This window comes from Juglans regia, chromosome 12, assembly GCF_001411555.2.
Source record: "Juglans regia cultivar Chandler chromosome 12, Walnut 2.0, whole genome shotgun sequence".
In the NCBI taxonomy this organism is placed as follows: domain Eukaryota; kingdom Viridiplantae; phylum Streptophyta; class Magnoliopsida; order Fagales; family Juglandaceae; genus Juglans; species Juglans regia.
Genome location: NC_049912.1, coordinates 28,238,450 through 28,362,942, shown reverse-complemented (window position 1 = coordinate 28,362,942; position 124,493 = coordinate 28,238,450). Strand labels below are relative to the sequence as shown.

The 124,493-nt window shown below is 34.8% G+C and overlaps 13 protein-coding genes across 27 annotated transcripts; 6 read left to right on the top strand and 7 right to left on the bottom strand.

Annotated features, from left to right (window-relative positions):
• Positions 1-12,429: 12,429 nt before the first annotated feature.
• Positions 12,430-16,617, bottom strand: LOC109010995 (cinnamoyl-CoA reductase 1-like). Its single transcript, XM_035683653.1, has 5 exons — positions 16,363-16,617; positions 15,991-16,145; positions 14,680-14,865; positions 13,742-14,094; positions 12,430-12,999 (listed from the first exon to the last, which is right to left on the bottom strand). The coding sequence occupies exons 1-5, from the start codon at positions 16,508-16,510 to the stop codon at positions 12,822-12,824; spliced, it is 1,020 nt and encodes a 339-aa protein (XP_035539546.1). The 5' UTR covers positions 16,511-16,617; the 3' UTR covers positions 12,430-12,821.
• Positions 16,618-19,727: 3,110 nt separating this feature from the next.
• On the bottom strand, positions 19,728-28,177 carry LOC109010994. Of its 4 annotated transcripts, none has more exons than XM_018991995.1 (14): positions 28,074-28,177; positions 26,645-26,848; positions 26,343-26,524; positions 25,471-25,597; positions 25,191-25,388; positions 24,556-24,627; positions 23,488-24,441; positions 23,248-23,358; positions 22,496-22,569; positions 22,151-22,202; positions 21,511-21,594; positions 21,365-21,408; positions 20,440-20,511; positions 19,728-20,355 (listed from the first exon to the last, which is right to left on the bottom strand). In XM_018991995.1, exons 2-14 carry the CDS (start codon positions 26,798-26,800, stop codon positions 20,103-20,105), a joined length of 2,379 nt encoding a protein of 792 aa, XP_018847540.1. In that variant the 5' UTR covers positions 26,801-26,848; positions 28,074-28,177; the 3' UTR covers positions 19,728-20,102. The 4 variants fall into 4 exon arrangements, with proteins under 4 accessions (XP_018847540.1, XP_018847541.1, XP_018847542.1 ...); XM_018991996.1 differs by having other exon boundaries at positions 23,254-23,358; positions 28,074-28,175; XM_018991997.2 differs by lacking the exon at positions 28,074-28,177 and adding an exon at positions 27,796-28,056.
• A 2,170-nt stretch (positions 28,178-30,347) lies between these two features.
• Positions 30,348-32,824, bottom strand: LOC109010996 (40S ribosomal protein S12-like). Its single transcript, XM_018992001.2, has 5 exons — positions 32,734-32,824; positions 32,506-32,545; positions 31,465-31,753; positions 30,729-30,794; positions 30,348-30,631 (listed from the first exon to the last, which is right to left on the bottom strand). Exons 2-5 carry the CDS (start codon positions 32,511-32,513, stop codon positions 30,572-30,574), a joined length of 423 nt encoding a protein of 140 aa, XP_018847546.1. The 5' UTR covers positions 32,514-32,545; positions 32,734-32,824; the 3' UTR covers positions 30,348-30,571.
• Positions 32,825-39,762: 6,938 nt separating this feature from the next.
• LOC109017967 (probable CCR4-associated factor 1 homolog 7) lies at positions 39,763-43,016 on the top strand. Its single transcript, XM_035683493.1, has 2 exons — positions 39,763-42,049; positions 42,651-43,016. Exon 1 carries the CDS (start codon positions 40,212-40,214, stop codon positions 41,034-41,036), a length of 825 nt encoding a protein of 274 aa, XP_035539386.1. The 5' UTR covers positions 39,763-40,211; the 3' UTR covers positions 41,037-42,049; positions 42,651-43,016.
• A 2,512-nt stretch (positions 43,017-45,528) lies between these two features.
• Positions 45,529-46,332, top strand: LOC118344047. Its single transcript, XM_035683802.1, has 2 exons — positions 45,529-46,055; positions 46,140-46,332. Exons 1-2 carry the CDS (start codon positions 45,529-45,531, stop codon positions 46,330-46,332), a joined length of 720 nt encoding a protein of 239 aa, XP_035539695.1.
• A 4,531-nt stretch (positions 46,333-50,863) lies between these two features.
• On the bottom strand, positions 50,864-59,691 carry LOC109012077 (factor of DNA methylation 1-like). The gene is made up of 8 exons (XM_018993536.2): positions 59,451-59,691; positions 55,187-56,084; positions 54,637-54,818; positions 54,060-54,149; positions 53,676-53,963; positions 52,742-52,954; positions 52,111-52,348; positions 50,864-51,121 (listed from the first exon to the last, which is right to left on the bottom strand). Exons 2-7 carry the CDS (start codon positions 56,082-56,084, stop codon positions 52,118-52,120), a joined length of 1,902 nt encoding a protein of 633 aa, XP_018849081.1. The 5' UTR covers positions 59,451-59,691; the 3' UTR covers positions 50,864-51,121; positions 52,111-52,117.
• Positions 59,692-61,282: 1,591 nt separating this feature from the next.
• LOC109012075 (protein FAR1-RELATED SEQUENCE 4-like) lies at positions 61,283-67,103 on the bottom strand. 4 transcript variants are annotated; one of them, XM_035683546.1, is made up of 11 exons: positions 66,860-67,103; positions 65,295-65,440; positions 65,134-65,211; positions 64,993-65,061; positions 64,783-64,915; positions 62,595-64,702; positions 62,378-62,515; positions 62,012-62,284; positions 61,805-61,896; positions 61,644-61,718; positions 61,283-61,533 (listed from the first exon to the last, which is right to left on the bottom strand). In XM_035683546.1, the coding sequence occupies exons 2-8, from the start codon at positions 65,427-65,429 to the stop codon at positions 62,261-62,263; spliced, it is 2,685 nt and encodes an 894-aa protein (XP_035539439.1). In that variant the 5' UTR covers positions 65,430-65,440; positions 66,860-67,103; the 3' UTR covers positions 61,283-61,533; positions 61,644-61,718; positions 61,805-61,896; positions 62,012-62,260. The 4 variants fall into 4 exon arrangements, with proteins under 4 accessions (XP_035539439.1, XP_018849077.2, XP_035539440.1 ...); XM_018993532.2 differs by having other exon boundaries at positions 61,644-61,690; XM_035683547.1 differs by having other exon boundaries at positions 61,644-61,690; positions 62,595-64,678.
• A 121-nt stretch (positions 67,104-67,224) lies between these two features.
• LOC109012076 (Golgi SNAP receptor complex member 1-1-like) lies at positions 67,225-72,400 on the top strand. Of its 2 annotated transcripts, XM_018993534.2 has the most exons (5): positions 67,226-67,478; positions 68,279-68,518; positions 69,075-69,242; positions 71,396-71,509; positions 72,010-72,400. In XM_018993534.2, exons 1-5 carry the CDS (start codon positions 67,440-67,442, stop codon positions 72,121-72,123), a joined length of 675 nt encoding a protein of 224 aa, XP_018849079.2. In that variant the 5' UTR covers positions 67,226-67,439; the 3' UTR covers positions 72,124-72,400. The 2 variants fall into 2 exon arrangements, with proteins under 2 accessions (XP_035539113.1, XP_018849079.2); XM_035683220.1 differs by lacking the exons at positions 71,396-71,509; positions 72,010-72,400 and adding an exon at positions 69,585-70,766 and having other exon boundaries at positions 67,225-67,478.
• Positions 72,401-75,886: 3,486 nt separating this feature from the next.
• On the top strand, positions 75,887-76,914 carry LOC109012080 (zinc finger protein 1-like). The gene has a single exon (XM_018993543.2). It carries the CDS (start codon positions 75,910-75,912, stop codon positions 76,780-76,782), a length of 873 nt encoding a protein of 290 aa, XP_018849088.1. The 5' UTR covers positions 75,887-75,909; the 3' UTR covers positions 76,783-76,914.
• A 2,022-nt stretch (positions 76,915-78,936) lies between these two features.
• On the bottom strand, positions 78,937-81,491 carry LOC109012074 (uncharacterized protein At2g39795, mitochondrial-like). Its single transcript, XM_018993527.2, has 3 exons — positions 81,120-81,491; positions 79,711-80,033; positions 78,937-79,424 (listed from the first exon to the last, which is right to left on the bottom strand). The coding sequence occupies exons 1-3, from the start codon at positions 81,372-81,374 to the stop codon at positions 79,256-79,258; spliced, it is 747 nt and encodes a 248-aa protein (XP_018849072.1). The 5' UTR covers positions 81,375-81,491; the 3' UTR covers positions 78,937-79,255.
• A 1,237-nt stretch (positions 81,492-82,728) lies between these two features.
• Positions 82,729-84,995, top strand: LOC109012072 (deSI-like protein At4g17486). 3 transcript variants are annotated; one of them, XM_018993525.2, is made up of 3 exons: positions 82,729-83,265; positions 83,955-84,182; positions 84,470-84,993. In XM_018993525.2, the coding sequence occupies exons 1-3, from the start codon at positions 83,133-83,135 to the stop codon at positions 84,724-84,726; spliced, it is 618 nt and encodes a 205-aa protein (XP_018849070.1). In that variant the 5' UTR covers positions 82,729-83,132; the 3' UTR covers positions 84,727-84,993. The 3 variants fall into 3 exon arrangements, with proteins under 3 accessions (XP_018849070.1, XP_018849069.1, XP_018849071.1); XM_018993524.2 differs by having other exon boundaries at positions 82,731-83,265; positions 83,895-84,182; positions 84,470-84,983; XM_018993526.2 differs by having other exon boundaries at positions 83,176-83,275; positions 83,895-84,182; positions 84,470-84,995.
• Positions 84,996-89,613: 4,618 nt separating this feature from the next.
• Positions 89,614-100,544, bottom strand: LOC108983749 (DCN1-like protein 4). Of its 6 annotated transcripts, none has more exons than XM_018955502.2 (10): positions 100,312-100,544; positions 98,574-98,658; positions 97,774-97,848; positions 97,649-97,685; positions 97,172-97,255; positions 96,927-96,987; positions 96,711-96,817; positions 91,087-91,152; positions 89,998-90,133; positions 89,614-89,909 (listed from the first exon to the last, which is right to left on the bottom strand). In XM_018955502.2, exons 1-9 carry the CDS (start codon positions 100,394-100,396, stop codon positions 90,038-90,040), a joined length of 696 nt encoding a protein of 231 aa, XP_018811047.1. In that variant the 5' UTR covers positions 100,397-100,544; the 3' UTR covers positions 89,614-89,909; positions 89,998-90,037. The 6 variants fall into 6 exon arrangements, with proteins under 6 accessions (XP_018811047.1, XP_035539283.1, XP_035539284.1 ...); XM_035683390.1 differs by having other exon boundaries at positions 90,002-90,133; XM_035683391.1 differs by having other exon boundaries at positions 89,614-89,928; positions 100,312-100,535.
• Positions 100,545-115,614: 15,070 nt separating this feature from the next.
• LOC108983748 (ethylene-responsive transcription factor ERF003-like) lies at positions 115,615-116,743 on the top strand. Its single transcript, XM_018955494.2, has 2 exons — positions 115,615-115,761; positions 116,040-116,743. Exons 1-2 carry the CDS (start codon positions 115,679-115,681, stop codon positions 116,464-116,466), a joined length of 510 nt encoding a protein of 169 aa, XP_018811039.1. The 5' UTR covers positions 115,615-115,678; the 3' UTR covers positions 116,467-116,743.
• The last annotated feature ends 7,750 nt before the right edge of the window (positions 116,744-124,493 follow it).

Below are 124,493 nucleotides of genomic sequence, written 5' to 3'. Positions count from 1 at the left end.
AATTTTATATTAATTTATAAATTTATTTTTATAAAATTTCCTTGCATCCCCCCTTTAAAACATGCCAACGACTTTGCGTCTAAAAGGTCCACCATTGGGTTGGTGCGCGTTAATTAATTTTGATATGAAAGAATGTGATTGGTGGGATATAAAAGCCGGTTGCGTTGAAACTCTTTGTAAAAAAATTCAAAGTCAAGCACACCATTGAACAGAAAGTAATAAACAATGGGTACTTGTGTCCGGTATTGCTGTAATTTGCTATAGAAGTTGGAAGACACAAAAGAAGTTCTATATTGACCCGATGCTATCTGTCCCAGCTTTCAATGATATATATATATATATATATATATATATATATATATTGGGATATTTAGAGCATCGACAATATTTAGTCATTCTCAAGCCTAAATTTTAACTAAAATTTTAGTCAAAATTTTTGAAAAGATTAATCTATATTAAACTAATTATTTTAAAATAAAAATAAAAATATTATATTATATATTTTAATAATATTTTTAAAAAATTAATATTTTGTAAATGCACTTATATTAATATTAAAATTTAATATTAAATTTGATAGATAGTGTGATGGGAAAATCATAAAAATTTTGATTTTGTCCTTTTACAATGACTCTAAATATGACTAAGGATCCTAAATTATTGTAACTCAAAGTTTCATAAATATCTCTTTGACTAACCCAATGCTCTTATGGGTGCATGGCTCTTTGCTTTGTTGTCTAGCTTCAAGCATTTTCTAGAGAAAAATATTGTACACAATCATAGAGTATACAAACGCTATACACTTCATTTGAAAAAAGTGGATAAATATAAAATTTACATTAAAAAAATTATTTTTTTAATAATAAATCTCACTCATTTTCAAATAGAATGTGTATATAACACTTGCACATTCTATAATTCTATATAACATTACTATTTCCCACGTTACGTGCATTATTCTATTTTAAACTATTTTGAGAGATATAAGAGAATGATTTTTTAATTAAAATCTTAATTTTTATCCGAACTTTATAATCTAAAATAACATATATATATATATATAATTATCACTATTCATTCTGAATCTTAATATTTGGACAAAATATTAAAATCTTGTGTTTTTTTCTTCACGCCGATAGGTTGATCTCTGTTTTGGTTTGCATTTTTGGTTTTTTTTTTTTTTTCTCTCCTGTTTTATTTGCAATAAACGATACTCCTCATAGGAAAGGTGTACATTTAATACATAACGGTCACTCATGATGATGGCTTCTTTTTAAGATTTTCCAAAATCTTGAAAGGATTTCGAAACAGTTTTGGATTCTACAAAATGTTAGCTTCTATGGAAAAAGGTTTCGAACTTATAATACAAGAAAACAAAGTATATGGATATTTTATAATTTATATGGCTGGAATATGATGTTCTATTTTCGGAATAAAATTATAATAAAGACAAGTCATGCCAAAAATTGACTCAAAATAAGTTTAAAAAATGTTTTTTCGATCATTTTTACATTTTCGATGGTGGTTAAAATTCAAATCCTATAAATTGATGAGTAAATATCATTAACAAAAATTCTATGTATAGTGACTTTTGCGTATTCTTTATATACTTCATTAATGTGATTGATTACATCATTTTTTTTTAATATAAAACCAATCACATCAGTAAAGTGCATAAAAAATACGTAAAAATAACTGTATGTAATAAAACTCATAAATATAATGCCATGCATCACAACATTGAGATCACAGAATTGCTGATCACATACCCTAACATTTTCAAATACCTAATCCTTTGATTAAAAGAGAGAGGAAATCTCGAAATTAAGCAAAAGCAAGTTGGCTCAACCACGGACAATGACCAAACTATATAAAACTCAAATTTCTTAAGTATCTTGAGTCCATTGAATTGGAACCACAAAATTAGTGTACGCATGTTAGTATTCATGAACGGATGGATTTTAATATTAATGTCCATGTCCAATTAATTAAATGAAGCCCTACGCAAGAAAAGTAGTCACGGATTCGAACAACAACCGTGGAAATCAAACCCTTTTTGGTGGTCTTATTTCTCAGCACATGTGTGAGAACATTTGTCCAAATTTCAACGAAAAAGAGGTTATGGCAGGCCAGGCAGCTCAATCGGCAGCTGAACTACATGGACTTTTTAGTACCTGCCTTTAATTCGTGGGCCCTATTTTTATAAACTTCTGTGTGGGACTAATCACGCGGTAAAATGAAAGAAAATTGAGCCTCTTCTTTCGAAACAATAGCAAAGCAAAACGACAGACAATGCACACTAGTCAGTGTAGTCACTTTGGAGATTTGTTTGTCGTCTTCTGTCGGCCTCATTCAATTGGATGCTTAACATTGAAATCATATCATATAAGATCATGATACATCATCTACCTAGATTTTGCTACATATAATAATATTAGGGTGACTAAGGTTACCTTTGAATTCTTAGAATATTTTATCAGTATATCTATATATAGTAATAAAATAATTTGAGTTAAGTTAAGATATTTTATAAGTTTTAAAAAATAAAAGAGAAAAAATTGAATACAAATATTATAAAGTTAAAATTTTGTTTGAATATAATTTTTAATAAAATTTTTATTTTGAAATTTGAAAAAGTATTTTTTTTTTTTGTATTTTATTTGAGAGTTTGAAAAATTGTAATGATTAAATAATAATTATATGAAAATATTTAATATTTGAAATTGAAAGTATTTAATTTCAAATATATGAGTGATGTTTGAAAATGAAATATCTAAAAATATTTAAAAATAATTGTATTGCCAAATAGATCTTAGGAGTGGTTTGATTCAGAGATAAATTAAGATGGTTTGTGATCAATACTAGAATAAAATATTATTTTTATAATATTTAAAAATATTGAATTGTTTATTATATTTTGTATACAAATTTAAAAAAATTATAATGATAAAGATGAAATGAGTTGAAATAATTTATAAATTCAAACGAAGCCTTATTGTTTTCAACTTTGTCAAATATTGTCTATTTAGCAACACAAATGTTTTTTTCTGTATATTAAGTTGAATAAAATTGGTACTATAAAGATGGAAACATAGATTTAATTAATTATATTTTATTATAAGTGATCTTTCAGTACGAAAGTCACCGCAGTTTACGAGATATAAGTCAAATATAGGTTGAATTCAAATGAATTAGTAGCAAGTGTGCATGAATGGCTGGAAACCACCGCTGACCAATTGATTAGTACGTACGTGATGCATGAAATTCAAGGTAGAAAGTAGAAACCCAATGCCCACTTGTCCTTCCCTTTCATTTCAACAGAACTGATCCGCCACTTCACCTAATTCCGGGTTAGGCACATGCAAATAAAGACAGATCCTTACGCCATGCATGAGATCACAAGCTCCAGTACTATACACTTATCAGCAGTACTTTGGAAATATTGCACATACTTTATCAACTTGTTGGGAATTAGGACGTTCCATCTTAATCCATTCTACAGGTCATTTCTTTTACTAGTTTAGTTATATAAAATTAAATTATCTTATATAATATAATTATTTTAATTATTTTAAATTTTTACACAAAATATAATAAAAATTTTAATTTTTATAAATTTAAAAATAAAAATAATATTAAAATTTTTTATTATAATAATATTTTTTTCAACTTTTAACAAAATATTTTATCTCATCTTATTTAAACTAAATAACTAAATGAGACCTTAAATTTTTTACGTAATTTTTACTCTGATATTAATTATTAGAAACCTAATTATTGATTTATAAATTTTAAGACTGTTGAATATTAATTTAACCAAACTTTTAATCCTCATAGTCATGATATTTTCTTTTGAATTTATATGATTAGACTCGTGCCCTAGCTAATTAGCTAGGTCTTCTTCGGTTCTTTTTCCAATTGAACAAGTCATTCATGAATCCTTTACTTGTTATTTGTTAGTGACGTTTTTGTCTTCTTTCTTAATTTTTTTCTTTTAGGATGGCAGTGTTTTCAAATATTGGGTATAAATTTCAAAACGTTTGAATTGCTTAAAGACTCTTTGATGTGTTCGCTAGCTATCTAAATATTAACAATAGAATAAGTATCCGTTTGGATATAAAGGTGAGATGAAACTATCTCATCTCATTTAATTTTAACTAATAATTATATTATTATTTATAAATAATTTTAAGTCATCTCATCTCATTTTACTATCTAAATAAGATATAAGATTTACGTACTTATTTAAATTATTTACCAACGTGATGTGAAATTTATTATATTAATATATTCATTAAAAAAATATTAAAATATCAATTATTATTTATACAAAATAATACACTAAATTTTCAGAAAAAAAATATGAAATTTCATGAGTTGATAGATATATGTGTAAATAGATTAATTATTGCATTATTTGATCCATGGAGGAAGTAATGATAATTGGTTTGAGGATTGGTATATATATAGCTGTAGACTGTAGTAGTGGGAGTTGACGGAAGGCAGGAGTAAACAAATGCGCACCTGTAGTATTCATGTCTGGATAAGAAAGAGCGTGTCCGGTCCATGTGCACGCTCGGGTTTGACTTGACCGCGTTTTCTCGTTTTGCCTTTTCATTTTATTTAATTTGTTTCTAAAATTACATATTCTTTAAGACTTCATTTGGATGCCAAATTCATCTCAATTCATTTCAATTTATTATTATAATTTTTTTAAATTTCAATACAAAATATAATAAACAATTCAACTTTTTTAAATCTCAAAATAATAATAATATTAAAAAATAATATTCTAACAATATTTTATCATCTCAACTCAATTCCACTCAACTCACTTCAACATCCAAACACAACCTAAATATTTTATGTTACGGGAAATTATATTTACCTTCTCGATTATTATTATTATTATTATTATATTTTGTTCAGTTTGTTTCTAAACCACCCTCAAAATAATTTATAAACTATATGATTATTTTATAATTTTTTTTTAAAAATTATTTCTTTTAAAAAAAGGTCATTTTAATTATCTGGATAATTATATAATATTATAATCTCTATATTGTAATAAAGTCAATTACATGATTTGTCTGTGATGAAAGATATTTATGGTCATGAAGTACCTAATCCTAGATTGAAGTACTACTGCATGAAGATGACTCTAGCAAGCACGGACTGACTGAATTAATTATATATTAATACAATTGGGAATATGGTCATGTGGTGTCGGTCAGTCCGATGAATCTGATCAAAATTAGAAAGCCTAGCTGGGGTCTTTGTATATTCACATGTTTCATGAACGTCCACGTACAATTAATTTCCAGGACAAGAGAATTTCGTACCGCCTTGTTTTGTTTATTATAATACTTAAGATGCTGTTCTGATCTTTACTAATTCTCCACACGTGTTTGAGAAATCGAGAAATCATCGTTGTTTGCTTGTTTTCTTCTGCGACATTCTTGTTTTGGTATTCTCATGTTGAGAGGTTATAATAACTTATAATTCAGATAAAGTCTTTCAAATATGGCTGAAGCTTGCTGCTTGCTTGAGGGGCCCCTTTCCTTTCGCGTGATAGAAGTTGAAGTCATTTTGATCCAAAAATATAATTTTATGAAAAATAATAGTTATAATTGTAATTTTGCAAGTATTGTATAGTTATTTTTAAAAATATAAATAAATATAAATTTTATATGAAAAAAAATTAATTATTTAATAATAAATTTTATTCTTTTTTAATACGACTGTACGTTACTTATACAATTTACTGTTACATGTATAGCATTACTCTAATTTTATATACACGCTCCAAACAATATCTCGTTTGTTTTGGAAAAACATCTCATCTCATCTTATCTAATTATTATAACTTTATCAACTTCTAATATAAAATAAAATAAACAATTCAACTTTTTTAAATTTTAAAATAAAAATAATATTAAAAAATATATTTTAATAATATTTTATTTTAAATTTTAAATTTAATTTTATCTCGTTTTATTTCATCTCATGTTCAAAAATAAACGAAGCTTAAGATGCAAAGGAAGACACGTACGTACGTACACGAGGTTGTTAATTGGCTTGACTAATAAGTACTGAGATTCTCAGTCAACGTACGTACATCTTGCGCGTGTTGGGTCACTTGAAAAAGAAATTAACTTTTTCGTGGAAATATAAGATTTTTTTCCTGTGACCATTCACAATTCAATTCAGAGGTTAATTACAGCCATTAATGGCAGACTTTACTAAAAATATTTAGCAAAGAATGTTAAGTGTAACTAAGTATAAAATATATATTTTAAGTCGGTATGTCATCTATCCACATCATTTAAATTTTAAAATTTATTTTTTAAATTTAATTATACATTTTTATTCAATCTATTCTACACACTGACTTAAAAATAGAATAATTATTATGATATATTGTGTCAAATTTTACCTTTTTAACCCTAACAATTATAATATTTTGACACGATTCTATGTTGTACGTGGGCAAGATCTCCTTGTAGTTCAAAAGTCAAAACAATTGACAGGTAGAAGAAGAAGTGGATGAACAAGATCATGAAGAAATAATGAGGCCACAGACCATTCGTCCGAGGCCCATAAATAGTCTATGAGGAAACTTTGGCAGGACCTAAAATCAGAATCCTAGCCCATTCTCTTCTCTCGTAGCCCATGGTTGAGTACTAGTTATGTAGCATCTTTATAATCAACCAAAATTAATTTTATTTGAGGATATTTATACCATACTATCATTTAAATATTATTTTTAAAATTTAAATGTTACAAATCAAATTACTTAAAACTCTTAAATTTGAATACGAAATTTTAGAAATCTTTTACCCACAATAAGAAAGATAAAAATACAAAAGGGGAAGATGTTTCATTTCCAGTTTTATAAAAAAAATAATGATATTTTTGTCAACTTTCTTATGAACACTTGGAATTAAAACTTGATGATTACAAAAACAGAGGAAGAGTAGATGAAGAAAAAGACTCTCGTGTGATTTACTTGATTATTTAATACAAGTACAGAATGTATTTATAGAGATAAAATACAGTAACATAAAATTAACTAACTTTTTACATCTTTTCCTACTTTGACACGTGCTTCTTTAGATTGTAATTCCATTTTCTCAATTTGTGAAGCTATACTCCAACACCCCCCCTCAAGATGACATGTATATTAAGGATGTTCATCTTGCGAAGAGTGTGATGAAAAGGGAGGGAGCCTAAAGGCCTTGTGAATATATCTGCCAGTTGTAATATTGAAGGAATGTGGAAAAGTTTAATAATGTTTTGCTGCAGCTTCTCTCGAACAAGATGGCAGTCAATTTGGATGTGCTTTGTCCTCTCATGCTGAACTGGATTGGTAGCAATAGATAATGTTGATTTGCTGTCTGTATATAGTAGTGTTGGTTGTTGGTGGTTGATGTTTAAGTCTTGCAAGGCATAGAGGAGCCACTGGATCTCACATGTTGTTGAAGAAAGGGCTCTGTATTCTGCTTCTGCAGAAAACCTGCTAATGGTAGCCTGCTTTTTACTTTTCCATGAGATCAATGAGTTGCTTAGGAAAATAGCAAAACCTGTTACACTCCTTCTAGTATCAACACACCCTGCCTAGTCACTATCTGAGAAGGCCTTTAGCTGCAATTCTGATGAAGAGGGGAAGAATAGACCTTGTCCTGGTGTAGCTTTTAGATATCTGAGTACTCTAATTGCTGCTTGGTAATGACTAACAGCTGGTTTGGCAAGGAATTGACTCAGAACTTGAACTGAATATGCAAGGTCAGGTCTAGTGATTGTAAGGTACAATAATCTTCCAACCATCATTCTATAAGTTGAAGGATCTTCATAGAGATCTGAATCTGTTGTAGTAAGTTTAAGATTCGACTCCATTGGGAAGGCAGCAGGCTTAGCACCAAGAACTCCAGTATCTTGAAGTATGTCTAAGGCATACTTTCTTTGACAAATTGATATGCCATTTTTAGACCTCGCCACTTCCAAGCCAAGGAAGTATTTGAGTTCTCCCAAATCTTTAATTGTGAACTTGTCATGTAAGAAAGTTTTGAGCAATTCAATCTCTAGTAAACTGTCACTAGCCAGTAGAACATCATCTACATAGATTAGGAGTGCTATAAAAGAGGATTCAGATTTCTTAATGAACAAAGAACAATCTGAATTTCCTTGAGTGAAGCCATAATCAAGTAGAGCACTGGATAGTTTTGCAAACCATTGTCTAGAGACCTGTTTTAAACCATAAAGGCTCTTGAGAAGTTTACAAACTTTGTTTTCTCCTTTGACAGCCAATCCAAGGGGCAATTCCATATAAACTTCTTCATGTAAGTCACCATGTAAAAAAGCATTATTCACATCTAGTTGGTGAATATGCCAATTTTTAATTGCTGCTATAGCAAGAATCAACCTTATAGATGTGATCTTGGCTACTGGAGAAAAAGTGTCAAAGAAGTCTAAGCCTTCTTGTTGAGTGTAGCCTTTAGCTACTAATCTAGCTTTGTGCCTTTCTATAGTGCCATCTGCCTTGTACTTAATTCGAAATACCCATTTGCAACCTATGGTCTGTTTATTTTTAGGAAGAGTAACAAGTTCCCAAGTTTTGTTCAACTCTAAGGCATTTATTTCATTTTGCATAGCAACTTGCTATTCAAGTATTTTGGCTGCTTGTTTGTAGGTTTTGGGTTCTTGGGAAGCTGAAATGGATGCTAGAAAGGCTTTATGGGATGTGGATAGTTGATTGACAGAGAGAAAATCAGAAATAGGATAGAGATTACCTGAATTAACAGAACAACCAGTAGAAGCAGTTGATTGATTTGCACTTGAAACAGTAGAGACATTACCACAATAATAGTCCTGCAAGAAAACTGGTGGTTGTTTAATTCTTGAAGATTTTCTTAGTTGCTGTGTGTTTGAGGTAGATTGGTAGGATTGAATATTCTTGGAAAGATCATGAGCATTAGGAAAAGAAGATGAACCAGTATGTAAAATTGGTTCATTAGAAGGTGGATTTGTCTGAATGGGAGAAGGAGAATTTTGATCTTTTCTAATCTGATCATAAAAGAAATCTGAAGTGGAGTTGGTTGGAGGAAATAGAAAAGAGTGTATCTCAGAATATGAAATGGGTGAAAGAGCTTTAAAAGGAAAACTGTTTTCACAGAAAACTACATTTCTCGAGATGAATATCTTGTTTGTATTAAGGTCCATCAGCTTATATCCTTTTATATCAGAGGGGTATCCTAAGAAAAGGCATTTTGTGGCTCTTGGATCAAATTTATGTCTGTGATTTGTAAGTGTTAAGGCAAAGCAAAGACAACCAAAAACTTTGAGATGGGAGAGATTAGGAGCTTTGTTGAAAAGCATTTCAAATGGTGTTTTATTTTTGAGAAGAGGGGTGGGAATTCTGTTTATGATGTGTGCAGCAGTCAACACACAATCACTCCAAAAGGTTAAAGGTATATTTGCTTGAAACATTAATGCTCTGGCAGTGTTTAACAAGTGTTGATGCTTCCTCTCCACAACTCCATTTTGTTGTGGAGTTTCCACACAACTTCTTTGATGTATAATGCCATGATCATTATAGAATTGGGTTAGAAGGAATTCTGGTCCATTGTCTGACCTTAATGTTTTGATAGGAACACTAAATTGTGTTTCTACCATTTTATAGAAACTTTTAAGTATAGAAGAGACTTCAGATTTTGCTTTGAGCATATAAACCCAAGTGCATCGTGTGAAGTCATCAACTATAGTGAGAAAGAATCTATATCCAGAATATGAAATAATGCCAAAGGGACCCCATATGTCACAATGGATCAAATCAAACATTTTATTAGAATCAGTTTGAGATACAGGGAAAGAAAGCTTTTTTTGCTTTGCTAAATGACATATATCACAAACATTTGTGGAATCAAAAGATATGGATGATTCTAATTGTCTAAGAGAAGGTAATCTTGAGTTAGAAACATGTCCTAATCTGTAGTGCCAAAGATCTAATTGAGTTTGAGTAATGGTTGAAACGAAAGGTGAAGAATTAAACTGGTGTTGATTGCAGGTAGCCTCTTTTGAGGTAGTTTGAGATAAGTGGTAAAGTCCATGTTTCTCAAATGCAATCTCAATCATCTTTTTTGTTGATTGGTCCTGTAAAAGGCAGTAAGAATCAAAGAAAGATACAAAGAGATTAGATTCTTTTGTTAGTTTGGAAACAGATAGCAAATTAAATGAGAAACTTGGAACACACAACACATTGTGCAGAAATAATGTGTTCGAGAGGCAAACAGTACCAATGTGAGTAGCTGGGACAGAGTTGCCATTAGGCAGATTAATGGAAGTATTAATTTGCTTGGGTGTAGAAGAATATAAGAGGGGTGAACAGATCATGTGATCTGTTGCACCAGTATCCAAAATCCAAGATAAATTGTGTTGTAAAGTTGAAGAAACTGAATAACAAGAATGTGGTATTTTACCAGAGAATTGAGAAGTAACAAGATTCACAGCTGGTGTAGGGGATGGATTTGAATTTGCAAGTGCTAGTAGTTTAGTAAATTCCTCAGAAGTTAAAGAAAACTTTTGATTCTCATTACTGTTTTGAATGTAGACCTCTCCAGTTGAAATGGCAGCATGAGCAGTAGGAAGATTTCGCTTTCCTTTAGGTCCTGTCCAACCAGGAGGATAACCATGAAGTTGGAAGCATTTTTCCACTGTATGTCCATTATATCCACAGTGAGTGCAGTACAAAGAAGATTTCTTCTGCTTGTCTTTGGAGAACTTTGACTGAACAAAAGGTTGAGTATTCTGTTTGACTAACAAGGCATGGGTTTCATGGCATACAGGTTTGGTTAATTGTCTTTGGCTTTCCTCTTGAAGCAATAAAGAAAAGACTTTAGCCATGCTTGGCAATGGGAAAACAAGAAGTAACTGACTCCTGACTGAAGCATAGGAATCATTTAAGCCAACCAAGAACTTTAACACATAATCAGATTGCTGTCGAAGTAGTAAGAAATCAAAAAGATTGCATGTGCATGATGCCATCTTTCCACATGTGCAAGTTGGGAATGGCCTGTAGCTAACATACTCATCCCATAAGGTTTTGAAAGCACTGAAGTATTCAGTGATTGATGAAGAACCCTGAGTTATAGAACTTAGAGATTTTTCAAGGTGAAAAACCCTTGGGCCATCACTTCTCAAATATCTTGTTTTTAACTCATTCCAGAGATCTACAGCAGATGCTACATAAAGCAAACTATTTCTAATATCTTTAGAAATAGAATTCATGAGCCAAGAAAGTACCAAATTATTGGCACGGAGCCAAGCAGTATGATGAACACGCAGATTAGTAGGAGGAGCTGTAATCGAACCATCAATGAAAGCTACCTTGTTCTTGACAGTTAAAGCCATAGTGATCGATCGACTCCAAGCGATGTAGTTGTCTCCTACAAAGATTTATGAGACCAAGAGAGAACCCGGATTATCACTAGGATGAAGATAATATGGGCTAGAAGAATCATCTGAAGGATTAGAGGGACGAGGAGATTCTGAAGAATTGTGAGGGTTTACTTCTGTCATTTTACCAAGAAAATGCAAGAAACGTAGAAAATAGTCAAGAGAATATCTCAAGAGAATTCCTGAGCAGAATTTGCAATGTAGATTGCAAGATTTAGGAAAGAAAATATGCGGAAGCAAGTATGGTTTTCAATCTGATACCATGTCAACTTTCTTATGAACACTTGGAATTAAAACTTGATGATTACAAAAACAGAGGAAGAGTAGATGAAGAAAAAGACTCTAGTGTGATTTACTTGATTATTTAATACAAGTACAGAATGTATTTATAGAGATAAAATACAGTAACAGAAAATTAACTAACTTTTTACATTTTTTCCTACTTTGACACGTGCTTCTTTAGATTGTAATTCCATTTTCTCAATTTGTGAAGCTATACTCCAACAATTTTCACAACTGTTTATCTAATCATATTAACTTTAAAATGATATTACTTTCATACAAATATCACTCAATTAAAATATAATTACTAACAAAATTATTATAAAAAAGATTTGAGTAACATCTTGCTTTATTATAAAAAAGTTACAACGAAAGGTGGCGATGAGGAATTAGTGATGTTTGATATCTCGCTTTCTAGGGTAAGTGAACTTGCATTGTTAGATTATACAATGCACGTTCGTTGTATAATCTATATATATATATATATATATATATATATATAAGTTAGGTGTTGGATCTCCTGCTCATAAACATTCATCCAAAATCCAAATTAATCAATTGCCAACACGTACTTTTGTGATTAATGTCGTTGTTTTTATTCTTCAAAAAGATTTTAGTTTATATTTAATGTGTTTGAACATGTCGACGTCTCTGTTGGTTTTATTTTCTCGTACCCATACCAACTACGTAAGAAGCTTTTTCAGGAAGAGGAAGAATGAATTAATAGTAAGTACAACATGCGAACTTTCATAGTTTTATTTTACACAAATCGTCAATCAGCATCGATCATCGGATCAATATTAAGCAGTCTGATCCATTAATATATATAATATGCGTATATGCTTGCACTTCTTTTATATATGTGTGTGTGTATGTATTTCGACTGGAAATTACAGTACTTATACCGCTGAAGAAGATGGAGGCAATAACCAAGGTCTCTACACTACTACATATACCATACACACACGTGGTATAATTTGATTTGAAAAATTTAAAATTTATCGATCCAAATCAAATTATATCAGATGGTGTATGCATGGTGTAGAGATCTTAGAATATAATTATTTATTTTAAAGACTACTGCTGGATTATAAGAGATCAGAAACTTCTTGCTGTTTAGGGACAGGAAGGATGGCCTTCTGCTGCAAGCTCTTGACGGTCTCGTATAGGGACTGCTCCACCGGGGTGAACTCTAAACCCAAGTCCTTCAGCTTTTGGTTGGAGAATTTGTAGGGTTTTGCTCTCGGGTTCTTTTCATCCGAACACCTGCGTACGTACATATCACGTTTCAGATCATCATCAGCGTTATTTAACTTGCAAATTAAACAAGAAACAATATTACAGCTTCCAAGAAAGATACAAAGACTGCCGCATGCGTTCAATCAATCTGACAGGCCTGGGTCCAAGTCCGACTGTTACATTGGGTTAGGTAAGGTATCTCCATGATATATTAGTATAACTACTATTTTTTTTTTATCAATTGGAATTTAATTCCTTAATACTTCTAGCTATATATATATATAATATTCAAGCAGCAGATCGTGCATCAATTTTACACCCATTTTGATCTGTACATCACGTAAACAAAGTTGGTGTTGATTCACCTACTGCATGCCCCCACCATATAATTTTATAGAATATATATATAATATACATTATATATACGTAAACGTGCAAAAGGTTTAACGTACATTTCCTACCTGCCATGCATGCTAAAAGCAAGCTAGTTACTTAATTCTCCACGTACGTCCAAAAACTCTTTCTATATTATCAGATAAACACTCTTTTACTGGCCTAATTTCTCATGTCAGGACTCATGACTACTCAGCAATACGCGGTTGGATCCAGCTAGTCATGTTCTGGGAATTCTTAGTGATTTGGTGAGAAATTTCATCATGCATGCATATTGGTGTGTGGTGAACTGTGAGCATCCGTGTTTCTTTCAAACTCTCCTTAAAAAAAAAAAAAAAAAAAAAAAAAAAAAAAGAAAGAAAGATAAGAAACTAACTTGGTTGGAATTGGATACTCTGGGAAGAAGTTGAGAAGAATTTCGACGACATCTCCACGGTGAAGCACCCTCTCAGCACAAAGGTATCGTCCAGACGCAGAGGGAGTCTCGAAAACGAGAATGTGAACAAGGGCAACATCCCTGACATGGACATAAGCTTGAACGGAGTTTGCATATGTTTTAGCAGATCCAGTCAGGTATTTGAGGATATGAATAATGCTTGCATTCACTGTTGGCTGCAACAATGGTCCCAGCACCAACGCCGGATTCACCGCCACCATATCCACCCCTTTCTCCTTCGACTCCTCCCATGCTGCTTGCTCTGCCACTGCCTTCCCATAGCAATACCAATTCTGCATTATTAATTCAAATCCAAACAGCTTCGTCCCATGATCAAAATATTCATTAATTATCATAGAAAAATAATAAATTTTGTAACTTTATTAATTTCATTCTTATATATTTCAATAATTGTCAAGATAGTCACTCCATCGGTCTCCATATCTGAATTTATTTGACCTATATATATATATATATATATATATCAATCGTGATACATAGAAGTTTTAAATTCTGAACACCAGTTAAAAATTGATTTTATTTTTTTATTTTTATATTTCATATTTATAATATGAGAATAAAATAATAAAATTACATATTTTTAAATAATATACAAAAATGTGGAACTTATATTTAAATTTTTTTTATATATATAAGTTTATAACTATCTAGGAAAATATGACTGTCCGCCGGCCGGCCTTGGTATTAATTGGTTAACCACTTTACATATATTGATGCCTAGCTTTGAAAATTCTAGTATTTTAGTTGTACAGATTCAACTCACATAGTACGTGTCAAATCACCTGAAGAAAGAAGTAAATATAATATTATATATATGTCCGTTGATTTATACGTAAATTAATGTAACATATAACGACCTTTGTGTTCTTGCAAAAGTCGAGGTCACTCCAACAAGATTCATCAACCACGACATCTGGATTCCTAGTAGGGTCCATGTACACCGCACCGATTGATGATGTGAATACCACCCGTCGCACTTTGGCCTCTGCCGCTGCCATGATTACGTTCTTCGTCCCATCCACTGCCGGCTCCAACATTTGTTCCTTTTCATTTCAAGTTGTAATCATAAGTACCACAACCATTAATAATTTTATTAATTGAGAAATTTTAAAACGTACGAAACTGTGCTCGATCGATCGATCAAGAATAACAAAACGACACAAACAATAAAAGAAAATGGTTATAATAAATTATTGAAAGAAAAGAATTCAGCTTGGAATTAATACAATATTATTTTTCGTTCTCCACTAATAAGTTTTATCATTATATATTAAAAATAGATGTCATAAATATCTAATTAGATCAATCATACTAAGATGATTTAAAAAAATATATATTTAAAGATTTGGATCTTAATTAATTTCTTAGAAACTCTAAAGCTAGCCTAGAGTGGGAGAGATAGACACAAATGAAATAGACTTCACAATATCTATATAGCTATTGCTCCATAAATTCTTCTCAACAAGACAAGTTTTATACAAATTTTTTATAAAAAAGTGAGTCCTATTAATAAATAATAATTTTCTATATACTTTTTTAAGATGCGGGTCTACTTATTTTCAAGGACTTGTATAGAATTTGTCTATTTTGAACTTTGTACAAATTATTTCTCTAAATTAAGATTTGATAAAAAAAAAAACAAAAACAAAAACAAAAATCTACAATATGCCTATCACATGCAACAAACACATGACTTAGTAAGTTTTTGAATTGAACTTAACTGATCATATATAAATGCCCATTAATAATATTTCATGATATTTTGCAGCGTATACGAGTGGAGCCATGACTAATCCACCACAATTCAATCATTTCTGTCCACGTACAACCGCAAAAAAAAGGTTTCTAAAGTAGTACTACTGTCAGATTTAATGATTTTGGCCAAGAATGTTACTATATTTTTATTTTATATATACATGGAAAAATTCTATATATTATACTATTATCTTATTTTAATTTTTCATCTCACTATATATATAATATGTGATATATTTATCATCCTGATAAAAATGCCACATCAATAGTGTATAGCATTAATTATATATATATATTGCAAATCAAAACTTAAAATTTATATTCATTATATTAATGATGTAACGTCACTCATGTACATGCATGAATATGAATAGATAGCAACGAAATAAAAGATGAGAAATTCATGTACTAACGGGATCATCGGTCACGGGTGACGCGGTGTGAAAAACTCCAGCACACCCATTAATGGCTGCCTTGAGGCCCTCGTAATCAAGAAGATCAGCTTTCCATAAAGTTAACCTCTCCTTTGCTCCATCAAGCTCTTTCAAATGAGCATTCTTTGGGTCCTCTATATATATTAACCCATGCGCGCAGTGCATATATACACAGTACGCATGAAATCATGCATTAGTAAATATATATTAAAGGAATTAATTAATTCCATGCAATTTAATGAAAGAAAACTACGTATCAACGTCCCAGGAAGATGCCATTTCATATATATAAAAATAAATAAAAACCTGCATCTCGGAAGATTGAACTGTACTCCAACGTCTAATAATTACCTGGATTTCTCACTGTCCCTTTAACAGTGTAGCCTCTATCTAGGAGAAGATTCACGATCCATGAGGCAATGAAGCCGCCTGCGCCGGTGACACAAACAGTTTGTCCGGAAACTGAGGAGGAACCAAGTTCATAATGAAGTAATGGCATAACTTGGTGTTCACTGTTAGGATTTGGTAAGAAAAGGGAGAGATCAAGGAAATTAAGAAACGTGCTGTTGCTGGAATGGAAGAAACGAGAGGCACAAGCTACATATATATTCTGGTTAAACTGGTGTATGGTTTTTGCTTTTTATAAGCAAAAGATCACCCCACCTACCACGGGGTAAACAGTCGATAGAAAAAGCAAAATAACAAAAAAAATAAATTACCAGAACTATTTATCTACATCGTACGTCCAAGACTCCAAATTGGTTAATCCAAAATTTAAATGCTTAGGAAAAAGAGAATTTTTTTCTTGCCCATGAGAATGGGATGATGCTATGATCAGTGCGGCATTTTCGGGGGGTTCTAGGTAATAATAAATATTTTGTTTTACAAAATTAAACAAAATAATTAACTCATCCTGTTTTTTTTTCCTAAATATATTATGAGAAATAGTAATGTTATATATAGTTATATAGTGCACGAGCGCCGCGCAATCATCTTGAAAAATAGTGAGATCTACTATTAAAAAATTATTTTTTTTCATGTAGGTCCTGTATTTACTTACTTTTTTTAAAAAGATCCCGCAACGCTTGTGTAGTACTCCACAACCCAAATATCATTTTTCTATGAGAAATAATTTGTACAAACCTCAAACAAGTCCTTGTAAAAAAATAGACTCCACTTAAAACAAATGTAAAAAAAAAAATTATTTTTTATTAGTGGGATTCATTTTTTTTCACAAAAGGCTTGTATGAGCTTGTTTATTATATATAAAGAGTAATGTTACATACAATCGTAGAGTGAGCAAATGTCGCATAATCATTTTGAAAAATAGTAAAATTCACTATTAAAAAATTAATTTTTTCATATAAGTTCCTTATTTACTCACTTTTTTAAAAAGTTTGTACGGCGTTTGTGCATTACAAATATCATTTCTTGTATATAAAATCTAATCAAGCTCACTATTTTCAAAGAACTTTCTAATCTAAGGGGAGATTTGGATACAAAGAATCTATCATCTAATCACATCTCATCTAATCATTATAATTTTTTAAATTTTTTATATAAAATATAATAAATAATTCAATTTTTTTTAATTTTAAAATAAAATAATATTAAAAATAATATTTTATTTAACTTTTAAATTTTATATCATATCTTCTTATCTCAAAGTCACTATACAAATCTTTCCTAAAGTTTGATCGCAAATTTCGGACATTTTTAGAAAAGTCTTGCATGCATATGATGGTTAATATTGCCGTGCTTTCTGCTTTTTTGGACAACCTGGAAAGTTTGCTAATCAAACAATCAAACGCACGCTTTTTAAAAAGGAATATGAAATGACTGATCATTAATTTTCAAAAAATAAAAAATAGTAAGCTAAGTTTAGAGGAAATATTGAATTTTATTAATCCTTGTAATGAAATGAATTACGATTTTTTTTAATATATATATATATATATATATATTAAATCGAGTGAACAAGTGAAAATTCAAATGAGTCGAAGTCCAACCCGACACCCACCGTCTGAGGTAAGAGGACGGATGCTCGAACCTACTTAATAAAACTATATAAATCCTAACTTTTAAAAATGAATAGTGATAAACTAACAACTCATTCATAATTTATAATCAAATTGTATACAAATGAATAGTGAAAATGAATAGTGATAGACTAACTACTCTCATTTACAATTTATAGATAAATTGAAAATGAATAGTCACAATTTATTGACAAATTGTGTACAAATTGAAAATGGACAGTGATAGACTAACAACTCATTCACAATTTATTGATAAATTGTATATAAATTGAAAATGGATTGTGATAGGCTAAAATGGATAGTTGTATGTACAAATTGTTATTTAATAGTAAATTTCTCTTTTTTTAAAAAAATTGGAGTCAAACATTAATAACCGCCTAGCTATGATAGTAGGTAGTACTGTTAGTTGTAGGTCAGGGGATAGAGAAATTTTAAAAAATTGTTGGGAAAAAGTTACTTTTTTTTCTCTATTTTGATCATTTCATTTTATCGCTAGTCAAAATTTTTTATTATTATTATTTAATGATTAAAAAAATATTTTTAAATATATTAAAAAAATGCAAAAAAATTTCTAGATGTACCGCTCAACAATAAGAGTGAGATGGCACAATAGTTCCACTCAAATTGATGAGAAGAAAAAAATATATATATATAAATTATTCGTTTAGATTCAATATTTTTAAATATAATTAATTATGAGGTGTGAAAAACTTCATCACACCCATTAATGGCTGCCTTGAGGCCCTCGTAATCAAGAAGATCAGCTTTCCATGAAGAACTCCGTCAAGCTCTTTCAAATGAGCGTTCTTTGGGTTCTCTCTATATAAATTCAAATTTTTTTTAATATATATTAAGCAGAGCGAACGAGTAAAAATCTGGAAGAGCCAAGGCTCAGCCTGGCACCCACCCTCGACATCTCCTAAAGCTAGGCATCCACCGGTCTACTTCATGTGTGAGCAGATGTCCCCGCCCGCCTCAGGCGGGAGGGCGGATGGGTCTACAAAAATTCCTGACTTTTGAAAATTTTGGAGCCAAACATTAATAGCTGCCTAGCTATGGCAGTAGTACCATTAGTTGTAGGTTAGGGCAGAGAGAGTGAAATTTTAAATCTAATAAATATTTAATAATATTGAAAAGGAAAATACTCGCATGTCCAATAGCATGGACCGAGAAAAGTGAACGATGCTTTATTAAAGTCCTACAATTTTGAAACACTGATATCCGTCCTTGTAGGCAAAGGGTTGATCAACTGTGATGTATTATTGTTTGAGAATTTAGCAGCCTAACATACAGATGATAAGACTCTTCTTCGGTGCTTATAAGGATTAAAGTTTGAAATTGAAACATAAGTGCTGTCTCTTTTAGTAGGTATGATGGTGGGGATGATGGAAGAAGTAATACACTTCAAAAATTAGGCAACTAGTTTTGGGTTAGGTGAGTTGTGAGAGAGAGAGTGAGAAGAAAATTGGGGAAATGAATATGGAACTTCTCATTCTAATCTGCTGTACATCTAATGATATATATGTAGGCGCAAAGGTGATATATAGCATTGTACTGAGATTTGAGAGCATTTTATTACTCTGGTTTTTATTTTGGGTGATCTCTCGTGCAAAATTGCAAGCAGGAAAGGAAAATTTTGAAACAAAACCCTGTTCAAGTTCAACTGAAATTCATTTCTTTGAAAGGAAACGTTCTGCGTTTTATTGATAAAAGTCGACATGACAGGTTTGAAAAACCCCTACATTGGACCAATTGGAGAGTTTCAAACTGGGTGATGAGCAGAACCCAGAGAACAATAACATGAAACAAGTTGGTAAGAGTTCAAATGCATAAACCAGTCTCTGATGGCAGAAAACACCCTATGCTTGCTTCTGCCGTTACATGAGAAACAAAAGAAAGAGACTATAACTGATACTACCCTGTCCTAAAGCCAAAATTATAAGCCTTAGAGCTTCTGTCACCACTCACTCTATACACAACCTTGTCTAACTCAGGTAAATAGAACTTAACTACCTCCATTTCTTTGCACCCTTTCTAACATATATCTGTAAGTTAAAGGAATCCCTTGGGCAAGGTAGTAGCCTTAGGCACGTTCTGCATCAAGTTGGTACCAGTCTTTAGCCTCTCAATCCTCAATTTTCCAGTAGACTTTATATGGTCATCTTTCAACCCATCTTCTGCCATAGAAGGGTCATTCACAGACTCGGAACCAACAATAGGTTTGTCGGGCTCAAGATTATCTGCAGAATTACCACCAGATTCTGTTCGTTCGACGACTTCAGATCTGCCACCCAAAGCTCCACTCCTGGAAAGCCTCCAGTCTTTTCAGTCCATGGGACACATAAAACAGAGGAAACATTCATAGATTTATGAAAGATTGTGAACCAACCTTTTCGAAGAAGAATCAACTATTTCTCGTTTGGCTGACTTTGACTTTGCTTTCCCCCTCCTCTTTTGCAGTCTGGCAAAATGCACAGCAAAAATATACACATATATATGTATGTATGTACGTATAAGATCACACAAGTATAAGGAAACAACATACATCAGGCAATCACCATATCAAACAATTTGGATAAAGGAAAATTTTAATAGGGAATATAAAGATGCCATGCAAATTATGTTCCTCATTGCATTCCAACTTGTCCCTTTTTTTACCATGGCATTAAGGAATGCAAAGCTTTTGCCATGTAAAGTTTAAAAAAAATGCAAGTAAATTCAATTCAAGTAAATTTAAATTTGTGACACTCCAATACCCAGCTATGCACCCAAGTTATTCCCTATCAGGTATCAGCATTGAACAACTATGTGAGCATAAAGCCCGATCCCACATCACCATAACACCTAGAATTTAGCAAATCCCACAAGTTGCACAAACACCTTTGAAACCGATTATGCTTTATGCAGGAGCAAACATAAACACAAGACTTGTCAAACTAGCAAAAATGGAAGAAAAAAGGAACATGACAATCCAAAGAGGTTGAGTTCGAAGGATCCAATCAGCAGTTTTACTCTTTAAGAAAGTAGCTACTGCTAAATATGCCAAAAAACAATTCCCATATTAGTGAACAGCCGTAGAGTTTTTATCTGAGGGCCATCAAGAATATAAAAAGGAAACTTCTGGAGTAAATTAAACATAGAATTATTCACTTGCTTCACGTAATTATTGATAAAGGCCAAAAGTAATTAATTTACCAAACTAACAGTATAATTACAATTCAAAAAAATACTATCAAGTTTTGGTTGCCATATATCAATACGCAAAATAAAAGCATTATTCTGGAAGGATAAAAAAAACAAGATATACAACTCACAGATCAGATGAAGCACATGGTTCTTGAGCATTAGTCTCTTGACCCTGTTAATAATATCAGCATATGTAAACAAGAGTTATTTTTCATTTAATTTTTTTTCTAAAATAAGACAAATTGGGAAAACAATCCAAAGGCAAAACACGCACAACAGGCAAAACATTATCTCCAACCAGTTCCCAGCATTCCTTTTTGAGATTTAAGACTTCTTCATCACCGTCAGCATATAACACCTGTTCATAACAAAAAAAAAATTAAGAACGATAATAATCAGAAACAAGAAATGATAGCCCTTGGGTTTGGCTCAAGTGGTAAGAGCCTTGGTCTTGCTGGTCTGCTCCCTCCAGGTCTAACATTTGAATCCTTGGATTCAAACAATTTATAAGAGCCATCGAACTAGAGGAATTTTCCTTGAATTATCCAAGGTGCACTTGCAGGAAATTCCTTGCCGAGGGCCTGTGCACCCCTAGGATTAGTCGGGACTTTATTCCAAACAGCCGGTGCCAATAAAAAATAAACAAGAAATGAAACTCAGAGAAAACAGGTTAGATTGTGTGGCTTAGTTCAACTCGATGTTACAACAAGGGTAAGAGGAGCATCAGAAAGAACATGGTCAAAGGCTGGCTGAGAAAACACAAAAATGGACTGTGATTTTATGGAAGAGACACACTCATAAGCATGACAGAATATGCAAAGATCCAAGCCCAAGTACATGAAAGAGGTTATGAAAATAGCAAAATAGAGAGAGAAAAGAAAATAGCATGTTGGGATTAGTGAGAGCCATTTCACCTGGTGCTTCTTTTTAACAGGGTCATAAGAATTTACAACGCCTTCATAAAACCTGCAAAATAAGAACTATCATATAACAAAAGAAAAGAAGGCCTTTCAATTCAGTGTCAGAAACCTCACTGGGGGCTTCTTTTTCACCAAAATGCAAAGCGCATATTTAGTATAACATAGTAACAAAAATTTACGGAGCCTTAATGTTTATCAAGGTCTAAAAGGATTGATGGTAATTGGAATGGAGAAAACACAATCGACCTGGAAAGACATTGAAAGAGGGGAAAAAAGAGAGTTCAAAGATTTAGCAAGAATATTACAAAGAGGAACGTTATACAGTCCTTAAGTACTCACATCTTATCCAATGGCCACCAAACTTTTATTCTGCTACCGACTAATTGCTCATCAAGGTCAGACTTTTCAGAAGACTGCATTAGAAAAATTAAGCACCGATAAATTAAAGAGGCAAAAAGTTGTAAAACATAACATATAACTAAGATAAACAGGAGAATGGGATGAGGAGAATATTAAGCCTCACTTCCTAGGCATCCTACTAGAAATCCAGATCTTCAACATACAAATAATACTTTGCATAATCTTTCCAGTAGCGCCATTATATCAAAAAGGTAAAACTTGAGTGAGAGTTTTTACTATGCATCTCCCAGTTAAATAAATTCTACTGTACTATGTCTGAGTCTGATAATCAGGACTTGGATGTGAACATTAACATATGATATTGAGAATCTAGTTTTTCTTTAATAGCTAAGCATGTTGTTTACAGAGACATGACAAAGAGGAAGTAAAAGCATATTCAGTAAGAAAGATTAATTTGGTCAAATAAAGAGTCCGCAGATGAACTAACATCTCCTCAATGCAAGTATAAAAACTGACCATAAACCAAGACCACGAGTGAACATTTTCAATTACTCTAAAAAAACAGATGGTCCAGACAACCCCAAAAATTAAGAGAAAACAATCTATTGATATATTTTTATAAGTAATCTATTGATTAATTATATTAAAACAAAGTGATCCATAGAATAACTGGAATACGCCATGGTTCACTACCAAACATGACAAGCGACACTACAAAGCTGATTACATACTTGTACCTCTTTCTTTCCGGTGGTACGCATCCTCTTGAGTTTAGATTTAGAGGTTTCTTCCAAGTAACTGTCATCTCTATTGGTTGACTTAGTTGCAGACTTTGAAATCATCTATAAAGTGGTGACCGGAGGGGGGAAAAAACCCATCATTAAAAAGCTGGAGAGAGAGAGAGAGAGAGAGAGTAGTGGAGCTTAACATACATCTTGAGTGGAAGAATTTGAAAGGATTAATTGCAGTACCTTACTGCCGGATGTTTCAGAAATATCCTGTTTTGAAGGCACATCACCCCTCTTCCTTTTCTTGATAACCAATTGGATTAAGGACTTATCATTCATTCCATCTACATTCATAGTTGATGGACACGGATGTTTTTCCTCAGGAACACAAGGGACATCAGCTTCCTTTTCTGACACTACATATCCAGGAGCTACCGTTGTCTCTTCTTTGGGCGTTGTAGCAATTCTAATCTTTCTTGAGCGTCCCTGTGCCTTTGTGTTACAGTTACTCAAAACTTCAGATTCCTTTTTCATACTCAGATCTGCAGATTGCAGAGCTTTCTCCCCAACATGAGCTTTCAAAAACCTTCCCTTTGACCTAGAATGGGAATCAGGATCGGCATCTTGATTCGCTGTGTTCCCTTTTTTCTTTGGCCGGCCCCTTTTACGAAGGCTTGAATCAGGAAGGCCATGCTCTGGGGATGGAGCAGCAGGAACTACGATCTCATTAGTTTTAGCTTCGAAAGCTGATGGTTCAGTCACATTCTCAAGGGATAAATTGGCCATTGAGGAATCTGGGTTTTCGGAAGGTGTATCATCAACTCCCCCATCATGAGATTTTCTGCGATGCGTGATCGTAGTTTTTCTTCCAGGAGAAATCCAAGTATGATCATAGCCTTCCTCAGGATTCATTAAGGAATTAGGTTTCCTACCCCTTTTCTTTGGAACAGAGACTCGCTCAATTTCTGACTTGGCTGCCTTTGTAGAGCCTAAGCTGCCAGGCTCAGCATTGCTTCTTGCACCAATGCTTTTGGAATGTTTAGCAAGAACACGACTCTGTAATGATTTTGAAGTTTTTTCGTTTTTTAAAGTTTCATCATTCCTAATGCCATTACTCATTGCTGATTTCAAAGTACCATCCACAAGTTGGCCAACTTTGGTGCCACAAACAGTATCTGGAGCAAGACCCTCAGTCACCTGATTGATAAAAATTAAAATTTTGTAAAGCTTCCATAATAAAAATAAATAGTAGTAAATACAAACAAAATTCAATGGACAAATGACTTGGAGATGGTACGGGTAATGAGATACCTGGGGTGGCTCATTTGGATCTGTCTTTGGTGGCAGATCGGAATCTGTGCTTTCTTCTAACTTATCATCAGCCTGAAGCACATAAATGCAATTAATCAGAGCTTGTTACAGAATCGTGTATGCAAGTCAAAAGGCACGAAATCAAACAGCAGGAAATGTGAGCCTTGAAACAGCAGGTAAGTCAAACCTTAAAACGACTGTTACTATACATTCATTCAGTGACCAATCTAGCCCCCACCCTCCAGCAAAAAAAAATGTAAGGGCTTTTTTGTTAGTTTGCCGCCAAAATTTTGAAATAAAAAGGATATTTCAGGCTCTTTTTATATAATTTTATTTAATGGCAGCCTCAGAAAATTTCAGTCCAGCCTGGTTCCCCATACACTTTAATCCTAACTTCCTCCCTGTAATCACTGTCCCTCGTTTGAAAATCAAATGGTAGGTAGGAGAGCAAGAGAGCAACAAGGAGGTTGTAATTCACCTTGAGAAACATTCAGAGGAAAAGGAAGTACCCAGCCTAGTTTTAGAGAAAAAGAAAAAAAAGACTACTTGGGAAAGAGGCATGAAAAAGTATGATATCAACAACTAGTATACTGGCTAACTTAAGATCATTTCATAAATGAGAATTTGATACGCACCGAATGCTCCCCATAGCCATTGACATGTTCGTGTTCAAGGGGAACAGAACCACTTTGGCATATAGAAGCAACTGTTTGAGAATATTCATCCAAAGCAATGCCCATAGATTGAACTGCTTCCTTGAGACAATGTTCAAGCTTAACAGCACAATTGGTAATAATTCTCTCCCCCAGTTCCCACTCAATAGGCGAAGCAGTCTGGAACAGTGAGTAAAGATAGATAAGATTCCAATTTCATAAAGAAATTGAGATGCAGCATATGTAAAGTCAATAAAATTACCTCATTTTCCTTTTTTACACTAGCTAGAAGAGGAACGAGAAGATCTGAGGAAATTTCTTCACTTTCATCTATGACCAAGGTCATAATCGTTTCCATGGCTGAAAATACAGTGTGTGGTTGGTTGGACCTTGAGTTGACCAAGAGCAAATACGCAGATTAGAAATAGAAAATACGCAGGAGGGTTAGACATTAAAAATACGTAGCTCATTTATTTAGAGAACACTCAGAAAATATTCTGCATTGCTTCTACTGGAAAATTCAAATAGCCCTTAAATTGTTCCAAACAACATCCTGCTAGACTTCCTTCAAATTATTTTCTAATTTGCGAACTCCTCTTCCTTGATAATGCTGATACTCCTGTCTACATCCTCCACATTTATGGCCTTAGTTGTAAGTATTTTATCAATGAAATAATTGCACTCAAATCAATGCAAGCCATGTTCTCAGCAGAGCAGCATCAGTCGCTAGCTGCAGGCATCAGGATTCCTAAGCATAGACTTTTCACCCAGAATCCATTTTTTACTAGAAAAGTATATTACAGAGATAAATAAACCTGTTACTGAAAGCCTTACTGTGTCATGAGGAACAGCAGTGAAGTATTTTAGTGCTGCAAACATTTCAGGTATGCATGCAAAACTTTAACCTTGTCACACGAACTGCATTTCTATTAAACAGTATGATTGTTCATGTAATGGTAAATAAATTTGTGACAAGAAAACTGCTACGCAATGAAATGAACACATCAACCATTATTTATGTGCTAAACTCTTGTTGTATTGCTCTCTCCAGCTAAGTATTAGCTCATCAAAAAAACAATATTAGCAAGAGTAGAGGGTTAGTAGAATAACAAATACCAGTGATATTGCTTTTACCTGAGACCTTTTAAGAAATTTTGAAACATTTCAACTACCAATGAATCACACTCAAGGTCCAGCATCACCAAGCATGACCTGACCTTTGCAACAGTTTCAAGAATTGAAACCGCCTTTGTATAACAGCGACTGGACATGTAAGGCAATTGTTCAAATGCTGCTACAGTTAGATGAAAAATTTCCTGTGCATCAATGAATTGGAGAAGCAGTTTATTTAAGATCCCAGAAAAAAAAAATGGATCCATTTTTTTAGTATGAAACTTTGGTTTTAATCCCAAGAATGTTTTAACTGTCATGAGTACCTTCATTTGATCATCATTGTAAGGGGCATCCGGAGCTGTTATCCTTGTAATCTCAGTAAGGCAAGATGCAACTGAAACCTTCACGTCCATTTCAGAATGTGTCAAAAGTTCATTAGCGATCAGTGCCTTCATCGAGGGTAAAAGTGCATCTTTCATTGATTCTGATGGTGCTTGTTCCACATTTGCTAACAAACTCTCAACTTTCTGAAAGTTGAAGGAAACAATTCAATTTAACTAATGTTTAGCCTCGATTAAAATATGGAATGAAAAATAAAAAAAGGATGAGAGTTGGATTCATGTGAACCATCAAAGCAACTGGGAAAATTAACAATTATATACTGAAAGAAAATCAGAACCAGAGGAAAATAGAAGTCAAGACAAACAAAGGATGAACGTTCCAGGACAGATTAAAGCAATTTTGCTCAAATGGATTAGAAGCTCAAATTGGCATTCATCAGACTGAAGAAAGTCAAGATTTTTTTCGATAAGTAGAGAAATTCATTCAAATAATAATGAAGAACGAAAGCATATGGCAGAAAATTTTCATAAATAAAAGATCCAATACAAAATCACCCTAGGGCATCGTCGATTGATGAAAATCTCAACATTGATTTGACAGAGAAACACCAACCTACTTGAACAATACCCACAACCAATTGGAAGGGAAAAAACCACGGTAACAATCATAAACCCATTGGAACCACAACAATAAATCATCAACTACACAATACACTTATTTCAGTGAATTCACGTTCCAAGAAATTTTGGTTGTGGATATACGCATTTGAAACATAAGCAATTGAGAAAAGAAAACCCGCGTACCAACACCATCAGGCTCCTAACCATGAAAAACATCTCATTGGTCAAACAAGCCATGACAAAACCATATAAAGTCATCATTGATTCAACATTGCAGTAAACAAAACCCTTAGTTTACTGGAATCATTATATATGTTTGCAAATGCCCAGTTGAAAGATTAAACGTTAAACAGACACTTGGGAAGGGAGAACCCATATACCAATACGAGCAAATTCATTAAGAATATGCTTATCAACCCATATAAACTCACAACAGACCGACGTTTCAACAAACTCACTCAACGAAAACAACCCCAAAGGCAAATTTATATGAGGGAACAAAGGCTCGTTACATCCAGAAGATTGAGGAGCTCATCAATGGAGGAAGGAGGGTTAAGGAGCTTATTCCCAGTCTCCTTAAGCTGCTCCTCAAGTTCTCCCTCAGAGGAAGTCATTTTCAGCTCACAGCCCCAGAAAGCTCATGCAGAATTTCACTCAAATTGAGGCCATTTAAAGCCCTAGGAGAATTTTAAGACCAGAGAAAATGGTTGAGTGCTAATAACTCCGCCCAGCTGAGTTTAAGGGTTTTAAGGTAAGTGTTGAGCATGCAAGCACAGACTTAGTGACTTACAAATGGGCAGTTTCGGATTCCGCCCAGTTTATCAATTATGACTGAATTTTGGGTCTCAATTCCGGTACTGGGTTTTCCCTTTTTCTCACATATTTTGCTTCTTTTTGAGAATCCTCCCATTGGCGCTTTATAGCTGTTTTGAGAGACTGATCGTCAAAATACAGATTCCTTGGGATTTTTTCTCTCCCTTTAAATTCTTAGAATTCTACAATATTTATTTTTTATATTTGTTCTACAATTATTACACCTATTTTATATTTTTATCACTTTTTTATTCAAAATTCTAGAATGTGGGAAGTTCAAAACTACCCGACAGATAAATATGAGGTAATCTCCTTGAGAAATTACAATGTTGCCGTTATAAATTTTGAATGCTGATTAATATAGTATGAATGCTTGCTTTGGCAATATGCAATCCAAGTTTAGGAGCACAACTTACATGCCATATTATTGTTCAAGCAATTGTTATCTATAATGTTTGTCTTCCTGATATCAGATTTGTGTTTCCTAAATAGATTATTGTCTGGAGTTCCTTTATTTTGCTTAAACAAAATGAATTTTCTTCGCTAATAGATATTCATTAAATGAAATTCTATAGTTGAAATAAATATATAATCCAATACTTATTGCATCAAAGGGATAGATAATTGCATACAAAACTCTAGTCTAAACCTAACAAGTCATAGGTATAATAGAAAAAATATATTTGTAAACTTGTTTATCAACACATCAAACACACCACAAAACTGATTAGATTAAATAAATACAATATTTCATCTAGATTTCTCAATATAACTATTTGTTTACTTGACATTAATGAAAAACAAGCAAGAGGCCTTATTTGAAAATTCTTAATGGAAAAACCTAAAACATTCTTCATGTAAATACATGCAGACTAGTGTAGATATTTAGATGCATGACCTCAAAGAAGTTTATTTGAGACAAACTATAGAAGATCTAGGCACCATAGATACTTTCACTCATAGGTTGGTATTCTTAGTGATTGAAAACTAAGTTGAACCCTAACTTCTTTCAATTAGAGAATCATAGTACTATTCCATGAAGTGATAATCAAAATTGATTGTAAGTTATATGTGTGTCAAACGTATCAAACTAAGTAACATATCTATGCGTAAGATCTATGCCTAAGATATGGAGGGGGGAGAGAGGAAGAAAAACAAGTATTCAACCTATCTATATCTTCATATGTATAAAAATATTGCAAAGGATGATAACATATAAAGATTACCTTAATTCATCTTCTCGCGAACAACACTTAGGAAGCGCTTTCTCAAATAAGACGCCGTCGATAATGCAACCTAACCACATCCAATTAGGGTTTTGTTCAAGAAATTTATGAATATATTAACAAATTGCTCGATAGAGATTGATATTCGAGTTGAAAATAATAAGATCGGTATAACTTTGATGGTTAAATGAATATTTTGTATAGAATAGGTTTAAAGAGCATTGGGAAATGACGAGCAAAAAGGAAAATGAAACGTAAAAGAATGAAGCGAACAGAAAAGAAAGAACCAATCGACTTCACAAAATAGTCTCCTTCTATATTCGCGTGAAATATAGAGAATTTTCATCCGACTTAACTTATAAACCCTTCGTTTTCTTTTCCCTAATAATTAGACATCCTACAAATTTTATCCATTAATATATTATTATTATCAACACTAATCATTTTTAATTCACAATAAAGAGTGTATCTACTTTTTTTCCTTTTATTTTAATGAATAATTATTAAGTACTTAGAGAGGATTCATGATATTCAGATTGTAACATAAAATAGAATGTCAATTAAAATTAATGCTTACATAAATAGTTTTAATTACATTACATGTTATAATAGAATAGGACTACCACATCATAGGTATCCTTGAAATACCTAACAATCTTTCATTTTTTTATTCTCATTGAAGGAATACCAAATAATTTTCTCTTTTTTATTCTCATTCTCCTTAATCTTGGATTTGAAGTTTGAACAAAAAGATATACCCTCAATTAATTTGTGTAAAAAGTTTAAAATTTCAAATATTTTTTTTTTCCAATGTGAAGGGTATGTCCAAATGGCAAGTAGAACTCTTTAATTATTTAACTAATGTCATCATCTACCCGAGATTTTCACAAAAAATAATAATAAAATAATAAATAAATAATGAAATGGTAACATATACGATTGTCTGCGCGGAAACCTTTGTATTGATTATCGATCAACATCTTCCTCGTTTGCTTATGTAAATAATGGCTTGCACCTTGTCATCATATTCGAAAAGATTTCTTATCATGAATACGAAAACAAAACGAGAGGGGGAAAGCAATAGCAGCTATTAAGGACTGTTAACGAGCAAACCACTAGAACCAAGTAACTTTGATATAGCAACACTCGAGAAAACTCCTAGTGAAATTCCACCAAATAAACAAAAAGGAAAAGTCTATAGGGACAAAACATCACATCACATCCCACAAAACCAACCATTGCTAGCTATTCAGTGAGACTTGACATGCTCCCTAATAATATGAAGAGCTTCATGATCCTCGCCAAAATCCTACAAAAACAGTTCGAGAAAAATTTAAGAATTCATTTGATGGCTAGTAAAAGTTGTATGCGCCATCACGTGTGCCATTTTTTGGATTTTATATTACCTTCACAACAACACAGGAGCAACCAACAACCTTTCTAGCTTTGCCCTCTGAATCAATCTTGCACAACTGCACAGAGAAAGCACAACCAGATGTTAGATAGAACCTGTAATAGAGTTTGATGGTCGATGAATAAATCAGCATTAATGATCAATTAGGCGAAAATATATTAATTCAAAAATCAAAGCCATAACGCAAAGCTATGAGCATATTGATATAGATAGAACCATATTACATAGAAAATTGACAGAGCCACTACTCTATTAGTTGGTAGGTTAAACAATGGAAACTAGAAACCAAATGCATTAACATCTATAACTTCACTGGCTACTAACTAGTACTTCATAAGAGAGACTCAGTTTCTTTATTCGATCATATAAGTTGTAAAACTTAAGTCTTATTCGTTTTATTTCTTGGTCACAAACTCCTACTAAAGTTGTACATTTCAATTATAGGCGCATGTTAGGATTAAAGTCAATAATTGCCCCCCCCCCCCTTAAAATACATCTTTGCTAACCGCTTACCGTTTTGTGCTTACTGATGGAGTATATCTCTTTATGTAAAACTTCACAAGAACAATTAGCAGATCTTCCAATTTTATTAATTACAAGTTCTAACTTAGAATATCTTGAATAAAGAAAAAAGGCAACTGTCATCTCACTTTATAAATGAAGGAGAATAAAAGCATTTAAAGAAAGTAAACAAAGTAGGAAAATTTTTCCAAAAGGATGATACTTACACCAGCCCACTCGCCTAGTGACTTTGCACTAGGAACTGTCATCAAGTTTACATTGTGGTCAGCACAAAGAGCTTTAACCAGTTTAACATAATCAGGCTGGTCACAGTCCTCTGCCAGTACACAAAGCTGGGCGGCATGCTTCTCAATCACTTTTGCACCTTCATGAAGGCCACGAGCAAGCCCACCATGAGCACGCGATTTTCTCAGCACGAGTTGCAAGGCTGTCATGATATCCATAGCCTCCCCAAGAACAGGGGCAGGTGTCTCAACCGCAGCAGCAGCCTCTTCACTGCTCAAGATCCAGATTGAAATCAGTGTGTAATTGACAAATGTGAATCACCTACTACCCAACTACTGAGTGAGCTCATGTACATTTTATCCTACTGAACAATGACAAGTTCCTCCGACAGGCCAAATTTACATCTCCCCCCTCTTATTGTTAAAACAAACTGCTAGTGTCGCTAGATCAATCACTCTGGTCAGTCATTTTCATGGAGAAAGCATTTAGCCACTACCCATCTTAAAAATGGCTTCATTTCCATACCAGACAACAGATAATCACAGATAACAGCGAGTTATGTCATGTGCCTCTCTGGGTATGAACAAATTAAATCTGCAAGCATCTGTACCAAATCCATACTTCTACCAATGACACTGAATTCACTCTGAAAGTACACCCAGCATTCTCATCAAACAGTTGTCAAATGCAAATCTGCCCCACACTTAAGTAATCTGCTAGCCTTGTGCAATTTCTAGTCCACCAATAACCCAAGATCGAGCCACCCTCAAAATTACTTATTATTCAACATCCTTTTTTAAAAAAAAGAAAAGAAAAGAGAGAGAGATATATTACTTGCTCTCGAAAGTTTCTAGTGCAACCAAATCCCAAGATGGCACCAGCTCAGAATATCATTGCTCATCAAATTATTAAAAAGAAAAACTCACTTCAAGGAAACTTTGCTTTCTTATAATACGAACACATAAGCCCAACCACTCCAAATTCATCTCAGTAGTTACTCTTAATAGAGAACGATCACTTACCCCGACATTCTTAATGCCTCGATTTCTTTCTTTCGCGCTCCTGAATAACATAAAACGTATACATTTAGGGAAAAATAGAAAGAATTCAGATCCCAAATAATAACAGCTTACCGTTTGATGGTTCTCATGAAAAAGAAAATCTATAAAAAATGAAAGAGAATACACCAAAAAAAGTACAAGTCAGTTAAAAAATGATACACAAGTGTAGAGAAAGAAAGAGGATACGACCTTGAAGATTGACGCAGCCGAATGTGTCTGTTGGCGAAGCGAGCAGGCAAGATGACAGGGCCGAAACAACGGGACTTTATAAGGCAAACCCTAAAACCCTACTCTTTGAGCCTCAATTTACGAAATTGCCTCTGGTTTTATAATTGTCGGGTCGGGCGGGTCGGGTTATAGTATGACCCACATATTGGGCTGTCTACATATATATATATATATATATATATATATATATATATTTATATAAAATATATTTGGGGATATCTCAATTAAAAAGCCCAATCCCAAGTGTTTATTCAGCTTACCCAACCAAGAAAATGAGAGGATTAGGCTCCCTTTTCGATTGAGATATGTGATAATTTTGGAAAAATTAAATAAAATATTATTTTTTAATATCATTATTATTTTAATATTTAAAAAAATTAAATTATTTATTATATATTTTATTTAAAAATTTAAAAAATTATAATAAATATGAAATGAGATCACTTGTCAATCCAAACGGGATCTTAGTGCTTTGGGATTATTCAATCTAATAAAGCTTCTTATTGAAGATGAAAAAATCAGTTATAAAGAATAGCATTTTTCGTGTGTGTGTGTGTTTTTTTTTTGCCAATATATAAATATATATATACACACACACACATATATATATATATATATATATGATGTATTATATGCGTTATTTGTATTCTTTTATCCTACTTGTTCTTTTTGAAAGTTGTAAGGGTTTATTTGGTTTTATAAAATCAAATTATCTTGTCTTATATAATTATTATAATTTTTTTAAATTCTCATACAAAATATAATAAATAATTTAATTTTTTTAAATCTCAAAATAAAAATTATATTATAACAATATTTTATTAAATTTTTAATAAAAATATCTTATATTATCTCATCTGAATTACGTAAACAAATAAGGTCACATTAAACCAACCTTTGTTTAGAAGAATTCGAGGAATATAACCAAGCAAACCACTTGGAAAATCTTCTTTGTGGCTGTATAAAAAGCATGTTCGAGAGAATTTGGTTGTTTTTTGCATGCATGTTCGAAAAGTTAGGGGTTGGTCATTTATCTGTGTTTGTTGTAATCAGCTAGCCTTCGATCGATATTTGGAATTGGATGCATACTTGTGGGCTGCATGGTTTCGCTTCTAACACCACAAAAAAAGGGGTCTCGTTCTTAATCAATATGTATATACATGGGTAACATAAGATATGCTTATATGTAACTAAGAAACAAACATGTGCACGAGGATTCATTTATTTCAAACGGATAAATTAGTAACAATCACAAATAGATTCTATAAAAATAAATCTATAAATTAAAATAATTTTATATTTTATATTTCATTTATAATAAAAATAATTTTACAATCTAACGTATTACGTAAAGTTATTTTAATTTGTGAATTTATTTTTGTAGAATCTCTTTATAGTTAAAATATATTTTTCTTTAAAAAAATATCTTTGGTCGTGGCTTGAAATGCAGGATGTCATGTTCATGCTTCCAAGGCCATTGCTCTTCATCCCACTAGTTCAAAGAATACGTGCATGTAATGTTGCTGAATGTTAATCAATGTTGCTAAACTAAATTCTAATAAAGAGGTCAATGTATAGGATAAATCCTACCAACAATAATTTATATTATAAAATTGAAGTGCATGTTATTTTTTTTATCATAAAATAAAATTTTAACAATTTAAGGAAGTTCTAAACCATATCTAAATCTATATTTAAAATACCAATTTATCACAGTTTTTTAAAAAATCACCATTATTCTACAAATCCAAGATATTACAAATCTATAAAAATTGCTATTCCCCAAGTGAGATTACCTAAGTCTATAAATCGGTTTGTCCGGTTCGGGAGTGATGGATCGAAAATTGCCATATGGACTTGAAAGATCTGTTCGGTCAACCTAATTATTTATATTATTATTAGTATTATTTTTCAAATAAATTAATAAAAAAATATTTAAATTAAAATTAAATAAATTATCAATGTGGATTATGTAACTATCTCATTAAAAAAATATTTTACTATAATTATATTTATGATGTTAATTATTACTACTTACTAACTTAGACTTTACTTTTTAGTATGCATAATTATTAATAATGTTATATATTTTATATGTGATTAATGAATATTAAATAATTTATTGTACATAAATTATTCATGCTTGCTTACAACTTGAGTATTTAAAAAAAAAAAAACATAATTACTTTAATTAAGTGCAAATAGTAGAATATGTATGAATGTATTAACTATTTACACATAATGACATAAATTATCATATGATTTATAATTTATTATTAATCGATAGCATATATTATAGGGCTGTACAGAAAACCGGAAAACCGGCCGAGACCGACTCAGACTGGCCGCCGGAGCTCGGAACCAGCCGAAACCGGCAGGAACCGGTCGGCCGTCGGTGATAAATCATCAAAACCGGCGTCGGCCGATTCGGTCGCGGTTTGAACCAACTAAAAACCGAAAAACCGGCCGACGCCGGATATATAAATAATTTAAAATATTTTCATTTATTAAACGACGCCGTTTCACTTAAATAAGTGAAACGACGTCGTTTTCATCTTAAAATTAGGAAAAAAAAATAAAGGGAACGGCGCCATTTGGCATAACTAGGGCATATTGTCCCCGAGCCCTAGCCCCAGATCCATTTCATTCGGACCCCCTGCCCAGTTTCACTTTCCGCCTCCCTCTCTCCTTCGAGTCTTCGACGATTCGGTCAGTGACTCAGTTCCGTGCGTGACGCCGCGTCGCCGTCCACGACTCCAGGCTCTGGCTCCAGCCACTCACGGCTCACCGACGCCCAGCGGTCCACCGTCCAGCAGCGGCGCAATCTCGTGGACGCCCAGCTTCCTCGGTTCCTCCGGCAAGCCATAGGGAACCCGAGAGCCTCCATTGTTGTTTTTAGGTATGATTTTGAGATTTATTTATTTATTTATAAGTATTTTGTGAGATTTTATTTAGAACCCGAGATTGGTCTAGTTCGGTGGATTAGTGTTTTTGTTTTCTGATTTGGTATTTCAATCTAGGTTAGGGATTGTGTTTGCTTGTTTGAGATGATTGAAATAGTGAGGAGGATTTTGTTGAAGAATTTTGAGCAGTCTCGGACTCTCGTCGGCAGTGTGCAACTGTGCATTGCCATTCAGTGCATAATGTGCATTCACGGATTGGATGTAATTTTGTTGAAAAAAAAAATTTGTGATGTTTATTGGAAGTAAAATTTATGATGTGTTTATGTTATAAATAATTTGAGATATTTATTGAAAGTTAAATTTATGATGTGTTTATGACATTATGTTATAAATAATTTGTGATGTTTATTGAAAGTAAAATAATTTGTGAGATTTATGAGCGATCTAAAATGTAGATTAGAATCTTAGATTTGTGATGTTTGCCACGTTGCAAACTAGATGCTGTGTAATTAACAATTGTGGTGAATTTTTGTTCTTTCTTGTTTTTACATGTTAGATGGATTCTTCGTCAAGTACAATTGATCTTGATTCGAACTCCCAAATACCAAAACCCCCGACTTCAAGTGCCCCTAATAGTAGTAATTGTCCACTTCCTAAGAAACGGAAGGGGAAGGATCCGTCAATTGTTTGGGATCATTTTACAAAAGTTGAGGGTTGTTCCGTAGATGATCCTAAGGCCAAGTGCAATTATTGTGGCAAGATATACGCTTGCCACTCGAAGAGGAACGAAACTTCAACTATGCAAAACCATCTACCTTCATGTCTCAAAAATCCTCATAAGCGTGGGCCTTTAGATAAATACCAAACAACATTGGCAGGTGAGGTATCCTCGGAGGGGTTTGGAGAGAGTGATAATTCTTTAAAAAATCTTGTAACTCATAAATATAGTGAGGAGGCTGTGAGGATGGCGCTTGCGGAGATGGTTATTCTCGATGAATTACCATTTAGAATTGTTGAAGGGCAATGATTTAAGAAGATGGTTTGGTTGCTTGAACCTAGATTTAAAGTGCCATGTCGAGTGACGGTTGCAAGAGATTGTATGAAACTATTTGCATCTGAAAAATTACAGAAGAAAATTATAAATTTTTGTTTAATCCCTAATCATCGAGGGGATACCATTGGAAAATATGTTGAATCGTGCCTCCTTCATTGGGGCATTGATAAGATATTTACTGTTACTATTGATAATGCTAGCTCAAATGATACTGCAATTGCATATTTGAGACATTTTTTTACGGAGAATATGTTGGAAGGAAAGTATATGCACATGAGATGTTGTGCTCATATTCTGAATCTTGTCGTGAATGAGGGTCTTAAGGAGTGTGATGATGCCATTACAATGGTTAGAAATGCGGTTAGATATGTGAGCTCCTCCCCTACAAGATTAGACAAGTTTAAGAGATGTGCAGAAAAGGAAAAAATTGATTGTAAAAAAATGTTGTGCCTTGATGTGCAAACCCGATGGAATTCAACTTACATAATGTTGGAGGCTGCTGAGAAATTTGAAAAGGCTTTTAGGCGAATGGAGAGTGAGGACTACAATTTCCTTTCTTACTTTAATGATGGAAACATTGGGCCTCCTAGAGCTGACGAGTGGGAGACAGTGCGGGTTTTTGTGAAATTTTTGAAGATGTTTTATGATGCCACTTGTCGATTTTCTGGTTCTTTACATGTCACGGCAAACACAAGTTTTTTGGAGATTTGTAGGCTCCAAAAAGAGTTGGTTAGACTGTGTGAGAGTCATAATACTTGTTTGATGAGCATGGACATAAGCATGAGAATGAAATTTGATAAGTATTGGGGTTCATTGGATAGACTGAATTTGTTGTTGTTGATTGCAGTTCTCCTTGATCCACGTAGTAAGTTGGGGCTTCTTACTTTTCACTTGAAAAAAATTTATGATCACAATTGGGCTGAAGATTTATTGTCGAGGGTGAGACAATTATTATCAGACATGTATGAGGAGTATAATGTTACGTTCGGTTCTTCCTCGAGTAGTAGAGAACATGTTTCCCCTCCGTCAGCTGCACCTCCAGATGATGTTGAAGACAATCATGAGTCACAACTTTTTTATGAGTGGTTGCAAGCATCGACTGCCTCTGGATCTACATCAACCAAAACAGAGATTGATCGATATTTATCAGATGGTTGTGAGGCATTCAGTCAATCTTTTGATTTGTTGAATTGGTGGAAAGTGAATGAGCCTAACTATCCTATACTTGCGAGAATTGCACGAGACGTGTTAGCCATGCCTGTTTCCACTGTTGCATCAGAGTCCGCATTTAGTACGGGAGGTCGGGTACTTGATCCTTTTCGGAGTTCCTTGGCTCCAAGAACTGTTGATGCACTTATTTGTACGCAACATCCATCAACGCCAATTGATATTCGAGACTCCATGGATAATGTTGAGAGCTTTGTAGTAGAATCTGGTAATGTGTTTTTAACTTTTACTCATTCAATTTCCATATTCATTTATTTTTATTATTTAATTTAATTTGTTTTCATTATCCTAATTTATTAATATTGATAATTTGATTATTTGGTGTTTTCTTATAGAGTTGGGAGCATCATACATCACAACTATTGATGATTGAAGAGTTGAAGACTGAAGAATGAAGAATGAAGATTTTTTGGGTTTTATTAAAAAACAATTGTTATTTGTTGCTTAAGACAATTTAATTTTGTTTGTAATGTGTATTAAACATCTAGTGGAGTATTTGGTATTTATCTAGTAATTAGTAATTTAGTATATAAGATAATAAGATTATAAAATATAAGTAGTATATATGTAGTAGTTAATAGTTATTAGTTACTAATAATATATATATGGCATGATTAAAATTAAAAAGAAATTGATTAAATTAATTAATTTTAAAAATTCTGCAAAAAAAAAAATCTTTATAGTAGATGATCTTGAATAACAAAATGAGCTCAAAAAAAGGTTGAATTGGGTCTTAAAAAAGCCCAAACAGTGCCCAATCCGGCCCAAATACAGTGGCCCAATCCGGCCCAAACACAGTGGCCCAAACCGGCCCAAACCCGCGAAATCGACCGTAAACCAGCCGGTAACCGAACCGGCCGGTTTACATGCCCTGGTCGGTCGGTTTCGGCCGGATTCAGGCCTATAAAAAACCGACCGGTCGGTCTCGGTTTGGGCCCAAAACCAAACCGACTGGTCGGTTTTTCAGCCATAATATATTATTTAATATTTTATATAGTCAATAATAATAAATTAGATGAAACTACATCATTAACTTATATAAATATTATATAAAAAATAATATATTAAATTATTAAAAATATTTTAAAAAAATATATATAAGAATTCCGCCCAATTCCCTCAAAAATTTATAGATTCTAGGACAATTTCATTGATCCATATATTTCGATGGGTGCGGCCGCCCCATGTTGACCACTGGGTGTACCGTCTAGTGTAATTTTTTTAATTTTTTGTTCATATTTTTTTAATATATTTAAATATTTTTTTTAAATATATTAATATATTTAAAATCACTTCCTTAATTATTAAATAAAATAAAAAAATCAACGGTCAAATAGAGTGAGTAAAATAGTATTTCTTTATTTCGATTAATCATCTCCAAAAGAAAAGAAAAAAAATATTTCGATTAGTCCAGAATTCGATCCCATCCGATCGATTTTGCCGATCTGAACTAAGATTACCTTCACCATTTCAATCCATGTATTAGAAAAATGGGTTTTGCTACACAACCTCCACCACACTCCACACTCCACCATTTTTTTAATTTTTAAAATTTTTAAAATTTTTTTAAAATTTTTTTTTGAGTTTATTTTTTTAAAATTATTTTAAATTTTCTATTTATTATTCATATAATAAATATTTAATAAAAGAAAAAAATAATAAAAATTAAAAATAATATGGAATGTGGAGTGTTAGGAAGTTGAGAAGATTTATTTTAGAAAAATAATCATATTTATTTATTATCCTTCCATAAATAAATAAATTTATAATCAACTACAATTAAAGAGAAAAGTTGAAAAAAAAAAAAAAACCACCCACCATTTCTGACCTTTGAAGTAACTGTCTGTCTCGACTCTATGATCGCTCCGCCGCCCTCATACATCCATTCGTTGCAAATCTGCAAGCCAATCATAGAGACAGAAAGGGGGAAGCCATGATTAATCTCAACAAAACTTAAAGAATAGAAAGTAATAACCTTTCGCCTTCTCTCTCGAATCTGCTTCTCAATCCCTCGAGTTTCCCTGATTCGAGGGTCACGTCCTACATCCTCACCCATTTTTTTGAGTCTTTCTTGCTCGTTGGCTTAAGTCTTAATTTAATCGACTTTGTTCGCTTCGAAACCTCTTCGATCGTGATCCCTCAGAGGCGAGAAGCGCGTAGCTTCTTTCCGGGTATAGCTATTAATTGTATGAATATTTGGTGCAATCGGGAAATCGGCGGTTCCGATCGAATTTTAGGGTTTCTTTTGAAGCGTAATGCATCTGCTACCGAAAAGCGAGACAATAGAGATCCGCGAAGTATGGGCCGAGAATCTCGAAGCGGAGTTCGCCCTGATCCGAGAGATCGTGGATGACTTCCCGTATGTGGCGATGGACACGGAGTTCCCCGGGATTGTTCTACGTCCCGTCGGGAACTTCGGGTCCAACTACGAGTACCACTACCAGACCCTAAAGGACAACGTGGACGTGCTCAAGCTGATCCAGCTGGGGCTCACCTTCTCCGACGAGCGCGGCGACCTACCCACCTGCGGGACCGGTCAGCACTTCATCTGGCAATTCAATTTCCGGGAGTTCGATCCCAAATCGGACGTCTTCGCCAACGATTCCATCGAGCTCCTTCGCCAGAGCGGCATCAATTTCATGTTGAACAACGAGAGGGGCGTCGATGCAGTGCGCTTCGGCGAGTTGCTAATGTCCTCCGGCGTCGTCTTGAACGACAGCGTCCACTGGGTGACTTTTCACAGCGGGTACGACTTCGGGTACTTGCTCAAGCTTCTGACGTGTCGGAATCTGCCAGATACGCAGGTGGAGTTCTTTAATTTGATTAACATGTATTTTCCGACGGTGTATGATATCAAGCACTTGATGAAGTTTTGCAATAGTTTGCACGGTGGGTTGAATAAGTTGGCGGAGTTGTTGGAGGTGGAGCGAGTCGGGGTTTGTCACCAGGCGGGTTCGGATAGTTTGCTCACGTCATGTGCCTTCAGGAAGTTGAAGGATAATTTCTTTAGCGGTTCCCTGGAGAAGTATGCTGGTGTATTGTACGGTTTAGGTGTCGAGAATGGACAGAATACTCTTTGAAAAGAGAAACAAAAATAAATAAACAAGAGATGAAGAGATTAGAATCATGTGGTTTTAGCTGTATGTTTGTCTCATATATACACATCTCTATTGTGCACTTTTTGGCAACAAAGTTTCTTAATTTAGGGATATTTTATATTGGATAGTTCTTGTGTGCTTCTTCACAACTTTTCTTATTGCCTTTACACTTCTAGCAATTACCGTGTTTTGGTTTACTGATGTCGGAGGGTTAGTTGGGTTTGGAGTTTATCTGGCTAAATCACTTGGTGCGTTTACAGGGTCTCCAAGATTCCGCTTCATAAGAAAGAATACTGTTTTTGGTTTTAACATAACAAAGGGAATGATGCTACGTGGTTTTGATGTTTATTGATGAAAATGGAGTCTTTTGATTTAGGATTAGGCAGTGAAACATCTTCTACAAGTTAAAGCTGCTTGGGGCGTCATACTTTGACTGTTTTGTTCATTTTTCAGGGCTTGTGATGTTCTAATTTTTTCCTTTCTGCACTGTTTTCTGAGCATGTAAAACTTCCCATTCATTTCTGTCTTGATGGATTTATTGAAGAACTTCTTGTTTTACATCGGGCATGTGATAATATTATGCATGATTGCTCTGATTAAATTTGAAAAATGGATGATCCTGGGTTCATAAGTAAGTTTTTTCTAGGATTGTTTGATGGACCGATGGTTATGTCATCCTAGTTTTAAATTTTTGAGGTATTCCTAAAACGTCGAGCTGAAGCAGTTATTTTAATTCTGTAACTTAAGGTAAGCTGATACATAATTATTATTTTAGCTACTTCCCTTGCCTTGGATCTGTGTGATAAAGTTTGATCATGCCTCATTCCTATATTCTTGGAACAATCTCTTACAACTGCTAGTTATGAGTTGCTTAAAATATTTTTTCTTCCCAACTCTTTCTTGAAGGCTAAAGGGCTAACAACATACAAACATTTTTAATGGTTGTTCATCAATGGAAGAAGACGCATCCAAAAGAGCAAGAGTCACCTCATTCTGTATGTTTCTGGTTATAGCACAATTGAATATTCTATGCAAGATTTACTATTCACATATTATTTATTCACCATTAGGGTAACAGACCATCTTTCTCAATACAAGAGAAACTCTTGGCATAATGCATCTTTTTTCCTTTTATTTGCTTTGTACATCGAAATCATAAGTAATGCATATCACGAGCAGCTTAAGTGCTTGCACATATGAGCTACTACTTTAACATCTAATTAATGATATTTGAACATTGTAGATGCTGGCACACATCTTTCTGTAATTTAAGACTTGCTAGTTCTGTGTTTTGATTTGTTTCAAGAGTTTATTTTCGGTTATACACTCTTGTTAACCATTCTGGTATTCTGTGTGCTCAACATGGCATGATTCAGTAAGTGCAACATGATTGTCGGGACATGGTGTTCTTTAATTATTATATGGCATCATATGATAATTATATTTTTGTTATTCTTTTTTATTATTTCACAAACTTCTGCTAATTATTATATGGCATCATATGATAATTATATTTTTTGTTATTCTTTTTTATTATTTCACAAACTTCTGCTTATGACATTACATTTTGATCCTTTGTGATATCAAACAATGAAGCATCTGATGAGGTCCTTCAATAGCTTGGTGGGTGAATTGAACAAGCTTCTGCAATTGTTGGAAGTGGAGAGACTACGTATTGCATACATCGAACCATGAATAGTTTGCTCGCATATTGTACAATTGAGGAATTACAAAAAAGAGAAAGAAAAGAACAAGAGAGTCTAATATGCCACTGTTTCCAATAATTAGGTGTTGATGTCGAGTATGAACAGAAAGAATATCCCCTCAATTTGAGAGCTAAAAAAAAAAAAAAAGCATCAGGAGGTTTTGAAATGAGAGTTCTTTAAATGGTTGTGGCTATCACGCACATATGTATGCTTTATGATGGAAGTTATATTGCAAATATCCGTCTGTTCATGTTTTTTCTTGACTACTATTTTTTTTTTTAATTTCATCACTCATCAAAGAATGGTTCATCTTGCCTTTAGCTTTTTAAGCAGGACTGCCAGTTTGAGCGGTTTGTTGCCATAAATGCATTCATGATTGTCACCTTCTTCTGCTTGAGGTGAGTAGTTAGATTTTCTGGTGTGTTGCACCATTGCTGAATTTTTTGCTCTAGTACAAAATGACTTCCATAAAAGGAATCAGTATAGAATCAAAACTATTCGAGGTGTCAAGGGATGGGAGGTTTGTGTGTCTTAAAGAGAAGGGGTGGAAAGTGGTAAAAAAGATGAGGTTGGGGTTGGGGACTGTACGTTGGTTTTACAAGGCTTTGGAGGAGTGCTTGAAGGGGGGAGGGAAAGGGCTTCTACACTGGCCACAGGGATGGGGATAGGGGATACATCGCTCAACGTTGCATCAACTCTAGGGGAGAATATATGGCGTTGGTGGAGTATGGTGGAGGGGGACGCCGGAACTTCATCTTTATACCAGGGGACAGGGATAGAGTGGGGTGGAAAAAACTCGTGGTGGTGCTGAAGGAAGTTGGAAATAGTGGTGGTTCACGACTGTTTCCACCAGCCACGACTGTTTCCACCAGCCACGACTCTACAGAATATGAATTTAGGATCCTACAGTGATGTTGTTCGAGGTAGCAGAGAGGTGGAGAGGACTCGAGACGTGAAATGGGCAGAGAAAGTAGGTCTGCTGAAGCAAGGTCCTGTCACTTCTTTGGGTAATGATCAGTTACGGTATGGAGATGGCAGATTTCCTGTTGCTCTGAAAGAAGAAAATGTGCTGAAGGCTTTATGTGATATGGAGAAGCAATTGGGAGAACTAACTTATAAAGTGGGATGGCTTAAACGCTGTGTTGAAGTAAATGGGTTGAGGGAGTTGGGCTTGGGTCAGGGATGGGAGTTTGAAGGCCAATGGGCCAGAGAGCCCAGCGATAAGGGGAAGGGAAAGGGAGTGGATAAGGAAAGGGAAGAGGAAGACTGTCGGGTCAGGGTATGGGCCACGGGCCTCGAGACTGGGCCTCAACCCAGCAAAGACCAAAACAGATTTGGCCCGTTCTGGAGGAAGACGAGCCATCGCTTCCAAGAGGAGGAAGCTGGCCCATCGGGGGGTGAGGCCGAGCCGACGCTATCGGAGTTGTCTCAGACAACCTCGTCGGAGGTGGGAGCCCTTACGGCGGCAACGACGATGCTGGTAGAGTTTGCGACAATGTCCGAGATTCCAAAAAAGAGCAAAAACACGGCTGAAGTTGGGGCAAATGTCACGGACCTTGCACAGAAAGCTGCGACGGAGGGCAGCGATACCGTTACAGGGTCAGTTGCTCAATCTGTGGAGGCGATGATGCGTGCGGAAATCGAAACAGAGCCTGATGCCCTAAGAAAGAGTACTATCACGGCCATTGTTGAGTCAAATCTCTCGGATCTAGCACAGAGAGGTGCGATGGAGGCTGGCGACTCTTGTTACACACCAATGGGGCTGGAAGTTTGTGCGATTGAGGAGAGTGGGTTGTTACAGGACCTTACCAGCGACGAAGGAGAAGTAGTGGTGGCTCAGAACCTTCTCAGCGACTTACAAGTGATGGCTGGTGAAGTAGTGGGTCCAAATAGTGTTGACTCACACTGTCGGAAGGAAGAAGAAGTAAGATCAGTAACAAAGGAATCAGAAGTTGACGATACGCAGCTGGTCATATGCGAAGAAGTATGCATAGATAGAAGAGATGTTGAACCTTTACGAGTGCTCCATCCTAGTCACAACTCTGAAATTCCAGACTGGGTTTTCAAGAAAGTGGAGGAGTTGCAAGTTTGGGCTGGGGTGTCCTGTACAGGTTTTGAAGAGCAGTTTAGAGCTCTTATTATTGCCATTGAAGAGAGTAGATTGAAGTTGGCGGTAAAGAGAGATAGGGAACTTAAAAGACTACAATGCTCTATAAATTATGATGTGAAGGAGGGAAGTGGCAGTAAGGGTAGAACGAAAGGGAGGGGGTTAACCATTGTTCATGAAACCTAAGATCCTCTCATGGAATGTGCGGGGGCTTAATGATCGCAACAAGCGCCTTCGAATAAAATCTTTGTTGCGAATGTGGAAGGCGGATATGGTGCGTCTTCAAGAAACAAAGTTAAGGATCGTTGATCGAAGACTTATCCGTAGTTTATGAGGTTGTTCTTATGTGGGTTGGTCATACTTGGCGTCGGATGGAGCATCGGGTTGGGTGCTTTTGATGTGGGATAAAAGAGTTGTGGAGGAGGTAGAGGAGTGTGTTGGGACTTTTTCAGTAGCTTGTTTATTTAAAAGTGTAGTAGACGAGTGGGAATGGGCATATGCAGGCATATATGGGCCAAATTTAGAAAGAGAAAGGAGCAGGATGTGGGAGGAGTTGGCGGGGGTTTATTATCTATGGGATGTGCCGTGGTGTATGGGCGGGGATTTCAATATCATACGTTTTCCAAGCGAGCGATCCGGGAATACTCGTCACACTATAACCATGGAGGAGTTTTCCGAGTTCATGTTTGATTTGGATCTAATGGATCTTCCGCTTGCTGGGGGTGAGTACACATGGTCTAACAGTAGGAGATGGTCGAGATTGGATAGGTTTCTTGTCTCTCCTTCTTGGGAAGCCCATTATTCGGAGTTGTATCAAAAGAGGTTGGCCCGAGTTTGTTCGAATCATTTTCCTATTATGTTAGATTGTGGAGGCATTAATAGGGGTCGTCAGTATTTCAAGTTCGAAAATATGTGGTTAGCAGTGGACGGTTTTGCTGAGAAAGTTCGTAACTGGTGGTCTTCTTATCAGTTCTCAGGTACCCCTAGTTTCATTCTTGCAGGTAAGCTAAAGGCCTTGAAGCAAGATTTAAGGAGGTGGAACATGGAAGTTTTTGGCAATATTGATAATCAGAAGACAATCCTTTTGGAGGAACTTCAGGAATTGGAGGAACAATTGTTGTTGGGAAATGCCTCTGAAGAAGCTTTGTTGAGGAAGAGTGTGGTGGTGACTGAATTGGAGAGGGTCTTGTTGATGGAGGAAACATCGTGGCGTCAAAAATCCAGGGCCCTTTGGTTAAAAGAAGGGGATAAATGTACGAAGTTTTTCCATAGGGTGGCCAATTCTCATAGGCGCAACAACACTATTGAGACTCTTACAGCAGGTAATCAAGTACTTTCTTCTCCCCTTGATCTAGAGAATCACATTGTGAACTACTATAAGAATCTGCTAACGGAGACGTTTGGTTGGAGGCCAAAGCTCGATGGTCTGCCTTTTGAGTCCATTGATACGCAGAGTGTGAGCTGATTGGAAAGACCCTTTGAAGAAGATGAGGTGCATAAGGCCATTAGAAATATGGCCAAAGACAAAACTCCGGGGCCGAATGGGTTTTCGATGGGGTTTTTCCAGCATTGTTGGGATATTGTGAAAGGTGATATTATGCGGGTCTTTGTTGAATTTCATACTTTCCAAAAGTTTGAAAAGTGCTTAAACGCGACATTCATAGTCCTTGTTCCGAAAAAACAGGGAGTGGTGGAAGTTGATGACTTTCGCCTCAATAGCCTAGTGAGTGGGGTGTACAAAATCATCTCGAAGGTTCTGGCTAATCGATTAAGTGTGGTAATGGAGCAAATCATTTCGAAACCTCAAAATGCATTTGTTCGGGGGAGGCAGATACTTGACTCAGTGCTTGTAGCTAATGAGTGTTTGGATCAGAGGTTAAAGGAGGGTAAATCAGGCATACTCTGTAAGCTAGATATGGAGAAAGCCTATGATCATGTAAATTGGGATTTTCTCCTTTACTTACTTGGGAGATGTGGTTTCGGGAACAGGTGGATTTCATGGATTCGATTTTGCATAACTACTGTGCGTTTTTTAGTGCTTGTTAATGGTACCCCGGTGGGTTTCTTCAATAGCTCACGCGGGTTGAGACAGGGGGACCCGTTGTCTCCATTTCTATTCGTAATTGTTATGGAGGCACTAGGTCGGATGGTGAAGGCAGTTGTAGATGGAGGTTTTATGGTGGGCTTTTCGGCAGGCAATGGTACTTATGGCTCTGTTATGATCTCACATCTTTTATTTGCAGATGATACACTGTTCTTTTGTGAAGCGGAGTTGGGTCAAATCCAAGCCATAAGAGCACTTTTGTTGTGTTTTGAGGCTGTGACGGGTCTCAAGGTTAATTTGGGCAAATCTGAGATGGTAGCGGTGGGAGTGGTGCCTCATATCAATCTACTAGCAGAAACGTTGGGGTGTGAAGTGGGTTCTTTGCCTATGAAATATTTGGGCCTTCCTTTGGGGGCTAATTTCAAAGCTAGAGGTATTTGGGAAGGTATTATTGAAAGAGTGGAGAAACGGTTGGTTGGGTGGAAACGATTGTATCTATCAAAGGGAGGGCGACTTACATTGATCATGAGTACTTTATCTAATCTCCCAACTTATTTTCTATCTTTATTTCCGTTGCCGGCAGGGGTGGCGCATCGTATCGAGAAGTTATTCCGGGCTTTCTTGTGGGGAGGTCTAGGGGAAGAAACTAAATTCCACTTAGTGCATTGGAATAAAGTTTGTTCCCCTATTTCGAGTGGTGGTTTGGGATTGCGCAATTTAAGGACCTTCAATAAAGTTCTTTTGGGGAAGTGGCTATGGAGGTATCAAGAAGAAGGGGAGTCTTTGTGGAAGGAAGTTGTAGACTCAAGATATGGAGGTGCTTGGGGGGGTTGGTGCACTAACGAAGTGAGGGGGGGGCATGGTGTGGGTTTGTGGAAATATATAAGGGGGGGATGGCAATGCTTTAAAAATAACACTAGATGTGTGGTCGGACAGGGCACACGCATCAAATTTTGGCAGGATATTTGGTGTGGAGAGCAGACTTTGGAGAGAGCCTTCCCAGCCCTCTATAACATTGCGGTAAATAGGGAGGCTTCAATAGCGGATTTATTTGTGTCTGCCCAAGACTCGTATCAGTGGAATATCTTATTCACTCGGGCCAATCATGATTGGGAGATGACCATGGTTTCTGAATTTTTCAGCTTGATCTACTCTTCAGAAAGTTTAACGGCACAGGATGACAGGTTTCAATGGAGGTGTAAGGACAATAAGAAGTTCTCAATCAAAACTTATTATAAAATTCTGACGTCGCAAGGTAATGTACAGTTCCCGTGGAAAAGTGTTTGGAGGTCACGAGTTCCTTCCAAAGTAGCGTTCTTTGTGTGGACTGCTGCATTAGGAAAAATTCTAACCACGGACAATTTAAGGAGGAGGGGTCTCATTGTGTTGGATTGGTGTTATTTGTGCAAAAACCATGGTGAATCAGTGGACCATCTTTTATTGCATTGTGAGGTGACGAGAGAGTTGTGGAATGGGATATTTAGTAGAGTCGATGTTGCGTGGGTTATGCCGGAAAAGGTGGTTGATCTACTTGCTTGCTGGAAGGGTTTAGAAGGCTGTTCTCAGGTAGCAGCAGCTTGGAAAATGATCCCGTTATGCATAATGTGGTGTATTTGGATGGAAAGGAATGCACGTTGTTTTAAAGATAAGGAGTGAACAAAGGAGGAGCTACAGAATTTTTTTCTGCACACTTTACTTTTATGGTTTTCAGCTATTGTTCTTAATGGAATTAGTGTACAGGAGTTCTTAGCCATAACTTAGTTTATTAAGAATGTATTTAGGTGTTTTCTATTGTATACTTCCTGTGTACATAGGCTATGCCTATCTTCATTCATATTTAATGATAACTACTTTTTACTGATAAAAAAAAAATGATTGTCACCTTAACATTCTGCATCATAGTAGCGTATAGCTCTGATAAATACCCTTGACTACGAAGGACATCCCTGTTTACTCCAATTGGAAGCAAAAACATTCTACAGAAGTTAAATCAACTGCTTTTGCTGTTAAGTATGAATTCTGAAGAGATAATGGGGGTTTCATCCTCTGTTTAGTCCACTGCTCTTTGGTTCTTTCATTGATTATGTGTTGATTTGCATATTGCTGTACGATTGAAAGAGGTTATGAATGGCTTTGTTGCATTGCTGTTAAAGTTGTGCTTCTCTCTCTCTCTCTCTCTCTCTCTAAAGAGGACCCATCGACTCTGTCTGTCTCCCACTCTCTCTAGTCTCCATTTCCGTTTTCTTTTGTAAATTTGTGGTACATTTCCATCGATGTATTTGTTTCTTTTTTCAATTCTGCTATAGGTACTCGGCGTTGGGTACCTGTTGGGGAATCGGCTGACGTGCTTAGTACCACGTTAGTTGGTATTATTATTTAAAAAAAAAAAAAGATTTTAGAAGCAAAGGAAACCCACCATCCCAGCCAGTGCCAAAATGGGTCTCAAAAGCAAATCCTCCAACCCACAATTCTGCAAAGTGGTTGCCTTTTTCAATTTTTTTATTTATTATCTTCTATGGCCTAGTATTTGAAACCACAAAAAGCCATGGACAAGTCGAAGAGTTTCATTTAGCATCTTATCGAGGCTGCAGAAGATTCAATCCCAGGCGCGAAAGCCCTATGTCTGTGAAGAAACTTGCTCCCGAAGCCAAATCTGTTATGTGGGTATACGAAAGGGAGTGCTGTGTTTCAGATGAGAAGAAGATGAAAACAAAATGCAAAGGAGAAGATGAGAATAAGAATATGAGAGGGTACCAAATTTGAACGAAACACTTCGTTTCATTTTTACAATTTATGCTGAGTGAGTTCCATTCTATAATTGAGTGAGTTCCATTCTATAATTTATGCTGCAAATCAAATGAGAGTGTTGTGAAAAAAGTGAGAAGATGAAGATGAGAAGATGCACAGTAGATGGAAAGAAGAAGTGAGAAGAAAAAAATAGGTCTACACGAAGAACCTGATCTTCGTGTTCTATGTGGGAAAGGAAAGCTTGCTCCCAAAGCTGTGCTCCTTCAGTTCTTTGTTTTGTCTTCATGTTTGAATCAAATCGTAGTGATTTTGAGTATAAATGAAATGTCCTATTTCATTTTGTACACGTGGATGGCCATGTATGCCGGGTTCCCCAACCCCAGGTGAAAGTAGCTTTTTTTTCTTTTTTTGCAGCTTGTTTTTACTCATTCGGAATTTCTTCTTTAGTGACAATGGCTAATTCTAGGCTTTGTTCAGTAAGGTTGATCTGTTGAAAATTCGACTGGATCTCACATTTATCTTGTTACCTTACTAATGAGTGTCGAGCTTTTCTTCGGATTTTCATGCATTTGCTGTTTCATGGGAAAGTGTTTAATCGTTACCTCTTGAGTTTTGATTGTGCGAGTATAGTTCTAAGCTTCAAAGATGCCAGAGCTTGAATAATTTCTTAAGAACCTTCCTTTTAGGAGTCTCCGTCTTGCCCTTGTCGACAAGCAAAAACTTGTCTACAATTCTGTAATTGAGTAAATGATTTGTACAAATTCTGCGCAGTCATTTTATAAAAAATAGACTACCGTAAAAGTGTACAAAAAATCCTACTCTCTTTATAGTGAGATTGATTTTTTTTTTATAATCTAAAAAGCTTGTACTTAGCATTACTTAGAAAGGAAATCGTGAAGTGTGTTTTTTTAAAATAAAAATAAAAACTTTAGAACGTGGTAGCAAGAGAGAATTTTCGAAATGCAAAAATGATAACTCTACAGTGTTAAGAGTATATTAAAAAATGATAACTCTACAGTGCATAGCATTCGTCCCAAAGAAAATTTTTTCTTATCAATCACTATTCACAAATTTAAATTTAAATTTCAAATTTTAAAATTTACAAAATTTTCAATAGTTGGCATATCTATAAGCAAAGTTATAAGTATAGACGACATTTTTCATTTCCTAAGCATAGGACAAGTTTCATCAAAACTAGGGACGGGTTTGACCAAATCCAGATCAAGGCCAATCCGGAAAGCTCTTTAATCCGATATAAGTTGGTTATGAAACAACGTTCACTGAAGAAATTTCATCCGATATAAGTTCACAATTCATAACAGAAAATGGAATCCAAGTTCAAATACAAACTGAGCTATGCATCTAGCTGACTTATGATATAGGCCATTAAAATAAAAACAAGTTGTTATGACAGAGGCCTTGACCTTAAACTCCCTCTTGGAATTCCACCTCCCAAAATTTCCTGCATTCATTAGCATTAAAATCAAGAAACAGCAGCTCATGAAACTTCAACACGATGTGTTAATATTCAAAGTAGACCATCAAAATGAACTAAAAGGGTTGTTATCCAGCGCTGATCCCACTCAAGAGGGGTGGGTTGGATATGGTCCCACTCTTCCATTCTTTTTACAGTTGCCAAGTCTATACCATTGCACCCAGACAGCCCCTTGTAAACATCAAAAGTAACATATGTGAAATCCATACGTTATAAAAGCAAACCCATTTGTTATGTTCTATAACTTTTAGTTTAATGGTTCGAAGCTGTCAGAGTTCAGCATTGGGATATAATACATCAAACGAAACAATAAGGAAAGGGTTGATGCAATACGTACATCAATAAATTAATAGCCAATTACATATGAAAAAATAAAAAAATTTAAAATTCAATTTGATTAATTGTATCTGGAAGTAATAGTTACTGTACAATCGTTTAAATTATTTTATTATATCATCTAATGACATGACAAAAATATTTTTCATTAATTTTACTATTGCTGACAAAACTTGAAATGACATAGAAGTTGTTACCCCTTATTCATACCTTAAATTGTCTAAGAATTTCATACATGTACGATTCAAGATGATTGGCCATAAAAGAAAACATATATGTTAATAAGCTAAACCAAATCATACTAACACTAAATGGCAAATATTGAACTGATTGGGGTCGTTTGTATTTTTTCCTGTCATTTAACTCATCAAAAGGATGTTTTTCCTGCCATTTGATCCTATATATAAGTGTACTCTCATGTTTAGATTGAACTAAACAAAAATAACCGCTCTATCATCTCGTCTGTGCAATGAAAGTTAACAACGTTTCTTGACAGATACTTGAGCCCATTATCTTTCAAGCTTATTTGGCAACACAATCACAGTATGTCAGTTGGAGCTTAGTATTTCAACACAGCACTTAACAAACAGTTCATTAATATATATGAAAAAATTACTAACCTCTGCCTCACTGTCTCTTGCGCTTCAGCGTCTTGATATTCTTCATGATGTAACTGATGACCTCCTTTAATGTGGCTTTCCTTTCTTCTTTGAAGTTCCAGAGCTCAGATATGACGTATCTGCCACTTGGATTATACTCATTGATCTCTTTGAGTGCGATAATGACAGCCGCGTATATATCATCCCCCCACTCTTGTTTGAGATTTCGGAGCTTCTCATCTTCTTCATTTACAAATTCCTGCATTACAAAAATTGAAACAAGTGATTAATCTTTCAAGACCTAGGCAATTTGGGATGGGGTTATTCAGATAAACCAACATGAATGACTTCTTTGGTCAGTTAAGCAGGCCTAAAAGGACATTCCACATAAGGGGAAAAAATTATATAAACATGTAGGAGACAGATTGCCCATCATGAACTTGTAAGCAGAATTCATACATTTATAAGATAATTTTGATTCATGCCTCTTAAAATAACAACGTCTGCAACTATATATTATAAATGATACCGTGAATTCCCACAAGCTCATAACAAATCTGTGTACATGAAATAGAAGAATGAGAGGCTTTAATATTTTTTTTTAATTTTTTTTTATGAGTATGAGAGGCTTAGCAATATTAAAAGAATATACCTGGGCAGTCCCATTGATGACAACAACTTTAAAAGGATGCCAATTTGGATCCTTCAGATTCTCCTGCCATAGGGAGCATAGTGTTGAGGCCTGAATATTTGCTTCCTCAAGGGAAAATCGCTGTTTACATGTATTCTGAAATGGCTTCTGATCAATTTCGCCCATTCTCTTTATTCCAATATTAGTGCGACCACTCAGCATATCCATCAAGCCCTAAAGACAAAAAAAAAAAAAGAGGAAAGCATCTTCCATTACTTATTAATGCAAGTCTTTTTCTTTTTTAAAAATTTCATTTTAGCATCTGGCATGATTGCAGGCATATTCATCTCTAGGAGGTTATGGATTTTAACTTTTTTGTCCATTAGATGCCATGACGGCCTTTCGGGCTATACAATTAGAAATAGTCTGTGCCCATTCCTTAAACTTTGATTGTCATTTCACGAAAACATAGAAGATTTAGCTCACATAACTTTTTTTTTTTATAAGAAGATATTTTATTGATATAAAGATAGCATAGCCCAAGTACATAGGATGTATACATGTGATTACACCTATTAACTCACATAACTGCTATCAATTGGATGTGAGTATCTTGTTTTATAAAGTGACCAAACAAAAGCATGCAATCTATTAAGGCAACATTAGTTTTTGTTTCCTTGCCAGAAAAGCAACATGACTTTAGAGATTTCTATTAAGAGATAAAGCAATGTCTTAATCCATTGACGGCATCCACTACTGCTTTTAGAGATTTCTCAATTGGGGCATTTTGATAAGTGGTTCTTGATTCCTATGCGAGACTTGAAAAAATGACTCAATCTCTTTCCAGCACAATCTTCAACTAGTGACTTCTCTTACATGTATAAGGTCCCCAAACACCCAGACCCATGCATATAGCCAAACATATGCAGCAAAAAATACAAAATAAAAATCATACCGCGATTAATTGTTTGCGAGCCTCTTGTAGCTCATCATTGCTCTCTCGCTCTTTTGTAATAAGAACTTGATTCATGGATTCCATATCATTCAGATCTTCAAATTTTTCTTTCAATTCATCATTCATTTCCTCCATCTTCTTCTGAATTGCTGCATCATCTTCATCTCCAAGATGCTTCATCACCTGCAGTTTCCCTTTTATCTCTTCAATTTCCATTTCCAACTTCTGTTTATCATCCAGCTGCTTTTCCAACTGAAGTATCTTATTAAGGGCCTCCTCTTTCTCCCTCTGAAAATTTATGATTCTGATTAATAAATTATATAGAAAGAATAAGAAAAAGAGCTACTCATGCGACAGACTAGTTAAAACCTAACTAAGCCAGACCTTTTGCTCTTCAACCAGCCTTAAGACATTCTCATCAGCCTTTTTTTGCTCCATGGAAGCCAATTGAAGAGAATTGTTTCTCACATCATGCTAGAACAACCAAAAATCAATATCAGTATTCAGCATGAAGCATCATGTACATCATCAAAGAAAATGATTTTGCATGCAGCACTTCAAACAGCTTCTCCAAAATCTATTTATTTATTCCAAATAAGCCAGCACTAGTAGTTTTGATTTGATTGAACTAAAAGATAATTGGGGCAGTAATATATAGAGATATATATACATACATACTGCTATACATATTTATATCAACAGTAAATGTACCATCACATAGGACGTCAAGATAAAATGTGCATAGATAGGGAAAAAATGTTAAATTGGTCCCCACTTCCAGCACGCAACAAGCACCCAAAGGAACATAGCTCAAATCATGAGCAAGTTCATCTAAAGCAAGTACATCTAAACTACCAAGAGTTATTATCCAGCTGGGAAGCAAGTGAAATCGAATGTTAAGACTTCTTGCTAACAAAAAAATAAAAATTGACACTTTGGAAATGCCACATCCACATATCACCTTTTTCAAATCCTCATCCAGCTTTTGTCTCTCAAGCTCGGTTAGTGCTTCACGTTTGTTCAACTCTTTGCTCCAGGAATCAAGTTTCTTTTTCTTAGCCTCCAATTCATAATTCAGTTTTTCTTGTTCCTCAAATATCCTTCGAACATTATCTCGTGCAAGCCGCTGCATCTTCCTTGTTTCTGATAAATCAAACAGTTAAACAAGATTAGTTTGTCATGCAAAATTATGATAGTATTAACAATATCTAACATGAGGGGCAGGATTTTGTGATCGACTCATTCCTTGGGCTGAATACTACTAACTTATTTCAAAGTGTAACCTCGAACAACTTCTTTCCTTTTATGTTCGATCAGTTAGTCCAAATCCAGCAGTAAGGAATAAGTACATTGAACATTCATCAAGACTATTGGGAACGAAGGCACCACATATGTTTATATCATATCGGTTAGCTAAGCATCAGCCAAAAAAACAAGGAAATTGTGACCAGACAGTAACAGATGCAGAAAATGAGCATGTATCGACAAACAAAGCAAGTGTAGGAGCAAACCTTCAAGAAATGCAGAGTGTAGCTTGTCTTTCTCCACAAGGATCCTACTTAAGGACATCGTCTTTTCATTGTATTTGTACTGCAGTTCATTGAGATTTTCAATTGTAATATCAATTTCATTGGCAAGATTTGCCACAACATTGTTTCTCATTCGAGCTGCTTCCTGGTCAATGTCAGATACTGTTCTTAACTGCCCTTTATCCCGAAGGAAAGCCCCTATAGGCCCTTCTGCATCAAAATCATCAGCACGTGCACACCACCCATATGTATTAGAGCCAAGATGTGCTTTCTGTGCATTCCAATCCTTCTTGCTGCAATGCTCAGTCTCAAATGATTTCTCAAATTCAGTTGCATTCATGAAACCGTTCCAATCATTATTAAATTTCACTACAGCCCTTGCATTCAATTCATTTTCATCTGAGAAAATATGAACCTCTAACGGTTTAAATTTACTGAACCTTTTCAACCAGTATTCAGAACCATGAAAAGTCTTTCTATCCGTTCGGCTGCATATTATGTTAACAACAATGCCCATCCAAGGCCACACATACAGATCATCTTGCTTTGAAGGTTGTGTGACAGTTTGTGGTAAAACTGGTTGTTGGACTTGATCCACTTCACTGGCTAGGTCAGTCTCCAAGTACTTTGCCAAGGCAAGGTGGTTTGCCTTTTGTTTTCCACTTCTGTTAGCAGAACCTTTACCCACTCCTGAAGCATGTTGAAGCAAATCCTTGTATTTGTAGTCTTGTTTCTTCTTCCCAGCACAGAAGGGGCATCTAAGGGTGCCATTCAGACCCTTAACTTTGTACTTTCCCACCCTCAGCTGCTCATATGGTTTCTCTATGTAGTCATTGATCTCAGATTCGCTAATATCTGACTCTTCAGAGCTGTATTCCATCTGAAATTTACACAATCATTGAAAAAAAAAATGTTAAAAGACTGAAAATGTTTGAAGATATGTTAAATCCCCAAATGCTCAGACTAGAAGCTTCTAAGAAAACAAAGTAAAAATAAAAGCGATGATTATCCAGCAAGTTTAGAAGAGTGATGCACAGTTATGTTCTCATTCAGACGCATATAAGGCCCAAGCACACTGAAATATAAATGTTTCAAAGAAAATTGGATAATATTGCTAAACTTCAATGTGAAATGAAACAATCATTTAAATTTCTAACATAATATATCCACACTTTTTGGGATTCGAGTAGATGGCATCAGTTCAGCCACTCAAAAACATGGCTTAAAGTAAGAAATAAAATTAAATACAAACCAGTTCAAAACTAAAGAGATTTTGCTTCTTCTTCTTTGGTAGTTTTTTACAATTGGACTAGAACCAAAATGAGCAAAATATGGATGCTCAATAATCCTTGAAGTTGGTGGAGGCCTTCCACACACGAGAAAGAAAAATACAGATTATCTCTTCGAAATAGATTTTTTTTTAAAAGAAAGACAAAATAGATTTTTTTTATAGGTAATCAAGAATTTTGATTCATAGAAGTAGGCAAAGCTCAAGTACGTAGGGATATCTCTTCGAAATAGATGAAGAATTGTAAGCTACTTGTGTAGGTCTCAACCATAACTGCGTTAATATTTTTGTGAAGATCTTGTAATACATACAGGAGACAATCTCTTTGAAACTTCTGCGCTAAAATGTTAAAAAAAAAAAACTGTAAAATAATGAGAAGAGAGAAGGAAACATGAGAAGTTCTCTTATATCAAACAGGAAACACAAATGAGAACATCAATATGGCAATTGAGGTAGAACCAGAATGTGGTAATATAACTAGTAAGTCTAGATATTTGAATATTGAGTAGGATGAAAGATAAATAAAATGTCGAAACATATTTCAGCAAATTGATGAGTCGAACTTCTTATCTATAAGACTGGGCCCCTCTAATTTTTTTCATCACTAACCAAGTGGCAAAAGTTCAGTCCAAACAAACTAGTCAATATGGACAAAGCTCGTAGCTTCATAGTTACTTGTAAAGTTGCTGGATCTCCCTGCTAGTTATGTAATTTTATGTTTCAAAATAAGAATGTTCTCTTCCTGCTAGGATGTGGGCAGCCCTTCGAATGGCCGTCTACATATCTCTCATCTTCTCTTTGCTAACGACACCCTGATTCTATACGACCCATATCCCGACCAAATTCGTTCCCTGAGGGCACTATTACTTTGTTTTGAAGCTGTTTCTGGCCTTAAGGTGAACTTATCTAAGCCTGAAATGGTCCCTGTTGGCTTGGTTCATAATCTAGGAGAATTGGCTGAAATATTGGGCTACAAGGTGTCATCCTTGCCTATGAAGTATCTCGGTCTTCCTTGGTCTTCCTTTGGGGGCTCCACACAAATCCAAGGCAACGTGGGATGTAATTGTTGAAAAGATTGAATGTAAATTGGCAAGTTGGAAGTGGATCTATTTGTCTAAAGGTGGTAGAATCACCCTAATCAAGGGCACGACCTCCCAACATATTTCCTATCTTTATTTCCCTTACCTGCAGGGATGGCCAATAGATTGGAGAAGATTTTTCGTGGTTTCTTGTGGGGAGGCATAGAGGATGAGAAAAAATTCCACTTGATCAAGTGGGATAAAATCAGTACCCCTCTATCTTGTGGAAGTTTGGGGATTAAAAAGTTGAGAACCTTCAATTATGGCGGTATCATTGGGAAGGGGACGCGCTTTGGAGGAATGTCATTGAATTCAAATATGGGAGCATTTGGGGAGGATGGTGCTCTAATGAAATAAGAGGAGCATATGGGGTGGGAGTGTGGAAATTTATTCGGAATGGATGGGAAGTTTTCTCCAATCATTTCAGATATGAGGTCGGAAGGGGCACACAAATCAGATTCTGGTCCGATACTTGGTGTGGAGATATCGCCTTGAAGAATGCTTTCCCTTATCTCTATAAGATTGCGTTGGACAAGGATGCTTCAGTGGCCGACAACATGGTCATTCCAGCTGGTTCTCCCCAATGGTCGGTGAGATCCATTAGAGCTGTTCAGGATTGGGAGGTAGGAGATATTACATCATTTTACAGGGCACTATATGCGCTGAATCGTAAAGCTGAAGGGGAAGACAGGCTGCTTTGGACTCATTCCGGGAACAAGCAATTCTCAGTCAGATCTTTCTACAAGGTTTTCTCGCCTCACCCTTCTACTGTTTTCCCTTGGAAGAGCGTATGGAGGAGTAATGTTCTGCTTAAGGTTGCTTTCTTCAGCTGGCTGGCCTCCCATGGGAAAATATTGACTATTGACAAGCTGAGAAGTGGTGGATTTTTTATAATAGACTGTGCTTTATGTGTAAAAGAAACAGAGAAACAGTGGATTATATTCTTCTTCACTGCAAAGTGGTTAAGGCTCTATGGGATGAAATCTTCTCTAGGCTTGGCATTGCCTGGGTCATGCCTAGGAGGGTGGTTGACTTATTGTTATGCTGGAGAGGAATTCAGGGTAATCGTCAAATTGCTGCTGTCTGGAAGATGGTGCCACTATGCTTAATGTGGTGTACATTGAATGAAAGGAATGGCCGCTGCTTCAACAACAAGGAACGATCAATGGGAGGGTTTAGGGACCTTTTCTATCATACATTATTACTTTGGGCCTCAGCCATTGTATTGAATGGGACTAGCTTTAATGACGCTTTTATACTGATTTTCACAGCACTTAGCTTGTAATTAGGTTAATATTTTGTATACTCCCTGTGTACCTGCGCTATACCTAATTACGTGGATTAATAAAAAAATTCTTACTTATAAAAAAAAAAAATTCAGGAAACAGGTTTTGTTTTATTCTAAAATTACTCAACCGGATAACATTTTATTTCCTTCGAACCCCTGGTAGGAACGGGTTTGGTCTGCATTGCACTACTACAAAGACTAATATCAAAATTTTATTCCCAGAAGAGACCGTTTTCAGAAATTTTAGCGAATGGATTTTGTCCAAACTTCTTAAATATCCACCCAAATCCTTTTACACGGCTATTAGTAATAGTACCCATATTCATTTGCAAACAAAGAAAACCCTTCTGCCATAAATACGTGGAAAAAAAAACAATGCAAAAGGTCCGTATATTTTAGTCTCAGGTTCATAAGCAAACCCGTCAGGACCAGAAACCCTAGCAAAAATCGTTAAACTCATATATCCACCATAAATTTAAGCCGCATTGAACGTGGGAATTCACCAGCATTCTTCAGATACCACAGATTTCCTTCATTAGACAAAAAGAAAAATCTACATATAAATGTTATAAAGAAAGGGCAGTGACTTACATTGGACTCTCTTTCTGACTCTCTCTTTATTCTTCTGGTTCTTTCGAGGAAGCGAGATGATCGCGTGTTGTGTTCTACCTAAAGGCTAGTGCAGATTACAGTACCCGAGGGGAGCCAATTGTAACCGTTCAACTTCTGAAACGCAGTGTAATTTTCATGGTTGAAGTAGGGGAAACTGGAAAGTCAGACAATTGGAAGAGGGCTTTACTGTTGTTGGACTTGGACTGGACCCCATCCTATTGCCCAAAGTGTAGTTCCAACTTCAGCTGTTGATTGGGTTGTATCAGTGACCCAATGTTAACTGTACCGTCTGTCGGATATTAAGGGTAGGTTTGAGGGATGAGATGAGAATTTTGAATTTTATTTTAAAGTTTAAAATATTAAATTTTAATATTATTATTGTTTTGAAATTTGAAAAAGATGTATTAGGATTTGAAAAAGTTGAATTGTTTATTATATTTTGTATGTGAATTTGAAAAATATGTAATGATGAAATGAGATGAGATGAAAATTTTGTGTTTTATTTTATGCCCCAAACCTGCCCTAAGCTGGGTTACTTGCAAAGGTTGGGAAAAATAGAAAAAGGATTGAATTCTAGAGTTTGTAATTTATTTTATAAAAAAATTTATTTAAATTAAAATTGATGCTTGCAAAGAGCTTACTCTCACATCATCATTCGTAATCTAAGAATATTTAATAATTTCTCATTTTATTATGCTAGGTGTAGGAAAAGTTCATTTTTTATTACCCAAACAATTTTTTAAGGATCTGTGTTTTAAGGCCTGAACCTTTGTTTGGATTTTTAATGTCTCTGATTGAACTGAAAGCATGAATACCCAGAAACTAGGGTTTCACTAGAGAAGCGCAGGGTTATAATTAAGTACAACATTTTCAAATAAACTTTCTTCCAAGTCAGTTTTGGCATCAAGTGCTACATACCCTGACAAGTATATAGGCAAGTAAACAACAGAATCCAATCCAGCATGGTTAATAAGTTTAGGTTCCAACATTCTCAGTGCATCTAACATCCAATGTATAACACGGTAAAACAACTTATTATGTTAATTAGCATATTGAGTTTATTTTTTATCATTTTAATTAAATGTTCATATTGTGTGTAAAGAGAAGCGAAATGCGAATTTTTCATTTGGATAGATATACTTCACAAACTAGAGGAGAACATTCGTACAAGAGAGAATAAAATTTGGAAGATATGGGATGACATATTGTTGTGCGAGTATGAAGTTTGAAAAAGGGAATATAAAGTACGAGAGAGAGAGAGACAACTCTTCAGAAGGAAAATTAGAAATTATTGTGTTTGTACTAGATTGTCAAATTTGTAATAGTTTTGACTTGGTTTGGATAAATAGTATTTAAATAACACGTTGTAGGGAGTAGATGGAAATTTTTGAATGGACCAACTATAATGGTACTTCTCAAGTTGTGACCTTTGTAATGACCTTTCAATGAAAAGTTGTGTAATGAAAACAGCTTAGCACCAGACTGGCTTCCTTACTTTTCAATGAAATATGTATATTCGTATTGGTAACATTATGTTTATTGTATATTGGATCTATGTTTGCAAAATTGCACAGAAATTATGATACAAGAAATTATGATACAAGAACAATGCCTAAATGGTGTCCACATGAAGGCTCAAGCTGTACTTTCATCTTTCATTCACTCGAAAGATATGCATATATAAGATTCCCTGTTATACTCAATTAACCCCTCTTCCAGCCTAACACCGTTTACATCTGATCTTCCTTTTTTTGTTTGCGCTCTAGAGTCTGAACAATAGCAAACCACTAAAACACTATAAGAGACAACCATTAAAACCATTTTGCAATCTTGCCAAATTCCCTCATCATCTCATTCACATGAAATAAACTTATAAAGAGATCAGTGCATGCTTAGTCTCCAACAGGTACAAATTAAAGTTGTACAAGAACTAAATACATAGCAAATGAAAATCCTGGTCTTGTATTCCCTTCCAATCTTGTCAAAATCCTCCATCCGAAAGAAGTGACACAAAACTATTCAAAATACTTGCTGGAATGCTTACCAAAGTTCAAACTCAGATCTAAAAAATGGCAGATATAGACAGATCAAAGACTGAAAGCCAATAATCAGGAAAATATGTCTCATGATAAACCATAACAAGAACACCATCATAATGAGGAAAATACTCACCACTGCAGATAGAATAATGTAAACAGCATCTCCATAAATACTCACCACTGCAAACAAATAATGATGAAAATATATCTGGAAAATTATTATATCAACAAACAAAGTTTTAAACAAAGTTCAGAACCAGGTCTTCAAAAAGAAAAGGGACGTGAGGAACAGACCTTTACATGTTAGGTAAAAAGAAAAAGGGACATGAGGAACATAATGCATTTTTTAGACCTTTGCTTGGACAGAACACCATCATTACACCAATCTGCACATAACTAACATCCCTTAATTCCCATGATTAAATACTGCAAAGTACTCCAAAAAATTACTAAAGATCAGTAGATTTTTTAGATTCAAAACAAAAAAGAAAGAAAACAGACCTTTGCATGTTAGCTAGTGATCAAAGCCTTGGCATAGCTCCATAGCCTCCCCAAGAGGTACAAAAATGAAACTCAACATCTCCACAAACTAGACCATACCCTCTCCAAGAGATACAAAAATTAAACCTTTACATATTCACAAACTACACCATACCCTCTCCAAGAGATACAAAAGATAAACATTTGCATATTCACAAATTACACCAAACCCTCTCCAAGAGGTACAAAAATGAAACAGAGCATCTCCAATTATGCATCAATATGGTCACACATCTGAAAAAAAACAACTATAATTACACCTTTTCAATTATGCATGCATGCTTGAACCAAAAAAAAAAAAATATGTGTTAACCAAGAGCTAAAGACCTCATCATTTCCTGATGGCATCGATTGTGTGACAATGTTGTTTTGTGTTCCAACACCAGCCCTCTCATCAAATTGTTTGGCATCAGATCCTGGGATGTCACCCAATTGTGTTTCATCATCAAAGATTTTCCTACAAGTCTAAATTCCAAAAGAAAATTAGACATTTAGACATATATTAGAAAAGGTATACTAACTATTAATAGCATAAAATTATTACCTGTTCCTTCTTTCTCTTTGTTGCCATCTTCTCCACGGGTGGATCCTTTCTTTTGGCTAGGGGTCTCCCTTTCTCTCGGACAACGTGAGGGCTTAATATCTTTTTATCCTTATCCGCGACTACCTTTGGTCTGACCTTTGTTGATTCGGATTTGGACCCAATTGTTAAACCTTCACACTTTGACTCAAACTCATCGACATAGTGCAAGAATGCATTGACATGCTCATCACTTGAGGATATACGCGTTGCTAATTTCAAACATCTTTTAATCACAATCTCATACCTCCGTGCGTCTTCATTATCCCGCAAGTCATCATAACTACTTTTGATCAATGTGTATCTCCTCTTCTTATCCTTTCTCCAGCGATCCAAGACATACATATCTGGCAGCACATTAATCTTCTTCAATTGACAAACTCTAAGTACATGCCTACATAGAATCCCCCTCATCTCAAACAATGCACACGTGCATTTTAACTCGCACTCCTCTTCGTTATAGTAAACTGAGTAATGGACTGTTTTGGTGCAGTCATCAATACATATTTCATCCAAGACATCAAAGGTTGAAATGCACTCATGTGTGCTTACAAGTGTGCAATTACAACACATTAGGCCTATCAGCTCCCTTTGGACCTCTTTAAACTTTGCATTTGTATATAACTTTTGAAATTGCTTCTCAATGCTGAAATGGGACACGCAGGGGATCGTTTGGTTGCTAGAATTGAAATCAGCCATTATTTCTACCTCCGCCTTCTTTCTTAGAGCATTATCAAATTGATCAATGAATTTCTTCAAAGTTGTACCAGAATGGACATACTCGTCGAAAAAAGTATTCATGCTTTCCGACCGTTGTGTCATGCTCATACCAGCCCAAAATACATTCTTCAAGTAAACCGGAACCCAAAAAGACCTTTCGTCGTATAAGGACTGAAGCCAGTTATTGCCTTGAAGATCATACTTCTCAAGTAGTTGACCCCACCTCTCCTCAAATTCTGTGCAAGTCTGTGAATCATATATTGTAGTCTGAATGGAAGTCTTCAACCCTGCATTGAATTGTGAGTGAGATCCTAACTTCTCTGGAAGTTTGCGCATTATATGCCATAGACAATATCTATGACAGGTTTTGGGAAATACAGTGGCAATAGCACTCTTCATTGCTCGATCTTGGTCGGTTATGATGGCTTTTGGCGCTCGACCATTCATGCAATTCAACCATACTCGGAACAACCAAACAAAAGTATGTGTGTCCTCGTTTGATAGCAACCCCACCCCTAATAGTATGGACTGCCCATGATGGTTAACACCAACAAATGGGGCAAAAGGCATCCCATACCTATTTGTTAGGTATGTCGTATCGAAGGTCACAACATCTCCGAAATCCTCATATGCTGCTCTACTTCGTGCATCAGCCCAGAACACATTTCGTAACCTGCCATCATCATCCACGTCCATGACAGAAACGAAGCCATCATTCATCTCTCTCATTCTCTGAAAGTATTCATTAAGTGCTTCGCCATCTCCTTTACCCAACCTTAAATGTCTAGCCTTGTCAATGAAATTTCGACAATCTTTCTCTTGAAATTCAAAATTCTCAAACCCCCTCGCCTCAACAAGTGCACAATAATTCTTGTTCATTCGAATACTTGCTCTATCATTCAAATCAAGCATCCTTTGACTGTATTCATCTACACACTTGTGAGATCTCAAAAGTCTGGACTTCTTGGGGCTCAAAGTACTATGGTTGTGTGCATTTTCAACAGTGGTGAAAACCCATATGCCATTTTTGTTCAAGGTTGCATTTACCTTTGCCTTACAATCTGTTTTAGTTGTTGGCCGTGGCCTCGAGATATTATTGTGTTTAGGTTGGTACTTGCCGCCACGAGCACAACCAATTGTCACATAGACAGCCCTCCCATCATCATCTCTCTTTGTCCTTTGCGTCCTTACACCAAAACCCTCTTGCTTGGCATATCGCTTATAATAGGCCTTAAGCTCTTTCTCACTCACAAATTCCATACCGGATCTTGGTGCTTCAACTTGTACATCATCATTCGAGACAAGAGTGGTACCCTCCCCCTCCGCTTCTTCATTTACATCGGATACAGTTTCTTAAAATGAGAAGGTATGGATGGATTAACATCAATTAAATATTAGCATCATTAAAGTAATTTTTTAAAAAGTGACATACCACCATTAGAATGAAAACTTTGTTCAAATTCCGGACTAGTTGGCACAGTTGAAGCAGGAGTCGTTTCTCGCCTCAAGTCTCCGGTATTATTCAACGGAGGGTCGGGCATATAAGGAGAAGGCATCATAGGATGCTGCATTCAAGCAGGTTGTCAGGAAAATTCATGGACATAGTTCAAATTGTTTTTAAAAAAGTCAAGTCTAAATATACCTGGAGGGTCGTTTCAACACGCCTCAAGTCCTCCGGATTACTCGACGGAGGGTAGGACATATAAGGTTGCTGCATTCAAGCACATTGTTAGAAAAATAAATGGACACATGAAAATTTGTTGAAAAATTAACGTAAATATACCTGGAATGACTCTTCAACTCGCCTCAACTCCTCCGGATTGCTCGACGGAGGGTAAGGCATATTTTGTTCAAAAGGATGCTGCAATTATGCAATTTGTTAGATTCAAAAGCACGTCAAACAAAATTTATTAAAAAATAAAATACATCAACCAGGCTACCCACATGGTAGACGTTTGGATTTTGATATGTATTTTGAGGCCTCATTAATGGCGAGTAATATGGATTTATGGGACCAACATATGACTGTGAGGTCGACGTCGAAGGCCTGGGTGGCATTCCATCTTCCTCTTCTCCCATCACACTTAAAACTAAGAAAGCCAATGAGAGAACTAGTCAAGCATACAATGGTTAAGTGCTGCATGCTATATGTCATTCTGCCTAAACTTTGAAAACAGAAAGTGCAACACAGAGTTGGTGTTTTAGTCCCTTCCAATAGATTGTTACAAGAGAAAATATGACTTCTTCAATGTATTTTGAAAAAAAAAATTAAATAAAGGATTTTAGGATGTTAGAAACCATCTCCTTTATCGTTGAGTTTTATTAAGAATTTTTGTCAAGATTCTCAGTATGTTGATGATTGTTCCGTACATAGAGTATGAGGCATATATGAGACTGTTAATGGTCATGTACCAGAGGAATGAGATATTACTAGAGTTGGTGTTTTAAGGCTTAGATTTATCATTGAGATAAATTATTATTATTATTTTTTTTATAAGTAAAACAAGTATCATTAATCTGAGAATGGGCAACAACTGCCAATTACAAAGTCAATATGCCCTACCTACGTAGGCACATTAGAAACTAAGAAATTATGAAAGTCCATGCCATTAAAGTCAATATGCCCTATCTCATCATTGAGATAAATTAATACAAGAAATCTTTCTCGCATTATATACAGCACATTGCTAAACAAACATATGCAATGGTTTCATCTCTCCCTCCGCTTTTTCACCAAATGGAATTTCCCTTCACTGACAACCTGATATTCAGACCACAAAACAGAGCCTACCAAAATGCCCAGGAAGGAAAAAAAAAAAAAAAAAAAAAAGAGAGAGCTTGCAGATCAAAATGCCCGAAAATATAACTACACAAATCATTAACAGTCATGGCTGCCGATAAAAACAAGATAAAGAAGAACAAACGAAATCCCAATCTACCACTCCACAGCACAACACAAGCGCAAATGCATAACAAAAATAAATGCACAAGAAAAACAAACGAAAAGAGAGAGAGAGAGGAGCGTCGGCGACGCGGGGTTAATGTCGAATGGGGTGAAATTCGAATGAAATGGTTTGTGTTTCAAACCGTGCGTTTTGAGGGAAATAAAGAAAAAAGAAAAAAAAACGAAATACACGACAGGTGTGTGGGATGTATAATGAACAGGGGCTGATGTCTAGTACTACTCGTCTTTACTATTAGTATGTCCCACGAATTATGTACTTGTACATTATGGGGACATATCAGGCTTTCAGTGCAATCCGAAGGGCATTAATCTACAAAAATCAGAACCACGCAAAGCATTTGTATTGAATAATCTCAAATTTTCGAACTTTCAAATGAATACCAGAGTCCAAAATGAATACAAAAAATCGAACTTTAACCAGAATTTACGCAAAATTTTAGCAATTCCACGATGAATCTAACATTATTTCAATGCCCATTTCCCAAGTATGCATACCAAGAAGCTATAGCTATAGAGCCAGATATACAAACACAAAAGAGCTAACCTGCTCGCCAAATGCTGGGGGATTCTAGGGAGGGATAGTTGCTTGTGTTTGGAAGGACTGTTACCGCGAAGGATGGTTGCTTCGGTTTGGACGGAGTGTGACCGGGAGGGATTGTTGCTTGGGTTTGGATTTCACATGCTCGGACGGAGTGGGAAGGAGGAATCGCAGATTTGGGGCTCTAGGGTTTCCAAAAGATTGGACGGAATGGACGAGTTGGTTTCACTTTCAGAAGGGGACGAGTTGGTTTGGGATTTTTTTTTTTTTTTTTTAATTCTAACTTAATCACGTGATCGCCACGTGTCAGTGCCAAATCATCAAGCAGTAAGCGGTAAGATGGAGGGGACGGAGCAGCATTTGATTTACCCCTTTTATTAGCACCAAGGAGTAAGGAGAACGCATGTGCATGTAATCACTCGGTCCAATCGCTGATTGCCGATGAGAGAAGCAGGCAATCTGTCTTCGTCACCAAACAACCTCTAAAATCCAAATCTCTTAGAAAAATACGAGAAACAGGAAGAAGAGGGAGGAGTGGAACTTTGGAGAATATACCAGAGTCCAGAGAGGAGGATTTGGAGGAACGATGGATGTGCCGAGCTCATGGGACGCCCTTCGCAAACAGGTCCGATTTGTTCTCCTCCTTTAATCATTCTCTTTAATTCTACTTGATTGATGGGAAATATATAATAAGGAAGTTCGGAACTCTGCGAGTATAGATGTTTAAACTTAGATTGTTTTGTTTGGTTTGTCCTTCGGTTTGTCGGCAGCGGGAATTGGAGTTTCTACTGAGTGGAAAATTGAATGTCTGAGATCAGCTCGTGATTCCTTATTTTTTGCTTCAATTATCGCCATACCTATAATAAAAGAAATTTCTGCATCTCCCTCCTTTGGGAACTTTTCCATTTTCCTGGTCATTTGTAAAAACTTGGGATATTTTTTTTTTCTCCACGGATGGCACTGACATTTTATCATCAACTTATCATACATATAAAAAGCTTAGGTAAAGATGGCCTTTTCCTTGCCTAAATTTAATCTCTGATCCTAATTGTTGCTATCATTGGCCATATAAACATATCTATATGTATGGGCCTTAACCTCTCAAATATTGGAAAAGAAGGTAGATCGACAAATAAATGAAGAATTTCTTGCTATAATTACATTGTCTACCAACCTCTTCGACCCAATTTCTCTTTGCTGATTTAGCTCCTGTCTCATTTTAAGCTTGAACAAACAATTTAGCATATAGATCTCAGATGATAGGACCGCATAATTCTAAGAACGTATATGCCGATTAATATTTTTGCATGTACTGAGCAGGGCATTCATCATGGGTTGTACTGTGCGCGTTTTATTTTTCTTAAATTCTTGCTATGTGGTAAATGTAATTTTTTCAGTGAGTATTTCATCTGTCTGTGATTGCAGGCTCGGAAGCTTGAAGCTCAGTTGGATGAACAAATGAATTCATATCGTAAGGTGGTTTCTACAAAGGGCATGGCAAAAACTGATACTTCAGAGAATGATTTTGAATCTGGGATAGACCGACTGTTAAAACAGCTCCAGCAGGTAAATTCGCAGATGCAAGCTTGGGTATCATCAGGGGGATCAGAAATGGTTTCTCACACCTTGACTAGGCACCAAGAGATTCTGCAAGATCTTACTCAGGTAGTGTGGCTTCTCAATCAATGTTTACTTCATTTTTCAGAAAGAATTAGAATCAAACTTCATAGTATGGTCCTTCTGCCTCTGTGTAAGAGGTCTCGAAGATGTTTTGCATTACTACAGAAGAGGTATATAAGCCTGTTAGGCCATTGTCACTTATGTCTCATGAGCTCTTGCACCTTTCAATTCTTTTGAAAATTTATGACTTTGACTTGGGTCGAAGAAATGTGAATAACAAATATTTGTTCTTGCCTCTCTCTCTCTCAACTCCTAGGACCTGCTTTACCTTTTTTACAGTGTTGTAATACATGTATCTATCCTTGCCCTGCTTCACAATTCTCATTCCTCTTAAGAAAACTTTGTTTTTGAGCTTGGCCTCATGCTATGTAGGAGCCAGTGAAGCAGCTTGTCTAGTTCCTTTATTCTTCTGCTTCATCTTCTTGTGTAAATATTCTCCATCACTTCTACTTACTTTTTTTTTGCTGTGAGTTATAGTGCGTAATTCACTTAGATTGAACCTATCAGACACCAACTCCTTGTAGACATTATTGAAGTGCAGGAGTTTTATCGTCTCTGCTCAAGCCTCAGAGCTAAGAAAGAACATGCTTCACTCCTTGAGGATTTTAGAGAGTTCGATTGCTCAAGATTAGACTTGGAAGACAGTGTTGGCTCTGCTGAGCAAGCCCTCCTAAAAGAGCATGCATCTATTAGCCGAAGTACAGGACAGGTACTGCTGAGTACAGTGGTACCCCTTCTTATTCTTTGTGTGTGTGTGTGTCCTCTATTAGATGCATTTTTTAAGTTCTAGATGAAGTTGGACACTTAGATTTAATCAGTTGTATAATTTAGGAGTTTCTTTGAGAATGAGGAACTAACAAAGGAGCAACCACGTTACATGATATATTGATTGTTTTAGAAATACTAACTATTGCATGCAAACCTTCCTTCTCTTTCTTTCGATGCTTCAATTTGTGCCTGAATATATATATATATATATATTTTATAGGTATATATATATATGCTGTTACCTTTTAGAATTAATGATTGCATTATTTTGAATCCATTTCAGACTTCAGCACTGCACCTTATGCATGGTGGACGAGCCTTGGGATTTATAATGAAACAATTTTATAATGAAATGGTTTGCTCCCATTGTTTTTGCCTATGCTTGTAAGGGAATGTGGAACTGATCTGGCAATCCAGGCCCTAGTCTCGGTGATTCAGTTCTGACAGAATCTTTTGCAAGACATTTTTGGTGTGTTTGGATGCATGGATTTGGGGAGGAGCATTTGGACTGGGTCTTTAAAATCAAATCCCTTATTTGGATCATTTTTAAAATTTGGATTTGGGTTTGCACCAAAGCCAAACAAGCTTTTAAAACTTTTCATAATCTTGGATTTGAAATTATGGTTAATATGAAATCCAAATCCTAATTCAAATATAAATCCGAATTCTTCCAATGTGGCAGGTGTAGGATGGATTGATTTCTACATAAAGTTCTATTTAGGATCAACTTGCCTTGTGGCTTTTTTTATCGTAACGATATATCTTCTAAATTTTTCTTGTTTTAGATGAAATGGAATTGTCAGTCTGATTGCTTCAGTAACACTATTTATTTCTCTGTTTTTAGAATTGTTACATGTATGTATTCATCTCACATCCGATGTTTAGTATTATGTTTTAGTAAGTTTAGTATTTGTTACTGGTCATTAGGGATACTTTATTATGGGCTAGGTGTTCTCTCTTGTATACACCCAGTGTACTTGGTTACACCTAGTGACATTAATAAATTTTTACGTATAAAAAAAATTGTTTTAGTAAGTTTGAGTTCTAATTAACCTAGGAATATATGTTCTTGTCTTGTCAAAGATGAGATGGAATGGTCACGTCATTACTTTTTTAGTGTTCTCTGTTTTTTTCTTTTTTGTGACAAATTTTTTTTTTTGTAAAAATTAAAATAATACCAAATGAGATATTTATGCATGTTTAGAATAGTAAACACATCATAAGTCAGTAGTACACTTGGTAAAGTAGGAATCCCACAAAAATGTATCCATGCCATAAAAAGAGAACCTACACGTACTTGGTTCTTAGAACGTTTTGGAGTGGTTGAGCAAAGAGCTTGACTAGCCTAACTGTCATCCTTTTCTCCATGGCATCTGTGACCTGTTAAATAAAGGCATAAGTATTTCTCATTTGTCTTCTGATGTAATGAACTTCTTGTTGTCTGGGGTATAAATTAAAAAAAAAAGGGGGGGAGGGGGGGGTGGGATTTCTTGCTATTTTTGCTATTTTTCAAATATGCAGTCCTGGAACAAACTTTTTTTTCTAGTTTTGTCCTGGCTAGTACTTGCTCCAAGCTGATAACCAATTCCCATAGTCAAGATTTATTGTTTCATTATGCCCTTCTGAAAATCTTCTGTAAGAGGTGGCAATCTTAGTCTGGGAGCCTGACCTTGTAGCCCTGTGGTTCAGTGGTTGAATAAGACGAACTTGAGTTCAAGGTTGAGCATGAATCTAAGTCATCTGAAAAATTGGGTGGAGGATGAGGCTGTGGGTCCAAGACCCATTGAATATGTGTCTTTAAAAAAAAACTGTGGAAAAGAATAGAATGGGGCCTTGCTATTTTTCTAGGAAATTAAAATGGGACTGCTTTGTTATTACCAAACTTTGTGGTGTTTTAAGCTCATTGATGCTTGTCTATCAATTTTACCTATTTCTGTTATGTGGATTATATGTCATGGACAGATCACAAAAAAATTTGTAAAACGATTTTATTTTGGTGATTAGTTTTAATTAAGGGGAAGAAACAAATATGAAGAACTGTTAGTTTACAACTTCTGCCTTTTTACTGAATTACCTGCCCTTGCCATGCTTTAGATGGATACTGTGATTTCTCAAGCTCAAGCAACACTGGGTGCACTTGTCCTCCAACATTTGAGTTTTGGTGGCATCAACTCAAAGCTCAGCAATGTTAGCAGCCGTCTCCCAACGGTAAGTAGACTTTTGCTGATGGGGTTGTAGATACTTCTTGGAACTCATATAGGTGGGTTAGCCCTTTTTTTTGGAGTGCATGTGTTTTGTTTGGGAGGGCTGACATGATAGAACTCATTGAAGTGGCTCATGCATTGGAATTTACTTTTGTTATTTACATAGCGCATAAACTATGAAGAATGAATTAAGATTGACGAGATTGAGTAAATTGCACAAAAGTAAGGCCTACCACCATAGAAATTACACGAGTCAATAAGAAGCATTTTATCATGTGCGGGCAAATTTAAGGAGCTTATTTTCACAATCTGCAACGTAACAGGATGAGATCGTCTTATGGACAATTTGCAACATGTTAGATAATATTTTTTTATTGGATATTTGAATTCTTGATCAACCTCTGGCCAACAGCATGGCACACACCACGCTCAAGAAAAAAGAAAGTTTTAGACAGTTTGAACTTAGTTGTTAGATTGATATACTACTTTGACATGATGGTGCAGGTGAACAGTATTCTCTCCGCAATAAAGAGAAAAAAGTCTATGGAAACCATTATACTTTCGCTTGTTGCATCTGTATGCACATTTCTCATTTTTATCTACTGGTTGAGCAAATGAGGATGAGCATTAAAGTGTTTCATGTTTGTGGTGAAACCATTGTATTCTTTGATGCTCTATGTCCAGATGAGGGGAGCTGTCTTATGTTGTTGAGGCGACATTTTTTTAGGGTAGTGCATTATATATCTTGATTCGTATCTGTAAAAGAATGCAAATGTCCAGTAAAGTTCAATACTTTCTAGATTAGAGATGTTGACCAGTGTTACCACAGCTATCATAATGTTGTCATTAATTGTACCTTTCGTTCCTCTCTCCAAGAAGCTTGGTTCTTTGTTGACGATTGATCAATGAAATTTCCTCTCTCCGTAGTTAAGGGTGGGGGGCAAGATTGCACAATTGTACGTATAATAAGAATGAGAACTAAATATTGATATTAGTTTTCCAAGGCCGTTTTTATGAGGGATATGATTTATCACTGGAATCTTAAACTACAATGAAGGTTCTTTCTTTGCAAACATTTGACATAGACATTGTACATGTCAGAGATCAAGCAGCATCGAATTGTTCAAAGATCGAGATGGAAATTAGGTCAAAGAATCCAGCCGGAGATTTTCATATCATGATTACTACTCTACTGAAATGATGGTCTCAAATTCCAATTGCTTGTGAGAGAATGGAGAGCAGCCAAACCTAGCTAGGGAGACAAAACATGGAGAGATAATGAGTTCTGCCATGACTTTTGAAGCAGAGAAAAAGAGTCGAAATAATATAATTTGTCGTCTTTTTGAGTAGCAATCCATATATTTCTTATGTGGGTAAAGGCTGTGATGCAAATTCTATATAACTCTCTCTACAAACTACTTTCGAGACAGACAGGCCAAAAATAAATAAATAAATAAAACCACTTGATTTGGGTACAGACTGATTGGACAGAGCAAGCCTATGACGACTTACTTGCCTTCTAGATCTTCTTCATCCATCAATATCTCTTTTTGTGTTTCTCTGGTTCATGCAAAGAAGAACAAGGAAGAAAGGCTTACTTTGGGAACTTGATTTTAGGTCGTTCATATAAGAGTAATTCCGAGGCTTCATACATCAGCTTGTTCATCTAGTACTTGTCCACGTGCCTTCTTATCAACATGTAACGATGCTATATTTGACACACGGGAATGTGTCAGTGGGTGTTTGCCATAATGGTTATCAGGCTATTAGCTCACAGCCGAGAGAGAGAGAGAGAGTATCAATTCTCTGCTCTATGCCAACTCATATCACCCACAAAGTTTTGATCTAACTATGGAATTTGGGTACTAAAGAATTGAAGATCTCAATGATCTATGTCTCCATGAGCCAAATTACATTTTAAAAAAAAAAAAATGATTTAAAGATTATTCTCATCTTAAAAGTAATGCAGCGCGTCAACTTTGGGGAGCTCGCACATTCCAATCAGAAGAAAAAAAAAAAAGTGCTTTCGAATGTTGTCTTCTTCTTCTTTTTTATTTTTATTTTTGTTTTAATGCAATAAACTTGCTACATCCCTTCCGCCCTAAGAATTTCTGAAGTATGCCGACATAACTTATATACTTTTTCCTGGTCATTTTCCTTTCTTGTGAAGAAAAATAACATCACGAAAACACAAACAAAAGAGGCTTGTGGGATCGACAAATAATATGGTTCTCACTTATCCATCAAATGTCAAAGAATTACTTCCTAAGGCAACCTGATAGGTTTAAAATGAAGGGTGAAAGCTAAACTTTTGTTTTTTCTGGTTTGTGTTATATATATTGATGATTGGATATTGACTATAAATATATATATATATATATATATTATAACAGATTCTTATGATTATACTAAATTCAAGATTTAACAGGCTTATCTTAACACGGTTAGAATTCAAGACTTCTGCTCTTATACTATATGAAATTTTCACTTGTCTAAAAAACTTAAGTCGATAAAAAGAGATAGATTTAATTATTTGTATTATATTCTTAACAGTCTAACATACTATGAATTAGATCATGAGTAGATATTAAGTGTATTCTTACCTAAAATGGAAGACTTTGATATGAGACTTGAATCAACTAGATATAACACTTTGTGAATAATGTTCCCAATCCTTCTAGTGGCATGCGCGCGCGCGCACAGAGAGATCAGGGAGGGAAAATTGGCATTGGCTGCCTTCATATGAAAACAATCCTGATCACAAGCTTTTTTGAGATCGAAATAATTACCTTTGTTTAGTACTTGTGCACGATCGAAAAAAGTAAACGAGAAACTTGGTGTAAATTTTGAGATTGGGGAGTGCATTAATCAAGTCATGAGACCGATCGATCTAACAAAGTTCATTTTTCTTCCTACGTACAGTAAATCATTTGATTCAAATTCAAAATCCATTGTGGGGTTAAAAGAAAGGTGCGGTATAAAGTAAAGGAACAATATTTTTTCATGATCAACATATATAATTGGTGCAAAAAAATTTCAATAAATAAATAAAGGATGAAAGATACGTACTTATTTTACATCCCTCTGATAGTGAAGAAGCTGCATGGACGGACACAAACCAACCCCACTTCAAATAATCCCCACCAGATGATATATTTTCTTACTGTACTTAAATCATCATCTTCATCATCATCAGTCTGATCGATCTCTTAACCATCATAATTTCATAATATTAATGTTGCTATCTTCATGGTAATCAATCATCATTCTTGTAATTTACACGTACAAAGTTCCCCACACGGACTTACAATAATGTTGTGGAGGTGATCATGAACCCATATTGCCAGCTGTATTAATGCTATTTTTCTCACTAAAATGTGCATGGCAGACGCTATTTTAAGAGAAATGATAGTTGCAGTTATGAGTATACAATTGTCGCATAATCATTTTAAAAAAAATGAATAAAGATGATATTCATAAGAAAAAAAACTTAATTTTTTAATAGTGAACCTTATTATTTTTCAAAACGATTGCATAACACTTGCACATTTTATGACTGTATGTAACATTATTCCTGTTTTAAGCATTACAAATTAGAACCGCAAAAATAATATCAAGTACAATTAAGACGTCATATATATGTGTGTGTGTTCTATATCTATATATATATATATATTTATGATCGATAAGCCATTATTGAGGACAAGGACAGAATCGTTTCTGTGAAGATATTTCAAATCCTCCCAACCCTGTTGAAACTAATTTACAAAACCACATGACCTTTTTCTAAGACACGTCCATTCTACACATGCAAGGCCTACATAATTTCTGGAATCCAGAAAAAAGGCAGATTTATGGTACCTTGGATTTTCAGTCTTTACTATATCCAAAAGAGGGTAGACCCCAAAAGACAAGAAGTGTAAGGAGACGAGTGGGGAGAAGACAACAGAATTAGAATTAAAACCTGAATGGTATCAGCTCACATCAAAGGCTCGTGTCATTTCCAATATTAATAATAGTTATTTATTTCCTCAAAGCAATAGCGATTCCTAGGTTATATTATTAAGTAATACTACATATAATCATGAAATACGTAAATTCTATATAGTCATTTTAAAAAAGAGTAAAATCTATTATTAAAAAATTAATTTCTTTTCATATAAGTGTTATATTTATTTACTTTTTTTAAAATGACTATACCACACTTACACTCTCACGACTGCAAATATCATTTCTCTATATATTATTAAGACATTGCAACTGTAAGGCAGTGAAACGTCTTCCGTACGTCCTTCCACTGTACAGAACATACATCACTGCACCAATAAATACTTCATCCTTCTTTGCTTCTAAACTCAAAATTCATCACCCAAGAGGAAAACTTTCACGCACCATTTTCTCCATATGGACCTTCCAAGTACATTAACAGAATCACGTTCCTCTGAAACTTCAACCATCATCTCTGTTTCAGAGGCTCAATCATGCCCAAAACATGATCACTCACCCGAAATCCCACAGGAGGGAATCCAGCATGAACAAGAAGATCAAGAAAACCTGCCACTAGACTCGAATCCTGATCTTATATTGGATCTAAGCCTCTTCAGCAGCAAGGATTTCAATCATGGGTCGTCGAAGCCAGAACTCAATGATCTCGTCGATTCCGTCGATGTAAACTCATCGAGAAACTCTTCGGCCGCTGATCCTGATCGTCATCATCAGGGTAATTATGAAAACGAGCCCCGGGTTTTCTCATGCAACTATTGCCAAAGAAAATTCTATAGCTCACAGGCACTGGGAGGGCACCAAAATGCTCATAAACGAGAGCGGACACTAGCAAAAAGAAGTCAGAAAATAGGTGCAGCTTTTGGAAACCGATACCCTATCATGGCGTCTTTACCTTTGCATGGCTCTTTCAATAGGTCTCTTGGGATCCAGGTGCACTCCATCATTCATAAGCCATCCTACCAATCATCAACTGTTAGATCCCCTTATGATCTCTATGGCCAAAATGGGTGGTCAAGACAGCCTTTTGATCATCAACAGCCAGCCATTGGGCGGCTTGCAGCGGAGAGTTTGCACATGGGAGTAGCAGTACTGGCACCGTCGTCGGCTGAGACTGGTGGGGCTGCAAGACTCGATAGCAGTCGGAAGTTCTCTCCGGCCACTGAGGGAATTGGAGGGTTTTGGTGGGATAGTGTTGGTCTTTCTTCACTTAACAGCCATTGGAGGTCTAAACAAGATGAGTTGCAGAAGCTCGACTTGTCCCTTAAGCTCTAACCAGTTCTCTGTATCTCTATCTTGTTTTTTTTATCTTCCGGTTTTTTCCAAATTTAATTCTGTCTCCTTTTTCTTCATCGATTTTAAAAGTCATTTTGCCATTTATGTTTACGATCAACTTCTGTAAATGCATTTTGGCCACGAAACAAGAGATTTGGTAGCTACTTCCGCGCGCGTTGCAAATTTCATGACTTGAAATTACCCTCTATTTGGGTTTGACTGGACTTCGAACTTGGAACTTGGAACTATGAAGTTGCTTAATTCGTGATGAACAATAATCTTTGAAGTTACAATCCATTCTCTCTTTTTCGATGCTTTGCAGAGAAATCTGACAACACTCCACGAGTAAAAGCGGCTAATTAACATGCTTTAATTTTGGACGCAATTTCTTGATCAAGATATCAAATGTGATTTTTAAGAAAGATAGAGACATCAAACAACAGTATTTTTGGCATTATTTCTTGGCCGTTGAACATTTTATTTCACAGTGATACAGTAAAAGTAGTTGTTCTATCTATCCGTTGAACTATAGGACTCAATCCATGAATGAATGAAGGAATGAATACCCTTACCCATGCCATTTCAAAAACTGATCTAACTTGGATAATTAACTAATAATAATTACATGGGATTATTCAAATTTGAACTTTGGTGGGTGGCAAGTTGCAACCAGACGTATATAGTTCTGTACGTGAGACTATATCCTTCATTTCATTCAAGGTTCATCCATCTAATTATAGGTACGTGGGGGCATGGTCCAAGAAAATATGCACATGTTTGGAGGCTCATGATGATCATTTGTTATTGATACTACTTAACATGGCCCACCCAATTTATAATAATCGAACGGTTGTGATTTCTTTGGAGTGACAACTTCTTGGACCCACTTGCAGTTGAATCAATAGACCCATGCATATATATGTGAAAAATAAAGGACATAATTGATGACACTCAGCTATGCCTTCACATCAAATTAATAGTATATTACATTGCATTAAAATTTAAGGGTAAATCTTGATTGTCTTTTTCTTACCAAGAAGATCCATATATAGTCGATGGAGCCCACTTAATAATATTGATTTGTACAGCATAATATCATTCTAATCATAATGCAACAAAATCTCCTAGATTTAAGATGTTAAAGTAACGGAAATCTGGTTATATGACAGTTAATTATCATGGTAATCAAACACTAAGATGGGGCTGTGAAAGGATGACAGAAAAAAGTCGTATAGTCTTTGTCAATGAAAAATGGAAGTTCTGGTGTTTTTGCCACTTTGCTGTGAACCAGTTGGGCTGTCAATTTTTTTTGTGTTATACTGCCTTAGTCCTTACCTTATTTTGCATTGAAAAATCGTGCGCCCCTCCTTTTTGCCTTTGAATTAAGAAACAACTAAAAACACCAGTCAGAAAGAGACAATAGGAAGATGTGGAGCTTTCGTTTTTGCTGGAATTAGGTGGAAAAATTAGTGCTCTTCTCAGTTACAATCTTGTGATATTTAAAGAAAAATACTTTTGTTTTTTTTTTGTTTGTCGGCAATCATAATTTAGGTGCCGTTTGAATAGTGAGTTGAGATGAGATAAAAGTTGAATAAAATATTATTATAATATTATTTTTTAATATTATTGTTATTTTAAAATTTATAAAAATTGAATTATTTAATATATTTTATATAAAAATTTTATAAAATTATAATGATTAGATGAAATGAGATGACTTCTCAATCCAAACGGAGCACTAATTGTTGCGTTTGAATTTGGAACAGGCTACATTCATACTGCTTGGACAGCCTTTTTAAATGTTTTAATACAGTACGATAATATTGTAAGAAAAAAAAAAAAAAAACTATATCTGCATTTTTAATACAGGCAACATGGTCGATTAATATTGTGGGCCTTGAAAATCATAGTCGGACGAGAGGCAGCAGAACCTGATGCAGACCAGCCAACATGCTCAAAATAAAGAGGATGCCTAATTTCATCACAAAACAAACATCAAACACGATTCTAGCATACATGAGTTTACATTTAAGGCCTTTCCTCAGGAGCGAAACTAACTACAAAGGTTGGCTGTCAGTTAGCAGCGAGCAGCTGTCTAGCTGAGGGGTCTCATTTTGTAATCAAAACAGAGTATTTCAAATCCAACAAGATTTATTAGAAAGGCAATGCTCCCAAGTATAAGGGAACTCAAGTTAATCTTTAACCCATCACTTCAAAGAGTTTTTAGTAGTCATAAACATAAAGGCATAGCAAAAGAATCAAGTAATTTCTTCCATGGTGACGAAATTGTTACTCAAATGACTCCTGCATGAAGCTTAGCAGACATCTCGACAAAATTGTTTATGCTAGCACCGTAGCAGGTCCCTCATTAGTGGCTGCCAAAAGCAACATATTACATTGAAATTTCCATGGGAAAACGCACATATGACCCAAGGAGCAATCTCATCCACAGCATTGCAAAACCAATCACAAATCACTTCACTTGCTTTTCAATGAACGATTTCACAGTTCCCATCCATCTAATAAACTCAGTTTTATCTTTGTTCTTCATGTATTGATGTACGAAAACAGCAAGTTCATCATTTATACCCCTTGCTTCCAAAAATTTGTAAAGCGAGTCTTGCAACTCATCATCCAATTCCCTGTAAAGTTGTAAGCAACCAAGCACAAAAAAACCACATAATCAGACCAAAATTCTATAACCCAACCTTAGGGTGATGTGAAAACAAAGTAAAATAATATCTGATTCGGTGCTATATGGCAGTGTTCTGGTCTGCATACAGTTGAAATTTATTTTCCTAGTACTCACGCTATGTTCTATTCAATTAAAAGGACACATTGTTCTACTGGCTCCAGTAATTCAAAATACCACACTGACTTCAGGTCCTTAATATCAAAAGAAAACAAACAAGAAAAAAGTCAACATACTTGAATTCAGGCCCCACATAAGGCTGAGCTGGCATCTTATCACCACGGCGTATAAAAAGCCTGTTAATCTCTATACTATCTGGCCAAGCCGAGCACGTGATCTCCAAGACATCAACATCTTTGCATTTACTGATATTGACAATCAAGGTAATGTGAAGTTGGACTTCATCCCCAGTGCCACCACCTGATTTCGCAGTAGGAATGGCTCCATCAAACATGGTGACTTCCACTTTAATGTCTTCATCTCCAATTTTTCTTTTCAATCTAATCCACTGCTCTCCAGGCCGGGAATCAACTGTGAATGAATCAAATTTTGCAACAGGCTGTAGCATGAGAACATAATTAAGTATTAAAGCCAAAAACCAATGACTCTATTTAATCAAGTGAAACTACTTAGGAAAAAAATCTCGAGAAACTAAGAAGAAAATACATATGAAAAATTCTTTAACTACCTGTTTTGCTAGTAAAAACACCTAGGAAACTGAAAAATAGCACAAAATCATGACCATACTCATTCTTTTTCGCTTTCAGAAAACATAACTAATAGAACTATGGGAATAATATTGTATATAGGCTCATATAGGCAAGAGATTTTGATTAGTGCCAGTCCCGTTAATTCAAGTAAAATCTCATCAACCAACCAAAGCACAGGCTTCATTAAAACCTTCCAAAGAACAAGTATCGCCTCTTAAGCTCTATTTGATAGGAAAGGAGATTCAAGGTTGTCCTCAAGTGGCGGCAGTGTGGAAGATGATCACGTTGTGCATTATGTGGTGTATTTGGTCGAAAAGGAATGAGCGATGCTTTGAAGATAGAGAACGGACATTGGTGGAGCTTCAGAAATTTTTTTGTACACGTTATTGTTTTGGTTTTCAACCATTGTGCTTAATTGAAACAATGCTCACGATTTCTTGTCTTCCATCTATTCCCAGAATGTATTTAGGTGTTCTTCTGCATACTTTTTGTGTACACAGATTATGGCTATATCATTAGTATCAATAAAATTTACCTCTTACTTATAAATAATAATAATAATAATAATAATAATAAAAGCTCTATTTGATTGCTGAAAAGTAATTAAGAGAACATTAAATAAAAAAGAGACTGTTACGGTTATGCGGTTTAAAAATCTAGTAAGCAACAATTCAGGAAAAAATTGAAGGATTTTCATTTACTAAACGTGAATAGAAGAAATATTCAGTTAAAATCAATTCGAAATTTAATCCCAGAGAACCAATCAAGCCCTCTAGGTCTCAGACACCAAAAATTAATACTTAATTTAAAAAAAAAATAACATTTACTTCTTTTACATATTCGCCGCAACAAAAAAATTCTTGTACTTTTTATGGGGACCCATTTGCTTTCTAAACCAAAAGACTCACAACAATCAGGGAAAAAAAAAAAAAAACCTGGGTGGGAGGGGAGCGTTCGAGCTCGTATTGGATCTCGTTGCGGAGGAGTCTGAGAATGTTTTCTTCGAAGGCCAATTTGCGCATTTCGGTGATGTAAGTTCTATGTTGGGTTTGAAGTAGAGAGTTTCCAATAGTTTTGAGAAGGGGTTCTTGTGGTAGTGGCTGAAGACGGCAGATTAGAAGGGCCCCGGAAGAAGAAGAAGAAGAAGAAGAAAGGGTTTTTCTAAAAAAGGGTCGGATTAGACGTGCCATTGAAAGACTTCTTATTGTTGTTGTGGCAAAGTGAAGTGAAATGCAAGGGTGGGAGAGAGAAAGTTCACAGGTTAGGGTTTAAGCAGAGTATATTGGGGGTTTTGCTGTACAGAAGAAGCGAAGAACCGTTAAATTTTATGCACCCGCGTACGTATTATTTATTTATTATATATGTTACAATAATAAAGCCTATTATCATTTAATTAATATATAATTTTTTATTTTTTAAATAAATATATTACAATAAAATAACAAAAACATGTAATGTATAATATATTAATGCATATAGAATTTCTCGTTATTTATTTATATAAACTTTTCTTGTTCTCAATAAATTAACAGTTTTGTATAAGTAGGTCAAAGTTGAGGTCAATAACCAGCTACGTTTTGGTGGCCAAAATGTCAAACCATTTGACATTTTGGGTTGGTCGGATGCCATGCAATGGGCTCAAGCCTCAATACCGATTGCTTGCAAACATCTTGGGTTATTTGTTTGAAATCACCCAAACAAATAAGGAGAGGGCTGAGGAGGTTGAACTGCCAACAAGTTTCAACTTTGATTCAGCCCAACCTGCTTTGTCTTGAGAAGGCCTCGTTTGAATGTAAAAATTTATCACATCATCTCATCATTATAATTTTTTTAAATTTTTATATAAAATATAATAAATAATTCAATTTTTTTAAATTTTAAAATAATAATAATATTAAAAACTTATATTCTAATAATATTTTATTCAACTCATTTAAAACTATCTCTTCTTATCTCAGTATCCAAAACAGCCATAAACCGATCCCTTTTATTCATGTCCAAACTTTTAAAGAATCTTGAGAAGCCCCTCCCTTATTTTTGGGTGTTGCGAATCTGATATTATTGCAATTTGCAGGGAAGCAGCAGGAACTGATTGCTGATCCACTTAGCCCAAACCTGGTCTCAGTCCCACAAACTCTTTGTTTATCAACGTTCTGATGTACTGTTGGTGTCGGTGGTCGTCGTAACATCCTTCTTTCTCACTACTATCTTTCTAGTTTTTTTACTGCATTTTTGACACCTTGTTTCCTAGTTTTCAACCACAATTTCCTTTACAGCTTGGCCTCCCTCCTCAAGCATATCCAGTCTGATTTTCATCTCAACGGTTGGATGTTAAAGGGTGAACAAATTGCAAAACGAGTTTAGACTACTCGTTAGAATTTTGTGTCAAGTCAATATCAAATTAACGAAACGAATTGCATACAAAAAAATTAATTATGACATCCTAGCCTCTCAATTAATTGCTGATATCTTATTACCCTTGAAAACATTGACAACTGATATTATAGACGTATTTTCTCTCACTCTCCCTCTCTATACTTTCTTCAAAGAAAAATATTATTATAAACCGTCATCTGAAAAAGACTCGTGATAGTGAATTCACTGAATTGTATAGTCTCTGTTTGTATAGCCTGTTGGAGATGCTCTAAACGTTACTTTCTCAAAGAATCTCGATCTCCTTTTTAAGTAGGCTCCGACCCAGCTCAGAGTGTTAAACAATCCCCAACATCAGGGCCATTTATCTACAAACCCAGATTTATATATCAACCATATCCCAAAAATAAATTCACCGCCGGGGGAACGCCTCGCAGAAAGTTTTGATTCCCTTAAAAAGAAGAAAAAAATATAATATTTTTCTCCTTTCAGGATTTTGTATTGGTTTTTATAACTGAGAAATAAACGTGGGGTGCGTTTAAAATGAATGTTCATGCAGTAAGATCCTGAAAACCATGTTGTGTACAAAAGTTTCGAGGGAAAACGAAGCGGGAACGGTGCCGGTTTACCTCAATGTGTACGATCTGACGCCCATCAATGGGTATGCCTATTGGTTTGGCCTTGGAGCGTACCATTCTGGTGTACAAGGTCAGTGACGGTACTGTTTTTCTTTCTTCTTTTTCTGCTTCTGTTGTTTTGGTCCTCTTTGAGGTTGTTTTTCATAGATTTGAACTCTGATGATGAAGTTGGCGGTGTGCATTGTTAGTTAGATCTACGCTTCGGTTAGCTTCCCAAGTCCAGATTGCTTTTCTGATCTTTATCTCGTCTTTTCAGTCTGGTTTTGATCATTTTAGTTGATTAGCTGTTACCGTTCGGATTTAAAGCTTGGAGTATAGAAGATAGTTTATTGTGTCTTGTTTGGATGATGAGAAAATTCAAGAAAAATAGGTGTTGCAGAATTGAGTTTTGGATGTTTTGTGTTGTGGTAGCCATGGAAAGACGGCAAAATGTATTCTCAACAGGACGAATAAACATATGAGATGTCTGATGTGAGTACTAAAACTTTCTTAACCTTCAACACCGTGATAAATAAAGTTATTTCTTTTTTGCCCTGCTTTCTATAAATCTATCAGCAATCAAACATAAACAGAGAATCTTCTTCTTTATTTTCAATCTTTAGTATATTTCCTCAATTTTTTTTTTTTCTGGGTTTTTGCTGGATGAACCGCTTGTATATTATATCGTTCTATTAAGGCTTTATATTGGGTATATTTCAGTCCATGGTATTGAGTATGCATTTGGAGCTCATGAGTATCCATCAACTGGAATTTTTGAAGGAGAACCAAAAAAATGCGAAGGATTTACATATAGGAAGACAATCTTGATCGGAAAAACGGGTATGGAGCAGGCGGAGGTGAGAGCAGTCATGGAGGAGCTGGGAGGTGAGTATCGAGGGAATGCATATAATTTGATTACCAAAAACTGCAACCATTTTTGCAATGATGCTTGTGTTAGGCTCACTGGAAATCCAATCCCAAGTTGGGTCAATCGGCTTGCTAGAATCGGTAAGACCCTGTTTGGGTTTTTGTTTTCGTTTCTTTTACTTCAGTCAATGTTTTGGGTTTTTCACTTTGTTGCAGTAGATGCAATGGAGAGGTTCACCTTTGCTTCAATTTCGGGTTTCTGATTCAAGTGGCTGACATGCATGAAGAGCTACTTAAATTATAATGAAGAGTAGCATTCGAGATAGACTCTTATATTTCTTCATAAATAAGCTGCTTTTAAGCACCTCTTGCTTTGAGTTGATTTTGTTTTGGGTTCCAAAATTAACGAGGATTACATCTTTTTATAGGATTTCTTTGCAAATGTGTTATTCCAGCAACTCTAAATTCAACTAAAATAAGGCATCATAGAATCGAAGACAAGCCATGTGAAGAAGAAGAAGAAGAGAAGAAGAAGAAAAAGAAAGTCACAAGCGACTCAAACAGAGTCATATCTTCCAACTCTTCTTCCTCCTCTTCATTGTCTCCTTCTAGCTCCACAATCCGCAGGGGAAGAAGCAGAAACAGAAGCAGACGCAAACGTGCTCTTCCTCCATCTTCGCCTTAGGTTTTGGGTCGAGGAAAAAAAAAAATCTCAAAGGGAAGGAAGGAGGCAAAAATCGTGGATTTATATTTTTCTTTATTCTTTTCAAAGGAACCTCGAAGAGAATCTACATGTTCTTGAGGAACCTCGAAGGCAATGCAGCAAATGCCTGTACGAGTCTACGTTTTTATTCTTTGGGAGGAAAAGTTATGAAATGACTGCAACTTTATCTTTGTTGACCCCATTTTGGTTAAACTGCATGCCATTGCCTTTGGACAGATTCTCCTGTCTGTAGGTAGTTCTTTGAACTCTAATGAGTGGGCGAAACTAATGATTTGATTTGAAAGTAGCAGAACATTAGCAGTTTTCTAACTTTTAATTTACAAACTTTTTTTTTCAAAAAAAAAAAATAATAATAATGGAATCTCTCAACGATTTTTCTTTTCACCTGCAACGACTTAAATGGTTCAAACCATGCGAAATGGAAGGAAATAGCAGGAAAAATGAAATAGCGGAAAAAATAAAATAATGAAAAAAAATGCTTGGCTAGCCAGTTTCACTAACTATATTTGGTCAGCCAAAAAGTTGCAAGCTAAATTTATTGTAGTTTTGTTGAGTTTATTAGGGGGTGTGTTTTTGGCTGGCTACTCAAGTTTTGGCTATATTTTATCTATGACTTTAACTCATTCCAAGTGCTCTAAACGAGTTCCAAGTGCTCTAAACGAGTTCAAAACGTTGTACAGCTTTAAATTGTGTGTATTTCTATTTATTTATAAAGTTTATTTGAATAAAAGATTACAAATGATATATCAAGATTTGGGAAAAAAAATATACCCGTTGTTCTTCACGAAAGGCAGTTTACCTTTCCTCAATGTTTTGCCCGTTCTAATGTTTCAACAACTTTAAATTAATGTTTTTTTACAAGTGGGGAAGAATTAAGGACATTCAAATTAGGGGTGTTACATGCATCTTTCATAGGGTGGGCGGTGGCCCTACCTCTGCATGAGCGGTGGCCCTACCTCTGCATGAGCGAGAGGAGTTGGGCTCTCGAGTCCCAACTCCGCCCCCAAGGCCAAGTGCCCCCCTATTCAGATGCAGGAGGCAAATTGGCCCCGAGGTCATCCGCTCACTGCCTACGATGACGTCATCTTGCCTTGAGAGAGAGCTTTCATAGAGAGATACTCAGGACAATAACTAGAGATAGAGAGAGAGACAGCAAGGACATAATAGAGGATATGAGGAAAAGAGATTGAGAGAGGAAAAAGATAGGGAGAGAAACCATGATGGGGCTGAGGGAGGGCAATTTTAATAACAGAATATGCATTAAAAAGGTTTTTATTAAAAAATATTTTTTTTACTAATATACATAAGGACTGGATGAACGTGAAAATCTCGGGCGTGTTTGGGGGCCCTATCACTGGCTCCTAAAATCGTGTGGGGCTCCACCCGCACACCGACCTTGTGCGGAGGGTGCCCTTGGCCAGCTCAAGCGAGGGCAACCAAGCAAGCCGGATGTAGTAGCCCACCACCCACACCTGATTCAAACACAAGATAAATAGATAATAATAATAATAATAATAATAATAATAATAATGATGATGATGATGATAATAATAATAATATAAAGTATCCCCTCTTGCTAAACCAACGCTATAGGTCCTACTTAAAACTCGAGCATTGGGTAGTCAATCGAGTCATTGTTTCTTCCAACTTGGCTTCAATTCGATACCCTCTTTAACATATTTATAGCTTATTAGGAAATAAGAAAAAGGAGTCGATATAAAGGATCAATGATCTACCTCACCTAAGTAGTAAATTATCTACTATAGCATAACCATAGAACGTCGATCGAGAGGTCCAAAAGACATCATTCTCTCTCGTTTCTGTAAACCAATCGTCGCCTCTATGAGTTTGATTTGTTTGCTAGGGGGAGGGGGGTTGAAGCTTTGGCTTCACCCACCTCCCTCCCTCGCCAACCTTAGTCTCTGTTTAGGTTTTTTTTTTCCCCTTGATTTTTATGTTAGTTTTTCACCGGTTGTAGCAAAACTAGTTGATTTATTGCTTTTCGACGAGTAAAGTCCGCCATGCACCCCGTCACCAGCCTCCCCAGGAGCTGATCTTCAAGGCGGCAGAAGAAATCTGTCTATTCAAGTGGTGCATAAATCTCACGCGAGATCTATGCCGTGCACGAGTTTCACGCACCACCACACCTACAGAAGCTTCCTGCCGCCACGCGCGGCACCATCGGGATCAACGGCGTCGAATCTTCCTGTTCTGTCCTTTCAACCCTCTCCAGGTGTAGTGCATGTACTGCACGCACCACCACAGCCAGTGGTGGCTCCTCGCCGGCGATTTGTCTCAATTTTTGATTGCTACACTATGTTCTCGTTTTCCCTAACCAAAGATCGAGTGAAAGTGGAAGATTGAGTGAAAGTAGAAGTAACTAGGGGTGTAAACCGGACCGAACACTCCATAGGGACCGGACCGGACCAGTAGTTATCGGTCCGGTCCGATCCGGTCGGTCCATTCGGTCCGGCATATTTTTTTTTTTTTAAATCAATTAATAAAAAAATTTTATTTAAAATACTAAATTAAATTAAGTGACTTATTAATATGGATTAGGTAACAAACTCAATAAAAAAATATTTTATATGATCAATGATAATAAATTAAATGAAAATTACATTATTAATTTATATAATTACTATATAATTAACTAATTGATATTATATATTAGTTAATTCATAGAATATTAACAAGTATTAATAACATATTTAAAATTTTATATTGTTAATAGTGAGAGGTTAGATTAAGATATATATAAAATATTGTTAATTTATAGAATATTAACAAGTATTAATAACATATTTAAAATTTTATATTGTTAATTGTATAATTATTATATAAATAATATATATAATTTTTTTTTTATTATTCGGTCGGTCCGGTCCAGTCCGGTCCGAGAAATCTCCACCCAGGGATCGGACCGAAGATCGAAACTTTCATATTCAATGGACCGAAACAGACCATGTATTTGGTCAGTCCGGTCCGGTCCGGACCGAACCGGTCAGTTTCTCCGGTCCGGACCGACCGGTTTACACCCCTAGAAGTAACAATTCCTTCCAGCCAGTCCAAACCAACACGTTGTAGCACACTCCTTTGTATTGTGACTTTTAGCAACAATTTAATAGTCTATTCATTAGATTATTTAAAAATTGTCACTAAACGGTCTCCCCTTGTGAGAATTAGGCGTGAGTCAATTTTTTTGCTCCGATCACTCTCTTTGTTTTTTTTTTTCTACTTTTGTATTGTAATGTGTGTTGGCTTTGAGAAGACGGTAAGAGACTCTTATCCCACTAAACTTGTGTTTTGTATCTGTTAATTTATCTATAAATACTTACTTGCCGAGAGAAAAAGAAAAAAAAAAAGAGTAAATGATTACTTGCAGAGGAATATTAAGGCCTCGTTTGTTTTCAGAGACGAGATAAGATGAGTTGAGATTAAAGTTAAAAAGTTGAATAAAATGTTGTTAGAATATATTTTTTAATATTATTTTTATTTTGAGATTTGAAAAAATTGAATTGTTTATTTTGTTTTATATGGAAATTTAAAAAAATTATAATAATGAGATAAAAAAATTTTAAAATTTCTAAAATTTTAAATTTTATCTATGAAAGTAAACCAGCCCTAAAATTCTTGAGCCTTCATAACAAGTGGAGTCATCTCCTATGTCTTTTCACTCTTCAATCATGTTTGATAACGTCTCTTATTATCCTTTTTTTGCTAAATTATTATTTTTTTATTCTCACTCCCTTTTTTAGGGCACAAACCGTGCTGTGAAACTCTTCGTAATCGGCATCATTCCTTAGCGCCAATCAAGGTAAATTAACATGGAAGTTCTCAATATGAGTTTTTTATTTTTATAATGAAAAATATATCCTAATTCTCAGAATCCATGCTATCGAAAAGATTACACCCCAAATAAAAAATTTATGCACAATCGCACTTAATATTAACCAGATGATCTACTCCAAAATGGATGCATGGGAGAACAAAAGAAAAAAAAAAACCTTAAAATTGAATGAGCTATGTTTAGTTGATTTGAGTGATCTCCACTCACATTTCAAACTAATCATCGATGAAATTCATTATTTTTTCAACTTTTCATAAAAAATGTAAGCTCATCTCAGTTTACTTCATACATATAGACACATTTCAACCTATTTACATTTAAACACATCTTAATAGATTTCACAAAACATTATTTTTGACAAATCAATTCAAATCATCTAAAATTATCTTAATATCCAAACACAACCTTAGTATTTATATTTTGGGGTCATTGACAAAGACATGGGGAACATGGCACCTAGCAATAACATCATCGATTAAGACACGCAGAATAAAGGGTAGTAATGGCTAGAAATCACCTACTGCATCTGTCCATGGAGAAGCGGCCATATACAGCCCGTCTTTCAATCAAAGCAAATATTGAGAGCCACAAGCCAAGGCAGATGGGAGGGAGATAATACGCCATCACAATGAAAGAATTTTTACTAAAAATTGCACAACACAATTATGGGAATTATCGAAGGTATCGAGCCACATCAAGAACTATCATTCTTTAAGAGGAGAAGGCCCAATTGGTTTATTATGGTTGTCCATATTGAAGATAAAACATTAAGATGGAATTCTAACTAGAGAAGTATTGCAGACACATAGGAATTATGTAAAAATTAACTCACAAACTGATGATCTCTTAAATCTACTTTATTATAAAAATAATTTTACAATCTGACGTATTACATCAAGCCACATCGCTTTATGAGTTTACTTTTGTGTAATTTTTTCGTGGCTAAAGTATTTCACTTCCAAAAAATGCCTTGCCAAGTCTATAATTCACATCCATAATTTGATCGCAACAACATAAAAGAGCATATTATAAGCAGGCTTAAAATATTAGTAACTTACAGCAGATAAGGATAGTATGAGCATCCATGTATAAAATGACAGTAGGAGCCGCAACAACAGTGAACAAAAAATATATCAAGACTTTCTTAAGCATTATCTGTAACACAAACAAGTAGCTTCCAAAGGTGAGGAGCTAGGCCATGAATATTATGTTTAAAAGTAAATGGAGAAAAGAAAAAAAAAAAAGAAAAAGAAGGGAAATCCTCAGGCCTTTGATGTGTGTAGTCCGAGGGATCCTGCAAACATAACAGTGAACTTGACAAAAAGTGAGATGCATAAAAAATGTGATGAAAAAAACATTGGGGAAGGGGATTTCAGGCTTACCTACTTCAACAACAATTTTGGTTTACAGCAGGGATATTAATTAGCTCTGCTTTGCTTCCAACCATTCAACAAAATTGTCCAGAATCAAGGGCCAAGCAAGGTTAGGATCATAATTACTAAGGTCCGGAAAGCTTATCTGCAAAAAAATAGTGTCAATGTCAGGTCAGATTTTAAAATGATAAGCCATGAATCAACACACACCCCTCTCGTCTTTTGAAATCCAGCAGCTAAAGAAAATTGTTTCTATATTGGATTTGAAAAGGAGTTGCTCAATAACACAATATCAAATGCAATGTTATTGGTAGCTTAAGACGTCTAGGGAGAAAACTTTTTATTCACCTACAAAATGAATCATTTTCCACTCCATTACCCATTTACTTTTCTGTCTTATTATTAAATTTAAAAATTACCATTCATCTTTAGTCATCAATTTTGTTTGTAGCACCAAACCGTCATGTGGTTTGGTATGATTCATTTTGGAAGAGTTTAGTCCTGATGCCGAGAAAACTTACAGGAAATCGAAATCAGAGGTTCACTGACCAAAACAAACGAAAATAAAAAAAATAAAGGGTCTGATCGTCAGTTAAAATTATACATCTTCCACCAATGCAATTCATTAAAAAGGGAATGCCATGGACTTGGCCTCGAGTTGGATCATAAAAAATATGTAAAGTGAGTCTTACAAAAGCTTTGAAATTGGAAACGTGGAGCTCTATTTACAAATTTTATGACGGTAATGCTTGACTACCCAACTGCTATAGATCTCTCAAACACGAGGTTGTGGTGAATTAATTTAGAATTCATTCAGTGTAAGTTGCAACTAAAAACTTCACCCCAGACAACTCAGTGACCTTTGCACCAGAGATAATTCATTATATGTCAAATTTAGAGTTTTTACTTCTTCATGAAACAGACAGGTACTTACCCACCCATGGGTAGCCCAAGTGGTAAGGGTGAGTTTGTGTGCATGAGCCCCATGTCGCAGGTAATAAATTGTCCGTGTGAGTACACATGCGTACAAATACAGTATAGGTAAAAAAGAAATAAATAGGGAGAAACACAAGCTCTATAACCAAACTTTAAGAGTACCTCATTGCAAAAGCGGTAGAAGCCCATCCATTGGTCCATGTTTATGACCTTGTAATCATTCTGAGTCTGTGTTTGGAACACAAACATACAAGAACCAGTTATTCATTTATTTTGTTTGTGTAGTTGAACATAGAGAGAGAGAACACTACTTGTTATTCATTGATGTTCAACAACATAAACATACTACATGCAAATGACAATTATACTCTCATAAGTTACACTAATTACAACCATATCATCTAACACTCCCCCCTCAAGTTGGTGCATACATATAAACCTATGTCACCACTTAGTATCTTATCCTGAATAAAGTGACAATCAATCCCAATGTGTTTAGTTCTCTCATGGAACACAAGATTAGACGCAATATACACGACAACTTGATTATAAAAAAATAACTGAAGATGGACAAGAATTGGAAACCCACTCTCATCAAGAAAGTGTTGCAATCATGTCAGCTCACTAGCAGTGTGAGCCATTGCTCTGTATTCAGCTTTTGCACTAGACCGAGCTACTATTGTTTGCTTCTTACTCATCCCACAACAGTACAATATCCAGTAGTTGACCTTCTATCTGAATGAGATCTTGCTCAATCAGCATCTGAAAAAACTTCAATTCTAAGATGTCCATTTGATCTACACAACAATCCAAGGCCAGGAACTCATTTAAGATAACGAAGAATATGGACTACAGCACCCCAATGTGAGACTCTGGGTATTTGTAGAAATTGGCTCATTACACTCACTGCATAAGAGATATTAGGTCTAGTGATAGTAAAATAATTCAATTTCCCAACAAGTCTTTAATACCGATATAGATCTCCTAACAACTCCCCTTCCTTTTTCGAGAGTTTACGATTTGGACCCATAGGAGTGTCAATAGGTCGTGTACCTAACATGTCAGTTTCTTCCAGAAGGTCAAATACATAGTTTCTCTAAGATAGGTTAATACCTTTTTTAGATCTACCGACTTCAATTCCAAAAAAGTATCTAAGTTTGCCCACGTCTTTTGTTTGAAACTAATCATGTAAAAATTGTTTCAACCTAGCAATTCCAACTGAGTCACTCCCAGTAATTACAATGTCATCCACATATACAACAAACAAGATATGACTTGTATCACTATGTAGGTGAAGTACCGAATGGTCTGTTTGGCATCTATGAAGACCAAATGCCAATACAACATCTAAGAACCTCCCAAACCATGCTCGAGAAGATTGTTTCAAACCGTATAATGCATTTTTTAACTTGCACACAGTACCTCGACACTCCACCTGAGCAACAAACCCAGGTAGTTGCTCCATATACACTTCCTCATTTAAGTCGCCATGTAGGAATGCATTTTTAACATCCAAATGAAATAAGGACCAATCCAAATTAGCAGCAAGAGAAATCAATACTCGAACGGAAGAAATTTTGGCAACCGAGGAGAAAGCCTCATCGTAATCAATGCCATAAATTTGAGTGCAACCCTTAGCAACCAAGCAAGCTTTTAGACGTTCCATAGAACCATCATAATGGAATTTGATTGTATATACCCATCTATAACTAATAGGTTGTTTACCAGGTGATAGAGGAACAAGATCCCATGTCCCATTATGGTGAAGAACATCCATTTCATTTTTCATAGCTGTCCTCCATCCCAGATTAGATAAAGCATCTAGAATTTTCTTAGGATCAAAAAGTTTTGAAAGTTGAAAAGTAAAACATGAAAATGATGGAGCTAAGGTATGACAAGAGAAATATTGGCTAATCTGATGTTGAGTAACACAGGAACGAATACTTTTTTGGAGAGCAATAGGTGGAAACTCTAAAGCACTAGGTAACTTAGGATCTGAAGATGGAGAAAATATTGGTGGAGGCATGGGAGCCGAGGGTCGCAAGCGACGCGAGTACACCTGTAAAAGAACAAGGGAAGGCACCGAGGGAGGTTGGGTAAAAGTGGGTAAGTGTGCATAAGAAAGGGTAAGAGTAGGTAATGGTAGAGGATCACACTCAACAACCGAAGATGTGTCAGAGAAATAGTGTATGGACTCAAAGAAGGTTACATCAACACTCGTGAAGTAACGTCTAAGAATAGGACTATAGCAACGATATCTTTTTTGAGTTTGGAAATAACCAACAAAAAACACTTGGTAGCATGTGGATCAAGCTTATCAAAATCTGGGTCAAGGTTATAAACATAGCAAACACAACCAAAGATTTTTGGAGGGAGATAAAAGATGGAGAGGAAGGGAACAAGATGGAGAAGGGAGAGGAACCATCGAGGACTGATGAAGGCATATGGTTAATAAGGCGACACGCAATAAGAACACCGTCACTCCAAAAACGTTTAGGAACACGCATGTGCAGTAAAAGTGCTCGGGTTACATCGAACAAATAGCGATTTTTGCATTCACCCATTCCATTTTATTGGGGATGTATAAGAGCATGAAGTTTGATGAACAATTCATTTATTACTTAAGTAGCAAAGGCACTAGATTGACATTTTTTAGCATTGTCAAAATGCAAAACTTGAATTTTTTGTCTAAATTGAGTTTTAATTTCTTCCCGAAAGACTTTGAATATAGAAAAAAGTTCAGATCGTGCTTTCATCGGAAACAACCATGTTATACGAGAATAGTCATCAACAAATGTAACAAAATACTAAAATTTATTTGATACAATGTTGATTGGTCCCCATATATAAGAAACTAATTCAAAATGACTAGATGCTCGATTATCAACTTGAGGTACAAAAGACACGATGGTGTTTGCTAAGCTGACATGCTGCATAAGGAAAAGAAGACACATTTCCAATATTCCTAACTTGTCGTTTCAAAAGAGAGAGAGATAAGTGTCCAAGGTGGCAATGCCATTCAAAAGTAGATGATGATGAAGATGTGAGGGCTCGAGTGGGTGACTGTTTGACATCAAGGTAATACAGACCACCATCTCTATGCCCCGTACCAATCTTCTTCCCTGTATTGAGATCCTGAAAGATACATATAGAGGGATAAAAGGTCACAGAACATTGAAGAGTTTGAGTAATTTTACTAATGGACAACAAACTAAAGGGAAAACTAGGAGCGTATAGAACATATGACAAGGATATAGAATCAATGAGCTTAGTGGATCCAATGCCTGTAACTTTAGCAAGAGAACCATTAGCAAGAGTCTCTTTGGAAATGTCATAGTATCTAACTTAGATAAGGAATAAGACAAACCGGTCAGATGTTCATTCGCTCATGAATCGATGATCCATGGATCTTGAATAGATGAGACAAAACATGCGAATGTTGTACCTGAATAAGCAAGAGTAGCTATGGAAGATGAAGCCGCTTGTATGCGACTCAAAAACTGATCATGCTCATCATTCGATATGCTAATTATCTCTGGAGTCAGGTTGGAGCTTGTTGACAGTGATGTAGCATCTTGGCAAATAGCCTGATTAGTAGGCCCAGATGGTCTACCATGTAGATCCCAACAATAGTCCACCGAGTGGTTAGTCTGACCACAATGGGTGCACTTACGAGATTCACGACCTCGAGTGCAATTACCTCTGGCATCATGTCCCCCATGTGCACCTCTACCACCCTGGCCTCCACGTCCACCAAGAGCAACATAGGAAGCAACTAAAGCGGATATCTCATTACTCTGATCAAAAGATAACTGAGATCCTTGTCCAGATAATGTGGCTTGCTGAAGTCGGGAGAACACATCAAGAAATGAGGGAAGCTGTGGACTAGCCAAAATTTGAGAACGCACCGATTCATACTCAGGTTTTAAGCTAACAAGAAATTGAACAACATTAAACTTTTCACGTTGCTGTAGCATACTTGAAACATCAAAAGTGATAGGTTGATATATTTTGAGTTCTTTACATATGCTCATCACTTGAGAATAATATTTTTCCAAGCCCAAAGCACCATGTTCCAACCCAAGAATTGTTGACACAACTCATAAAAATGGGTTATGTTCCTAGTACCCGAATACATCTGTTTGAGATACCTCCATATCTCTTGAGCGGTGTCAAAATGTATTAAGCTAGTGCAAATATTAGGCTCAATACTGATCAACATCAGGAACAAGATTTGAGCATCTTCTTGCTCCCACCGAGCAAATGTAGAACTAGTTGAGTCAGGCATTGGATCAACCAAATGAGTACGAAGAAGACCATTGCCTTTTAAAAACATTTTAACACATTTTGACCACAAGATATAGTTTTTTACATTCAACTTCACCGAAGTCATAGACATATTAAAGTTTGGTGCAAGAGACAGTGACTCAAATTTAGTTGCCATGGATAAAAAATATCACAACAATTCAACTTGGAGACAAAGAATCCACACAAAATATGAAATATAGATGAAAAACCGAGAAATACAATCTGGAAAAGTATAAACCCAGCTTAAGAACCCAAATTTCGGATCTGTATCAGGTGGAATATGCCTGTACGGGTCAAAACAAGCACGTATCGGCTCAGAATCGGCCTGTATAGTGTCTGAACCGGGATGTATTGGGACTGAACCGGCCTGTATCGGATTATATCGGTCTGTATCGGGTATGTTTCGGGTATTGCTGGTACCGGCTTCAAAACTGACCTTAAAGGGGAATAAGTTATCCTAAACGAGGATAAGTGAAGCTGGGTTTACTGTATTCTTGTTACTAAACGGGTGTTATTCCGGATAGGAATAAGCTTTTACTCTAAGTTGGGGGGATACGCAGTCGAGGATTGGATAGTTGAGACCTGCAACCAAACACCCTGCGACTTCGACGTCGCCGGCGATAAACAGGCCTTCCAGCAACCGATGACGATGGGAAGCTCATCGGAGTGCACAAACAACGCCAACGAGCTCGATTATGGTACCCAGTACCAGAGACGACACCTGAAGTCACCAGAAATATCTTGAAAATAAAAAAGCCGCCGGCCGCCAACGATGAAGAGGAAAAACGAAAAATCACACTAACCACCACAGACAACGATGGTGATACCACACTAACCACCACTAGTTCCATTGCACAATCACCACCAACCAACTACTCAACTCTCTGATACCATGTAGTCGAACAGAGAGAGAATACTACTTGTTATTCATTGATGTTCAAAAGCATATACATACTACATACAAATGACAATTATACTCTCATAAGTTATACTAACTACAACCATGTCCTCTAACAGTTTGCATATGAGAGAGAAAGAGAAGGTTATGTATGATCAAGCATTTCAAAATATTAGCATCACCTATAAAGAGGATGTTTGCTTTCTAGTCTAAGCCTATCAAACCAATCTGTTTGTAACCACATCATACTTCTTAAAAGGGGTAAGATAGATCTCCACAGTCTCAGCAGAAAAGCGAAACAAGTCAGCAATTCAATTCTAATTTTCATGGAATATGGCAGAGTTCATTGGTATAACAATGCCAAGCAGTGTATCATTAAGCTGGAAAACTAGAGTGAAGCTGGAACTATACATATTTAGCAGCTTACATTGAAGTGAAACCTTCCCTCACAACTATACAAGAGGGCTGCAGATCTATCAATCACGACAGTCAATAAATAACATAACCGAACAACTATAACTGTGAAAAAATGACAAAAAAAAAAAGAAAGAGGAAATACTTCAACTTAGGCATCACTCACCTTTAAATACTGAATAAACAAGTCGACCTGTGCGTGAAATTGGGAGCCTAAAACGAGATCCAATAATTCGCATATGCTCTCTATATCTATGCTCTTTTGTTTCTCCTCTGGCAGAATAAATAACAGGTGGTTGAAAGTAGAAGTAGGAAACTATTATGAAATAAAAATCTATATATATGTTTCGAGATTGAACGAAATGGCGCCAAAAAATTGTACCTGTTAAACAATATCGAAATGCATAGGAATAGAAATCCAAAAAGGTCGATGGCCTCTTAACCTTCTCAGGGAATATTTGAAAAATGGAAAAATTAGTACACTTGCAACCTTTTTTTCTTTAACATCATCAGTAGCATCATAGCATCTTATGCATGTTATAAACATATCTAATTGCTGGTAAGTTTCCAGAAAGAAAACTTCTTTTTTTAGTTAGTATCTGAAAGAAAACTAGTTCAGATATTTACCTCTTTCTCCAGCTCTGGGAGTGCCTTTTTTAATTTATTTATAGTGTCAGCCCTCAGTGCTTTAAGGCCTCTTCGCCACTCTTCCTGTAAAATAAGTAGCATCATCTCAATATATGAATGAACGTAATAAACAGGCAACATGGTGTCTAGAGTATGAAAAACACGAAGAATTGAACAGGAGTAAGAAGAAGAATGCCCTACATTTCTTCATGGTGATGTATTAGTTTGTGTTAGTGTTAGTATTAGTTTACTTGTGCATGCTTGAAATATATTGCTTGTCTACTTGGTGATGTTTTGAGCTTTTTATAAAAATTCCTAGATGCTTTTCGATGATCTATGGTGATGTTGACAAGTATATAAAAATTTTCAAAGAGTATTGAAAACAATAATTTTCTATTATGTTCATGTAACAATGTAATAAAAAAAGATGAAAAAAAAAGAACAGAAAGGGAAATGCTGTAAATAAAATATCCTTACCAGGATAAAATATCCCTGTTTTTCCGCTTTCATTTTCCTGAAACGTGTAGCCATCAATTTTAATAAATGGGCTAGAGGGTGAAATATAAGGACAGAAATATACAATAACTCTATAAAAAGCTTACCAGGCAAGCATCAAGATCCTCACATCAGTATGATCTACTTCCATATCCGAACAAAGAGTTTCAATTCCCTCTGGGCTGTTAAAAGAAAAAAAATAGTACGTATATTAGGATTGTGCTTGCATTTCCAACATGAAAAAAAGCTTCCTATATAGAAAAGTTAAGAGACAGATTTTGACACCAAAGCTAGTCATCATAAAGGTTGGGTGAAATAAATCAAGTTTCTATTATAAATAATAATTGGATAATTTTTTTTTTTTATAAGTAACAAGTAATTGGATAAATATAATACATCCTCAAGATTACAACCAAAAATCTAAAAAAGCTATGGAATCAAAGAAAGAATCACATTATATAAAGCCCAAAAGGCAGCCAGTAATGCAATGAAGGAAGGCAAAAGCAGTTCAGCAAGTTCCTAGCGAGCTCCAAAGAAGAACTTCCCTCTATTCACACCATTCTCATGATGACCAAAATTACCTTTCGACATAGCAAACATATACCTAGCCATGCCTTTGAATGAACACATCAGCCTAAGTGAAGTCGAAATCTATGTAGAGGTTTAACAAGTTGTACATGACTAGCCAAAAGAATGTACAAATCAGCCTAGCATGCCTTCAAATTTAAATAAATAAAGCCGAGTAAATAATTACATATAAAATTAAGTGCCAACCAAAACTGGATTACAAGTACTCTGTAATACTTAAATTGGAAAATACAACTTTAAGTTTTAAACAATTTAAAAGGCAAACAGTCAAATACTAAAGCTACAGATAAGAATCTGAATTTCGATAGAGTAGACTTACTCAATCATACCAGAAGACCTATTTGCATATGAATGAAATAGATTATCAATTCGTTCCAACTCTTTTGAAGTTGCTTTACTTGAGGCTGAAAAGATGAGATTGATACTGTTATAAAAACTGGAACCTGAGTATTAGAACAAAAAATTGACCAATGAAATAGTTGACCACAAATACATAAGCGATGGAATGATACATTTTTATTTCAATGTATTCATAACGGCTATCACGCAACTCAACTAAGCCATAATTGGGCTCTGTGGATCCTCCTCATCCATTAAATGGGACTTAAGATGGAGCATACACATCTAAATTTAATTGTCCTCCCATATATAAGAAAGCTGTTCACACGTTTTCCAATCCATGCAATAATTTACCCAACTATTTCTCACTGAAATATCTGCAAAATTCTCAGAAAAAGAAAAATGAACGGCCTGTTACCAAACTTCAAGTTCTGCATCATTTCCAGATCATTCCACTAGCACCCTACGATCATATAACAAGAGAATAGACACTAATACTTTGTTTGGTCATATATAGAAAGTGGGGTAAGGACAAAAGTAATAATATCGATAATTTTTTAAGGTTTTCTTCCTTAAACTTAACATACTCTCCAAATCTCATCTATTTTACAGAGGTAATTTCAGTTGGAACAGAGGAAATGTCAACCTACTTTACTCACAATTCCCTTTATTTTGGCTTCCATGAGGAGCCATATCTAAAAAAGAAAAGAACTGCAATGTTTCTTTTTCTTCTCTTTGCTCAAATTTGCTTTTATCCCTAACAAGCTCTGATTCCTTTTCGATAAAATGGTTGACGATGGATAATCTACGGAAATGTAGGGTGATCATAGTAGATTGGTGTTGTACATAGTAGATTGGTGTTGTACGTGTAGGAAAAATGGTGAAACTATGGATCATCTACTGTAGCATTGTGAGGTTGCTAGAACGTTATGGAATGAAGTGTTCAACAGATTAGAGTTAGCTTGAGTTATGCCTACCACAGTGATAGAGCTCGTGGCCAGTTGGACAAATCTCGAAATGACTGGACGTTTTGAAGACAATGAGCGTTCATCAGAAGAACTTATATTATTTTTTGTCAACACTCTTTTTCTTTGGGCCACAACTGTAGATTTTTGTGGCCTCGATTTTCTTGAATTTCTTGTTTCCATTTCCTCACCCTAAATACGTGTTACCTTTTGTATACCACCTTGTGTACTTGAGCTATGTCTATTCATATCAATATAATCGTTTACTTATAAATTAAAAAATGATGGGACCTCTATAAACGTAAAGAGAACTTCTCTACACTCCCATGGGATTCTCTCTCCAGATTTTTACAAGAACGACATTTTCTTGAACCTTTTTCCAACTCTATTTTCTCTATTGTATTGAGGACAAAGTGAGACTATGAGAGATTGTAAAATCACCTAATAGAGTAGATTTTGCCATCAGACGACCCGTAATATAGAATTTTATGTCAAACCACCTAAATCCATGTGTCTCTCTTTATTCAATGCAAAAGTATGAGCCATTCAATTGTACCATATGCACACATGATAAATGAAAGAATTAAATTCAAAACACGAGCTCGTGAACAACAGAATTCATTTTCAAATCACAATTCACATTTAACACCGAAGATTAACCTCAAATTCAGAGAAAAAAGAATTAAGAACGGAATTCAACGGAACAAATTGAACCGTAGGAAAGAGTTAGGGTAGAGGGAGAGGATCGAATACCGGAGCGGAAGATATCGGTGGGTAAAGAATTGGCCGACGACGTCGAATTTGGTTGACCCGTTTTCCTGGATGCAGAACGTCGCATCTTCAGGAATTCCAGCGAGACAGGATCGGAGAATCAAGACCAAACCCCGATGAGCGAAGAAGCTAATCGTCGCTCGGAAACTCTGCTATGCGGAACGCCAAATCCAGAGAGAGAAAGAGAGAAGGGGGGAGGGGGGGTTTTCTTGTTTGGTTTACTCGGTTTTCTGAGTGTATATATTTATAAAAAGAAATAAAAATGACGTGATATTGTGTCAGTGGGCTGCGTAACTTTCAAGGGCGGTCGGGTTTTGTTCGATAGATTGATTGCCCGCCCGCCCATTGGATTGTTCGTTCCGGTTCAAAGTTTCCGTACACTGATCAAATTGATATTCACACGTGTAAGATTTCCCATAACACACTTTATTTCTAGATTCTGCTATCATTCTCATACGTTACATACTATATTTATTTTATTTTAATTTAATTTAATTTATTTTTCTTAAATTAATTAAAATTTTTAACTCATCATCTATATACTATATATTTGATAAATTTGATAAGAGAAAAAAATTAAAAATTAAAAAATTATATGTGATGTATGAGAATGATGAGCAGAATTTTTCTTATGTCTCATTTAGTTTCGCAGTTCAAATGAGATGAGATATTTTGTTAAAAGTTGAATAAAATATTATTATAATATAAAATTTTTAATATTATTTTTATTTTAAGATTTAAAAAATTAAATTATTTATTATATTTTATATAAAAATTCAAAAAAATTATAATAATTATATGAGGTAAGATGATTTAATTTTTTATAACCAAATCAACCCTTATTTTTAGTCTTACGTGTGTGAACTTCTTTATAAGAGCCCTTTGCACCTCTCTCAAAAGACAAAGATCTTTGGTTTATTTTTATATGAGAAATGATATTTGTAGTTGTTAAATACACAAATATCACGCAATTCTTTTGAAAAAAAATAAATAAATACGGGATCTACATGAAAAAAATATTTTTTAATAATAGGCCTCACTCTTTTTCAAAATAATTGTGCAACACTTACGCACTCTACTACTAGAGGTGATAGACGGTCGATCCGGACCGACCGTTTCGGTCTGGACCGGACCAGATTGAGATTAAGACCGGTTGGTCTCGATCCATATTTTAAAAGACCAAAAAGTTTCGTTCCAGTCCCGGTTTGGGATTTTTCCACCCTGGACCGGACCGAATGAAAAATAAAAATAAAAATATTTTATATATATTATTATATAATAATTATATAATTTATTATATAATAATTATATAATTTATTATATAATTTTTATCTAACCTATCACCATTAATAATATAAAATTTTAAATATGTTATTAACAATTGTTAATATTCTATCAATTAATTAAGTAATTATATAAATTAATAATGTAATTTTCATCTAATTTATTATCATTAACCATATAAAATATTTTTTTATTAAGTTAGTTACATAATCCACATTAATAAGTCACTTAATTTTAATTTAGTATTTTAAATAAGTTTTTTTATTATTTGATTTTAAAAATAACAAATAAAAAAAATAATTAGGCCTAACCGAACGGACTGATAGCTACCAATCCGGTCTGGTCCCTATGAGTGTTTGGTTTGGTCTAGTTCGAGAAAATGATAGACTGAAAACGGACCAGACCAGACCGACCGATTTGCACCTTTATCTACGACTATATATAACGTTATTTTTTTTCTATATGGACCTATCATGTATATACGGGTGTGCTTATAGTGTAATTATATATATTTTTAACATTTTTAAAATATATATATATTAGCAATAAATTGTTTTAATATTAAAAAAAATTAAAATATATTAACGATCAAATTTAGAGAGAAAAATCTCAGAACAAAGTAGCATTTTCCTTTCAATATATCAAATATTTCAGCGGGTGACTATAATAATAAATGAGACTTCGTATTATTTGAAAGTGAAAAAGACTTTTTCTATAATGATTTTAGTAAGTTTAGTTTCAATTGTATCATTGTGCCTAGTTTGGATGTTGAAAACCTCGCATCTCATCTCAATATCTAAATATTATAAATATAAATATTTTTTAATTTTAAATCTTTAATTTTTTTATCTAATTGTTACATAATCATTATAATTTTCTCATATTTTCATACAAAATATAAAAAATAATTCAACTTTTTTAAATCTTAAAATAAAAATAAAATTTAAAAATTATATTCTAACAATATTTTAACTTTATACTGTTTTTATTCAACTCTTTCTCTCTTTTTTTTTTTTTTCCAAAACCCCATAAAATATCTCAATTCAAATATTTTACTATTACTCACAAACCATTTTACTACTAGTTACAGTTTATCTCATCTCATCTCATTGTTGAAACCAAACCTAAAGCTAGATTTAGATAGTAAGTTGCGATGAGATGAGACGAGATAAAATGAAAGTTGAACAAAATATTATAATAATATTATTTTTTGAGTTTTAAAAAAGTTGAATTATTTATTATATTTTATATAAAAATTTATAAAAATTATAATGATGAGATGAGTTAAAAGTTCAATCTCAATCCAAACCGAGCCTAAAGTCTTTTGGATTATAAGTCTAAATGTGATTTAGATTTTTCTTAGATCTTTATAAATCAGAGTCAAATCTCAATCAAAGTCACGGGACATGAGTTATACCACTTAGAATAATGCTACATGCAGCCTTAGGGCATACAAGTATCACGCATCCTTTTTGAAAAAAAAAAACAAAATCTATCATTAAAAAAACTATTTTTTTATATAAATATTATATTTATTGAATTTTCTTTTTTTTAAGTTATACCACTTACCATTTTTGCCAACGTGCACCTCTTTCAGAAATACCTCATGGTAAAAGAACTAAAGGAAACAGTTGGCGAAAATCTGTTCAATATGGAGGACTTGTGCAGTGGAAGCAGTTGGCGAAAAGTATCGAGCGTTGTGATTCTTCTCAACTCCAAGACCCAATCTTGTTCATCATGACATTTGCATGTATATACGAGAAATCTTCGATGTGGGGCATTTGAAAGGATCAGATAAATGGCCCAAATTGGGCCGCCCAATGACATTTCCACAGGCACAAAGGGCTGTGAGAAAAAGTCCATTGATAAGAACATGAAGATCATAACAATGATAGCAGCAATTGCTTTCAACGCGCTGCATGTTGATGCCAGATCCATACAGCATTGCCTTCAGAAGGCGAAACTCGCCCTCTTCACTCGCATGTAGAAAGCATTTATTGGAAGCAACTGTCCAAACTTACAATCCCTAGAAATCTCTATCCGTTAGATACTAGATCTCCGCATGAAAAGCCCAAAACGATAGCCTCTGAACCCCTGTTTGATTACCAAGGAAAAGAAGAAAGGAGAAAGGAATGAAATCTCTGAAAGTTGTGCTTTCGCGTTTGTCTTATAGTCGCTGCATCTTCTCGGCAACCAAACGGAACACAACGACAGTGAAATTAGAAAAAGAAAGCTCGTCATTCTATCGTTCTCAAGTCTCAAATAACGAAGGCGGCGGGAATGCTAAGGCTGCGTTCGGATGTTGAAATGTGTTAAGATGAGTTGAATTTTTTATAAATAGTAATGAATTGAGATTGTTGAATGAATTTGGTAGAGTCTACTTAAAATAAGTTTATGTATATTTAAATGTTAAGATAAGTTTAAATATATTTATAAAAAGTTGTAAAATAATTGGGACTTACTATTGTTGACATGATATTTTTATTCCCCACACGCTGTTTACGGAGATTGTATAAAAAAAATAAAAAATTATCCTGAGAGAGAGATGATAGCCAAAAAAAAAAAAAAAGGAGAAAAAATCAACTTTTGTCAGAGAAATATTGCCTCATGCATGGAAATTCGAAAAGCTGTGGGCCCAACTTCTTTCATGTTTAAACTGCATTAAGAAGAGATTCACTTGCATTTGGATGTCGAACTCGGTTTAAAAATGAAGTGAATTGAATTGAATTGTGCATCCAAATGAAGCCTTAATTTAAAAATTGTATAAAGTTATATTTTGACTAAAGTTTAACTAAATTGTATAAAAATTCACTATAGTAAACTTAATAAAATTACAGTATTTTTATCTTTGATCATTTTATTAAAACTTAATAAAAGTGTTTTAGGGCATCTGTTAAGTCCAAGTTGTTGGCCAAATATTATTTTGGCATAAAAAATTTCATCTCTCACGTGCTATTCATTTTGCACGAGCTTACAACTCTAAAAAATTCATCTTCGTCTCAAAAACACGAAGTGCCCAAATCTCAAATTCAACCACAGAAGGCCGCCGGTCTCCATCAGCCATCATTTCAATGGTGTGGCATCATCTTACTGGAGTTCTTCAAGTTTTAGTTTTGTAACATTATGATTAGTTGATGCCAATTTTTTCTTTTAAAATCTAATATCAACCTTAAAAAATTAATGTATATTTTTTTTAATAACGAATAAATATTTAAATTATAATTAAAATTAAGTGCCTTATAGCCCGGGGAGTAGGCAACATGAACACTCGATCTCCTATAGAGCAACACTCCACTACCATGGAGATCAGGTCGTCAGGTATAAATAAACGCTTCCTACAACCGACAAGAAGGTTAATTTATACACTGATCTCTACTTTTATTTCCTCTTTATCTCTTACATAAAAACTAACTTAAGCATCAGAGGTACAATGGACCCTGAGGTCCCCTTTTCCATTATACAAGTGATAGTTCGAACATTGCAAGTGTGGAGTTGCCTAGACCTACGAAACACATCAACAACTAGTTTCCTTGAGGAAGCATCTCTTCTGTCCATTCTAATTCTAATGCTTTTAAAAACCTGATAACTCTAATTCTGATTTTTGATTTTCTATTTCTCGGTGTTAAGATTTTGCAGTTTCAACGTCTACTTTCGGAACCAGAACCCCTGCAATTCTGAACCCTAATCCCAATAAAGTCCTTTGAGGTAGCCATTGTGATTCTTGAACTCAACTACATGTTAAAAATATCAAATTGTTAGCATTATTTAAATTAATGGACCTACATAGATTAGAAATTTCACATTGTATAATTGCCTAATATAAAGTTTGGATAATGTTTGTAAGGCCAAATAAATGTAATCAATAAAGTGACATAACTGGGCCAACACATCTCTTAAAACCTATGATTTTGGTCAGTTCATGAGCATAAAGTGGTACGGGCCCAATTCATGTGTAGAAACTCATTAAAAACCTATGTAATTCCATTGTTTTGCGATAGGGAAAACTGGAATTTTGGATGTTATATATATAAGGTTATGGTCCCCACTCCAGATTCACTTTTTACTTTACACATCCCATTATTGTGAGTTTTTACCAGAGAGTGAATGTTGGACGTGGAAGATCATACCACTGCGCTCTTCCATCCAATGGCTATAGGTACACACTTTTACTATATTTTCTACATAGATTTGACAATAGATCTTGGTGTTCTTGGATTTTATTCAAAATCCAACAAGTGGTACCAAAGCAACTTGTCAGATCTGTGCGGAAATAAAGTTTTATTTGTGATATACATTTTTTCATATTTTGTAATTTTTTACCACTCCAACTCATACACTTTTAGTTTTGGAGTTCTTGGCGAACAAGTTTTTTGTTCAGTTTATGAGTTTCTGTGGCTGTCATCGGTGTGTAGCCCACTGGAACTGTAAAAAATCGCCACAATTGGTGGCTAAAAGTGTTTATTTTTATTTTGTATTCTCAATTTTTTACTAAAAAGGACTGCCAGAGACATGTGAGGATGCCAAAAATGTCCTCATCGGCATCCCTTCATTTAGATCTGTCAAAAAATTATCTTTTTTTTTTACCGGACCGGTGGCCGGAATGGTCGCTAGAACAGTGGCAGCACCAGAGTCTCTTTCTGCTATAGGAACTCGGGTCATTAAGTTAAGGAAATTGGGTAGGGTTTTGGTGTGAGTTGCATCTGTTTTCATTTTTAAACAAGTCTTGGACTTGGTTTGTTTGGTCCAATTCGTAGGTCCAAAGAAATGAAGTGAATTGGGTTTTATATAGCCTAAGTATTGGACCCATGTGTAAGGCAATTGTCATTGAGAAAAATTTGTGGGTTGAATGACAAAGCCAATGTGTATAAGACCAAACCAATAACAGGTACGCACTTTTACTATGTTTTCTACGTGGATTTGACAAGAGATTTTGGTGTTTTCGGATTTTATTCAAAATCCAACACAAGTTTGTATGGCCAAATTGTTTGGCATTTACTATTTCATCTGAATCTTTGTCCTGAATTGTTGCATTTCAACGATTCTCGAGCTTGAATTGACTAGTAACAGAATATATTAATTACTGCTTTTCTTTTTCCCTTCGTCTTTAAATCATTTTTGTAGATAAATTTTGATCGTAAGTTTTTTTTTTTATTATCATTATTCCTCAAGAAATGATAATTATTATTCTCGTTCTTGGAAAATATCATTGTTTTTTAGTGTCTGAATTAATGAACCTCCTTCCATATCGATTTTAATTATAGTGACCTTTTGACATATCGAGTTGCTGTACTAATTTGTACGAAAATAGCATTTTATCAATCAGAAATTCATGCTCAGATTGCTTTGTGGTGGTTGCACATATCTAATTATAGCTGACTAGTCCTGGATATTTTGTTATTATTCATTATATATTATTATATATTAATGTTTATACATTAGTATATATTTTTAGTATTATATATTATTCTATGTTACTGTTTATATATTAATATTATATGTTATTATATATTGATTATTAATCATTACTAGTACACATTGTTATACGTACTTTAGTTATTATATAGAGAAATGCTTTGGGTCCCGAATTCGGGATCCAAATAGTATACCGAATGAGTTTTTGTTTTTTACTTTATGATTAAGAAAATATTTTTTAATAATGTGAATATTTTATTTTTTTTAAATGTTTATGATGATTAAAAAAATATATGAAAAAAAAAGAAAAATATAAAAAAATACACTATTCGGAATCTTTTTTGGACTACTTCTTCGGTAGCCGTAGCACTGCTCTATTATATATTAGTATTACATGTTATTATAAATTTATATATTTGTGTTTATACATAATACATTAGTATTAAATGTTATTATACGTTTGTTATTATATAATTAGTATTATATGTTATTATACATTAGTGTTATATGGCACGTACTAATAGTTAATAGTATGGTGCTAATATATACTAAATTATTATTAATAAATTTAGTCTATTTATATTATAATATAGGTATATTATTTTATAATAATTTGTTCGTATTAATATATTATTGAATTTAATTAATTATATAAGTTATAACTATATAATATATATGATTAATATATAAAAAAATACATATATTTTTATAAAATATGTAGAATATCAAAATTAGAATCGGATAATCAAAATCCATAACTTATAAAAATCGATGCGAAGTCGAAGTCGAAATTGGAGTCAGATTTCTAAATTTTTGCACAACTCAAATTCGACTCATCTGCATGTTAAACACGTGCGTAAGAAAGAGATCATCATCACGATGAAGAAGCACCTGCGCCGCGAATGCATGCAAGAACCAGAAATATTAATGCACCTAGCTTAGACATGATGTGATTTGAAAATATATCTTTCCCAGTTCTTCATCATCAATTGACGTATTTTGGACTCTTACGAGATTTTCAACTTTGTAGGTGTCTTGTCAAATTACCATATACACTCTATTATGGTACTACTATTCCTACTCATCTTTCACCCTAAGAACAGCGGCGGACTTACGAAGGGGAGGTCTCCAAAAGTTAAAAAAAAAAATATATATATATATATATATATATTAATTTTTTATAATTTAATAAAATTATATTAATCTTATTTTATATTAAAGGTGAGTTTGAATCTCAAATTCATCTCAACTCATCATTACAATTTTTTCAAATCTCAATATAAAATTTAATAAACAATTCAACTCAACTCACTTCAACATCCAAACACACCCTAACTCTCTATAAAATATTATTTTAACCCTTTTTATAAAATTATTTTGATTTTATAAATTAATTACTTATAAATTCAATTAGATTCAATACTTGATTATTTTATTTCTTTAAAGAACTCAAGTTATAATTTTAGATATTTTATGTTTTTTTTTATATATTTATATGAGTATCTTTGTGTTATTTTAATAATATATTGTTCTTGATATATCATATATTTTTTTAATACATATATAGGTTGTATTAAATGTGTTTTATTTTTATTTTAGATTTTACTATCAGATTGTTCTATACCGCAGAAAAAAATTATATAGAAATAAAATAAAAAATATTTTATTATAATTATAATTTTGTTTAGCCGCCTAAAACAAATTTATGATTCATCACTGCCTACGAATGTAAGGAGTTTAGTCGCAGATATGAGATCTATCAAGCTTTTTATCTTCTTCCCTCTTTCTCATATCAAAATATTTAATAAGTCTCCGGTATTAGCGACAAAGAGAGCTAAAGACAAGAAATTATGAGGGAGAACCGACCAATCCAATAAGGATTACATGACCTCAAGAAGATCAAAACCAATCTCATGTAGCGGACCACGCGTGGCCTTTGACTAATATTTCACAACATTAACAAATCAAGAAATTAGGAAATATTTGAAGCCCAAACTAAAGTTTTAATTTCCATGATTTATAGATCTTGATCAGGATCTATAGTACTTACCTTGTAGGCCAGAAATGGACAAGTCGTCCATTGTCAACCGTACTGTTCTTAACTGGCAACATGGTTAATTATCCCGTGGTCTTAAATTACACAAATGTTTTAGTCATAAAAATTAGATCTCATAATTAGATATAAAAATAAATTTACAAATTAATTTGTAGTACAACGTAAGATTGTAAAATCATTTTTATTATAAAATAGATCTAATGTATCATGTGAAACCATATCAATTTATAAAATATTTACCTTATAATTAACTTTAATAAAATTACATTATGGATCGAATAATTTGTCTAAAAGAGGCGGCCAGCTAGCTGATCTACCGATTAAGATAATTTGAACTGTCCCTTCGCAACATGAGTTTCTTTTCTTTAAAACTCTTTTGAAAACGATTGATAATTTGATGATCTCATGGCCTCCACCCTGCCTTGAAGAAACATATAATATATATACTTCAGTTCTTCCATATACAATCGTTAGATATAACTGGCATGCAGTCATCCATGCCACGTCAGATTTAAAATGAATTCTTCATCTCTCATTAGTTCGGTCTCTCTCTCATCAGCTCGGTCTCTCTCTCCTCCACCTTGCCTTGAAGAAATATATAATATATATACTTCAATTCTTCTATATACAGTCGTTAGATACAACCAGCGTACAGTCGTCCATGTCACGTCAAATTTAAAATGAATTCTTTCTCTCTCATCAGTTCGGTCTCTCTCTCATCAGCTCGGTCTCTCTCTCATCAAGTGTCTCCACGTTTGCACGCCGTTTACACCAAGCACTTACAACAAGCGTTTTTCTATATACTTAGTCCTAATAATGTCACTTGAGGATATAATACGTGAAGGGCCGCGCGCTACTATATATGGCTAATATTTGTCAAGATTCCGATAACCTGATCATCAGCACTGAGATTCACACAATTATAACATGATGCATGCATTCTTAGATAATTATATATATTATATATATATCTTATATATAATAAGAGCCAATGTAGACGAATTTCGTTCATCTTTTTTTCCAATTTTATCCTTCGTTTGGCATTTGTTTCCCCTTTCTGTCTCTGTTGTCATTCTTAGTCAATTTACAATTTCGTCCCTTTTGTCCTTACTTAATTCCTATATTTTTTTGAGCTTTGCTACACAACCTCGACCACACTCTACACTCCACACTTTTTTAAATTTTTTAAATTTTAATTTTTTTTTTAATTTTTTTTTGAGTTTATTCTTTTTAAATTATTTCAAATTTTTTATTCATTATTCATATAATAAATATTTAATAAAAGGAAAAAATAATAAAAATTAAAAATAATATGGAGTGTGGAGGTTGTGTGAATAATAAGAGGTTGAGTAGATTTTTTGTATTTTTTTTTAGCTTCTAAATTTTCTCTTCTTCCGTTTTCTACAATCTTCTCGAATTTTTTTTTCCATATTTGTGTCCTTCAATTGGTATTTGTGCCATTTCTGTCAGATTCTACATTTTCATCCGTTTCCCGCCGCCTCGACTGTTTCTCTTATGGGTGGTGCTACAGCCCCTGCTAGGACCGTAGTATTATTTAATATATATTTTATTTAAATAATTTTTATATAGATTTTTTAATATTTTAAAATATTTAAAAAAATAAAATAAAAATAAAATATTATTAAGAAAATATTTTTTTAATCTAAAAGTAAAAAATATATATTAAAAAATACTTAATCACGAAGTAAAATAAAAAATTATAAAAAATATTTTTTTATAATTTTTTATTTTACTTCATGATTAAGAAAATATTTTTTAATAATATTATGATATTTTTTAAAAATATTTAAAATAGTCATATTACAGCTCCCATTGGGGACTCCCGTTGAGCTTAACATGTACTTTTTTATGTGTAATTTTTTATATAGATTTTTTTTACATTTATAAATATTTTTAAAAAATAAAATAAATTTAAAATATCATTAAAAAATACTTCCTTAATCATTAAATATTAATTTTTATTCTACTTCGTAATTAAGAAAATATTTTTAAATAATATTATAATTTTTATTTTATTTTTAAAAATTTTTAAAATTATTAAAAATATTTATATAAAAATAAATTTTAAAAAAATATATAAAAAAATGCTACAGCCCCAGCGGGAGCCCCCAGCGGGGCATGTAGCATTTTCCTTCTCTTATTAAATTCTAATATTTTCATTTTAATTTTCTCCTTTTGTCTTTATTCTCGAATTTATGTGTTCTCCTTTTTATCAGATTTTAAATTTTTCTTCTACCATCTTCCGTCAGCTTGATTTCTTCCATTTTTTGTTTCTTCTCAGATTCTAAATTGCTTCCCATCTGTTTCCTACTGCCCCCCACCATCTCTCTTATCAGATTCTATTTTTTTTTTTTCATATTTCTTCACCGCTTCCACCGCCTGCTTATTTCTATAGAAATTATCTTGATTTTTACATTTCTACATTTATCAAGAATCTGATCTTTTTTGTCTTTAATACCGCTTAAGCTGCTGCCTATCTCGTATTCCTTTAATTTCTACTGTTTACCATCTCTCTTTTTAACTTCCTAAAATCTAAATCTGTTTCTTTAGACTCTGGGTTCTAAATTTGTCTTTCATCTTTCGAATCTTGCAGGTCAGTTTTTTTATGTCCGTTTCCTGATTATTTGCTTCGATTATTTACATGTATGCAATGACTAAGAAATAAAAAAATTTACATCACTATTTGGATTTAAAAAACTAAATTTACTTCAGAAAGATGACTGAATCTCCATTTTTTATTGTGCTGCTGTTCTTGCCCTCCATTATTTTCTGAATCTTCATTTCTTTCTGCTCTCTTTAAATTCCATTCTCTACAGTATCTGAAAAATTTCTTTCTACTCCTTTTACATTTCATTCTCTGTTTATGTATACAGTATCTAGAAAAAAAATACAAGAAAAAAAGAATACAAGTAAGAAATAAAATGAGCGAGAAATAAAATTATAAACTTCAAAACATGTAGTACATCTATACATATACAAATATTCATTAAATTCAAAGGAAAACTGATACTAAACAAAAAAAATATCACAACAAATATCAAACATCTCAAATTATGCTAAGAGAACACATAAGCATATATAAAAAAATAAATCAGAGGATGCATCTACAGATATTCATTAAACTCAAAATAAAAATGATATTGACAAAAAAAACTATCAATATAGATCAGGAAAAGAGAAATTTAGCAACACATGAACTACACATTTAGATGACATGTAAACAAATATGAGACATACAAAAGTATGCTAAAACAACACAAAAACATATATAAGAAATAAATAAGAAGATAACAAATAAAAGCTTCAAAAGATGTAGTACATGTGTCCATCTACAGATATTCACTAAGCGGGCAGGTTTGGGGAGTGAGATGAAAATTTTGTGTTTTGTTTTGAAGTTTAAAATATTATGTTTTAATATTATTATTGTTTTGAAATTTGAAAAAAATGTATTGAGATTTGAAAAAATTGAATTATTTATTATATTTTGTATGGAGATTTGAAAAATGTGTAATGATGAGATGAGATGAAAATTTTGTATTTTGTTTTGGTTACCAAACCTGCCCTAAGAAAACTGATGCTACGAAAAAAAAAAATTCATCACACATGTTCAGATCACATCTAATCAAATATCAGATACAGTAAAATATGCTAAAACAATATAAAATCATATATAAAAGAAAAATCAGGAGATGAAAAACAGAGAGGTAAAGATTTATAAACATTAAAGAAAAAACTTTCAACCAATATATTCATCACAACAGCCCAACACATAAAATAAAATGGCAAAACAAATAAATAAATCAGAATCTCATCAATGTAACCTTAGATCTGTAGTGTTGCGAAGAACAATTTAAATATCAGCACAGACATAGTGAGAAAATATATTAGGAAGAGTAAACCTCAGAAGATGGTAACTGTTAAAATAAAATTAGAATGTCATTAATGTAATCTTTGATCTCTATGTGTTGCCAAAAATAATTTAGATATGAGCACATATATAAGAAGGAAATATATCAGGAACAATAAACTTCAGAAGATAGTAACTGTTAGCGTATAGAGTATCTGAAAAAAACAATGCATCTAAGATAGTCAGATAAGAAACAATATTGCAGTGACATGCGAGAAACAATATTAGAGAAATTTCTTTAACTCAAAAGAAAACTAAAAAACTACGACTTACAAATGTTCAGCCCACATCCAAAGAATTATCAAATATAGTATAGTATGCTGGAACCAGTGGAAAATATATATAAAAAATAAATTAGAAGATAAGAAAGACAAAAAGATTTCTAGCCATTTGAAAGTTAAAAATTTCCAAAGAAAATATTAATTCCAACATCCCAAAATATAAATAAAATGACAAAATGAAAAAACATGAAAATAGATCAGAAGATGAGAAACATAAAGGTAGGGATTTATAAGCATTCAAAAAAAAAAAAAAACCAATATATTTATTACAACAGCCCAACGCATAAAATAAAGTGAAAAAATATGGAAGAAACAAAAACTTCGCGAATATAACCTCATATTTGTATGTGTTGACAACAACAATTTAAATATTAGCACAGACATAGGGAGAAGCTGGATCAAAAAGAGTAAACCTCGAACGATAGTAACTGTTAAATTTGAGCATAAAAAAAAGAGGCCAATTTCGGGTTTTTGCAACCCAGATCCTTCGAAGAGGATGATAGTTTTGGAATAAATTTGAGGATTTTGACCAGATCGACGCTAGTATATGTATATATGTATATGCATGCATTAGATTGATCATGATGCTTAATTTGGACTGCATGACTTGAAGTCATGGTAGTTACAGTACTACGTACCAAAATGCGCGATGATCGATATGTTGCATGTATCATCATGTATACATGATCTATTTATGTTGCATGTATCATCATGTATACGCGAATTGCCCGATCGATATTGCAACAAAGATATGCATGCATGGTCAAATATGGCAGCTCCTACCATATTACAAACCCGAGAGAGAGAGAGAGAGAGAGAGAGAGAGAGAGAGAGAGAGAGAGAGAGAGAGAGAGAGAGAGAGAGAGAGCTAGCTAGCTTGAAGATTACATGATCAAACGTGGATGTGTCTTGATCAGATTGCAGTGTGGCTGGCATATCATGGGTAGGTTTCATATGGAAAACACTATGCCCACAGAACATGTTTACCGAAATATTTTTATTTATTTATTTTTACTTAATAATTAAGTAAGTGTTTTTAAATAAATGTGATTTTTTTAAAAGATTTTTAAAAATATTTAAAAAATTTTAAAAATAGTGAAAGAAAAGATAAACAAAAAACAAAAAAAAGATTTTTTTAAATGTTCGATAAAGAATTTCGGTAAAAATCTTCTGTGGACGTAGCAACGTCCATACCTACAACAAATTAATACGAACATCACTTATTTATGTCGATGTGCATGATCATACATAGAATAAAAAATAAAAATAAAAATCTACTACTTTTAAATTTTCTTTATCCACATATAAAATATGGGAAAAGCTTAAAATCAATCGGTGTAACACCTATTTTCACACCAGCCAATAGGATTGCACATATATGAAATGTATTTTTCTTCCGATGGATCTTACCTCTTACCTCATGTAATCAATTCTATCACTCTCTTCTCGATTCTCCCTTCCTGTCCCCTCCCCTCCTGATTATCCTCTCCCACAGAGCGATTATCTGCTAGTTGCATGCATACATAGAGGCAATAATATGGTTCTTGATCAATGGAGAACCCGAAAGTTGGTGGCCCAAATATGGTTCTTGAGCGATTCAATTGGATGTGCTATAGTTTGTAAAACCTTTGCAGTCTATGACGATTTTATTAATCTTTGTTTGATTGCTGAGCAAATGAAGTACTGCAAGATGTTAAGATTTGGGATCTTCATATTTGGGCAGAAAGTGAAATTCTTTACTTCTAAAATTTCATGTTATTTTGATCATACGAACTTGGTTTTATTGGTATGCATGTGCATGTTTTTTCTTATAATTTTATGGAAGATTATCATCTATAGAAGTATTAAGAAAGATCCTGAGGATTTTGAAAGAGGGGTGGGATGTTCAGTGGCATCAGGAAAATGGATATGAATTTTGAAATGGTTAGTGCTAAATTTTCCTTTTGCTAGAGGAATTTTCATAGTTATTTGTGAAGTATGGTGGGGGAAGGAGGAGAAATACTAGTGAAAGGCTTGAGAATGTATCATGGGGTGAGAAGGAAAGCCATTACGAATCTCCAAATAATAATATATAATATTAAAAAATAATGTTCTAATAACATTTTATTCAACTTTTAACTTTCATTTAAAACTATCTCATCTCATATCAGTATCTTAATCACGCTTAAATGTTTAGAAGAAGAAGAAGAAAAAGAAAAAAAAAAAAAAAAGCCTACAATCCTTTGTAGGACCCCCTTGTCCAAATGGCCGCAAAAGAGGCGTATATAAAGCCCGCTTTGCTCCACTACTTCACTCACCTCTTTCTTGTGGCTTCTAGCATCGCTTTTAACAATTAACAAAACCGATTCAGCTCTCGCAGCCTTTTGAAACGTTTTTCTACTAATCGCCATGGCTAGGCCCCAAAAACGATATCGAGGTGTCCGCCAGAGGCATTGGGGTTCTTGGGTCTCGGAAATTCGCCACCCTCTACTGTAATTCCCTTTCCTAAGCATCTCTCATGCACATTTCTATCTTTTTCATAGACCTCAAAATTATAAACGTTTCTATGCTTTCAGCTTTCCTCTGTACTAAAATAAACGTCCCGATTTTTCTGAAATTATTATTATTATTATTATTTTGGGTGTCGTTTGTACGAGATACATTTTCAACCATTCCCACTGATGAATCTTGTGGAGTTAGACTCTGTCAGTGTTTTTCTTTTCTTTTTTCACTGAAGAAACGTTCTGATGTATGTAATTGTAATGCACAGGAAGACAAGAATATGGCTGGGCACATTTGAAACTGCAGAGGATGCAGCTCGAGCATATGATGAAGCAGCAAGGCTCATGTGCGGGCCAAAAGCACGAACCAATTTCTCTTACAATCCCAATGAGTCTCAATCCAATTCCTCCAAGCTTCTATCAGAAACTTTGACAGCCAAGCTAAACAAATGTCACCTGGCATCCCTCCAAATGGCCAAAAATTCTGCAGAAAACGAGCCCCAAGCTCCACATGAGCACACCCATTTCTCCCCCAGTAATGGCATTGCAGGAAAAAGTGGCGAGAAGGGCCAAGTGGAGAGTTCTGATCATCATCAGCAGTTTAAAACTCTTGAAGATGACCATATAGAGCAAATGATTGAGGAGTTGCTGTATTATGGATCCATTGAGCTCCGCAACATTGTTGTTCCACCGTAGGATATAAAATGTAGCATCATCTTCTAATTGCCATGGCAATTTTTTGTTTTTTAGATACGAGATCATAACTATGTAATAATGCTATATGATTTTCTCTAACAAGTATTTGATCGAGCACGCCAACCAAGCAGCAATGAAATCTAAGATGCACATGTATCTCAAGAAACATGAATTTGTTAGAATGTCATATTAAGCAGCTAGCCGACATATAAAGCATTGTATCATTAAATTAAGACACATTTCCATCTTTTCTTTTGCTTTTGTTTTTTTTTTTCCTTTCTTTCTGTCAGCAAGCGAAATGAAATTGGCCAAACTTTGAAGGTACGGACATGGGGGAATCAGAAGGTGCAATACTTAGGACCCAGATGTATAGTGACCTTTTTTTTTTTGGGTGTGTGAAATAAGATATACAGGAACTTGGATATGGATCTTTTTGTCGAAATGAAATCATGACAACTGCTGCTTTTTACCAACTGTTAATCCTCACAAATAACTGAGCACTACTACTCCTGCCGATTCGTGTAAGTAGTACTACTCGCTATATATGGAAGTTAGAAAAAAAACACAGGACCTCCAATTTTGGAGTATACCGAGATAAAGGTGAAAGAGTGGGAGAAGAAAAGAGATCGGAAATGATTATGTCGGTGTTTTTCTACAGTAAATCTTGTTCAAAACTGTTAACGTGCATGCATCCAGCCCCCCGGTGATGTCGCTGTTTTCAGGCAAGGATCACATTGAGGTAGATTGATACGGAAGAAACATCAGGGACAAATTAAGCCTACAGCTTGAGCAATTATAGCACCCATTTTGTCAATGTCTCGAACTCACTGAATGGTTCAACAGTCCTCTGTATTTATTTATAACCCCATTATTAATTTTGTAGTAGAGGCCTTTTGGCTCTTATATGAATGCAATATTGGTGCTTTTGTTTGAATGGAATTTCAGGGACAAAAGGGTCCTGCTTGATATCTTGATGCATCAATTGAATGGGAGCACACGAATTCTTGCTTTAGCTGGATAATTGGGTTGTTGATGCCACTCCCTTTCAGTTTGTCATTCCTTCATTAGATCAGCATGCAGAACTTGATAGTCTTAAGTAGAAGATAGATAGATACGCGACATGAACCCGACATTAATATTTATTGTTACTCAAATAACAATAGAAATAAAAGGCACCTTATACTTTGGACTAAGAATCCAATTTAGGAGCTAGTCAAATATTGCATTCAGATGCTGCCAACTATATATGTGGTTAACGTTTGCACAGAATGGAGCTCATGATTGATCGATGGTCCATTTTCTTCTCTAAATAGACATTTCTTATTGTTTTCCCACTTACTTTTTCCGGGCTGATCTTAGACTAGACAGCTTTGTTATCCTTCCAGCTTAGATCCGTTGATTTCTTGATCAACAGCATCAGAACTTTTGACCCACACACACTCTTTTTAATCCCTTTTTTTAACAACCTAATCTCTAAGAAGGAGAAAAGCAGATGAAGTCTAATTAATGAGTTTCAAATCCACCCTAAAGTCAGTGTTCTTAGCTCACTAAGGTAGTTAAGATTCTTACAAAATTATATATCATCCAACTCCATATATAACAAGGTCCGCGAGTCTAAAGATGATCTTCAGTGTGCTTAGTCCAAACTCAAAAGAACCGCTAGCTATTAATTAATTCATAGGTATATAACGACGGTTAATTTCCTGATCTGCCACGCCATAAATGAGGGTAATTAATAAAATTAGACTACGTGCTCTTCTTAAAAAAAACAAATTCATAGGTAAATTTCAAGAACTAAAAAATAGATATATATATACATATATATATATATATCTCATTTAATAATCCCAAATTTAGAAAAAGACATGTTCTGATCAGTAGATAATCAGCAACTTATCTTATTGTCTTCTTGTCCCCCTCTTTTTTGAACACAAAGTAGAGCCAAATATGACTAAAATCCTGTTTAATATATTTATATAAAATATAAAAATGTATGTAATTTGATGGATATCACACCATTAATTAGCCAGAGCAATTGTTTTACCATTTATTTATAACCGAAGTTTTCACTCCGATTAGAAACTTCAAAACACTCGATCGGCCTATATATATAAGATCGAGTCCATGAAAAGTAATTTGAAAAAGATTTTGCCACACACGTCGGAATTGTTGCTGCATTAATCCCAAGAAATCTTCTAATATTTTGGGAGTATAATTCTTTCATAAGTAAAGCATTTTGCTTTTTGGAGGCTACACTACCATTCATATGATATGGAAATGCACTTTAATTCGTTCACTTTTGTTGAAGTACTGTGCATGAAGGCTGATCAGCTGCTTTAGTCATGATCTTTTGTATGATAATTTCTCCCATGCTTACATTAAAGCCCTAGTGGGACTCAACACTTTGGACCCACATGTTTATCGTGTGTTGGAACTTTTATCTTGTCAAAGTACTGATCACACAAAATATGGAACTGTCGCATCGATCAACGTCGTGAATTAGGTTTTTTATTTATTACAAAGATCCATATATTCTCTCAAACATTGGAACTGCTGAGTATATATCATTATCAATCAAGATCTAATTGGGGGGGAAAAGATCAGAGAAAAAACAGCATATACGTACCATTAAATTCTGATGGTCTCTATCTAACACATAAACATGATGGTGTTGATAAAAGATGTCAAGTACTAGATGCATGCAATATTAATTAATGACTTATTGCTCTCTCTTTTTCACTGTGCATATAGCTTTAATTTGTGCATGCATGCCAAATATTTGTATATATGCGAGGAAAAGATTAATGATGACTCATGAGAGACCAAAAGTTCTGCATGCCTCTTTTTTTTATTTATTTTTCTTGTACCCCTTAAATTGTAATACTTGAAAAGACGGTGGGGGTAAATTAATTCCTCTATTCTAAAACCATGCCTCATGATTATTTATCTGAATGGGAATTGATTGATACTGTCCCTCATGACCGTTCAAGATTAAAATTCTCATGCATGCATGACATGTATATATTAATTGCTGTTAAACATAATTCAAATGTGCGTCGATGAGATGGGAAAAAGTTATTGCTGTTGAACGAGGTATCGATTTAGCCTTAAATGGTCATAATACAAGGAATCTTATATATGTCCAAATCATGGAGATCGGGGGCCGCCATATATATGACACTTAGCAAGATGTTGGCCTTTAATGACAATTAATAAACATTATTCCAATCTAATATATACAAATCATTGGAATGCATGCTAGTCAAGAATTCTAGTTTTGAAATACGCGTGATATGCTTGTGGGGGCGCCTGCGGCGAGCATTTCTGTCCGTAGAATGAGCTTTTAGAAAAGATCACTTGAAACTCTCTCTCTCTCTCTCTCACATACTTATAGAGAGTCATTTACATGTACGTACGCGCGCGCACATGCACATGAAACATGTACGCGCAAGACATGGGTTTGTAACCTAAATATGTTTTCCTTTTTCTTCTTCTCCTTTCCCATCCCTTCATGTAGGCGCTATTCATGCTATACCTTCTAGTACTTACCTCATGATCTTGTATATAATGAAAACAAAAGGGGGTTCCTGTTCTTTTGGCTACATCCTTTTCCCTCCTTGATCATATGTGCTCTTGTTCTATTCCCCTCCTCCATTAATCCTTCACGTGGACATCCACCATCACCATGTGACTGCTAGCATGCACGCACAATTCAGCAAGACAGCAATGGCGCCCCCTCGTGAGAATAAAGATTATTAGAAGATGAGACAAACATCATCTCTTGATATCTTTCTATGTCTTTGTGGCATAAACAGTAAGAAGTTCTATTTTCAAGTCGAAGTAGAGATCAACACACCTACATTGCTAACAAATCAAATTGCGAAAAAAAAAAAATTATAGTTTTAAACTCCTCTTACAAATCAACGAATATTGCTCTAGCTTAATTTATTATGTCGAGCATAAATTACATTAATGCATCTTGTTTGTCTTTTAAGTTCTCCAATTGCAATCTCTCTCTCTCTCTTCTTGGGTAGTTGGGTCGAAGAACACGACCGCCCAAGAAAGGAAAGGGTGTAGTTGACTTGGATCTTGGAAGAACGATTGAATTCAGTGAAGAGGGAGTAGATATAAGCCCATCATCTCAACGTTTTAAGCACAAACTTGAAAAGATCCTAATGGGCTCGATCGGCCTAGGTTTTGTTCGGCAGAAAATGAAATTAGGAAAGTGATAAACTTTTTTACTTTAAAAAATCAATAGAGCAAGATAACTTGTTGGCCGGATTGGTTGATATCCAATTACTATTCAATAGTTCTAGGTACAACCGAGTTTTACACCCGCCGCGGAACCGGCTGACGTGGCAGTCTGCCATGTCAGCGTGCAATGAATTAAAAAAAAAAAAGGCGGAAGGAAGGCTGGAGGGAAAACCAAAATAGAAAGAAAACAGAGAGGGAGAGAACGAAAACGAAACCGAAAGCTGCGTTGGGCCGTCGTGCGTTGTTCGAAACCAGAGAAAGGAAGAAAGTGAAAACCAGTCCCGTCGTCCGTTGGGCCGTCGTGCGTTGGATGCATCTTGCGAAACCAGAGAGGGAAATCGGCACCAAAAAGCTGCGTAATGTAGATTGCAGTAGATCAAAACCAAAACCAGAGAGGGAAAGCAGAGAGTTCTTGCGAACAAGAGAGGTCGTGCGAAACCTATATTCGTGGAGAGGGAACCTGTCTTCGTTCGAAACCAGAGAGGGAATCTTGGTGCGAAACCAGAGAGTTGGGCCGTCGTGCGTCGGATCCTTCTTCGCTGTCGTGCGTCGTTGGTTTCCATTGTTCATCCCGCGTGACATCCTTTGATTCAAGTTAGAGCTGCCCAATACGGGTTAGATTTAATTTTGAGATTTCGTACAGCTGCTGTATAGCGAACGCAGAGAGGGAAACCAAGTACATTCGATTGAGACCCAGTCCTTCGAACATTCTTGGTGAATTTCATAAACAAAAATTTATTCAGTTCATTGATATTTATCGTGTTTAAAATACCAGTTCAATGATAGCTTTTGTATTGAACAGGTTGTTGGGTACTTCGACAGAAGCACTGCAGAGTTCGTGGGCAGATCTAGTGAGAAGTCATCATCTCAGTAAAAATCATTTGAAGCACTAGGTAGTTATGATATTGTTACTTTTATAGCATTAATGGTTAATGGAGATAGCAGATTTCTGTAGTGGTTTTAGAAAATATAAAATGCATTAAAATGGACCCAGAACACACCATCAAAATAGCAGATTTCTGTAGTGGTTTTAGAAAATATAAAATGCATTAAAATGGACCCAGAACACACCATCAAAATAGCAGATTTCTGTAGTGGTTTTAGAAAATATAAAATGCATTAAAATGGACCCAGAACACACCATCAAAAGAAGCTTGAAAAAATTGAAATCATTTGCTAAACAAAAATTGTGTAGTGGTTTTGGAAAATTTAACCATGCATGAATCTTGTAACAAAAATTCTGTCATCTCTATTTGGTGTTATGTACCTAGAACTATTGATCTTGTAATTTTTTACCCCAGATGCAAGCCAAACTCATAAAGTTTGCAAAACATCATGAATTAATGGTTTTTCCTTTTGCATTGATACTTGCAAAGAAATGAACTTCTTGAGTTTTCCTGGCTGTGTTTATGTTCTTTATAAGCTTCACAAACTCATGTGCATTAATTAGTGTTCTGGTGAATTAAAGGAAACAAATGTCATTAGTTGAACTGTACGGGTTAGATTTCTTAATTTGTTGTTTGGGGTCAACTTTATTTGTTCGTTTACAAGTTTGCACTTATATATTGATCTAAAAATACTTGATGGTTACACATTGATCTTAAAATACTAACTTCTTTATATATTGTTCTAAAATGCATTTGTTATATAAATAATATTTATATTTATATTTATATTTATATTTATAATGCATTTGTCTCCCTCTCAGCATGGGAAATGGGAAAGAACAACCATCTACGCTAACACCATCTAGCTCAAATCCCGGATCCGCGGTATGTTATATCATTGAATATTTCAATAACACTTGAATTTGTTGAGTTGATATTGAAATCTTAGAATCCATCAATAACTTTATCTAATGACATGTTAGGACATACCATCAACTTATCGAAACATCCCGAATTACATATCTGGTTACTATGGACCAGTGCCTACGTGGTCAACGGATTTTCTGCCTTATCCAGTTGGCAACCAATATCCAATCAACATACAGGTGGTAATATTTATCATGTATAATTTTTAAAAATGTTGGCTTCTTTTCAGGAGTTTAATTGCAAGTTTTTGGATTTTTTTGTAGAATGTTGGTTATCCACGTCATCATGACATGGAACCTTTGAGCCCTCCCATCAATATAAGCTCCGCTACCAGCAAACTAGTTGGTTTAGATGATAATAGACCTGATGATTGTCAAACTGATGCGCCATGTACATCTAGAGTTGAAGAAAGTAATGAGCAAGTTCCAATTCAACGAGAAACCGAGGATGGCAATGCCGGGTCATCGCAGAATGTGCAGTTGGATGGTGATGATATGATTGAGGAGCCAAAGTCGGGGATGGAGTTTAATTCCCTGGAAGATTTAATCAGTTATTATAAAGATTATGGTAAGAAATGCGGATTTGGGGTGATGACAAAAAGGACTGAGAAGGGAGATGATGAAACTATACGATATGTCACCCTTGCTTGTGCCCGTGGTGGGAAGGCTCGGAATAGGACTTTGAATGTCGCCAATCCACGCCCGACAGGAAAGACGGAGTGTAAGGCAAAGATCAATGCCTTAAAAACTGAGGGAAAGTTTCGATTGACTACAGTTCATAACATCCATAACCACGGCCTCAGTCCAAAAAAATCTCGGTTCTTTCGATGCAATAGAAAAGTGAGTGATGCCGTAAAAAGGGTCTTAGACACGAATGATTTGGCTGGCATCAGAATGAACAAGAGTTTTGGATCTCTTGTTGTTGGTGCGGGTGGGTTTGAGAACCTCCCGTTTTTAGAAAAAGATTGTCGTAATTATATAGACAAGGCAAGACATCTAAGACTTGGCGCAGGTGGTGCAGGAGCGCTCCAAGAGTATTTCAGACGTATGCAATACAAAAATCCTGGATTTTTTTCATTGATGGATTTGGATGATGAGGGGAGGTTAAAAAATGTCTTCTGGTCAGACCCCCGTAGTAGAGCAGCGTATAAATATTTCGGGGATGTGGTCACATTCGATACCACATACCTGACGAATAGATATGGGATGCCCTTTGCACCATTTGTTGGTGTAAACCACCATGGGCAATCAATTCTGTTGGGAGCAGGCTTGATTTCTAGTGAGGATACCGAGACGTTTGTGTGGTTATTCCAAACCTGGCTGCAGTGCATGGATGGTATAGCTCCGAAAGCTATAATCACTGATCAGGACAGAGCCATGAAAAATGCAATCAGTATTGTTTTTCCAAGAAGCTGCCATAGATTTTGTCTATGGCATATATTGAAGAAAGTTCCAGAAAAGCTTGGCTCATATGGATCATACAAAAGTGGAATGAAAAATGACCTAATGAAATGTGTGTACGACACCCAGAACGTTGAGGAGTTTGAGAAATGTTGGGATCATTTAATTACCACTTACAACTTGCATGATAATGTGTGGCTGCAAAGTTTATACACTGAGCGTGCGCATTGGGTTCCGGCATTCTTGAAAGAGGTTTTTTGGGCTGGAATGAGTACGACGCAGCGGAGTGAGAGCATGAATGCATTCTTTGATGGTTATGTTCATGCTAAAACAAACTTGAAAGAGTTTGTCGACCAATTTGAGAATGCTTTGAAAAAAAAAATTGAGAATGAAAATGCCGCGGACTTCCACACATTTAACGTCACAATTCCCTGCATATCCAGATCTATGATTGAGAAAAGGTTTCAAGATTTGTACACGAATGCCAAATTCAAGGAAGTTCAGCAGCAAGTTACTGGCATCATCGATATGGATCCAAAGTTACTTAAGAGGGATGGTG

Excerpts from the sequence above, each read along its gene's own strand:
- LOC109012076 (XM_018993534.2), top strand. The coding sequence starts at position 67,440 with ATGGATGTGCCGAGCTCATGGGACGCCCTTCGCAAACAG. Across the intron at positions 67,479-68,278 it reads GGGACGCCCTTCGCAAACAG|GCTCGGAAGCTTGAAGCTCA; the intron begins GTCCGATTTGTT and ends CTGTGATTGCAG. Across the intron at positions 71,510-72,009 it reads TTAGCAGCCGTCTCCCAACG|GTGAACAGTATTCTCTCCGC; the intron begins GTAAGTAGACTT and ends ATGATGGTGCAG.
- LOC109012075 (XM_035683546.1), bottom strand. The coding sequence starts at position 65,429 with ATGGGAGAAGAGGAAGATGGAATGCCACCCAGGCCTTCGACGTCGACC. Across the intron at positions 65,062-65,133 it reads GAGTTGAAGAGTCATTCCAG|CAACCTTATATGTCCTACCC; the intron begins GTATATTTACGT and ends GCTTGAATGCAG. Across the intron at positions 64,916-64,992 it reads GTGTTGAAACGACCCTCCAG|CATCCTATGATGCCTTCTCC; the intron begins GTATATTTAGAC and ends GCTTGAATGCAG.
- LOC108983748 (XM_018955494.2), top strand. The coding sequence starts at position 115,679 with ATGGCTAGGCCCCAAAAACGATATCGAGGTGTCCGCCAGAGGCATTGG. Across the intron at positions 115,762-116,039 it reads GAAATTCGCCACCCTCTACT|GAAGACAAGAATATGGCTGG; the intron begins GTAATTCCCTTT and ends TGTAATGCACAG.
- LOC109010995 (XM_035683653.1), bottom strand. The coding sequence starts at position 16,510 with ATGCCATTACTTCATTATGAACTTGGTTCCTCCTCAGTTTCCGGACAA. Across the intron at positions 16,146-16,362 it reads AGGGACAGTGAGAAATCCAG|AGGACCCAAAGAATGCTCAT; the intron begins GTAATTATTAGA and ends TAATATATATAG. Across the intron at positions 14,866-15,990 it reads CACCCGTGACCGATGATCCC|GAACAAATGTTGGAGCCGGC; the intron begins GTTAGTACATGA and ends TGAAATGAAAAG.
- LOC109017967 (XM_035683493.1), top strand. The coding sequence starts at position 40,212 with ATGCATCTGCTACCGAAAAGCGAGACAATAGAGATCCGCGAAGTATGG.
- LOC109010994 (XM_018991997.2), bottom strand. The coding sequence starts at position 27,897 with ATGACTTCCTCTGAGGGAGAACTTGAGGAGCAGCTTAAGGAGACTGGG. Across the intron at positions 24,628-25,190 it reads ATGGCTATGGGGAGCATTCG|GCTGATGATAAGTTAGAAGA; the intron begins GTGCGTATCAAA and ends TATGTGCTTCAG. Across the intron at positions 20,512-21,364 it reads CCATGTGCTTCATCTGATCT|ACTGCAAAAGAGGAGGGGGA; the intron begins GTGAGTTGTATA and ends GCATTTTGCCAG.
- LOC109012077 (XM_018993536.2), bottom strand. The coding sequence starts at position 56,084 with ATGGAATACAGCTCTGAAGAGTCAGATATTAGCGAATCTGAGATCAAT. Across the intron at positions 54,819-55,186 it reads ACACTCTGCATTTCTTGAAG|AAACAAGGAAGATGCAGCGG; the intron begins GTTTGCTCCTAC and ends TTGATTTATCAG. Across the intron at positions 53,964-54,059 it reads GGCTGGTTGAAGAGCAAAAG|AGGGAGAAAGAGGAGGCCCT; the intron begins GTCTGGCTTAGT and ends ATAAATTTTCAG.
- LOC108983749 (XM_018955496.2), bottom strand. The coding sequence starts at position 100,396 with ATGCGACGTTCTGCATCCAGGAAAACGGGTCAACCAAATTCGACGTCG. Across the intron at positions 98,659-100,311 it reads CACCGATATCTTCCGCTCCG|CCTCAAGTAAAGCAACTTCA; the intron begins GTATTCGATCCT and ends TCATCTTTTCAG. Across the intron at positions 97,256-97,648 it reads AACAGGGATATTTTATCCTG|GAAGAGTGGCGAAGAGGCCT; the intron begins GTAAGGATATTT and ends CTTATTTTACAG.
- LOC109012074 (XM_018993527.2), bottom strand. The coding sequence starts at position 81,374 with ATGGCACGTCTAATCCGACCCTTTTTTAGAAAAACCCTTTCTTCTTCT. Across the intron at positions 80,034-81,119 it reads AACGCTCCCCTCCCACCCAG|CCTGTTGCAAAATTTGATTC; the intron begins GTTTTTTTTTTT and ends CTCATGCTACAG. Across the intron at positions 79,425-79,710 it reads TATGTGGGGCCTGAATTCAA|GGAATTGGATGATGAGTTGC; the intron begins GTATGTTGACTT and ends ACAACTTTACAG.
- LOC109012072 (XM_018993524.2), top strand. The coding sequence starts at position 83,133 with ATGTTGTGTACAAAAGTTTCGAGGGAAAACGAAGCGGGAACGGTGCCG. Across the intron at positions 83,266-83,894 it reads GTACCATTCTGGTGTACAAG|TCCATGGTATTGAGTATGCA; the intron begins GTCAGTGACGGT and ends GGTATATTTCAG. Across the intron at positions 84,183-84,469 it reads CAATCGGCTTGCTAGAATCG|GATTTCTTTGCAAATGTGTT; the intron begins GTAAGACCCTGT and ends ATCTTTTTATAG.
- LOC109012080 (XM_018993543.2), top strand. The coding sequence starts at position 75,910 with ATGGACCTTCCAAGTACATTAACAGAATCACGTTCCTCTGAAACTTCA.
- LOC118344047 (XM_035683802.1), top strand. The coding sequence starts at position 45,529 with ATGGAGGAGTTTTCCGAGTTCATGTTTGATTTGGATCTAATGGATCTT. Across the intron at positions 46,056-46,139 it reads ACTGAATTGGAGAGGGTCTT|GGTGGCCAATTCTCATAGGC; the intron begins GTTGATGGAGGA and ends GTTTTTCCATAG.
- LOC109010996 (XM_018992001.2), bottom strand. Across the intron at positions 30,795-31,464 it reads CACTAGGCGAGTGGGCTGGT|TTGTGCAAGATTGATTCAGA; the intron begins GTAAGTATCATC and ends TTCTCTGTGCAG. Across the intron at positions 30,632-30,728 it reads GCTCCTGTGTTGTTGTGAAG|GATTTTGGCGAGGATCATGA; the intron begins GTAATATAAAAT and ends CTGTTTTTGTAG.